The sequence below is a fragment of the Saccostrea echinata genome, unplaced genomic scaffold (genome assembly GCF_033153115.1).
Source record: "Saccostrea echinata isolate AGI-Se365-2 ecotype Australia unplaced genomic scaffold, CSIRO_AGI_Sech_v1 ptg000056l, whole genome shotgun sequence".
NCBI classification, from domain to species: domain Eukaryota; kingdom Metazoa; phylum Mollusca; class Bivalvia; order Ostreida; family Ostreidae; genus Saccostrea; species Saccostrea echinata.
The window spans coordinates 13186016-13287676 of NW_026889805.1; the positions used below are offsets into that span (position 1 = coordinate 13186016).

Genomic DNA, 101661 nt, shown 5'->3' on the forward strand with positions numbered 1-101661 from the left:
CCAAGCAATATATGTGCAAAATATCAAATACAGATCTCTTACACTTCTCTAGATAAAAGGTGTGATAGACAGACAGACAGATGCCAGGTAAAGTGATCCCTAAATGTTGTTATTGGATATGAAAAGGCCTATGATCATCAAATCCTCTTCATATATATATATATACGGTATATGTTAATGTTGAGTAAAATTTTGTAAAACTGGGTCAGACTCCAAGGTCAAGGTCAAAAGATCAAATATGTTGGTACCAAAAGAAATATCTTGTCACAAATAATACACATGTGAAATATGAAAGCCATAGCTTCAACCAATCAAAAGTTGTGAGCAATGTTAAATTTTTTTATGAACAAACAGCTAATCAGACAGACAGACAGGGCAAAAACTATATACCCCCAAATCTTTGATATGGGGGCATAAAACTGGATAGCAACAGGTCACCTGAGTGACTCAGCTGATCTAAACATAGGTAATCAAAGATTATGAAGCTCACCTCGACAAATGTTTTCTATAAGTAAGGCAAATTTGTCATCATATTTTTATGCCCCCATAATCGAAGTTTTCACATGTATATTCCTTGTGACAAGACCATCCAATTTGACCTTTTGACCTTGGAGTTTGACCCACTTTTGCTAAATTTTATCAGACTTTAACCTTGGCCATAACATCTGAACATTTGGTTCTAGGGCTCTCATGTTTCATGTACATGTGTTTCACTTGTGACAAGACCTTCCGTTGGGCACCATTTGACCCTGACCTTGATGTTTTACTTACTTTTGAAAAATTTTAACCTTCACCATAACTTTTCAACAGTTGGTGTTAGGGCTTTCATATTTCACAGGTATATTCCTCGAGACAAGACCTTTCTTTGGTACCAACATTTTTGATTTTTTGACCTGGAGTTTGACTTGCATTTGAGAAACTTTAACCTTCGCCATAAGCTGCCATATGGGGGCATCAGTGTTTCACAAACACATTTATTTACTCAGGTGACCTATTGCTATTCATTTTCGTCCATCGGCGTGCGTCGTGCGTTAACATTTGAACATTTTGAGCTTCTTCTCTGAAACCGCTCAACCAATTTCATCCAATTTTGGCATATAGAATCTGTGGATGAAGGGAAACAAAAATTGTGAATTTCAAGGTCCCTGCCCCCCTGGGGCCTGAGAGGTGGGGCAAAAACCACTAAAATTAATGCAATCTTTAAAAATCTTCTTCTTTACTCCAGAACATCAAGCAGTCAAACTGTTGGCATGATTGTAATAAGGATTGACCCTCTACCAAAATTGTGAAATTCATGGCCCCAGGGTCAGGGGTTCTGGTGCTAGGGTGGGGCTATATAGATCATATAGTGAAAGTGCATTATTTCTTTGAAATTCTTCTCTGCTCCTAAGTATTAAATACACTCTCTGCTCCTAAGTATTAAATACACTAACTAAGTACATAGTTATGAAGAGCAAGAGTGCCTCTTTCAAATTTGTGAATTTCATGGCCCCAGGTTCAGGGGTTCTGGTGTTAGGGCAGGGCTCTATTGATTATATAGTGAAAATGCACTAATTCTTTGAAAATCTTCTTCTCTGCTCCTGGGTATTAAATAAAGTAACTAAGTACATAGTTATGATGAGCAAGAGTGCTTCTTCCAAAATTGTGAATTTCATGGCACCAGGGTCAGGGGTTCTGGTGTTAGGGCAGGGCTCTATTGTTTATATAGTGAAAATGCATTAATTCATTGAAAATCTTCTTCTCTGCTCCTGGGTATTAAATAAAGTAACAGTACATAGTTATGATGAGCAAGAGTGCCCTTCCAAAATTGTGAATTTCGTGGTCCCAGGGTTAGGGGTTCTGGTGTTAGGGCAGGGCTCTATTGATTACATAGTGAAAATGCATTAATTCTTTGAAAATCTTCTTCTCTGCTCCTGGGTATTAAATAAAGTAACAAAGTACATAGTTATGATGAGCAAGAGTGCTTCTTCCAAAATTGTGAATTTCATGGCCCCAGGGTCAGGAGTTCTGGTGTTAGGGCAGGGCTCTATTGATTATATAGTGAAAATGCATTTATTCTTTGAAATTCTTCTTCTTTGCCCCTGGGTATTAAATAAAGTAACGAAGTACATAGATATGAAGAGAAAGAGTTCCTCTTCCGAAATTTGTGAATTTCATGGCAGCTGGGTTAGGGGTTCTGGTGTTAGGGCGGGGCTCTATTGATTATATAGTGAAAATGCATCATTTCTGTGAAAAATCTTTTTCTCTGCTCCTGGATATTAAATAAAGAAACTAAGTACATAGTTATGATGAGAAAGTGTGCCTCTTCCAAAATTGTGAATTTCATGGCCCCAGAGTCAGGAGTTCTGGTGTTAGGGTAGGGCTTTATTCACTGTATAGTGAAAATGCATTAATTCTTTGAAAATCTTCTTCTCTGCTCCTGGGTATTAAATAAACTTACTAAGAACATAGTTATGATGAGCATGACTGCCTTTTGAGAAATTGTGAATTTTATGGCCCCTGAGTCAGGGGTTCTGATGTTAGGGTGGGGCTCTATTGATTATGTAGTAAAATTGCATTAATTCTTTGAAAATCTTCTTTTCTGCTCCTGGATATTAAATAAACTAAGTTCATAGTTATGATGAGCATGGTTGCCTCTTCCAAAATTTTGAATTTCATGGCTCCTGGGTCAAGGGTTCTGATGTTATGGCGGGGCTCTATTGATTATATAGGGAAAATGCATAATTTTTTTCAAAATCTCCTCTGCTCCTGGGTATTATTCAAACAAAGGAAGTGCATGATTATGATAAGGAAGAATGCCTCTTCCAAAATTGTGAAATTCATGGCCACAGGGTCAGGGGTTCTGGTGAAGGGGGCACTCTATTGATTATATAGTGAAAGTGCATAATTTCTTTCAAAATATTTTTTCTACTACTGGTTATAAAGCAAAGAAACAAGTGCATAGTTATGAGCAAGGGTGCTTCTTCCAGAAATTGCGAGTTCATGGCCCCTGGGTCAGATGTTCTGGTGTAAGGGTGGGGCTTTATTTATCTAATAATTTAGTGAAAATGCATTTCTTTGAAAATCTTCTAAGCTTCTGGCTATATTCGAGGGAAAAAGAGTAAAAGTTTTAATATGCAAAGGTATTTTTACCAGAATTTTGAACACCTGGACCATTTAGTCAAGTGTTCTGGTCCTGGCCAGGGCTCTATTAACTTGTATTCTGCTGAGCAAAGTTATTCCCCTTTGCCATTCACCTTTGATAATTAATCACTGTAAACAATGTATTTGAAAGGTTAATAGAATAAGAGAATTATGCAAGAATATTTATTGTATAATACAAAAAGTACTTTCATAGTTTTAATGATCAGGTAGACTTGGAAATAATAGATGAATAAAAACAAGACAAAAATAACTTATCTTTTTAAATGTTCTTCAAAGGCCAAGAGAGGCCAATGTGAGAAGTAATAATATGGGGTTAAAAAATAGACATTTTGTTAATAGTCTGCATGGTAATAGTGATAAATGGGGGACAGATTAGATACTGGACCAATCATACTATTTTTCTTGCTTTGGGGCAACAAAGCTTCATTTATCAGTTTATGGATCCTCTAAATTGTTGTATTGTACTCAGGTGACCGTTAAGGCCCTTTGGCCTTTTGTTTCTAGTTAGTGTACATCCCAAGATCGATATCCATGCAAGTTTGGTTTAAGTAAGACTTATAGTTACTTGGAAATAGACCTACTCAAAAAACTTTTAACCTGTTTACTAATCAAGAAAATTTTGGTCAGTTCCAACATCCAAAGCAGGTCTGGAAGTTTTCATCCTTAGATGCACCATCTATGCAAGTTAATCATAACAGCCCATATTATATAGCTAATCTAAAAAAAATTACCCTGGTCACTCATCTTGAAAATGTAGGGGATATACAGAATCCAAAGCAAGTCTGGAAGTATCCATCCCTAGATACATCATCCATGCTAATTTGGTTAAAATATGGCTAAAATTCACTCATGTGGAAAATCTATCTCAGATCCAGCATCTGCCGAAGCAGGTTGGTTAGTGTACATCCCTAGATGCATCTTCCGTGAAAGTTTAGTCCAAGTAGGGCTAATAGTTGCTTGGGAATGGACCTGCTCCAAAATCTTATCCGGGTCACTCATGTGAAAAATCTAGCTCAGATCTAGCATCCGAAGCAAGTGGGGTAGTGTCCATCCATAGATGCAACATCCATACAAGTTTGGTCTAGGTAGGGTTTATAGTTACTTGGGAATGGACTTGCTCCAAAAACTTAACTGGGTCACTCATGTGAAAAATCTAGCTCAGATCTAGCATCCGAAGCAAGTGGGGTAGTGTCCATCCATAGATGCATCATCCATGCAAGTTTGGTCTAGGTAGGGTTTATAGTTACTTGGGAATGGACCTGCTCCAAAAACTTTCACCTGGTCACTCATCTGGAAAATCTAGGTCAGATCCAGCATCCGAAGCAAGTGTGGTAGTGTCCATCCATAGATGCATCATCCACTGCAAGTTTGGTCAAGGTAGGGCTTATAGTTACTTGGGAATGGACCTGCTCCAAAAACTACAACCTGGTCACTCATCTGGAAAATCTAGGTCAGATCCAGCATTCGAAGCAAGTGTGGTAGTGTCCATCCATAGATGCATCATCCATGCAAGTTTGGTCTAGGTAGGGCTTATAGTTACTTGGAAATGGACCTGCTCCAAAAACTTTAACCTGGTCACTCATCTGGAAAATCTAGGCCAGCATCCGAAGCAAGTGTGGTAGTGTCAATCCCTGGATGCATCATCCATGTAAGTTTGGTCCAGGTAGGGCTTATACCTGGTAGTTACTTGGGAATGGACCTGCTCCTAAAACTTTAACAGGGACGCCGAGGCTAACTCCGATGCCGGGAGTATAGCATAAACTCATCTTGACTTCGTCAAGGTGAGCTAAAAACACTGATTCTAAATGTTCTAGTGATTTTCCCTGTGTATTAAGTTTTTGCACTACATGATTAAGACATAGTTATCAAACAATATCCAATAAATATGATTTTAATTTCATGAATTCCCAGGCACATATTGTATACCATTTTCTGTAATTTTAAATTTGATGACAGATATATTGTTTTTAGATATTTCAATCTGACACTTGAAAGTTTTTTTAGCAGACTGTTTTTCTAAAATATATCTCTGTGTCACAAGCTGCCCCCATGGTTTACACAGAAATTCTTGATGGTCCATTTTATCTGGGACAGTGTTGGACGGAGTTTCAGAGTAGGAGTCTTCTTTTGGGGTCTTCTTCTTAAATAATTCACACTTAGTGGCTATCACAATTAAACTGAAATCATTCACAAATTGGGATAACACTTCAGTGATGAGTCTCATATTCCTCTCCTGAGCAGACAGGCTTTCTCCACAATTACACTTGTCAATCCAATAAAACGCAGAGATGCTATCAATCATTATTACAGCTAGATTAGGGTTACTTAGAATTGTTTGTTCTAGACTATACAGTGTCACAAGTAACTCAGCACTACTTGAACATCTTATTAATGACAGTCTGGATAAACACTTTTGAATAAGCATTTCAACATCATTAGTTGTATGTTCATGTTGATCAAGATTTTTCAGGATCATATTTATTCTACTTTCCATAAGCGCTACAAGTCTAAGAATGGAAAATTTATAATCATTGTCAATGAAAATCACACTTGCATCCTTTCCATTCAACGGGACAGATTTCCAAGATTTAGGTAGGATTGTGTGAGCTACAATATTAAGAAGAATTTCTGTTTTCCCAGTTCCTTCTGGTCCATAAAGCTCAATGACATCTTTTGAATTGGGTCCCTCTTTAAATATGGGTGACAAGACATCAGAAATGGAGGGGCGACTCCCAAGTCGTGCTAAAAGCTAGAACAAGAAAATATAACATTTTAAGCAAACACATTAATTTCTGTTACTGGAATGAAGTAAAAAATATTGAGTACAATGCCCAGGGGGCCTAGAAATGGTCTGATGATGAACTGCAGAACAGGAAAAAGATCAAGGTTCTAACGAACATCAACGGTGATTCTAGACCTTATAGTGTGCTATTTGAGTATCATACACTATTACAGTGGGGAAATTCAAAAGTTACAAAATTTAAGCTATCTTGGCTATCCTACTTCTAGGTTTAACAAACCTTTATGGCAAGCTACATCAACTTACAAGACTTGGTGAATGAGGCATATGTATCACAATTTGACTGAACATGGCCATAAAATTCCATTCTATTTCAAGATGAATAGCCATAAGATTCAAAAGGTGGGTTACCATGACCTACTTTTAGGTCAGCACATAGCAAGACCCCAAAATGCATCAACTGACAAGATTTGATGAACTAGTCCAAGAACTCAAGATAATTACTTTTAAATAGATAAAAAGAAATGAATAGTGTAAAATTAGAAAGTACATGTAGGTCACTGTGGGTCCATAGGCCATAATGCTTACCAGATAACCTTAGTCCTCTATTCTTTAGATTTAAAAAAGACTTTTTTTAACATGAAAATTTTGACCTAATAATAATATTGCGGCCCCCATTTTATCTCTAAAGGTTATGAATTATTTAGTTCCTCATTTAGGCAAACTTAAATCCACACAATATGGAAATGTTTCAAAATCATATGAATAACATAGGGCCATCATTAAAAATAACTTTGTTTCCCCTAACCCGACCCTATAATCTCAAGTTGGGTAGGTAGGTAGGTACTGTAATTTTTTTTTTTTTTCTGACAGCAGTTTTGAAAATACATTCTGAAAAAATTGAATAATATCTTTATAAATAAGAAAGAAAAAAAAAAACGATTTTAAAACCGAATATCATACAAATGAAGCAACGTGTATGGTAAATTAATTCACAAATATTATTCATTTGAACTTGTGAAATATCTCAGGCCAGTGTAAATTTATTGAAATCGAATATTTACAAAAAAGACAAGACACTCAACCATCGGACATTCGAGTCTATTTTTCAAACCTACTATCATCTTCGAATACTTACACAGACAAAATGTCAAGGGCCTCATGTGGCGCAGTGATTCTAGTGTTCCGTTTTGGAGTCGCGACGTAATTCAGGAGCTTATTCTAAGTCACAGGTCCTGACATGGGACGTGGATACTGGTCAGTCGAATGAGACCGTAAGAAACGTAGTTTCAGTGTTGCAGTACACATGTAGATGTTGGCACAAAAAAGATCCCTTACTGTTTTTTAATGATCAATGGCCATAAGTGCCGAGTAAAAGTCTTATTATGAGCCCTCCACCAGGCAGGTGTTCAAATGTTGTCAGCCCAACAATTTTTAAAGGTATTTTAAAGCAAAGAAACAACCTATTTTCAAGGGCCTAACTAAAGAAAAGTACATTGGAAGTCTTGGGAAGCCGTACCATAAGCCAACTTTAAAGATTTCAACACTATTTGGAAAGAGTGTACATGTATAAACAATATTTAATTCAACCAAACCATATCTAAAATAATTAAAGTTTCATATATCTAATGTTATAGTCACGAAGTTTAACCCATAAATAAAAGGAATGAAGAAACGACATCTGAATTATATTCATCAAGATGAAATAATTATACAAAGACATATTTACAACTCCTATGATCCGATATAGTAAAAGTAGGATCATACTTGAACTGTTTATTAGATCGAAACAAATAAAATTCAGTGAAATTTATTGATATGCATATACAAGATGGGCCTTTCATCTGCTCATGAGGCAGGCTTTGCCATGCTTACTATGTATGTTAATTTTAGAAGACATATTTGTAAATACCATCTTACCACTCCTTAGTCATGGTATATTTAATTCACAAAATGTTTCAAGAGTGTAGGATTCTAATAAGTTAAAGATATATAATTAGATTGATACGTTGTTGATGTTTTATAACACTAACTAACCCGCTGTGGCCATATGTTGTGGGCACCAAATGAAGGTAAAACAAAAGCCGCCGTTTTGATAAAAAACGGATATTGATGAAATTATATTTTATAAAGTTGATAAACAATTAAAAAAAATATTTGAATAATCTTATTAAAAAAACTTTTCAGTCGGCACGATTTAAGTGGGTCAGTCGCGTTAGGGGAAACAAAGGTATTTTTTATTTTGGCCTAGCCTTGCTGTTTTAGAGAAGGACATTCTTCAAAGATCATTTCTACATGCATTGTGTGAAATATGATCCTCAATTTTATCCATAAAATCATTCACATATTTGAAATTAAAAAAAAATAAGAATATTAAACATACCTTTAAAATGTTTGCATATTAATATGATTGATTGTGTGTAGGGTGGGGCCACAATGGTTGATCAAAGTTTTACATAAGAATATATAGGGAACATCTTTAAAACTCTTCTTTTCAAGAACAGCAAGGCCATGATTGGTCATATTTATATGGAAGCATCCTCAGGTAGTGTAGATTCAAGTTTGTTCAAATCATGACCCCCAGGGGTAGGGTGGGGCCACAAAGGGCGATCAAAGTTTTACATAGGAATACACAGGAAAAATCTTCTCAAGAACAGCAAAGCCATAATTAGTCATATTTAAATGGAAGCATCATCAGGTAATGTAGATTCTAATTTGTACAAATCATGACCCCCCAGGAGAATAGAGGGGCCATAACAGGGGATCAAAGTTATACAAAGGATATATCAATCAAAATTTTCCTCTTAAGAACAGCAAAGCCATTATTTGTCATATTAATTCAAAAGCATCCCTTAGTCTGTTGCTTGGCAGTTGAATTGGGAATTTTTAGTCTCAAAATTAGGAAAAATTAACATTTTTTGACATTGGGAATGGTACTGTTTATTGGTACCAGATATATAAGGAAAAAAACCCTGCTCTATGAAGTATAGATTCAAGTTAGTTCAAATTACCTCCCCCCCTCCCCCGAGCCAGTTTTTAAACTTTTCAAGACTGAACTGATTTCTGCTTTTTCCTAGCCAGAAAGCTCAGGTGAGCGATGTGGCCCCTGGGCCTCTTGTCTTAAATATGTGATTTTTTTCAGCATGTACTCTTTGCACTTTGGTGCAGTGCATGATAGTTTTCAACCTTGAACTCTTCTGAAAACAATTCCAAAACATATGTAATCAAAGATTACGAAGCTCACCTCGATGAATGTTATCTATAAGTAAGGCAAATTTCACATCATATTTTTTTCTAGTTAGGGTACATCCCAAGATCAATATCCATGCGAGTTTGGTTTGAGCAGGACTTATAGTTACTTGGAAATAGACCTGCTCAAAAAACAATGTTTTGGAAAATGTAAGTCAGATTCAGAATCCAAAGAAAGTCTGGGAGTGTCCATCCCTAGATACATCATCCATGCTAATTTGGTTAATATATGGCTAAAATTCACTCATGTGGAAAATCTACATCAGATCCAGCATCCGAAGCAGGTTGTTAGTGTATCCATGCACGTTTGGTCCAGGCAGGGCTTATAGTTATTTGGGAATGGGACTGCTCCAAAAACTACAACCTGGTCACTCATCTGGAAAATGTAGGTCAGATCCAGCATCTTAAGCAAGTGGGGTAGTGTCCATCCCTAGATGCATCATCCATTCAAGTTTGGTCCAGGTAGGGCTTATAGTTACTTGGGAATAGACCTACTCCAAAAACTTGAACCTGGTCACTCATCTGGAAAAACTAGGCCAGATCCAGCATCCAAAGCAAGTGTGGTAGTGTTCATCCCTAGATGCATCATAATTATTCCATGCAAGTTTGGTCCAGATCGGGCTTATAGTTACTTTGGAGTGGGACTTGCTCCTAAAACTTTAACGGGGACGCCGACGCTGGGGGTATACCATAAGCTCATCTCGACTTCGTCGAGGTGAGCTAAAAAAGGCCCATCAAATTGCGCCTGCTTGGGAGACTTTGAATTCAGTTTTAAAAGTTTCGGGATTATATAAAGCAATTGACCACACAGTTACCACACAGTTACTTCTTGAATGAAATTATAAAGGAGGTCATCAAGTTAATTGATTTGTAATAACTCAGTTGTGATGCAATCATACTTGTCTAGGCCTCAACACAAACAAGGTGGTGTATAGTTATCCAAACAATGGAAATACATCTTTTGCTTTAAAGTATTCAAAAGCCGACACGTCGATTTACCAAATTTGGGTCCATTTGGGTAAATCGACGCACCCTTCGAAAGCTGCAACTTTGATTTGGGTTGCTTTTTTGAAAGCCCATAGTACATATATATAAATAGTCATATACTTGCGACTTTTTGTCTCTTTTTTTTTACAAAAAATATTTTAGTGAAAAACTGCATAAAAATAGCTAAATCATGCTATTCTGAATGGCTTAATAAGCTATACAGCTAACTTAAGCTATATAGATAAATCAAGAGATTATACTGGACCTGATACGTAATATGACCTCTTATGTGATCTGGTGGTAATGTTTACTTAGCTGCAATAATGTAGTCTTCTCTATACTATGGTGTCCGGATAGGACCATTTGCAAAAGCTCAACAGCGCGTTCAGAAAAACACGCCATCACACTAAAACACAACACGCCATCACTCTAACACAATATTATACAAAACATGTCATTGCGCTTATACACAACTGCTGTTGCGCTAACACAACTTTACACAACATGCTGTCACACAACTCCCTAACACAACTTTGTAATAGCGCAACGGCGAGTTGTGTGTTAGTCGACAGTATGTTGTGTGTTAGCACGATGGCGTGTTGTGCAAACTTCTGTTAGCGTGTCTGCATGTTTTTCAATGATGTGTAAGCACAATGGCATGTTGTGTGTTAGCGCGACGGTGTGTTTTTCTGAAGGCGCTGTGGAGCTTTTGCAAATGGCTCTATCCGGACAACATACTTCTCCGATATGACGATATTTTTAACTTGATATAGCCCTCTCAAGAAAAAAGAAAGAAAAAAAGAAAAGAAAGAAAGATCCCAGAGTGCTACATTCCACATTGCAGCTAGCGTTCACCAACAATAAATTTGAAATAGTACATATATTCCTAAAAAATGTATAATAGCAACACCTGGAGGCCTGTCTCACTTTGCATCCCTCTGTGACTGTGATGTTTACATCGGTAATCGGCTTTAAATAATTCATTAATAGGAGTTTTAAATATCCCTCTATTTGGGGTTGTTCTTATTTTAGCAACGTTCATAAAATCATTCGTGGATCAAAATACTTCTTTAATATGTTTAAGTTTTTCACTAAATTGACTTTTTCCTCTTTCAAAATATGTAAATTTTTGTTAAAAAGTATTATTTTTAAATTTTAGCCCGAAAAAAAATAAAGGATCTTCAAATGGAATAAGTTCATGAACAGCTTGACCTTTGTCAAATTATTGCGCATGCGTTGAAATGCAGAACATAAACACTGCGAAAAAACGGTAAATGTGAAGAAAATATGATCTTGTGGAAACGAATGTAGTTATGCATAAATTGTCTGCTTAAAAATCATTAACGGTGAGTATATGAGGTGATTTGGTAGCAATTGCTATCTTTGCAATGAAATTCGTGCATATGTACATTGCTCAGCTGTCCTTTGCCTCTGCACATTGTAGAACTTGAAAGGCATGGCAAATCGGACTGCTCTGCATCCGCGTAGACGAAAGCGACCTCAACCGCCTGTGTACAGTGGTATATCTGGATCATACGAAGACAAAGACAGTGATTTTATATGGTTTGTAGTAGGTTCCAGAGATATGCCTCCTTTTTTATGCAACCTCATCAATGTCTGGTAGCCCCCACTGCAATGTAAATTCCTTAGAAATGTAATTCACAGGGCTTAAAATATAGGGTTATCTACCAGAGACTGACAATGTATTATGCAATTTATTATGCAGCTATATTTATTATGCTATACCATATAACAGGCAGATATTAGTGTCACACATACTCAGACTTGAACAGCAGAGTTGTGGAAAACTGCCGGTCATGCTGGCAAAACCGACAAAAAATGCATGTGACCAGTAAAAATATTATCAAGTCAGTCCAAATGACCGGCCGCTTTTTTGGTTAAAGTTTTTTGTTTTACCATTTATCATCGGCGCACTTCCCAGCTTAATTATTGTACCTTACAGGTATATGCGATTGGGTAATTCTTTTAATTTACACGAGATGAGACCATAAATGAAAGCGAAACCAGCATGTTCTCGTGACCTATTAAATTTACAACTGGGACAGAGGTAGAAAACATAATGAAACAGATAAAGACAAGCTAAATATGAAAAATTTCGACAGAAAGAATTCAAACACAATTAGGAAAAGCAGTAAATCTAACACTTCCGACTGTTCTGGATTTCATTTTTTTCATCGATCGTGTTGATATCTTTATTGTTGATGCACATAATTTCCACAATTTTTTTAGACTCATTTTCTAGGTTAACGTAATTCCCAAATGCATAAATGTTTAAAAAAAAAAATGTTTACTATGCTGAATTAGCATTGTCACCAGCCCAAAAGTGCACTCTCTACCATTGGCTCATACATTCACGTGTCTGGGAGAGAAACGAATGACAATTCTGCAAGGAAGATTGCCAAAAGCGGTGAAATCTATAGTATTGTTAAAAAACAAAAATGGAAGAGGACTTTGAAATGGAGACTGAATGTTATATTATTATTATTAAGTAAATAGATGTGTAATGAAGTAAATAAATGTTATAGGTTTTTTTTAATTTTGCGACTTACTATTTCGGACCGGCAAAAATCACTTCGGACCGGCTTATTTTGTCTTCTTGCTAGTCCGAATGACTGGCTATCTGAAAAAGTTTTCCACAACTCTGGAACAGGACATGTTCCTCTTTATGAAGTTGGTGTTCTAATTACAGGTCTACACGTCAGCACATGACAGTTCAGATTTCCCCTTTAAAATCTCTTATATTTTTTTTCATAATTCTCATGTAAATTATTTGAGAATTTTTGGTAGTTTTTATTCACTTACCCAGTGCTAGCTTTGTTCCATTTTATATTTTATCCACCCTCACTGGCTCATTCTCCTTGAAATTTATTCACATTGAAGTAATTTTTATAAGAAGGTAGTTTTTTGTAGTTAATTTCCCAAAGGCCCACCAGTATGTGGCTTAGAGCAGGGTCTTTTTATGTGTGCAAATATAATACTCTTTTTCCAATAAACTGATCCTAGCTAACGATATCAAACTAACTGCCTATCACTACAGTTGAAGGAAGTTCATCCAGTTAATTCCAATATTCTCCTTTTTACTCAAGATATTAAATATACTTTTATGGGCAGTAAGTGACAATCAGTAATTTCTTTAAATAATTATTTTGCAGTCCAATATGCTTTAACTTGATAGAAGAAGCACACATGACAAAATGTGGCCACTCATATTGGTAAGTAGACCAAAGTAAACTTTATTAATAAGTTAAAGTAAGTAGACCCATTTGAAATAACTTGTATTTTCTTTCTTTTTTTCTTCTCTTTATTAATAAATGTATTTATTAATGTTTAATGTTAAGTAAGTATTCTTTTTTCCTTCTTTTTAATTACCTAGTCACAAGTGCATCAAAGAAAGTCTTCAACAAAGCAACAGATGTCCAAAGTGTACTTACGTTATAGAGGGCATTGACCAAGTCTTTCCAAATTTCATGTGTAAGTATCTTTCTCTAGTTTTAAGATGGGGTTTTGTGTGTGTTATTGTTGTGTGTATGTTGTTTTTAAACAAGGATTTAAAGATTTATGCAAATACATGCACTTGTCAAAATCCTTAAGAGCATATGTATTGATTAGTTTTGTACCATCTGACTTTGTCTTTTTTTATTCATCTTTTAACATTTTTTTCAGAAACTTTCCTTCTCTCACTTTTAATGTGATAGAATTTAGACACCTGTTAAATATTTCTAAAAACACAAACCAGTTCATTGACATACTGTGACATTTTGTCAAAGATTCCTGGTTTCTTTTTTCCCCTTAAGATAATCTTTTATAGATTATAAGTTACATTTAAAGTTTCAAAAATTGATTTTATTTGACTTGATTATATTTACAGTAAATGAATTGGTATTGAAATATCGAGGAAAACAAGAACAAAAGAAGATCAAACTTGAGCAAAAGGTTAGTATTTAAGACAGTCAGTATATTTTGAAATCAATTTATAAAAGAAAGGTGGGGGACCCAGTTTGGGCATTCTGTTTATTTATAAAGTAAAGTTTTCTTTATATGATATATACTTTGATAACATTCTTGTTATGCCCTAAGGACAAAGATCAGGGTCATATTGTTTTTTTTCTTTTCCGATGTAAAGGTCCATAAACGAAGAGAGGGGGGCTTTCATTGAAATTTTTTATCCCTAAAATTTAAATTAAAACTTCACATTCTCAGAAGTTTGGGAGAGGGGCAGGCCTCCTGCAACCCTGCCCCCCCACCCCCACCCCCCACCCCCCACCCAAGAATCTGTGTGCCTTAATGTTCTGTTCATATGAGTGGAAGTCAGGTGCAAGTGAATAACTTCCAAAACTATTTGCATCAATTTGGAATTTCCCTATCTAATTTTGGTCCAATGTAGAATAAATAATTCCTTATATTGACCTGGAAGCTCAAGTGCAGGTCAATATAATGTAGTATTTTTCTAACATTGTTAGATCTCAGTCTCAGAGAGATGGTAATTATTCAATCATATAATAAAAAGGGATATGTAATGTATAGATTGATGATAGTAATCCTAGTTCCACAGTTCATTTTACCAATATTTTCCTCCTGTCTGTAAACGTCCCCCTCCACTGACTTGGTGAATTTGTGCAATATGCCGATAGTAATCCTACAGTCATTATAAGGATATTTTCCTCCTCTCTGTAAACGTCCCCACCACTGGCTGGGTGGATTTGTGTGATGTGTTGATAGTTATCCTGCTGTCATTATAAAGATATTTTCCTCTTCTCTGTAGACCTCTCCTTCCACTGGCTCTGTGGATTTGTGTGATATGTTGATAGAAGAAAACATTGACCTGTGTGATGTTAACAAACTGTTGGAAGTACTTAACATGAAGAAGCAAAAGCTTGAGGGGGTATATATACTTATATCATCATGTTGTATGTAGAGTTTATTCACTTTTTGGAGAGTCAATTTTTTTCTCATAAATTTGGTTGCAGATACATAGTTTAAAGTAATGCAGTACAGTAATACAGTAATTTTATATGTAAAAATTTTGAAATACATGAAATAAATGATACAGATATTTTTTTTTCATGGAAGTAACTGTTTTGAAATTATTCTTATGTTTTATCATTCAGGATGTGAAGTTTGCACAGAAATATGTACTTAAAGAGTTTCTTCAAGAAATTCGAAAAAAGAAACAAGGGGTATGTCAGATTTATTTCTGTTTGAACTTTTTAACTATGTATGTTTTCTCAGTGGATAGATTAGATATTTCTAGATCATAAAAGAGAAGGTTGTTTTTAGTTTTTTTAAGCCGGGTATTTATTTATTTTAATACAGTAGATCAAATGTTTTATCAGTGAGATTGTCAATATTCTGTCAGTGTTTTCCCCAGAAAATTTTCAATGCATGGGGGGGAATTTTGCTGAATTGACGGTGCGCGGCGTGTCTTGTTGAGTTATGTGTGCCTGTTTCTGAATTTATATTTAAATGAAAAATACAAATTCATTCATTTAATATATTTCTTTTAAATTTAAATGATATAGTTTGAATATATTGTCAATTTAACTTTTAAAAAAGCTAAACAATTGAGTTCTCTTTTATAAAAATAGATCTAATCACAAAAAATTGTTCTATTTTATATTCCTCTAAAGCCACTGTCTTTTTATCATGTTTATGTGCTGTGTTATTCTTGCTTTCTACAAACTGAACAGGCCCCTAGTGACCCCCCCCCCCTTTTTTTATTTACTACATTTTTTTTTCTTTTGGATGTCCCTACTTTTACAGACATTTTTTAACAAAAAGGGTGCACATTATGTAGCACCATTGCTTACATGTAAATATTGTGACAACATATTTAGTACATTGGTGTCCGATTTTTTTTATAAGCTGTTGAATGTAGGTCAAGCGAAGTATTTGCCCATAGTTCATAGAGTAAATAAACAATGATAATATTTATTGGACATGTTTATTTTAAGCATATTTATTCTAAAAAATGGCTTTAAAATTATTTGTTTAACTAATGAATCATTTTTTATGTCGGAACATCAATTCTATTTATAGAATGACCTGTGGATGTTGGAAAAACCCACATGTGCATATAACAAGTGTATTACTTTCACCGTGTGTACTATCTGACAGCAATTAATAAATTTTTCATGCTTATAAATATTTTTAATCAAATAAAAGCTTAATACTTAGTAATATATCAGTAAATTGCAATAAACATAAATAGAGAACTATTGCATCATACCACGTACCGCGATTCACATCGAGTTCACCACAGGTGCGCAACATGTGTACAGTACACGCTGTGATTCTAGTGATTTGAATTGTTTTATTGAAAGATTAATAACTGATAACAATTTCAACTTATATCTTCTTCTTAAAATAGTCTACCTTTAATAATTCATGCATAGCGGGTAGCATAGCGGCAATGTGTGATGCATGGCGGGGGATCGTGAATGCATGGCGGTACCGCCATGCAAAAACGGTCTGGGGAAAACACTGATTCTGTATTTCTTTTATAGAAACTAGAACAGTTAAAACGAGAAATATCCCTAATTGATGATGATACTGAAAAAGTTGATGTAAGTAGAAATTTTATTTGTTGTGTATGATATTTATAATTAGCACATTAACAAATTTATCCAAGCTGCAATAAGAATTTTGTAACATATATCATTTAAAGTCGTCATTTCATAAGTTCTATGGTCAATACAATGGCCTTGTCAGCAAATACAATCTTTCATTAAGTCATATGCTGACTGATGTTTTTCATACTAATTGTCAGGCCATTATTTACACACTGAATTGTCGACAGATTTTTCTGTTATTTATTGATCATGACAAGGAGCACAAGGCAAGTGTGACTGGTCGGCAGGGGATGCTCACTCCTCCATGGCACCTGATCCCACCTCTGATGTTTTTTGGAGGTGCTCTGCTCCCGATTTGTATTGTTTTAATGAACTTTGAGCTCGAATACTGCTCGTTATCTCCATATTTCATCTTTTGCAGGGAATGCTTTCAGAACACAGAAGAAAATATCCATACATTCCAGTGAGTGTTTGAATTACATTTTTATGCCCCGCCATGAATATGGCCAGGGCATATGCTGTCATGTCCATCCTTCTGTCCTTCTATCCCTCTGTCTGCCCTTCCATCGTGCTTTTTCGTTAAGCTCAGTTCAAAGCTCAGATTCAAAGAAACAATTCAAGATATTTTTATCAAACTTCATATGATGATAGATATTGATGAGAGCTATTCAACTGCCTCAACATTTTTTACCTTAAACTTTCCTTTGACCTTGACCTCACTTTTCTTAAATTGGTGTTTAGTTCAGTTTTAAAGAAACCATTCAAGATGGTGTAATCAAACTTCACATACTGATACATACAGAAGTAATGTTTTCAACTGCATCAACAATTTTTGACCTTGACCTTTCCTTTGACCTTGACCTTACTTTTCTTAAACTAGTTTTTAAGCTCAGATTCAAATAAACAATTCAAGATATTTTTATCAACCTTCATTTGCTGATACATACTGAAGTAAGCTATTTAACTGCATCATCATGTTTTGACCTTGACCTGTCCTTTGACTTTGACCTCCATATACTGATACATTCTGATGAGAGCTATTCAGCTGCATCAACATTTTTTTTTTACCTTGACCTTTCCCCTGACCTTGAACTCACTTTTCATAAATTAGTGTTTAGCTCAGTTTTAAATAAACCATTCAGGAGAGTGTTATCAAACTTCATATGCTGATACTTTGACCTCTCTTTTTAGGTCACCTGAGTCACTCAGGTGACCTATTGCTATCCGTTTTCGTCCGTCGTCGTCCGTTGTGCGTCGTGTGTTAACATTTCAACATTTTCAGCTTCTTCTCTGAAACTGTTGAACCAATTTCAGCCAATTTTGGCATATAGCATCTATGTGTGAAGGGGAACAAAATTTGTGAATTTCACGGTCCCTGCCCCCCTGGGGCCTGAGGGGTGGGGCTAAAACCACTAAAATTAATGCAATCTTTAAAAATCTTCTTCTTTACTCCTGAACAACAAGGGGTCAAACTGTTGGCATAATTGTAATAAGCATTGAGCCCTCTACCAAAATTGTGAAATTCATGGCCCCAGGGTCAGGGGTTCTGGTGCTAGGGTGGGGCTATATAGATCATATAGTGAAAGTGCATTATTTCTTTGAAAATCTTCCTCTCTACTCCTGGGTATTATTGAAACAAATTGAATACATAGTTATGATAAGCAAGGGTGACTCTACCAAAATTGTGAAATTCATGGCCCCAGGGTCGGGGTTCTGGTGCTAGGGCGGGGCTATATAGATCATATAGTGAAAGTGCATTATTTCTTTGAAAATCTTCTTCTCTACTCCTGGGTATTATTGAAACATATTGAATACATAGTTATGATAAGCAAGGGTGACTCTACCAAAATTGTGAAATTCATGGCCCCAGGGTCAGGGGTTCTGGTGCTAGGGCGGGGCTATATAGATCATATAGTGAAAGTCTATTATTTCTATATATAGTGAAAAAGCAAAATTTCTTTGAAAATCTTCTTCTCTACTCCTGGTTATTATTTAAACAAATTGAATATATTGTTATGATAAGCAAGGATGCCTCTTCCAAAATTGTTAAATTCATGGCCCCAGGGACAGGGGTTCTGGTGCTAGGGTGGGGCTATATAGATCCTATAGTGAAGGTGAATTATTTCTTTCAGAATCTTCTTCTCTGCCCCTGGGTATTATTTAAATAAACTAAGTACATTGTTATGATATGCAAGGATGCCTCTTCCAAAATTGTGAATTTCAGGCTCCCAGGATCAAGGGTTCTGGTGAAAAGGGAGGGGGGGGGGGCTCTATTGATTATATAGCGAAAAAGCAAAATTTCTTTGAAAATATTCTGGTTAAAAAGCAAAGAAGCTAAGTGTATAGTTATGATGAGCAAGAATGCTTCTTCCAGAGTAGTAAATTTCATGACCCCCTGGGTCAGATGTGCTGGTGTAAGGGTGGGGCTCTTGATAATATAGTGAAAATGCATTAATTCTATTAAATAATCCTGTCTGCTCTTAGTGTTAAGCAGACAAACAAAGTGATTACTTATGATGAGGAAACTTCTGGTCCCAGGGTGAGAGGCTCTGGTGTTTCTCGGTGGGGGGTGGGGGGGGGGGCTCTATTGATAATATAGTGAATATAGTGAATCTGTAGTAAAAATGCATTATTTCTTTAAAATCTTCTCTGCACCTGGGCATATCAGAGGCAAAAAGAGTAAAAGTTTTAATAAGGAAGGGTATTTTTACCAGATTTTTGAACATCTGGACCATTTGTTCAAGTGTTCTGGTCCTGGCCAGGGCTCTATTAATTTGTATTCTACTGAGAGGAGTTATTCCCCTTTGCCATTTACTTTTGATAACTAATCACTGTAAATAATGTACTTGAAAGGTTAATAGAATAAGAGAATTATGCAAGAATTGTTATTGTATAATACAAAAAGTACTTTCTTAGTTTTAATGATCAGGTAGACTTGTAAGTACAGTGGCGCCGCGGTAATCCGGACGCCAATAATCCGGACGCTTCACCTTCTGGACGATATTTTCTGGGAACCGATTTTTTCAACGTTATTCTGTCTCATTAATCCGGAAATTCGCGTTCCGGATCCGGACGGTCAATTTCTACTACAAAACGTAAAATTTCATTGAAAAATGACTCGTTTATCCGGACGGTAATTTTTCGAGGAACGACTTTTCACACCTTTCTTGCAGTAGTGATAATTATTGTAAAAACATTGTCCGTGGAGTCAGTTTGAAGGCGGTTACCTATGACCTCTAAACAATAGCGTCTATAATTAGCGTGTGTTTACCTTAGATAAAACACACGTCTTTTATATCATAAAAGCCGAAGAATTTAGCTTATACTGTGCATTAATGAAATATAAATCCGTTCAGAATACAATAAATTGCTAACGGTTTATAAATTTATGAGAATTTTGGAGAGTTGTAAATAATTTTTTTTTACTGAATAATAAATCACGAGATTTCGTTGTAGTATTGAGTTGCGTAAGTTTATCAAAATACGATTTTCCAATTCTCAAAACGCACATCATTTGAAACTTTTTTTTTTTTCCTTTCCATAAGACAATTTATTATGATACATTATTTCTATTTAATGCGCTAAGAAATACGTAACTGGCGTTAGTTATAAATGCCGATCACGTTTTTTCAAGGTATATAACTTAGAGTTTTTAGAAAAAGTATTGATAATCCTAAATATGGCTTATGTTTACGTTGAATATTTGCAATACGTACACTGATTACAGTGTTTAGTTACTTATTTCCCTATGTAGTGAATATACGCGGTTAGTCATTTGAACATTCTCAATGGTGATAATGAACAGTTCTACCGGTACTTAATATGAGCTTGAATAAATAAAAAAAAAATGTGCCGAAATAAAACAGTAGCAGATCAAAATTTGGTCAGCCCATGTAACTACACGTCAAATAGAAGGCGAGTAAAGTTTCTTGTGTTAGAAAAGGAAGTTTTTTTTAAAATATTAATTATTGCTTTTAAAACTATAAAAATAAAATCAATAAGTCAAGGTAAAATAAAGGTGTTTTCTTTGCCTTCACATTTGATACCACTATGTTAATATGTACATGCTTTGAGAGGGTGATTCACTTATCCGGACGATTCATTTATCCGGACGATTTCGTTGGGGACGGAGGCGTCCGGATTAACGAGGCGCCACTGTAGTAGATAAATAAAAATCAGACAAAAATAACTTGTCTTATTAAATGTTCATCAAAGACCAAGAGAGGCCAATGTAAGAGATTTCAACAAGGAATTAAAATATAACAGAATCACCGATAGTTTGTTAATATACTTATGGTGAGAGTGATAAATGGGGAAGAGATTAGAACCTAGTTTATGAACTGTTAATGAATACTAGACTAATTATTTTGTTGATCCTGATCACCCTATTTTTCTTGCATTTGGGCAACAAAGCTTCACCTTTTAGTTCATTTTATACTCTATGGATTCTCTAAATTGTTGTATGATACTCAGGTGACCGTTAAGGCCCTTGGGCCTCTTGTCTTAAATTAGTGTCTAGTGCAGTTTTTAAGATATCATTCATGATATTTTTATCAAACTTCATATGCTAATACATACAGATGTAAGCTTTTTAACTGCATCAACATTTTTTGACCTTGCACTTTCCTTTGACCTTGATGTCACTTTTCTTAAATTAGTGTTTAGCTAAGTTTTAAATAAACCATTCAAGATATTTTTATCAAACTTAATATGCTGATACGTATTAGTGAAAGCTATTCAACTGCATCAACATTTTTGACCTTGCACTTTCCTATGACCTTGACTTCATTTTTCTTTAATTTGCATTTTGCTTAGTTTAAAAAAAAAACATTTAAGATATTTTTATGTAAGCTTTTGCACTTATACATAATTTGATGAGAATTTACCTATATCCAATTTTTTTAGATTTCAATTTTAAAGAAACTATTCAAGATAATCTCATTAAACTTCATACATAATATAAATTTTCATGTTGCCTTACTAATATATACTCGGCGTGGCATTCGTGTCCTATGGACATATTTCTAGTTTATGAAATATAAAAATGTTATCTACACTTTAATATGACTTCTAATTAAAGCAGCATGAGTTGTTTTTCTGCCATTTTTATGCTGCTGTAAATGTGCTATGATGATCATTTTGCATGTAAGATAAACCTTTATGATAAATAAGACAACTAAGCATTAAATTTTATCAAAACTGTGAGATGTTTTATGTAAGAAATCAATTTTGCATTGGATGACAATAATTGTAATTTGCTTTTCATAGCTTTTAATACAGTAAGTTTTTCCAACACAAATATGAATAACAGAAGATTATAAACCTTTATGTTGTTTGTATCACTGGAATTGTTAATTACAATTTTACAAAAAAAAAAAATGCAACTCATATTGCTTCAACATATTGCTTTGTTTAAATGAAGGATCATTTGGTGCCAAATGGATTTGAACCAACAATGAGTACTAGCTCTGATCAAGGAAGCCAGGATGGATTCAATGGCAGTAAAAATGTAAGTTTGTGTCGCATGTACATTTATCACAGTATTTCAAATACTTGTAGATTCATAAAAAACACATTTAAAGAAAATTGATACAAGAGTTATTGACTTCAGGGCATTTTGTTTTGAGTCCATCTTAATTATCTGTATTTTAATACAATTACATAAAAACAAATTAAGGGGATCAAAAATATATCATATTAAATTGAATTACATGCACAAATTTTATTCATCATAAATAACTTTATTTTCTAAAATTGGCTCTTTTTTATTTTATTTTATTTTTTTTTTGGGGGGGGGGGGGGGTGTTACTACTCCAGTTTACTAGAGATTACTTTTGACTTGGTGCTGAGGTATATCAGGTGCATAGGGATGTTAAAAGAGGCTCTTACTTGTAGGAGTGGGGAGAAGGGTTTACAAGATCTGATGGGTATTTTTCATCATAAAAAAAAAGTTTGGGGTGGGGAGTTATTAAATTTAATGCATGTTGTTGAAGGCTGGAAAACCCTGGTTACAAACAACAATGGCATCAAGAAGGAAAAGAGTCAGTCAGCACTTTGAAGATCTGGAGCAGTGTTACTTCTCCATAAGACAGAGAGATGAGTATAGTAAGTTTATATAGGTATTCTGTGTAACTTCTCCATAAGACAGAGAGATGAGTATAGTAAGTTTATATAGGTATTCTGTGTAACTTCTTAATAAGACAGAGAGATGAGTATAGTAAGTTTATATAGGTATTCTGTGTAACTTCTCCATAAGACAGAGAGATGAGTATAGTAAGTTTATATAGGTATTCTGTGTAACTTCTTAATAAGACAGAGAGATGAGTATAGTAAGTTTATATAGGTATTCTGTGTAACTTCTCCATAAGACAGAGAGATGAGTATAGTAAGTTTACATAGCTATTCTGTGTAACTTCTCCATAAGACGGAGAGATGAGTATAGTAAGTTTATATAGGTATTCTGTGTAACTTCTCCATAAGACAGAGAGATGAGTATAGTAAGTTTATATAGGTATTCTGTGTAACTTCTCCATAAGACAGAGAGATGAGTGTAGTAAGTTTATATAGGTATTCTGTGTAACTTCTCCATAAGACAGAGAGATGAGTATAGTAAGTTTATATAGGTATTCTGTGTAACTTCTCCATAAGACAGAGAGATGAGTATAGTAAGTTTATATAGGTATTCTGTGTAACTTCTCCATAAGACAGAGAGATGAGTGTAGTAAGTTTATATAGGTATTCTGTGTAACTTCTCCATAAGACAGAGAGATGAGTATAGTAAGTTTATATAGGTATTCTGTGTAACTTCTCCATAAGACAGAGAGATGAGTGTAGTAAGTTTATATAGGTATTCTGTGTAACTTCTCCATAAGACAGAGAGATGAGTATAGTAAGTTTATATAGGTATTCTGTGTAACTTCTCCATAAGACAGAGATGAGTATAGTAAGTTTATATAGCTATTCTGTGTTACTTCTCCATAAGACAGAGAGATGAGTGTAGTAAGTTTATATAGGTATTCTGTGTTACTTCTCCATAAGACGGAGAGATGAGTGTAGTAAGTTTATATAGGTATTCTGTGTTACTTCTCCATAAGACAGAGAGATGAGTATAGTAAGTTTATATAGGTATTCTGTGTAACTTCTCCATAAGACAGAGAGATGAGTGTAGTAAGTTTATATAGGTATTCTGTGTAACTTCTCCATAAGACAGAGAGATGAGTATAGTAAGTTTATATAGGTATTCTGTGTAACTTCTCCATAAGACAGAGATGAGTATAGTAAGTTTATATAGCTATTCTGTGTTACTTCTCCATAAGACAGAGAGATGAGTGTAGTAAGTTTATATAGGTATTCTGTGTTACTTCTCCATAAGACGGAGAGATGAGTGTAGTAAGTTTATATAGGTATTCTGTGTTACTTCTCCATAAGACGGAGAGATGAGTATAGTAAGTTTATATAGGTATTCTGTGTAACTTCTCCATAAGACGGAGAGATGAGTATAGTAAGTTTATATAGGTATTCTGTGTAACTTCTCCATAAGACAGAGAGATGAGTATAGTAAGTTTATATAGGTATTCTGTGTTACTTCTCCATAAGACAGAGAGATGAGTATAGTAAGTTTATATAGGTATTCTGTGTAACTTCTCCATAAGACAGAGAGATGAGTATAGTAAGTTTATATAGGTATTCTGTGTTACTTCTCCATAAGACGGAGAGATGAGTATAGTAAGTTTATATAGGTATTCTGTGTAACTTCTCCATAAGACAGAGAGATGAGTATAGTAAGTTTATATAGGTATTCTGTGTAACTTCTCCATAAGACAGAGAGATGAGTATAGTAAGTTTATATAGCTACAGTCCCTGAAACGTTCTACTTTCCCACTTGAACGGTGAGCGAATGGTGAACGAACGCTGAACGAACGCAGAGCGAACGGTGATTGAACGATGTGTGAACGCTGAACGCAACTTGGTGAACGAAGTGTGAACGGTGAGCAAACGCAGAACGCGAACGGAGCGCGAAGTGAACGGTGAACGCAAGATGAACGATTTAATCGGAATGCCTCTGATCTTTTCCTTGCATTGAAACTATTCTATTGTATTCTTATGCCTGGTGCTAAAAAAATAAATAAAAAATAAATAAACAAATCAATGAAAATTGTCCTAAGAAAGATGATACATGCACATTAAGTTTTGATAACACGATTTTTATCGCTGTAAAACATTGTAATTGTTACCGAACGCTGTAGTATAAAAGATAAAATTAATCTAGTTGTAAAATAAATATGTTTATTCTTATTTGATAAATAAAACCATTACAAATAATGTGGATTTTAGAAGAGAAAACTAAGGACTTATAGAATGAATTGCACATTTGTAACAACCATACATATATTTCCGTGCCAAGGCGATTCCGTGTAAAATAATGAGAAAAAGAATTAAAATATCTTACAAAGGTATGTGGGTGTTTATTGCATAAATAAACTAGTATTTTAAAATTTTAATGCAATAATATATTTATGTGTCAGTTTTGTTAGTCCCCTACCGGTGAAACCGGAGGGGACTATAGGTTTCCTCTGTCTGTCCGTCTGTCTGTCCCTCTGTCTGTCAGTCTGTCCCACTTGGTTTTCCGCACTTTTTTCCTAAACGCTTGCAGATATTGAGCTGATTTTTGGTATGTGAGTGTATCTTGATGAGTTACAGATCAAGTTTGCATTTCGTTCCGCTTCATTGATTTTTGACGGAATTATGGCCTTTTCAATTTTCAGGGGTTTTCCGCAATTTTCTTCTAAACGCTTTCAGATATTGAGCTGATATTTGGTATGTGACTTTACCTTGATTAGTTATAGATCAAGTTTGCATTTCGCCCCGCTTCATTGATTTTTGACGGAACTATGGCATTTTCAATTCTTAACGGGAACCAGATTACACTTGCCGGTAGGGGACTAGTATTGCTAATGCAATACTTTCAGAATGCTTGTTCTTTATGATGATTTATTGAGTAGACTTCTACATGTATCTGCGGACATTTCCCGGCTGTGATTATACTCGGACAAGATGATACAAAGAGGCATTCATATTATTTGTTATAGACTAAATTTTCACAACTTGATATTTAAGTAATATGCTGTCATTGTTTTTATTAAACAGACAAATGAGAGAGAGAGAGAGAGATTCAGTTTTACCCCCCCCCTTTCCTCGAATGTGTTTACCTATATCAAACAAAAATTCTTAATTTTCTAAATATATCAGGCAGTGAAAGTAACCATTTTTTATCAACAGATCCATTTGTTTTACAGTCATAATTGGTTTTTATTTTCCTGCTTCAAGTTCACACGAAGTCCACGTGCTTGACCTGTCAATCAAAATCATTCGACACTGTGCAGGTGTGAAAGTCTCGTCACACGGAAGGCAAAGTGTTAGTATTTCCAAGAAGTTTTAACATTTTTTCTTATCATTTTTAGATCTGATTCCAACATTTCAAAAAAAAAAAGTAATAAATGAATAAAATACATTGGGAATAAACACTTGGAATGATTAAGCCGCTTGAATTTGAAACATGCTCCTTGCTAATTTAAAATATCACCGCCGGCACATGTATATCTTGAACTACTATTGTTTAATGACTTTGTTTAGATGCATGTTTGTTTTGAGACTGAAGTTTTTGTGCTACAAAACACATTAACTTCTTTTTAAATGTTAATTAAGATATACTGGAAATACTAACGAAGTAACCGATTTAGTGGAAAAGGGGGGGGGGGGGGGGCTCTTAATCATGTCGAATGGCAAACATATAATGTTACGCTGAAAAATATCATTACTGGAGAATCACCTTGGTTATGTTAATGATAATCATGTTATAAAGGCATTTCTCTCTCTGTAATTAAAGACTTTATATATGTAAAGTAGAAAAAAATTCTATAATGTATTACATTTTTAACAGATATTTTTTTTAAACCACACTATCAATTTAATTCGCTCTAAAGATATTTAATAAACTGGATATCCGCAGTACTCTTTATAATTCTCAGAACTAGTTCTAACGTATTTCTGTATAATTTTTTAAAAAATATGTTAGAAATAAATATTGTCGTAATTTTGCTGCAGTTGGTAAATTAATTGACTCGATTATTATCTATCCATTAACGATTTGTCGTCTTTAACATAACGACAAAATGTCGCAGTGCTAGTATCTGTATTTTGCCCTGTATTTAGATTAAATTTTTCAGCATCATTCTACATAGGTACATACACTGTACATGTACTTATAACAACATTTATTTTCCATATAAATTTAGTAAATAACCTTAGAGCTAAGTTAGGATAATAAAAATAAATATTGTAGATAATTTTTTTACCATGAAATAATGATTCTTTAAACACGATATGTTAATTATTTAATTCAAAACCTGTAAATCCTTACTTTAAAAAAGATAAGTCCTTTCACTTTGGAGTTCCGAATGACAATAAAGACTGAACAATAAGTGAACGCTGAACGCAAGGTGAACGCAAAGTGAACGAACGAAGAGCGAACGCTGAACGCAAGGTGAACGGTGAACGCGAGCGCACGGTGAACGCTGAATGCAAAACTGTGAACGGAGAGCGAACGCTGAACGCACGGTGAACGAACGGTGAACGCACGCTGAACGAATGGTGAGCGAACGGAAAAATGGGAAAGTAGAACGTTTCAGGGACTGTATTCTGTGTAACTTCTCCATAAGACAGAGATATGAGTATAGTAAGTTTATATAGGTATTCTGTGTAACTTCTCCATAAGACATATTGATGAGTGTTGTAGATTTATATAGGTATTCTTTGTAAATTCTCCATAAAACAGAGTTGAATATTGTAAGTTTAAACAGGTATTCTGTGCAATGTTTAACAAGAACTGATCAAAAGCGTTATTAGAGCAAGTTAACTCATTCATAAAACATGAATTGCATTTTATATCGTAACTTTCATAGCATTTGACTTACACTGAACTTAAGACTGTACTCTGGTCAATTTATCTTTGAAACTTCAAACAATTGCAACATGTAGTAAAAAATCTAACAAACTCTGATGAGGGGAAAGCATTATTTTTGGCAACATAAATTTTCATTGAAATTTCTATGGAAAAGGTGCATAATCCTTGTCATAATATTAAATTTCAGGTAACATCTTGGTGCATTTTTAGCTCACCTCAACGATGTTGGGGGAGCTTATGTAATACCCTCAGCGTCGGTGTTCCACGTTAAGGTTTTTGGAGCAGTTTTCTTTTCAAGTACTTCTATGGCCTATATTAGATGCATGGAGGATGCTTCTAGTGTGTTTCATTGTATTAGTCAAGGTTTCAGATGCTGCAATTTCAGCTAAAGAATGACCAGGTTAATGTTTTTGGAGCAGGTCTCATTTCCAAGTAACTATAAGCCCTATATTGACCAAACTTGCATGGATGATACATCTAAGGATGCACAATACTGGACTTGCTTCAGATGCTGAATCTGATATATATTTTTCAGACGAGTAACCAGGTTAAAGTTTTTGGAGCAGATGTCATTTCCAAGCATCTATAAACCCTATATTGACCAAACTTGCATGGATGATACATCTAAGGATGCACACTACTGGACTTGCTTCGGATGCTGGATCTGACCTATATTTTCTGGATGAGTAACCAGGTCAAAGTTTTTGGAGCAGATTTCATTTCCAAGTAACTATAAGCCCTATATTGACTAAATTTGTATGGATGATACATCTAAGGATGCACTCTACTGGACTTGCTTCGGATGCTGGATCTGACCTTCATTTTCCGGATGAGTAACCAGGTTAAAGTTTTTGGAGCAGATCTCATTTCCAAGTAACTATAAACCCTATATTGACCAAACTTGCATGGATGATACATCTAAGGATTAACACTACTGGACTTGCTTCAGATGCTGGATCTGACCTACATTTTCCAGATGAGTAACCAGGTTAAAGTTTTTGGAGCAGATCTCATTTCCAAGTAACTATAAGCCCTGTATTGACTAAACTTGCACGGATGATACATCTAAGGATGCACACTATGGACTTGCTTCAGATGCTGGATCTGACCTACATTTTCCGGATGAGTAACCAGGTTAAAGTTTTTGGAGCAGATCTCATTTCCAAGTAACTATAAGGCCTATCTGAACCAAACTTGCATGGATGATGCATCAAGGGACGAACAATCTCAAACTTGCTTCGAATGCTGGATTTGACTTACATTTTCTGGATGAGTGACTAGTTTTAAGTTTTCAGATAAGTCTATTCCCAAGTAACTGCAAGCCCTATCAGACCAAAATTGCATAAATGTTGCATCTAGGGATGCACACTCCTAGATTATTAGTTTAGTGTGGGACTTTGCCTTATACTTAAAGACAACATTCATTGAGGTGAGCTCTGTAATCTCTGATTACCTATGTCTTCTACCCCGGTGAAAGAGGAATTGAATTAAACTGTGTATGATAACATTTGTAGATGCAGTAAAATCTTCTATACCCCCCCCCCCCCCCAAATCATTACAAATGTTAAGGCCAATTCAGATTAAAAATTATATTTCCTCACCTCATACACTGTAGTAATAAAATTTTAGGGGAAAGGTTGTCAAAACTTAGGTCAAGTTTGTCTCTAAATCTTTATTTATATTTTTTTTCATTATATTAAATTCTAATTTAATGGAAATTTATGTATTTTCATTCTTTCTTAACTCTGTATTCACTATTTATTAAAAAATGCCAACATTTTCAAAAATATCAAAAAAGAATACCTCAGGTTAGATCCAAAACATCCATTTCAAATTTACATTACCAATGTGAAGTAATAATTTATTAAACTGTATCAAAAATGATTACCCCCGTAATTTTGGGGGTATAGGTCGATGGGGTATATAGGTCGAAAGGCTCAATTTCAGTCGTAATTTTTAAAAAATCCTTAGATAGGACGAATCCGGAAGATAGGACGAGGCTTTGTTTATCGATTTCCAGAGATTCTTACGTAGATACTACGTATCAGAACATGTAACCCTCTTTAACTTAACCCGTGATATTAACATATTGAAAAAATAAACTGGTATTTTTATGAGTACAGCATTTTAATAGTGTTTTATACAAACATAGTTAAAATTTCCCTGAATTGTGATATAACGTATTTTCTCCAACTTGCCTGTTCAATGCCATCGTAGTTTGACTCTGTCCTTAAACACATAAATACGGTAGTATACAACAGGTATTATTAGGGAAATACCCGAAATCAAACAATAATCATTTCCATTTTAGAACATCTGGGACACATTCTTTTATTCCGACGTTATTTACCGGGATACAATATTAACTTCGATGACCGCCATTTTTATATTTCTTGTCCAGGGATTTGCTAAAACACGCAAATGACTATTACCAGTACATGTAACAGTGAGCAGTTGAAATTAGTTATATTAACATGCTATAATTTTGCTTGAGATATTGCTGAAGAAATAAATTTAATTGAGAGTACACTCGCAATTTAACAGTCATTATGAATTTCACAGTTTTGTTTGTTCAATGATGTATAGCACTAATACCCCTGTAACGGCACGTGGATCTGTTAATCATGCCCCGCAGGTGTTTAACCAACACAGGTGTTAACACCTTTGTGTACACGGTGTATATCCCTTTATCTGTCAGACAATTAAAATTCTATTAGAAGCCAATCTTTGTATAATTCAGTGTACCACTTGGGATATAAAACAAAATAGTTATGACTAGCGGTATATTTGGTAAATAATTTTAGGAATTTACTGGCAACAATTTATTTCACGTATTTTACATTTAAATAAATATCACAAGACAATGGAAAAATATTTAGGTATACTATTTCAATTAATTGTTACAAATAAATGGAAAAAAAAGATTACAACTGCGATTGTGAAAACGCTTCCGTATTTTAAACTTTGATACGGTTGCGGTTTTATTTTTAGTAAGCGATTGCGACTTCCAACTTCACAAGATGGACACAGCATGTTGTAAATATACGTTGAGACATTATTTACTAGATGATATAATTTTTTTTGTACATCGACGGATATTTAATGGAACTTATTTTGTAAGAAATCAATGGAAGATATTTAATTCTTTATTGTTTAGTACTTTTTTCTCGGTAAAATAATTTAAAAAGTTACGAAAATGGCACAGATTTGTTTTGAAATTGACGTAAATATCACTAATTTGGGGGCATTTTTCATAAACTTGAGCCTTAGAAAGGTCGATTCGTTAAATTGGGCGACCCCAACGGTTCTGAGAAAAAAAGTATCGACCTATACCCCAAAACTTACCCATATGAGATGTACCTGTAGCAAGCACCTGTTACAGAAGGTTTTTTTCTTTAAACAGATGGAGAGGAGGGATTGGATGAGTTCACAGAATGTCTTTCAAAATTCACCAAGTTTAACTCATTTAGATCACTAGCAACATTAAGTTATGCCAGTGATATATACAGTGGTTCCAGTATAGTATCCAGGTAAGTGAGATATATATTTATTATACCTCTGTGATGTTTATTTTTCTAAGCAGCCCTTAACATGGAATAGTTTTTGTGCTATTTGCCCATGTTGATATAGCCATTGAGCTATTCTCTGGCAGCCATCCATTTCCCTCCCTTTTATTGGAACTCTTCTGGTTTTACCTGGATCATGATAAGTAAAGTCTGCTTTAGTATAATAACACACCTATATACTGACTTTTGGACATTAGCAAGGTTTATTATCCCCCTCAACAGCAACTATTTCCATCGGCTGCACGTAGGAAAATAGTTGCTGTCTTGGGGGACAATAAACTTGCTATTGTTTAAGATTTTATTGTAATAGAGGAAGATCTGCATTAATATCTGTATCTTTGAAAATGTTCCATGTAATGTTTTAGATTTATCATGGTACAAATTATTTTACTTTCAATGTATGAAATCAAAATAATTTGATTCTCTTCCTTACAGTATAGAATTTGACAGGGATTGCGATTTCTTTGCTATAGCAGGGGTAACCAAGAAAATCAAGGTAAGGAGTCACGTGTAAATATACATGTTTATATAGGATCTCCCATGGTTTGTGGATGGATATGGTTTTTATCCAATGAGTTGTTTATTTTCTATCCCTGAGCCTTAGTGTGGGGACAGAAAATGTACATCTCATTGGATAAAAACCATATTTAACCACAAAAGCGTGTGAGATTCTTTTTATTACATTTTCAACAGTGAATACTGTGATTTATATATTGAATAAAAGTGATATTCTCTCACAGTGTGAAAGGATACTAAAGTGATATTCTCTCACAATGTGAAAGGATATCAAAGTAAGTAAAAAATAATTTCCAATCTAATTAAAATTAGATGTTCCAAATCCGCTACTGCTTCTCAAACATCTAACAACATCCCATTCGGGGACACGTCAGAGCGACCTTTCGATTATCCAATGAAATCGCCATCTCTGAAATCTTAGCTTATAGTTTGGATGCATTTCTTTTTTTACTGCCAAACCCAAACGCGTGAGGGGTTTCGTAGTAAACAAAATATGCCTTGTAAAGACCATGCTATATATGAATGTGACGTGCGGGATATATAGTAGTTTTATGCATTTTCGTTTGCATAATTCAGGTAAGAATGCCAGATTGGCGGACTATACGTTCAATTTATACCAAAATTACTTTAATTCAACATTAGACATTCTACTGAGCATCAATAATGTAAAGATGTAGCCGTGGAACAAATTTTAGAATCATTTACAGAAGGTTGAATGTGATTGGCCAAAATATTTATGTTTATTCATGATCGAAAGGTCGCTCTGACGTGACCCCGAATGGGATGTTGTTAGATGTTTGAGAAGCGGTAGCGGATTCGGAACATCTAATTTTAATTAGATTGAATAATTTCTGGCGTGTCATAAGACAGAGATATTAACTAAACCATCTTGATAGAGACTAAAACTACCAATTTACTTCCAAATATGTTGCTAAAATCCATGTCACAATGTTTTCAATCTCACAATTGCTAAGCCATGACATCTCAACCGCACAATTCTGTCGTCACAGCCTATGGCACTGTATTAAGAAAAGACAGAGGCAAAGGGAAAATCAAAGAAAATGTAATAAACAGAAATTTCAATGTTTTGTAGTTGGATATGGAATTTATTTCAATTTTTTTTTTTATTTTCACTTGTGCTTCACACTCATGAAAATATCAAAATAATTCTGTCCCACTCATGAAATAAATTCCATATCTAATAACAAAACATTGAATATCCTCTATATGACTGATATCCACTGTATAAAGGAGTAAACTTGTGATAAATACATGAATGTAATATAACAATTTCCTATTCATTTCCTCAGACTGTAAGGAAACTAGTGAAATTCTTTCATGTAAATCACAATATCGTACTGTTTCATTTTCATACTTTGCTGTATGTACAGGTATTTGAGTATGGGACTGTGATCAAAGATGCTGTAGATATACATTATCCAGTTAATGAGATGATCTGCAATTCTAAAATAAGGTAAGGCAATGTTTTATCAGTTTATAGTTGGTAAACTTGATCACAGGCCTGTGAGATAGCTATAATAATTTGGGTGTCTTGTGTGTTATATCAGCTGTGTAACGTGGAGCAGTTATCACAAAAATGTCCTGGCCAGTTCTGATTATGAAGGAACAATCACACTATGGGATGCCTTTACGGGTCAAAAATCCAAACTCTTTCAGGTAAATGGAAATTTAATAAACGTACCATATTTGTAGATGTATCAGATGTAACATTTTTTGTATGGATGATTTCTTTTGTTTGAATTTTGACTTTGGAGTAATCTTGTGTGTTTTTTACTTGCCTGTGTCTTAGGAACATGAAAAGAGATGTTGGAGTGTAGATTTTAATACAATGGACCCTAAGCTTCTGGCATCGGGTTCAGATGATGCTAAAGGTAGAGTAATTTCAGTATAAAAGATATTGTGTACTTGGTTACTTGGTTCAAATAAAGAGCTTTAATCTCATGTTTCTGTTTAATGTAGGTAATCAGACTATAATTTAAATTTACTTTACTTACTTTTACTTGAGATCCATGTGAGTTTCTTTCATTTAAAAATTGGAATTTTTTTAACATGGTTAAAAAAATGTTAAAATCCTGTATTGGTTTTTTAAAAAAATGGTAAATGAGATTTATCTGGTAAAAGATCACTTGGTGTAATTACATGTACATGTGTATATTGTAGTTAAGCTTTGGTCCACAAATGTAGAAAACTCAATTGCCTGTTTGGAGGCTAAAGCTAATGTGTGTTGTGTTAAGTTTAACCCTGAGAGCAGATATCACCTCGCCTTTGGTTCTGCTGGTAAGATTATGATGTTATAAAATTTCTCATTTATCAAATGCATTCAGTCTCATGTTCTTATATATGAATTATACTTTTAGCTCACCTGGAAGAAGGCTCTAATAAGCCTTTTCTTATCAAAGTTTGTCGCCATCAGCTGTTTTCTGTTGGTTTACTTTTCAAATTTTCAAGATCTTAAGATCCAGGGATCCTATTTTAAACAAACATCACACGAATAATCTGTGAGTAATCCTGGTTCTAATGTGGGATTTCAAAAGATTGTCAAAATTTTGCGGAGGGCACAGGGACAACTTGAAAAATCTTTTTAGAGGCAGAAGGCCAATATTTTATCAGTTATGGAATCATTCAAGAAAATTCAAAATCTTAACAACATAGCCCCTTGTAGCTATGATGGTACCACATTGGAAGTTCTACATATGAATAGATAAGGAAAAAGATAATAGAATAGAAAATAGATAGGAAAATAATCATCCAAGATCCTCTTCTCATAACAGCATGACTACAATTGATCCATCCCCTTGTCCTTCAGTTTTGTATAAATCATGTCCCTAGATAGGAAGGTGTTACAAAAGGGAAGCAAACATTTAGACAGGAATACATATTGCTGAAAGGATTCTCATGATTAGCATCATCCCCATACCATGGCCTCATTTTATCAGTCCTGAGGCTAGGTTGGATTAGAGTAAATAGGAAGTATTCTTTATAAAGTCTTAGAAGAAACAACAAGCCTCAGTTTTAATACCTTGGAAGTATTGTCATGTTGTGTAGATTCAAATATTAGGAAAACTTAGCCACTGGACTGGGTTTTTTTTTTCTGTTGATCATTTACAATTTTGTCTTTCTGTCTTTTAGATCATTTTGTTCATTATTATGATCTGAGGAATACAAAAGAGGCTGTGATGGTATTTAAGGGTCACAGAAAAGCAGTGTCATATACAAAATTCCTCAATACCACAGAAATTGTATCAGCGTAAGTACAAATATATATACATGTATACTAGTATGTATTAATAGAGGAATATTTGGCAGAACATTTCAACATCCTTACACAGGCTTCCAGCATACATTCATCTGTCATTTCTCAGAAATTACTTCCCTTGGATTGTTCTGAAAGCATTGAGTTGATGTGGCCTTTCTTTTACTTACAGATCAACAGACAGTCAGCTAAAACTTTGGAATATAAGTAAACCAAATTGTTTGAGAACATTTAAAGGACATATCAATGAGAAAAACTTTGTTGGTTTAGCTACAGATGGGGATTATATAGCCTGTGGTATGTCTCACATTTGTCTGTATTGTTAATTTTGCTTATTTTACATTAATTTTATAGAGATATATTCATGCAGAATAATGAAGCATATGAGTGTTACATAATCTTAATGATGTTATTGACTTTTTTTCTAGGAAGTGAAAACAATTCTTTGTATGTATACTACAAAGGGCTTTCAAAACAACTGATGACATTTAAGTTTGACACAGTCCGAAGTGTGCTGGTGAGTACATGTATATGCAAACAATTTCTTTTGAAGGTGCATCTTATACTGATAAATCTATACAACCATAAGTTTTATATGCCCATTTTAAGATGGGACACGTTGTGATATGAGGTTCACGTCAGTCTGTCTTTCTGTTTGTTAACTTTTTTGTGTCCATCTTATAACCTAAATACCATGAGGCCTAGAATAATCAAACTTTGTCAGCTGATACATCTTGGGTAGAAGGTGTGTCTCACATTAAAAGTAGGTCACTGTGACGTATATGATGTAATATTTGTTCTAATTAAAAATTACACCATAGAAGATGCACATCAGACATTAGGAATGAAAAAATCATTGAAATCTTTGTACCAAGGATGAAATTATTTTCTTCATTGCACTCTAATCTGTTTATGATAATTGAACAATATTTGACAGGCATATCATATGCTGTGGTTCTGCACTTTTTAGCTCACCTGAGCTGAAAGCTCAAGTGAGCTTTTCTGATCACCCATTGTCTGTCAGCCGTCCATCTGTCCGTCTAGCTGTACGTCTGTCTAGCTGTCCATCTGTCCATCCATCCGTCTGTAAACTTTTCACATTTTCAACTTCTTCTCAGGAACCACTTGGCCAATTTTAACCAAAATTGGCACAAAACATCCTTGTGTGAAGGGGAAGTTAAATTGTTAAAATGAAGGGCCAAGCCCCTAACAAGGGGAGATAATCTAGAAAAAGCAAAAATAGGGTGGGGTCATTAAAAAATCTTCTTCTCAAGAACCACTGGGCCAGAAAAGCTGAAACTTATGTGGAAGCATCTTGGGGTAGTGTAGATTCTTAATTGTTAAAAAACATGACCCCTGGGGGTAGGGCTGGGCCACAATAGGGAATCCATTTTTTACATTGAAATATGTACGAAAAATCTTTAAAAATCCTCTTCTCAAGAACCCCTGGGCCAGAAAAGCTGAAACTTATTTGGAAGTATCCTGGGGTGGGGAAAGTCTAGTGAAGAACAGCAGGGCCAAAGTTACTCAGGTGAGCATTGTGGCCCATGGGCCTCTTGTTATCCTACTTCTTGCCTGTGATACCAAATAAACTTAAGGGTTTTTTTCAAAATGTTTGCAAAAATATGCCAAATCACTAATTTTTCATTGGCGTAGTCCAGTTTTTGCAATTTTCTAGTGGTTAAATAGTTATCTTTGTAGGCTATACAGTATACACTCAATGACATACTGTGTAAAGGGAAATTTTTGCCCCCATTTTATTTTCGCCCCTCGCTCTTCTCACATGTGGGCAAATTTAAAACGGGGCGAATTCAAAGAACATAGTATAATTTCTTAAACAGAGCTGCAACTGGGCGCATTTAAAACAGGGCAAAATTGTTTGCAAGTGTGAAAGGGTGAAAATAAGACGGGGCGAAAAATAACCCTGTATACTGTATTTATGGGAGTTAAATCTTTTGCAATCTAAAAATGCTCATGAAGAAAGTGAATATGAAATGGATCATCACTAAAAATAACCCATTATATGATATTGAGTTTGAGCCAAAGGATCAAGTGAACTTTCCTGATGGAAATTTGTTTGTCCTACTGTCCGTCTGTCTGTTCACTTTTCACATTTTGTACTTCTCCCAAACCACTGGACCAATTTCAACCAAACTTGGCACAAAGCATCCTTGGGTGAAGGGGATTCAAATTACTTCAGATGATGGAACACACCATTTTGAAAGGAGATAATTAAGAAAATACAAAAATAGAGTGGATGACTTTAAAAATCTTTGTCTCAAAAACCACTGGATAAGAAAAGATGAAACTTAAGTGAAAGCTCTCCTGATATAGTGTAGAATCAAGTTTGTTCAAATCGGCCCCTGGGGGTAGGTTGGGGCCACATAGGAGATTTAAGTTTTAAAAAGGAATATATAAGGATAAATTATAAAAAAAAATTCTCAAGAACAACAAGGCCATAAATAGTAATATTGATAAGCCAGCATCCTCAGATAGTGATGATTCAAGTTTGTTCATATCAAGGCCCCCAGGGTAGGGTGGGGCCACAATAGGATTAAAGTTCTACATCAGAAAAAATACATTAAAATCTTCATCTCAAGAACAATGAGTAGTGGATATTAACATGCATGTATCATCAGAAAGTATAGATTCAAGTTTGTTCAAATCTTGGCCCCTAGGGTAGGGTGGGACCAAAATTAATATAAATGTTTTACATGTCATGGCACTTTTAGAGAACAGTTGGCCCATGATTTGTTATATTGTAAATATGCAAGCATATTCAGAATGTGTAGATTCAATATTGTTCTAATCATGCCTCCCAGGGGTAGGTTGGGGCCAGAATAGACAAACAAAGTTTTACATGGAAATATATATGAAAAAAAATTTTTAAAATCTTCTTCTCAATAATAGCATGGTCATGATTAGTTATATGCAAGCATCTTCAGAAAGTGTAGATTGAATTTTAATCAAATCAAGGCCCTGGGGTATGGGGTAGGGCCACTTTTCGAAGAACAAACAGGGCCAAGGTGATGCAGGTGAGCACTGTGGCCCATGGGTCTCTTGTTTAACAAAGGCTCATAAAGGTAAAGATTCTTAGAATCTTTTTGAATTGGCCTGTTTTCCAACGTTGATGGCATTTTCTTGGATGAAAAATTATAACTTTTCTTGATAGGGATTGAAGTGAAAACTAAATATAAACATAAAAGATAAATCTGTAATTGTAGCAGGAGAAGGACAAGAAGGAAGATGAAGTGAATGAGTTTGTGAGTGCTGTGGCCTGGAGACCTGTAAGTAGAAAAGTAATGGTGGATTAAGGGGGAGGGGGATTTCCCATGTCTCTTGATATTTTTATTATAGAATGGTATTCATCATATATAATTTACCTTTACAATATGAAACATTCTCTATAAAATGTGTTTGCTTACAGGGATCAAATGTGATAGTAGCAGCAAACAGCCAAGGAACAGTCAAGGTTTGTGCCCTCAGATATAATTAGAAAATCTGGAAGCAGATAAACTTGCTTATGTAAGATAAAAAAGCTGATAGTTTTTCTTGTTTTGTAGGTGCTAGAGTTGATATAGAAGAGGTCTTCTTATGTTGGTTAAGATGCTTGGTTTGTTTTTTCTCAAATGAATGCTTCAGACACTGTCAAAATGGCATCAACTTTGTGATAAACAGCAATACTGGCAATGCAAACTAATTCATTTTCATAAACATGATGTGTTCCAAATTAAGCACAATGTCATAAACAATCGTAATATGTAGTACTAAATATTTGGATAAAGAAATTAATGCTCCTACTTTTTATGAGAGTAGAAAGGAGATATATATAATTTTAACACATCTCAGCAAACTTATTTCATTAAATGATGTGGATTTCGTGCCCCCAGACACTCAGAGTTGGTAGTGTTCAATAAGCAGCTTGTGGTCCAACAGATAGTTATACTCGATTACAGAAGAAATTGGCTTTATACAATAAACAAAAGTCTGACTTAAACAAATAGTGCTGAACCCCCAAAACTAACCAGTTAAATACATTATTCTGTATTATTCTACCAGGTTTAAAATTTTGATTATTACTTGTTTGTACAGATTTTATGTGCAAATAGCTAAAAAAAATTAAGGAAAAGTAAGAATAGCTCATTAAGAATACACCAACAAAACCATTAAGACAAAATGTTTTTTGATGTTTTTTTTCATGTGTTATTTTTCCTTGTACTGAGATGATTAGTATTAAAAATGTTCATTATATCGTCCAACCATCTGTACAATTTCTAACTGATCATACACATTTTGTTTTTGTCATGTTTTTAGGAGTTGGATTGTCTACCTCTTTTTTTTTGTTTTTGTTTGTATTTTCTTTGAATATTCTTGAATCAATTTTTAACATTGTTACTAACCTTTGTACATTATTGTTAATATTCTTAATATATGCTATTTACAGATGTTTCTCAAGAAATTTTTATTTGTGCTGTCAAACAGCCACCGAGATGTCATTACATTACAGCAATGATGAAGCTAAATGTAGTCCTAGATGTGATTGATTGGTTTAATAATTCAGTGTACACTCAATAATGTGGATTGATTTATTAATTACCAGATATTGATTAATGTTGTCCCGTGGTTGTAACCTTATTACCTCTGTTTTCTCCCGTGATAGCCCAGATCAAGAATTGTATAAAGGTTTCTACATGTAAGAGTGTGCATCCTTTAGTTATAGATGATCTAGCCCTTAGAAATCTATTTATGTCAAGTTATGGTTCAAAGTTATAAAATTATAAAAGTAGAACATCAAGTGATATCATTTCAACATTGTCATCATTTTAAAGTGAATAATATGAACAAACTCTGCAAAATTGGGGGGGGGGCTGCTTCAAAAATATTAATTTGGTTTTTAAGCTTTAGATTGTAAAGTTAAATAAAAATACCAGGTATATGTTAGTTATGTTTACATATTAAAATCTGTTGGTTTATGGTATGTTTTACATGTATTCTCTGTGTATGGTTGTGTCTTTATACATAGTTAGAATGTTTTGCACAAAGTCTGTTTTTAAATGAATGATGTCAGCAAATTGATAATGAATAGATAATAAGGGTATTTTCCCATAGTGGTAATTCATAGTGCAGAAACCTGAGATTTTTTAAAAATTTCTCCTTTTTTTTCTACAGTAATGTGTAGTCTTTACTTAAAGCAATGGCCATTGAAATTCTTTTTAGGGGTGCTGACTACCCTTTGAATTGGAAATTTTAAATTGACAAAAAAGTGGCAAAATTCAGAAATAATGATGTTTTATCATGCTTTACTGTAGAAATGAATACAGTTAAATTTTAGGGTTATATTTCATGGCTTTTAACTGTATTTTCCTGTCTCGGTAGCTTAGTTGCCATTGCACTGCATCCTGGAAATTGTTTCCCAAGGCAGAATACATGTAACTTCAAAATCAAAATTGAAAACGGTTTTTGAAGATGTGGAAAAAAATAGATTCACATCATAATTTGGAAATTTGATTTGTTATAGTGTGCTTGCTCTTTTGTATTGTTCCACAGAACAACATTAAAGCTATATATGGCAGATCTGAGCTAAAAAATAAAAATACAAAATGGAGTGTAGATAAATATGATACATGTATATGTTATTTACTTTCAAATTTAAATTTTCACCGATTTTGAACTTGAATAACCTCATGTTTCCATAGTTTTAAATTTAAGTAATTGCCATAGTTTAGCATTAATGTGTACAAATCCTCACAGAATATATTAAGCATATTGTAGTGTAGTGGATTTAATGCAGAAAGTGTAAGCAAGCAAAAAAATTCTCTTTTTCAGGAAGTTTATCAATTTTTTTTTTTTAAGTTAAGAGCTAGTTTATTGTTTATTATTATCATTTTTTTTAAAAAGGGGGGGGGTCATCAGAATTTCTACCTATTCCAAAATCTTTTGTTTTAGTTTTACATGCTGCATTTATTTGTTCCTTTAGTTACACCTAGTGAGATAGATATGTTGTGGTTGATAACAGGCCTTATGTTCAGAATTACAGAATACTTATTATGTGTAAAGGGTTTTTTTCTGTATTTGCTTTTGATGTGTTTAAAACAGATTTTCTGTCTGAGCTGCTGCTGTTAGTTCATCAGAAATATCAACAATATTGAGTCACATTCAAACTGTACTCAATTTTTCTATAGATACACTGTATGAAAGTGTATGATTTTGAGAAGATAAATAGTAAAGATTATTTAATTTGTGGGTGTAGAAAAGAAATAGTGTGTATAAGAAAAATGTCTGATTTTTGGTGTGTAAAAGTTCTTGTGTTATTGTTTGTCAGGTCTTAATTAAGTCATGAATAAAGTACTGATTAAAATCATGCAAGGAGTTTTCAGTTTTCATCTTATCTACCTAGATATAGTATCAGGCAGTAAATTAATTATAAACTTCCTTCTCTGTAACAATGTTTGCTAGATTATCTCCTTAATTCTAATAAGCTGTGAAAGATTACATAATCACAGCAGATTTTACCTTATTTTAATGAATACTGGGACTGCTAAGGGGCTTTAAGAAATTGATAAAACCATAAAGAAACTAAATAGATAATTATCTACTGCAGACTTAATTTCACAGTCATATCCTGAGGACCATTCAAAACTAGCAACTAGCTTGTCAACATGCTGACCCTTTAACTTGCATTATTACTCCAGTTAACTGGACAAGAAATCAACATGCTGACCCTTTAACCTGTAAGTATTATTGCTTTACCAATATTGACAACCAATATTGCTGACTGGACTATGTTATGTAATTCATACACCTGTTGTTAAATCCTTATATGCTTTTCTTCACTCGTGTGATCTTGGATAAGTTAACAATGTGCTTATGGGGCCTTTACAATTTCTAGTCTTATCATTTTCTACATAGGTAAAGTGCTAAAAATATCGGAACAGTTAAAACCCTGTGAAGCGCGTCTATTGATCAGCTGTTTACCGCTGACTCTCGTGGATATTTTTCTCAATATGTGAGCGGATATAGCTGACATTAACATTGTCATTCATAGGTAAGACTTAACAGTTTTTTGTCTATGCTATTTTTTTTTATTTTGGTAAAATAAATTTAATTGGATGATATAGATATATTTAGGGATAGAGATTGGCAACTTTTATGCCGTTTCTATTTCTTTTTCACAAAGTTTTATTTTGTAATTCATAGAATGAGAAAAAATACAACCTTGACAAAGTCATTTGCAGAAAAGATCAAATAAATGTTCTAGTTTTTTAAATAAATGTTTAGTCTGTTTAAAAGATTATAAATATAGACATGTTCAATTCACTTTAACCAAAACATATTAAAGTGCTCCAACTTGTATTGACAATTTAGCCCATTCAGTTTTCCATCTTCTAGTTAATGTGTTTTCAGTCTTTGAAGTTTGTAGAAGTCATTAAAATAAAGTAATAATTTATACATCTACAGTGTATAATGCTAATCTTGCAATTACACCTTATAGATGATGTCCCCTTTGAACAGATTCTAGTAACTGATCATGCATGATTGGATATGATGCATTAAATAGTAGCACATTAATAGTATATTTATTAATTTTTTATTCTTTCAAAATATCCTTGTTCTTTTTTTGTTTTTCTGCAATTTTGAATAAAGACAGAGAGGAAGGGTTTTTTGAGTATTTTTATATATTTCTGTTGTTAAGATAGTAGTGATAAATTAATTGTCAAAATCTAAATACAGTTGAACTTTGGTATCTCAAACACTAATATCTCAAATACCATGGATATTTGGAAGTGATTTAAAAAATGAATTATATATTTTTTTCTTCAACCAAAGTATCAAAGAAAAATTTGGACGGAGAACGTCATCAATGCACGTAGCATATGTCAAATATGTTAGTTGGATTACTAAAAGTAGTGTGATTCTTACTTCATTGATATGTACTACAAACATAAACAGAATGTTGGTTTGATAATAATGTCATTAACATAAAAAAAAAATTTTAATTAAGAAAAAAACATAGCTCAAATTTGTTTCCATTTTTAATTCTTTTTTTAATCCTTATATAGATCAGGTATGGGAGAATCTTTGTACAAAATGTTTTCGAAAGTCATATCTATTATATGCTTCCATAAGTAACAAAATTGTTTTCAAGGTCATAGTTCTTTTTCAGTTGCTCTTATTGCGATTTTTTATTTGATTATATAAACTTCTAGTAAAGGAAGTATATATATATCTGCTATAAATCCGTCAATGCAAAAAGTGTTTAAACTGAGGTTAAAGGTCATTCTAGATAATACCCACCTAAAGATTGTTCAAAGTGTATATAGTTATAAACGATCAATAGAGATGTACATAAAATAAAATTGTATTAACACATTACTTTCAGCTTTTATTTGTGTATAAATGATTCGTGTCATTTTTTTAGTAAGAGAAATGAGACTTTTAAACACTGCACTCTATTAAATAGCATTTCAAAATGCACAAGGTTGACAAGTTCTAAGCTACTAGAAGACAATTATTCTCTTGTGTGTTTTCTAGATTTAAAGCACGATGTTAAACAAAAGCTTTAATATAGCCCAGACATACAAGTATAAATAAATTTTTTAATTTCAGTTCTGCAATTTAGAAGTTTCCATCCACAATGGTGACACATGCATGGTTCTCAAATATCAATAATTACTTTACATCATAATTAGAATAATAAAAGTGATCACAATGTTTACTATGTAATACCTTTAAATTTCATATCATAAAATGGACATCCTGCTGTAGTATACAGTGCATAGAAACTGTTTTCAATGTTTCACCTACAGCTACCTGTGGGATTAGGGATTATCAAACAGTGGTGAGAGCCGGGTCTTAAGGCCGGTACACAGGGTAAGGCTTGCCTTATAAGTCATGGAACTTAAGTTCTTGCCTTACCGTGTGTACACCCTTAATACACAGTTTTTCAAGCCTTATAAGTCTGACTTTCGAATAGAGCACGGCTCTATTTCTTAATACAAGACTTAGCTGTCATGTTCCTCTCAACCAATAAAATCCAATAACCTACAGTTCAATCTATTTTTATCAAACACGTGGGTAGATTGAAGGAAACATATAAAGTATATTCGAATAAGATAATGAAAATATCCGCAAATGCTTTTGTACAACCTCCTCTCTTTTTAGAAGTGTGAATGCACTGGTCGGTAAAATTATTCCAAAGGTCCCAGCTAGTAATCTATGCTTCTGTTTTAATGATGCGCACTGTTTACGGCTCAAAAAGACGTGGATTTATGGAAATGTTGTTTATAATCTTGTAAGTCTTGCCTTAGCGTGTGGACGCAAGAGCCGTACGTCCTGCAAAACGTAAGGTTTTAGACTTATAAGGCAAGCCTTACCGTGTGTACCTGCCCTTAGTTAAACCAATGCAACATCTGATGAGATTGGTGAATGCACACACATAGCTTCAAAGGAATATGTCTGATATGATATATACCTGTTTGAGTTATGTGTTTGTTGAATACCCAGTACACATACACATTTATATACATGTATTTATATATTGGGATTAAAGCGCATTAAAGCAAAAAATAAAGCATCGGTCTGAATAGACAAATTTTAAAAGGTTTAAATGATACTTCATCTGAATTACCGGTATTACTGTGCTCAAATGAGATGCATGTACTATGTTTTTTGATATCATAAGTTTATCAACAAAATTTTTAACTACAGATATTTTTTTCCACATTTTGAATGCATTATGTTATTTTCAAAGTACAGTTGAACTTCGAGATATTTTCCACATTTTGAATACATTATGTTATTCTCAAAGTACAGTTGAACTTTGGTATCTCAAACACGGATATCTTGAATACCATGGATATGTCAAAGTGATTGGGAAGTCCTAACCATGTATTTCTTAAGTATTTTACCCTCGATGTCTTGAACCCTTGGATATCTCTAAGTTTTTTCTTGGTCCTATCAAGTTCAAGGTTTCACTGTAACATTGGTACAGAGCTGGAGGTTATTTTCTTTAATGCTGTTAAAATTAAATGAACAAAAATCTATTCACTCCTTTCTGTTTGTAAATAATTGATGGATATTCCTATGAAGTGACCAGAGCTATAGGACTGTGTAGGAGTCAACAGGTGAAAAGCCTCTAGGTGCTACGGACCTGATCTACTTTTTCTGATGCCTAGGAAACATACACCCATATCGGTCATCAGAAATTTTAATTTCATCTATATGATTTGGAAGTGAAAATCAGCTTTTATCAAGATACACTGTACTTTTAGTAAAGCTTTTGTTTTATGTGTTGCTTGCCTGTTCATATCTGCACCATGTGTTATATAGAGCTCCTTTAACATTTCTTTTATCATTTAGAAATTCTTTAAGTATGCATGTACTAGTTTTTTACTGAAAATGATACATTTTATACTTATTTACATTCCACAATTATTTTATTATTAGAGTTAATATATTTCCAGCTGGAACTTGCAGGCCCTGGTTATACCACATTTTATTACTTAAAAATGAGAATCTAACATTGCATTGTAAATGAAAATTTTCATAAGTAGTGTTGATGTTTTTAACATCTAACGAAAAATATCAGATAAATGATGAAAACAAAAATCTTGGGATAATTGCCTAAAAAATGACTGGAACAGGACAACTTAAATATTATAATATTACTTGGTACACAAGTAGACTTACACTAAGATACATATTTCTGATTACTGGTTTTTGATTTCTGTGAAGGGTATTGCCATGGCTACTAAAAATTAAAAAAAAATTTATTGAATTTTTGTTTCAAAACACTACTCCACCAACAAATTTCAGTCCAATATCAATATATCTTGGTACATAAGTAGACTACACTAAGATTTATGAAATATGTGGAGATAACGAACAGTATTCCAGCTCAAAAGTCCATTGAACATTACAAAATAGGAGCAGAGCAAACACAGACCTCTAAGACATCAGAGGTGGGACCAGGTGCCATGGAGGAGTAAGCATCTCCTGCCGACAGATCACACCCTCCGTGTGCTCCTTGTCATGATCGGGAAATAACGCAAAAATCCATCGACAATTCAGTGTGTAAATAATGGCCTAACAATTAGTATGAAAAAAGTCAGTCAGCATTTGACTTAATGATAGATTGTATTTGCTGACAAGGTCATTGTATCAACCATAGAACTTACGAAATGATGACTTTAAACGAGATTGCTTATATTCTTGTTTCATCAACTTGTTTGTCAATAACTTACCTCATTTTAGAAATTGTTCATACATAGAGCATGCTCTGGCGTATCGAATCAACTTAGAGATATAAACCCCGTATGCAGGTGATAAGGGTATATTGCTGCATAAGTAAGGGACGTTGACGATAGAAAAGTTAAAGTCATCATGTTTATCATAAAAGCTTTGTTGTTAGATTACCATTAACGTCTTTTTCTAATAAAATCCAAATATGAAACAGATGTGTCAGACTCTGTGGTATCTTTTATCTCAAGCTCACCAGGATATATCGTGTCGACATAAGAATGAAAATAACCATTGTTAATTGACAATAAGTCATCGATATATCTAAATGTTGAGTTGAAGGCCACAGCAAGTGTTTTCTTCTTTTCACATAAAAGATTTTGAACAAATACTGCTTCATATGAATACAAAAATAGGTCTGATAATAACGGGGCGCAATTGGTACCCATGGGAATCCCAATAGATTGTTGGAAGACCTGGTCTCCGAAAACCACATAGATATTGTCAATCAGAAACTCGAGCATCTTTTAAATGTCAACTTCAGAGTACTTGTGTGTACAATCAGATTTATAATTGTTTATATCAGGGCTGCATTCAAGATTGTTGCAGCTAAGCTGTAGATATCTATCTATATTGAACAGAAAGGTAGCCTAGCTGCTAAGTGTTTATAGATTTTGATAAAAAATATATCATCAAAAACTTATTGTTTGAAAAAAAAAGTTTATTTCAAGCAAAAATATATATGGAAATTAACATTTAATTCAGTAAGATGAAGAAAATACCCCCCTTTTATGTTAAAATAATGTGTGCTGCAAACTTGTAACTAAGGAGGCCATCTTGGATTTGGTATTTAGCATTAGATATTTTTGGTAGCTCTTCCTACATAGTGGCTAGGCTAGCTTTGCATTCAAGATCATAGCTTTAATAGCAGCTATGTAGCAGCTATGCTGTTGAACTCACGCCAGTTTTTTATTTTGATGAACAATATTGCTGCTATGCCTACTTAGAACAGATATTTCTGTGAAATTCTTTCAAAACACTACTCCTCTTACAGCTTTAGTCCAGTTTCAATACATGTATAACTTAATTGGTATGTCACTGCAAACAGCTGATTGACTTTTTTTTCCATTTGGTCACAACCATTGCCATGAGTACTCTTGTTCTGGCAGGAAATGTTCTACTTCTGTTCTTGCAGTGATGTGTATTATTGCTAGTTATTAAATCATAATTCAAGTGCAGTAATAATTCTTTTGCTGTAAACAAGATATAATAATACCAGGTAGATGTGGATTAAACAGCTGTCCATTTCAGTGACTTTTATGAAAGGACTGTATGTGTCCTCTGTTTATACCTGGCTTATAATAACAGACCTATATAATGACTGATATAACTTACTATTTAGATTTCATGATTAATAGAAAAGACTTGAGGGCTTTGGTCACATTATCAAAAACTGTAGGTGTTTTAACCTTTACCATGCAGCTTTCTTATCAAAGAGAGAATTCACAATTTTCCATTTCTTGATGTGAACAATTTCTAATAAAATAAAAAAAAAAAAAGAAATTAAAGCCCCCTTCTCTCTCTCTGTCTCTCTTGGGCTCTTTTTGGTGTAAGATTCAAGATGATGCACATTTCTATATTTCAGAAGTACATGAAATCTATGTTTGAATACATAATGTGATATAAAGTTTTACAAAGTATAATTGAAATAAGAAATGCTTGCTCTTAAATGGCCTCATTAAAATGAGATATTTTTACAAGATATCTTCTGTGTTAGAATTTTTGTCATAAACATGATTGATTTACCTTATGTTTGATTGTTATTAGCAATTACTCAAGTAGCAACCAAATTCTAAATTGTTTCTGGAAAGATGTGTCATAAAGCAATCACTAAGTTTATGGGTGAGTTGTATAGAACTGCAGATGATAACTATGTACACATGTCAGAAAAGGAAGTCTTGTATGGTTTACCTTATCATGGTGATCTTTTTCAGTTTAGGCTTTTCTATTTGAACTTTAAAAGGATCAGGCTAACAAATGCATTTTAAACCTTCCCAAGAATCATGACAAATTTCCACTCTCCGTAGTATAAATGTTCATAGGACAGGATTTCTTTATATATTACTTTGAGTGATATGATTTTTCTATACCTATTTAATGTTATTTTCCACATCAAATAATCATTGATTTTGTATCTAATATATCTAACTTAGATTTGAGTTCAGTGAACTTGTTCTGTGTTTGTTCCATTAATTGAAAGTTGAGTAACACAGACACAAACTGATCTCCAGGTACAAACAGCTTAGTAATGGGTCCTCCCTGATCAATAAACTGAATCACAAACAGGTAAAAAAGGATTCAGAGGGACAGAGGGGTGATGTCCAGGTACAAACAGCTTTAAGTAATGGGTCCCCCCTAATCAATAAACTGAATCACAAACATGCAGGTAAGATTCAGAGGGGGGACCGGGACAGATAGGGGGACTGTAGGGGATGTCCTGTGAGGTACAAAGACCTTAGTAATGGGTCCCCCTCATCCCCACCCCCCATCAGTGAATCACAGACAGGTAAAAAATATTCAGAGGGTGACAGAGGGGGTTATATAGGGGGTGATGTAGTGCAAATGCTGCAGAAAAGTTGCAATATTTTGTGCATTCTAAAAGGCATGAGTTACTTAAGACATGAAGGAAAATGGATTGCAGGCGTAATTGTGTTCTAGGTGTTTTTGGCAAAATGAACTGAATTGCAACAGATGTTCCGAGTCATTGATTTATATGTAAATTCAATATGTACATCAAGAAAAATAGGTAATGCTTGGTTGTTTGTATTAAATGTCCTTGATTTTATTTTTACCAGCCCCCTTATTTTGGAAAGTTAGAAAAACTTCTTGCTAGTTGTTTTTTTTTTTCTTTTTTTTTTCTTTTTTTCTTCTTCTTTTTTGTTTTGTTTTGTTTTTCTTTTTTGTTTTGTATTTTTTTGGGGGGGAGGGGTTGTTTCATTTTGTTTTGTTTGTTTGTTTGTTTTTTTTGTTTTTTTTTTTTTGTTTTATATATATTACATAGATAATCTGATATATGTACTTACAAAATAAACTGATAAATTGACTAGTCCATTGTTGTCATAAACTTTGTCTTTAAATTACTAAGTCTGACTTTACTCATGGAAGCATAAATTGAAGTTGCCAACATTTTTAAATACCCCACTTCCCAAATTCACCCCAGAAAAATTAATTAAACTAGATATGGGATCAAACTGAGTGGTAGATACAGATAGATTACTGATCACAAAAGCTTTACAGTTTCAAATTTTAGAATGAAACTGATAGCTAATTGTATCTGAAGGAGTATGTGATGTTAAATAAGGTAGTGAGAGGAAATATTAAACCAACAACTGTAATAATCATGCAACATCTAGAAACGAGTGTTTTGTTCATTAAATATGGATCATGTATAGAATTGCTTACTGCTTCTATTGTGCATATAGGGATAATTACAGAATACCAGTTTGCTACATTTATGTTTTTTGTAGGATGCATGCAGTAAGAACGTATTTATAATCATATATATAACCTCTATTGATTTCTACATAAATGTGTAATTTAACAGGTGCAGACTTTATATCACTCTGTGAGGGGAATTACATGGGCAGTGTGCAAATCTAGATCTCCTCCCTGGAGTGGGTGAAGGACACTGTAGAGTCCGGATTTTACTGACGCGGTCCGATCATCATGTGACACTCAGAGGCTGAAACTATGGCAGGATGGCACAGTCTCTCGGGTTATCTCTATTTCAGAACAGGGGGAGGTAAGTCAAACAAACTGGCAATATTTACATGCAGCTCTGGTGTCTGCACTCTGCTTTGAAACAAACTGGCAGCTAGCTAGTGCTTTGTAACAAACTGACAGTATTTGGATGCAGCTCTGTGGTCAGCACTCTGCTTTGAAACAAACTGGCAGTATTTACATGAAGCTCTGTGGTCTGCATTCTGCTTTGAAACAAACTGGCAGTGCTTTATAACAAACTGGCAATATTTACATGTTTAGCTCTGTGGTCTGCACTCTGCTTTGTAACAAACTGACAGTAATCACATTCAGCTCTGTGGTCTGCACTAGATCTGCTTCTTAAAAAATGTTGCATGGCTGGCCTGTAAGGTAATGCAAGCATTAGCATGGTGGTCACTGACTCAAAAGCTAGGTGAAGTTTAAAATAATACAGATATTTTTGTGAAATTAGTGATTGTATAGTAATATGTAGAATTTTTATCAGCTTAGTAAGTTTTGTCACTATCCATTATGACATGTTAGACAGCATGTATGGTCTTAAGGATGTGCAAACAATCTTTGAAGCTGTTGATGACAAGTATAGAATACAAGGGGCACATCCAGGTGTCAAACATTTAGTGAAATAATTAAATTATGACATACATTGTCTAGTAAGATTTTTTCCTGCTGAGAGAAGTCAGTGTATGCCATTAGAATGTATATCATTAGAGATCATTCCCCTGCTGTCACACCTCTTGATAATCAGGAGTTCATGACTTATGTGTATATAACATAGTCATTTGATGTGATCAGATATCTTCAAGAGAACAATGGCATCACTATGGTTGTATTATGTTAATTGGATGAAAAATAAAATAATTCCTTGCAATGCTTATACCATATTATAGTGTACTGTAAAATCACTAATTTTCACTGGGGTTTTGTTTTCATTGTCTAGTGATGTGAAGAGATCCACAAATTCATTTCGGCACGAACATTCAATTTTCATACCGCAGTATTGACATTTCTCCTTTAACCTCAAAATTTAAAAATTTCCTCGAGCCAGTAATTCTTTTCCTTTAACCATAAAAATTTGATCCCACGAAAATAAGTGATTTTAGAGTATACATTAGATATTAAATTGAAAAACAATCTGTTTGTCTTTCTCCCTTGGGTTCTTTCTCTCTGTCTCTCTCTCTTGCACACATATTTACTGCTATTCTTTATAACATTGCTTGCCTTTTTTTTCAAATAATGAAAAAAAATACTGTAAAACAGTTACAGCGAACACACTTACAATGAATTCAACATGCTTACAACAAAGTGATTTTCAGTCCTTGTATGAAACATTCTGTGAAGTTATCTGCTGAAATGGTGGTCAGAGTTTGACACATGGTGCAAGAGCCAGAGATGAAATAATAACACTATTTTAATTATTATGCTGATTTTTGCATGTACAGTCAAACCTCATTATCTCAAACTCAATGAGGCTAAGGAAATACTTTGAGATATGAGAGGAGTTGAAAATTCCAGGGTAAAATACTTAAAGAATATGGTAAGTGGTAGGGACTTTCAAATCACTTTGACATATCCATGGTATTCGAGATATCCGTGTTTGAGATACCGAAGTTCAACTGTATATGAGAATTTAAGTAAATACTCAATCCCAAAACCTGTTTGCAGATGTTAATTCATTTATTTCTTGTCAAATGTATTCATGAAAACTACATTTATATACTTGAAAATACATTCTTTATATAATGTAACAATGTTTGTGGTGTTAATGATGGTGTATTCGGTAGTGTTGGACTGACATTCTCTGGATTGTGAATTTGATACCTCCAACATATTTTCTACAGAAAAAATAGCTATGCACTATTTCAGCATAGCATGCCTATACTATAGAAATCTTTGTATATTATATGAAAATTGTTGGGTATTGATTATATAGAGACAAACTGACAGGAAGTATTATAATATCATTATAACAAATTTAGTTTATAATGAATCAAAATTCCATGGCACTTTGCTATAAGCATGTTTTACTGTAATTTGTAAAATTGTATTGATTCAGGTCTTCGTTTAAATCAGAGTGACTTGGATTATAATTACAGACCTAACCAGATCCTTCTTTGGCTGGTGACAGCTGCTTTTCAATTAACTCTTATCAATGTGAAGCATGATCTATAACTGTTCTAGCAAAGGAAACCCTTGACATGCCAAATGATATGATTTCTAGCTTGTTTGCTTCTTTCTTGAGCTTGTCAAACTTTTAGCATTGATAACTCATTTTCTTAGTTTAGCCGTCTGGATTGACCAGTAAATCAATTTTGTTATTTATTTCAATTTTCTTAATAGGTAGGAAATTTAGCAATTGTGCAAAGTCTCAGGGTAATGCAAGAAAATTTTGGAATAATTATGACAGCAAGTTTATTGCATTATTTCAATATCTAGATTTTAAAAGTTTTATTTATATTGTTTGAGAGGAGAAGAACAAATTTTCTCAAGAGAATTTTAATTTTGTTAATTTTGAGTCACTGACTTGCAGGAATCAGTCTTTTGAAGACAAGGAAGCGTATGTGGTGTGTTTTAGAGGAGCGACAGAGCCAGCTTGTGTACTACAAGAACGAGGAGGATGTCCGTACCGGAAAGTCACCTCAGGGTAGCCTCAGTCTTATAGGGGCTGCCATCTCACTGGACCTCGACAACAACAACCAGTTCATTATACTGTAAGTCATCATTACACTCATTATACTGTAAGTCATCACAATCATTTTACTATAAGTGATCATTACACTCATTATACTGTAAGTCATCATTACACTCATTATACTGTAAGTCATCATTACACTCATTATACTGTAAGTCATCATTACACTCATTATACTGTAAGTCATGATCTCACTCTCATTATACTGTACTTTAAGTCATCATTACACTGTGACCCTGAACATATGGCCTCTAAAGTCATAACCTTCAGTGACTAACTTGAAACTGATCCCCATAGTACTGTATTATTCTTATTTCAGAGTTGGTGGGTTAAATGTTTGTTTCTTGAACAATAATATCAGGGTTCAAATCCCTTTGGAATCAGAAAGAGACATGAAAATATTGATTTCTAGATTCTTGGCATAAAAGGTGAGAGTAACAGGTCTTCTGAAAGAGAGATTATTAATGTGAGCTACATGTATAGGTTCCTAATACAAAAGTTTTACAGTATTGGCTTAAGGTTAGTAGTGGTGGTGTCACTATATATAAAATATTGTTCTTGTAGGAACATAAAGTTCTATACAATAAATCATTCTGACCCCAGAGCTGTTATTATGCTCAACTGTTGTAACAGCTTTGATTCCTAATTATGCAATAATTACATTCATGTCATAAAATGACTTGATATGCAAATTTATTTCATATGAAATCAGGGTAACAAGTTTTATATCAACATACATCTTGTATCTTCAACAACATCTTATTTTATTTATTTAAGCCTCTAACTTGATGCCTTACTTTATTTAAAGAAAGGACAAGAAGTTTCAGATCATTTTTTTAGTGTTAATGCTGATAATCATTGTGACTAAGATCAGTCCAGGTCGTAGGAAGCAATTTCAGTTTGGGGGGGGGGGGGGGGGCACAACCATACATTTTCAGTTGGGTGCGGGGCACTATCAATTGTCAAAAATTCCTTGACAAGCAAAAAAAAAGTCATCAGACGTTATTATTGAGGGGACACAAGCATATATTAGCTATGTTTTCTATAGTATTCTATATATTGGCAAAATTATTGGGGGGGGGGGGGGGGGGGGGGGGGAGTGCCGCTGCATGAAAGGTTTTCATGAAAGGTGTTGCACGGTTATTTAAAAAAAAGATACATATATTTCTAGGTTTTGTCCAATTTCAATATAATTTGTTACACATATAGACTACACAAAGATAAATAATGCTTCCTACTGGTTTTGGATTTTAACAAATGTTGTTGCCATGGTTTATAAAAATAGAAATTTCTCTGAGATTTTTTCTCAAAATGCTACTCCTTCCACTATTTCAGTTTGATTTCAGTAAGACTTGGTACACACAAGTAGAATACATAAAGATACATAATTCTTGTTGCTTGCATGGTTACCTAAAAAAAAGATATTTCTGTGAATTTATTTTTAAAATGTTACATACTCTTACACTTTTAGACTGATTTTAATAAAACTTGGTACTCATGCAGATAGACAAAACCAAAGACAAACCCAAGAATCATAATTCATGTAATCAGTTTTCCATACCTATGAAATTTTAAGTTGAGGAAGTCCAGGTACTACTTTTCTTATTTTGTAAGTACAAAGCATTATGGAGCGTTATGGTCTCTTCAGAGACTTCTGGATTTCACCTTCATTTTAAAAGTTCCATGAATGAAAATGTTAAAGTACAGACTAGTATGTAGTACAACTAATTTAGCATATGGAGGATGACCTTGAACAAGTTGATGAGCATGTAAATTACCATTTGACAATAACAGATGATGTTAGAGATTAATGTCTATTATCGGGAATGTTATCAGGCAGTTAATTTGTGTCTGGATCTGTCACTGAACAGTAATGTCACCAGTCCTTGATGGAGAGCAATTTGATACCCGTGTGCAAACAAATCAGAATTAATTGCTCATCCAGCAGAGAAATCTGATGTCTGATTAAAATAATCCTTTATTAATAAATAAATAAATATTACATGTATTAAAAATCCTTAATTATAAATATATTTATAATCCTACATCAATGATCGCAGACCTTTGTCATTGCTTGTGTTTTTTCAACATAATTGAAAGAGCTAGGTTCACTTTATGCATAAAATGGCCCTGTAGATATACCAGTTTATTGACTAATACCCTGTGTACCATTTTCAACATTAATATAAAGTAGAGACTTAGTGCTTTCAGTTTATATAACAGAATTTCCTTTGAAGAGTCCAGGCATTGAAAAACAGGTTGTGTGAAATTGCAATGTCATTGAATTTTGCAGAAAACAGGTGTTTTTGAGAACCTTCAGCAAAGAATTGAAATATGAGCACAACCCTCGATCCAAGAATTAAAATATGTTTTATAATCTTCATTAAAAGTTCTTTTATAATATATTTACACATTTTGGATCGGAGGTTGTGCTGTATACGAAATATTGAAAAATGGCATCATATTTTGTCAATTTTTGAAGAAATATTCAGGATATGTGAATAATGACGCAATTCATGACGTCATAATGCATTGACTAGAAAGAAAATTACGTCATTTTCAGTAGATATTCATTCACCAAGTGCTCAGGCATTTATTTATTGCCTTGTCAACTAAAACTATACAGTTTTGAATTTTCAGAAATTCACAGGGCCAAAAAAGGCCCTAAGTGGCTCTTGCTCTTTGTATGATATTTTATTATTATAAGGGATGTCAATTATACTTGGATAGCCTAGTCTAATAATCAGGGGCATTAGTCAAACAATAGTCAAGCATTTGCTAAAATATTTTTTCTTCTCAAACTTTTCTGACTGCTTGTGCAAATTTAAGTCAAGTTACCATTGCAAACAATGTATTTCTAAATACTAGTATTTACTTAGTAATAAATACCTCTATACTGCATGGATCTTATTGAAAATTATAATGAATACAGTAGAAATTCTTTATGTTGAATTTCGATATCTTGAATACCATTGATTTGTCAAAGTGAGTTAAAATTAAGTCCCTGGCAACCACTTTTTCATTTCGAATGGGTATTAAATACTCATTGACAGCCCTAATTAGTATCTCATATGACACTTTATTTTTGTGAGATTGTTATTTGGTATTTATAAGTGAGACAAAATTTTCATGAATTTTAGTCATTTAAACATATAAATAAATCTTTAATAATACTATTAGTAATAAACTATTGCTCCATATAATCTTTAATAATAGTAATACATGTATATGCGAGAATAATTTTTTTGCAAGCAGACAGTCTTGCGCAGTAATGCAAAAATAAAGTTCTTACAAGTAAAAAGTGATTTACAGTATTACAGAAACTCATTTTTTAATTTTTTTATTTACTGAAAAAGTTATTTTGCTATAACTATGCCAGTCTATATCTGATTGTGAATAATTCATGCAATTATAAATCTTATAATGGGTGTATATATACGTGGTGAATCGATTTTGTATAAACATGTTTATACGTAAGAATTACCAGCTGTTCTTGACCTTGCCGCTACAAGATAGTGTCAACCAGGCTTACAAATAGGCCAGTGCCCTTATTATCTGAAAAAAGTATTTAGAGAAAACTGTCTTCTTGACTTTATTTTTTATTAAAGTCACATGATCCATAATTTTGCATATATTTTTGAGACAAGTTCTTAAAATGGTTAAATTTATGTTCAAAATGAATTTCTCAAAAAAAAAAACCATTAGACATTAGAAACTTATAATTAAACAGTTGTGTATATACACAAAGGTCATTTGGACAAGGTAACATAGTTTGAAAGTACTTAATTATGTTCAAGCCACAACTTTGAATTGAAGAAACTTAAGAAGAATATACTTGAGACAAATGTTGCTTGTGGCCCAAGTGTATGCCCTGACCCTTTCCTAGGTAATTTGGAAAAGGTCAAGATCACAGGTTTCAGAAGTGTAAAAATTCTTGCCTGAGCCATAACTTTGAAGCAGAGAAACATTAGAATATTATGCTTTGCATAAAGGTTGTTTGTGACCATAAGATGTGTAATTACCTTGCACTATGGTCATTCTACAGACTAAATTGAAAGTAAACTTCTTGTTTCTTGTGTTGGTTTGATTTGCACCTTGAAAAGTGAAGAAAGTCGGTCTCAGTGATAAGAAGCAGACATTTCATGGAATGTTTGACATTTTGATAAGCATTGCTGTACTGTATTGGAATCATTTTCAGACACATGTATAAACATTATATCAATGTCATTGCAGATCCAACAGCAAGGAGCACCTGTTTACAGCAGAAAACCATGAGTCTATGATGATATGGCTGCTGGGTCTACAGGTGAGTACTCAAACAGATCTCATTCTAGTTCACACCTGTTTACAGCAGAAAACCATGAGTCTATGATGATATGGCTGCTGGGTCTACAGGTGAGTACTCAAACAGATCTCATTCTAGTTCACACCTGTTTACAGCAGAAAACCATGAGTCTATGATGATATGGCTGCTGGGTCTACAGGTGAGTACTCAAACAGATCTCATTCTAGATCATACCTGTTTACAGCAGAAAACCATGAGACTATGATGATATGGCTGCTGGGTCTACAGGTGAGTACTCAAACAGATCTCATTCTAGATCACACCTGTTTACAGCAGAAAACCATGAGTCTATGATGATATGGCTGCTGGGTCTACAGGTGAGTACTCAAACAGATCTCATTCTAGTTCACACCTGTTTACAGCAGAAAACCATGAGTCTATGATGATATGGCTGCTGGGTCTACAGGTGAGTACTCAAACAGATCTCATTCTAGTTTACACCTGTTTACAGCAGAAAACCATGAGACTATGATGATATGGCTGCTGGGTCTTAATTTACATTTAAAATAAGGAAAAAAACTCTTAATTGAACAAGAGGATGTTATTTGTGAAATATGGAAGACTTTAAAAAAAATCCCTCTCAAGAACAGCAAAATTTCACCAGATGTGCTCATAAGAATAAGATGAAGTGTAAATCTAATTTTTTGGATATTACCAAAGCTTGAAGTAGCAAGTTCCAACATTTTAAATTGACCAAAACACCAATTCAAACTTGATAACAGAGCTTTATTTCTGTAATCATTTTATATGCATTGGATATTTGAGAAAGTTTAAAATGTAATAATTATCAAAGGCCAGTCTAATGTAGACTAGTACTCTATGTGAACTTCAGATACCATGTTTTGTAGGCCAGAAGAGATCTAACAGGAGGCAATGGAGCAGATGGCTTAGAAGAATGTTTCCCCAAAGTAAGAGTAAGTCTATAACAGCAGGTGCTTGTTATTACATAGATATATACCCCAAAGTAAGAGTAAGTCTATACCAACAGGTGCTTGGTATTACATAAATGTATACCCCAAAGTAAGAGTAAGTCTATACCAACAGGTGCTTATTGTTACATAGATATATACCCAAAGTAAGAGTAAGTCTATACCAACAGGTGCTTGTTATTACATAGATATATATACCCCAAAGTAAGAGTAAGTCTATACCAGCAGGTGCTTGTTTTTACATAGATATATACCCCAAAGTAAGAGTAAGTCTATAACAGCAGGTGCTTGTTATTTCATAGATATATACCCCAAAGTAAGAATAAGTCTATACCAGCAGGTGCTTGTTATTACATAGATATATACCGGTACCCCAAAGTAAGAGTAAGTCTATACCAACAGGTGCTTGTTATTACATAGATATATACCCCAAAGTAAGAGTAAGTCTATACCAACAGGTGCTTGTTATTACATAGATATATACCCCAAAGTAAGAATAAGTCTATACCAACAGGTGCTTGTTATTACATACCCGGTAGATATATACCCAAAAGTAAGATTAAGTCTATACCAACAGGTGCTTGTTATTACATAGATATATACCGGTACCCCAAAGTAAGAGTAAGTCTATACCAACAGGTGCTTGTTATTACATAGATATATACCCCAAAGTAAGAATAAGTCTATACCAACAGGTGCTTGTTATTACATAGATATATACCCCAAAGTAAGAATAAGTCTATACCAACAGGTGCTTGTTATTACATACCCGGTAGATATATACCCAAAAGTAAGATTAAGTCTATACCAACAGGTGCTTGTTATTACATAGATATATACCGGTACCCCAAAGTAAGAGTAAATCTATACCAACAGGTGCTTGTTATTACATAGATATATACCCCAAAGTAAGAATAAGTCTATACCAGCAGGTGCTTGTTTTTACATAGATATATACCTCAAAGTAAGAGTAAGTCTATAACAGCAGGTGCTTGTTATTTCATAGATATATACCCCAAAGTAAGAATAAGTCTATACCAACAGGTGCTTGTTATTACATAGATATATACCGGTACCCCAAAGTAAGAGTAAGTCTATACCAACAGGTGCTTGTTATTACATAGATATATACCCCAAAGTAAGAATAAGTCTATACCAACAGGTGCTTGTTATTACATAGATATATACCCCAAAGTAAGAATAAGTCTATACCAACAGGTGCTTGTTATTACATACCCGGTAGATATATACCCAAAAGTAAGAATAAGTCTATACCAACAGGTGCTTGTTATTACATAGATATATACCGGTACCCCAAAGTAAGAGTAAGTCTATACCAACAGGTGCTTGTTATTACATAGATATATACCCCAAAGTAAGAATAAGTCTATACCAACAGGTGCTTGTTATTACATAGATATATACCCAAAAGTAAGATTAAGTCTATACCAACAGGTGCTTGTTATTACATATAGATATATACCCAAAAGTAAGATTAAGTCTATACCAACAGGTGCTTGTTATTACATAGATATATACCCAAAAGTAAGATTAAGTCTATACCAACAGGTGCTTGTTATTACATAGATGTATACCCCAAAGTAAGAATATGTTTATACTAGCAGGTGCTTGTTATTATTGATATATACCCTTAAGAAAGAATAAGTCTATACCAGCACTGCCAGGTCCTTTTTTTACATAGATATTTACGTTCAGTATGATATGATTTTTAATGTCAGAACATTAAGTGTAAATAAGTTCTTCCTTTATTAGAAACCTAGTGCTAGGATTTCTGTAATACATTATCATTATGTATGTGGAGGGTCTATAACTGTAAAACATTGTCTACAGCATGGTTTATGTGATGGATCAGACGGTAGTGGAACATCAGCTATAAACAAGACAGCAGCCTCAGTGTCTCGACACAAGCAAAACTGGCACAGCAAGGCTCGAGTTACCGAGTCTTTAGACTCAGGGGCAACTCATTACAGATCTAAAGGTACCACACAATTATAAACTTATCTTGTAGTAGTACATTTTTAATTTGTTATAAAAATTATCAAATTTTACCTCAAATGATAAAAATTTTAGAAGTATCAAAAGTAGCAATTATACACTGATCTTGCAAAATAAACTACAAACAAATAGGAATCAACAGTTGATAGTACCAGTGATTTTACAATCCTAATTTTGATTGACACCTTGATATAAATTAAGGAGAACCAGATAGCCTGGAAAGATCCCGGTCTCTTCCTCCTGTGTTTGAAGGTAATTAGCTTAGGTCTATCCCGCATAGTAGGTGGGTTCTCTTTAACAATTAGTGAGTTCTCTCCCTTTAACATTCCTACCCTTTTTTAAACTGTTATAAACAGAACTATGGTAAAACTTAGAGAATGCATGTTCTCTGCACAAAAACTCAATTTCCTTTCATTGTAAGCTTAAGTTGCCAATTTCTCTTTCTAAATGTCAGTTAGGCTGATAATCAGAGAGGTTATGAGTTCTCTCCCTTAACATTCCTACCCTTTTTTAAACTCTTATTAACAGCGCTATGGTAAAAACCTAGACAATGCATGTTCCCAGAACTCAATTACATATTGAGTTGTTATTATATTGTGTAATACCTGTTTCTCTTTGTTTATGCCAGCTGGTAATCCAAGAGGAATATTATAGACTGTAAAAATCACATGTGTATAGTTCATTTCATAATAAGCTTGCTACTTATATCCATTAAATATGAAATTCTTATTTAATATACGTGTATTTCAAAAAATAATATGAAATTATTGGATTTTATATACTTGGTATTTTGCATAGAATTGAGAACTGTTTGCATGCATGAGAGTAGTATATTTGTAATATGTTTGAAGTTTTGAATTTGTGTACAGCTGTATACATCGCACAATTCAAGTAATCTGTCTGTATGTATCTATATGATATATTTACTAGTCTCTTATCTCAGAACAATGATATCTTAATTCAATCAGTGACAAAATCTATATGTTTGTAATTTTTATGATGTCATTTGAACTCATTCCCTTTAGAACTGAACCTGAACACAACAACAACATAAAAATGATAAAACAAAGCAAGGAATTGATTTAAACATGAAAGTGACTGAACAGATTTGTATTTTTTGTACCTCTTCCTCCATAGTATAATAACAATTCCTTTTTTACTGCATTTTGAATACAAATTTCTAAGGTCAAAATCTGTTTACCAAGGTACAAACATATGATAAATGTCCCCCAGAACTCTAATTGAAATTCCTTATTGAATTTTAAGACAAAAGAAGGTTTAATAGTGCTGTAAAAATTATCCTGTCTTCTTCAGCTGTGGAGTGTCCGTCTCTGGCAACTAATCACACAACTAGATCCAATATGAGTAAGAGTTTCGAGGGGCGACTTTCTAAAGATTCAGGACTGGGTCTGTCATGTCAGAGCTGGAAGTTCTCTACTCTGAGTTTGGACAACCAACACAAAACCCTTAGGGAGCTGTGCCGAGAAGAGTCGATCAGTAGTGATGACGAGGTCTTCAAAGAACTGACACAGGGGGAAGTCAATGGCTTCCATGAATCTGTCAACCAAAGTAACATTATAAACTCAAGAGTGGAGGAAGAGGGCTCAAAATCAGAAACAAGAGAGCAGAGAGAGTATGTCAACGGAGAGCAAAGTGAGTCAAAGGAGGTGGGAAGCTGGTAAGTTCACAAAAATTGTACAGAGTTATCTTTTTTTTTCCCCCTTTTAAATGTACTTTAAAGCTTTCAAAAATAGATGATTTTGTCATGGCAGTGGTGATATTATTACACATATTGTCACATTTATATTTTTCATGATCTGACTGAATTCCATGCACTCTTCACTTGAATACTTTTGCACTCTGTTGATGACGATTAATTTAGCTTCAAAGCATGGAATGTACTAATATGTGACAGATGAAGTATATACGGACAAGTACAGGCAGATAATTATAAACAGGTCCCTCCATCTCTCATCCTATCTCTCCTAGTGTGTGTGTAATCAACAATCTTGTCAGAAGCTTTTAGGTCCATGAGGAGGGTCTGTGGTTTTGTGTCTATTGATTATCCTTTAGTGATGTGTGTTAAACATGCAAGGTGATGTATCACCTGTTAGAGATGAGTAAGAAAGTGTTAATTGACTTGGATCAGTCCCGTAGTCTACAGTATCTACAGGCACAACAAACAAATACTGATATAGGCAAACCCAAACAGGTGCCTGATAAAAGACTCTTAACTTAAAATTGTGTCATGTGTCCTGAAGCCTGAAAAGTTTTAAGGTCTATGGATTTCTTGCTTGAGAAGTTGGAGAACGTCCGGATTACTCTTAATCGGATGATAGAGTCGGATGATGAGGATGTTGATTCCGATGTTTGGTAAAGTTTACTGATTAAGGACTTTGCTACAAGCAAACCAATTAAAAACTATTATGAACAAAACCTGTGGATTACTTTTGAAAATTTTAGATGACATTTTGAACTTTGTCATGTTTAGTTTTACAAAAAATTGACAAGGTTTATGTTTGAGTTATCTTAAAATATCTGCAAGTGCACCAGATGACTCAGTCACTTAGTTTGATCACTATTTTTTTTATTGTACATTACACTTATGAAAACTTTCTAAACATTACAAATTTTGGAGATTTCAAAGTGTCAATAATTTTATATATATATATATATATATATATATATATATATATATATATATATATATATATATATATATATATATATATATATATATATATATATATATATATATATAGCAACTTTAAAATCCTTTTCCTTTACTCATGGGCCTCAAGCAGGAAAATTTTTGCACGATTATGATATGCAAAATTTTTAAAATTCAAGTTCCCTTGGGCCAATGATTAGGCTTCAGGTATGGGCTAATAGATTTGCTCTTCTTTTGTAAGTAATCAGTTATACATAGTTTTTGCATTCTGTTTCAAGTTCCGCTATAATATCAGAAATAATAATTAATTCTCCTTTATTTGTTTTCAGCAGCTCTCTGTCATATGTATCAAGTGATTCTGCCATTGATCGTGGAGAAGCTTCATCATCGGAACTCGCCAGTCGCCTGGTCGATCTAGAAAAAGAACTCATGTAAATTACTCTTCTAATTTTTAAATGAATAGCTAAATATCTTTTTATTTCATTATTAGATTTAAGAAACAGGTTCTGGATGCTCCCTCTCAAAGCATTAAGAAATTTTGCATAATTTATCTATTTGATACATTTGTGTACAGTATATATAAAGAGCACAAATTATGAAGTACCATTTTAGATAATTATTTCTTGGATTATAAGTTCAATTATTTTATGTGGCATTGAGGAGGAAAATTTGAAAAAATATTTTTTCTCTTGGATAAGGATAAAATTTCTGGATATCCACTCCGAAGTTTCCATAATGAATAAGGTGAAGATAACGAACAGTGATCGATCTAAAAAAAAAATATTATCAAACATTACAAATCTGTGAACAGGGCATTAAACACGGACTCCTGGAAATTCCAGACATGAGATCAGGTGCCTAGGAGGAGTAAGCATCCTCTATTGACTGGTCACACCCACCATGACCCTTATGTATTGATCAGGTAGCCGAAATATGACAAAAATAACACAGTTTTTTTCATGAGGGTAGTGTCAACCATTCATGGATGGTTGCTGTTTGTTCACTGACCAGCTGAATGATCTGGCTAAAGCTTTCAAAGAGCTTCTTTCTCAGATAGGTCCACCTAATTATTATACATTAGTAATGAAAAGCTTATGTAATTTGGATGTAATCTACATATGAAATCTTTCTTGGCTACAAATATCTGTAGTTTGTCTCAAGAAATAAGTCATCTTTAATGCCACTGAAACATATACAGTACACTTCATACACAAGTTTCAGACCTTAGAAAAAAGCTGTACCTTGTCAATGTCATTTATATGGATTGCTTTTTTTTAGTCAACCACATAACACTGATTCAAACAGCTTAAAGAATAACACAAAAACAATGATTATATCTAATGGAGTCTCCACTAATTTTTATTGTATGAATTTTTTTTTTTAAGGACATACGCAACATACCTTACCTACTGATAATTTTTCAAGATATTCTTAATTTAAGATTATAGTCCCATCAGATGTTCATAGATAAAAAAAATCAGCATGCATTACCAGGGGTTTTGAAAAGATATCATTTGAGGATAATTCTTGTATAATTCAAAGAAAAATATACAAAAATTACTAAACGTATATTCTAGATGTTTTGTTTATCCAAACTTGTTTAAGATATAGCATATATAGACATTCAAATGCAGCACACAGTTCCTTTAAGTATAGGAACTCTTCAACTCCAGGGAAAAAGACAAAAAAATTCAAACTACGTAGCATATGTCCTTAATTCAAGATCAGTATTTTGGGCAATGTGGAAAGAAATTTTGACTTCTACTACCAAAGTGAATGTAATTTAATGAATTTATGAAGGAAGTTGTTTATGATCAGAAAAGTAGCCGAAACACATTTTAAGGTTTAAATTACTCATTTCCAAAGTCAAGTGTTTAAAGTCTCTTGAAATTCAAAACTTCATTTGAAATCTAGACATAATCTTTCTCTCTAAACCTGTTATATTTTCCACTACCAAACATATTTTAAGTTAGATTATTTAAAGAGGTGAAATAATCAATTCAGACAATATTTAATCTTCATGTTTCTAATAGCCAGAAAGCAGTGTTGGGTGACTTTAAGACTTTGACACATGCTGTTAAGTGTAATTCAGTGTGTCCTGTTTGATTATGAATCATCCTAACATCTGTCACCAGGTCCTTGATACTGCTATGATGTATTCTATCATCATATTATTATACGTTTTTCTGTACTGCAGGCCATGACAGCATTTGTGGACAATATATCAATGAGTAATACAATTTATTCAATACAGTATTTTGTAGAGATTTGCAGTATCATTTCTTAACATAGTACATGTCTTATAAGAAGGGATCTATATTATAGGCCATCATATTTTCACAGAGTTCCTTAAGAATGGAATATACAGTGTTATCTCCCTTTATGATTGGGGGGGGGGGGGGAGCAAAGTTTCATATAAAAGATATAGACCATTTTTCATTTACCTTTAAGGTTAATTAAACTGTAATGATTACAACAGATAATGATTTCAGTAATTAGATTTTTGTCAGCTGAGCAATAAATAAACCCGAAAAAGGTTGAAATCACCAATTTTACTACTGTATATGCAAATGATGGCCATTATGTCAAATATCAGCAATTAAGATGATACACAATTATTATACTTCCATGCAAACAATTTTTGGAGGGGGTATATAGAAAATATATCCATCTAGCTGTTTTTTTTTTTTTTGTTTTTTTTTATCATAATCATTCAAATGTCATACTTGATACAAAAATGATTTAATGATAGAGGTGATGTCATGAACCAAGATAACTGAGAATGTCAAGGTCACAGGGAACAGATTGAAGTGTAAACTGTGTGTCTGTAATGGTGAATCGTTAGAATGTCTTACTTGGCCCAAAGTTAATTTAGGACTAAGGGGCATTGAAACCTTAAATTAACATCATTTGATGAAGGTTAAGTCGATAGGAAACAAAATACAATCTGTTTTTAAAATTTTTATTTGAAAGTCATGATTCAATAATTTTAGTTCAACAAAATGTGAGCTGGCCCAGGTAATGAACAGACAGGCTGGTTTGCAGGAACTTCTGGCTCAAAGGGACGAGGCAATTAGATTCTTAGAGGGCAGACTAGATACATCAAACATATTGGACAAAAGTCTGACAGGAAGAGCTAGGTTAGATACAAACATTCATGAGATGTCACTGAACTATGAATATAAAAGTTAACCATAGGTGAACATTTTATCATTATATTAATGATCATTTTGGACACTTTCTTTTGAACAGCAAACCACCACCATTGAAATGTGAGAAGGAATTACAAGAGAGACTAAGAATTCTACAGAATCAGAACAGGTTCCTAAATGAAGAGGTGAAAAAGTTAGCCAAGCTCAGACAGACAGACAGATCAACCTTCTATCAGCAAGAGGAGTAAGTAGCCATAGTTCATTTTACAAACAGATATACAAAAATACAGCTAGACAGACAGACAGACAGGTCAACCTTCTAGCATTCAGAGGAGTAAGTCAGTCTACTGGTCACTGGAGTATTTAAGAACCTTCTATACACTGCACACTGAAGAGTTCTGATTCTGTGGTATTTTTATGCAGTTAGAGTAACCTGCCCCTCCATCCAAAATAAAATAAATTGAAAAGTGCATTACTCAGTTTACACTATCAATTCATGCATTCTCAACATTTTAATCAAGATAAATAGATTGAACACTTAATTTGCATGTATTTTATTCCATTTAAGTAAACAACACTGATTTCTATTCATCAGTATTCCATCGTCTTTGAACATTTTTCCTGGGGGTAAAGGCAAGGAACCCTATGTCGAAAATTAAATATATAAGCTCAATATATAGACCTTTGTACAATATAATTTTCTCGATGTCAAAAAAAACCCATTTTCCTGTAGTGTATTGAGGGTCCTTAAATGTGTAGAGATCCTGTTACAGACAGACATGCAGACAGATAGAATCATCTCCCAATAACAAGAGTATTTCAATCATATTTATTGCAGACATACAGACAGGTCTCTCTTCTATCAGGAGAGGATTAAAGAAGGTACAGAAAAGATAGACAGACAGACAATTAGGTCTACATTTTATTGGCAAAAAGAGTAATGTAATACACTTACTGATATGACAGTCGGGTGTTTTATCATCAAGTGGAGAAACTACAGGTTGTATTACAGACAGACAGACAAACTCACAGAATGATAGTCATTCTGTGAGTCATCTAAATCTAACAGGTGTCTTCAGCATGTTAGCTGTATGAAACATACTGGAATATTTTAGGTCAGCTAGTAGATAGTGAAATGAAGAATTTCTATTCTGAATGCTGTGATGCATTTCAGTAAAGTGCGGGCTCTTGAGGCTGAGATAGAGAAATGGCGTCTGGATTATGTTTCTCTGATCCAGTCCAGTATCCGGTTTTCCGGTTGTGATACAATAGATGATGCAGAATTAGTTTTGTTTGGAGGAGACAGGGTAAGAAACATCACAATAAAGAGTGCATAAAGTGTCATGAAATAATTTACTCTTAATTTGGAAACATTGACAAAGTGGAAACTCCGACAAAATTGAGGATTGACTTAAAATCTTTAGAATGTCCAACCATCAAATTTCTTATCACTGCTTTATAGAAATATTAAATTTTAGTATATCATCAAGGTTTCCACATGCTAAATTTGTATTAAGGTCTTGTCAAATAATCAATTTAATAACCACATTAACAGCATATAATTTTCCATGCTGACTACAATTACATAATAATGATAAAGAGCATGCACCTTACACTTATTTGATAGAAAAGAAACAAATTTACCAGTGTTTCATGTACAATGTATTCATAGTGTTCATTTCTGTCTTTTTAAATTTTAGCATAAGAGAAAAATTCAGAAGTTGTTAGAGGAAGCCAGAAGTGTTAATCCAAGTCTTCCTACTTATGAAAGGTAATCTTTGAAATTTGTTTATTCCCCTTAGTGCAAATATTGTAAACCAACATTTCACGTACAAGAAATATTCATGAGTTTTGCGACCTACATTTACTCAGGAATATTAATCGCCATGAACCATTTATTTTGCTTTGTATTTGTAGATAATGTTTCCCCAGTCGCGGAAATTAATCTTCGTGGATTGATTTTAAACTAACAAATCATGTATAAAAGATGACACAAATAATAATTGGTTTACAGTAATGATATAGAACTGCAACAATCAAGTCTTTGAAAGCAATCATGTATTCATTGTAAAATTGAAATTTTTGACCAGACTTCAAAATCCCTTTGACTTGCAGTCTAGCCAATGGAGAGGTTCATGTGGACAGCTATGGATTTAAACATGTGTTTGAGGATTCTTGTAATGGACTTCTCCTCCACTACCTGTGTCAGGAACTGACCTTACACTATCTAATGCAGGCTGGCTCATACGAGGAACACCAGAAAAAATGGACTCAGTTCATGAGGCTGCATGGAAAATCTATGGCTAGCCATGTGTGTAAAAGTTTAGATAATGTGTAATGGTTTGGGCTATAAGGTGAACTTGTGTTGTTATGTGTATCAATGTCAAAGACTGTTTAAGGAGGAAGGAACATACTAGTTTGGGCTATATGGACCGTGGAAATTGGCCTGGGTATCTCAGTGGTTAGACATCTAACCAGTGATACAGAGGTCCCAGGTTCGATTCCTGTTCCAGCCATATATTTTCTTTATTCATTCCTCTTTTCCTACTACTGTGACATAATAGCAAGTTGGAAGCAATTTAAATGATTGTAATGAATAGAAATATAATAGAACTGGTAACTGATTGAAAATTTATACTTCAAATTTATACTGAATTTTCAAGTACCATAATAAGTAGAGGATTAGAAAAATTAATACATGTATATATACCAATACAGTAACATTTATAGTTTTCTGAGATATGATTGACTTGAAAACGAATTTATGTGTTGTTGACTGACAGTTGAAGGACATGAAGAGCCTATGTCGTGGTGGTATTCCTGACCGATTTAGAACTCAGGTGTGGAGACAGCTGGTACACTGGCAGGTACGAGAGGTGATGAGTGCCAAGGGACAGCATTACTACAGGAACTTGTGTAATATGCTACCAGATTCTCCGGTACAGTATCCTGTCACCATGTCCTCCAATTATTTAAACCAAGCAGTGACAGGGCAACAGATTTATTATCACATATTCCATTTTGTAGATAAATGTTTAAATATTAGAATTACAAGGTATAACATTTAAACTTTATAAAAAAAAAAAAGTATTTCATTTTTTATTTGATGTAGAAAAAACTTTTATGGATTTAATAAACACTGTTGACTGGAGTATGATTTTTTGACTAACTTTTAGTTGGCTGCTCGCTACAGGAAGCAAATATCTCTTGACTTAATGAGGACCATGCCGAGTAACATGAAATTCTCTTCCCAAGGCTGTAAAGGGGTGAGTTATCTGCCCTTGTCATTGATTGATGACACTATTATGAAAATAATTACCACTAAGTATTGCTTCATAATATACTGAGAAAATCATGAATGTACATGGTATACATTTATATGTAATGATTTAAAGCCCCAACATTACGTTAATTGCCACAAATCGAACCTTATACATCAGATCAGTTCAATATGCAACTCTCAAGCAGACCAGAAACAATAGCTCTTTGTTTGACACTTTGGCCACCCTGAGACTACAGTTCAGGGTTGCATATTTTTCATGATTACTTTTCCTACAATACTCTTTTATGGACTACATAACTTTTGAGGTCAATACACACATATCATACTGTAAAAGTTAGATCTTTTAACTTCATGTCTTGCAGGTTATGGACTTACAGGATGTATTGTTAGCTTACTGTGTTCATAACCCAACCATTGGCTATTGTCAGGGCATGAACTTCATTGTAGGACTAGCCCTCATTTTTATGGAGGCTCAAGATGCATTTTGGTAAGTACTATGTATATTTTACAAATATAAAAGAGTTATTCCCCTTTAACACAATACTCTCTCTCTCTCTCTGTGCTATAATTGCTTTTGTTGACATTTTACAAGACTCTCTCTCTCTCTCTCTCTCTCTCTCTCTCTCTCTCTCTCTCTCTGCTACAATAATTTTAGTTTTTTTAAAACATGTTACAGGACCCTGGTAGCAGTGACAGAGAAGTACTTTCCCTGCCATTATTTTGATCAGAATCTGATAGGAGCTCAGTCAGACCAACAAGTCCTCAAGGATCTCCTCGCGGAGAAACTTCCAAACTTAAGTCGTCATCTCGAGTCCATTGATATAGAAATCTCCACTGTCACCCTCAACTGGTTTCTAGCCATTTTCTTTGATGCTGTTCCTTTTCAGGTAATGTTTTGAAAGAATGAACTTCATATTTTTTTAATGCCAGCATTGTGTATAAAAAAAAAATAAGAATATACTAAATATATTATTGTATTACAACATGATTTATAAAGAGTGTGTATTACAATATTTCTGTCTAATTTTTAACTTATTTAACAGTATAAATCTTTTGTTAAGGTCAGCTGTAGGTGAAAATCTCTATAGATAGTGTAAACACACAGCCTGCTAAAGAGTCTAAATGAGATCATAGATTTAGTCTGTTCTACTTAAACAGACAACATCTGGGGATTCACTTAATCAATTTTATTATGTCATAAACTATTGGGGAAGAAAAGAAACAAAGTTAACATGAAAAGTACACGTACACTGTGAGTCATAACATATCAATTGCTTTGAAGTATTTTCTTAATTATGTAATAGATATAACATAATGGAAGATCAATTAAGACAGTAGAAAAATCTGTATATTCTGTGTATTGATCTGGTGTTGTCATACGTATATTGAGAAATTTAGACATGTGCCTTCAAACTGAAATATCTTGTATAGTATTTATTATTAACACAAAGAACATGGTTCTGAAAATGGCTACGATTAATGCGACCTGCAACCTATTTGGTGGTTACATATGGTATTTATCCTTCTTTCTTCTAAGTAACTATATCTTATGACCTTGACCTTCTATTTAGATTTGTCTTTATGTTACTTCTTTTTTTCACATCAATCATTTTTCAACACCACTGCAGGGTTCGACTCTAATATTTTTTGGCATTAGTCCGACCAGACTATTGCTTCTTTACTTAAACTAGTCCGCACATGATTTTATGAGTCCGTCAAAAGAAAAAGAAAATGAATGTTTTGTAACAATTAATTTAAAAGTAAATATTACAATGTACTTTTTATACTTTTTTTTTTAAAAATAAAGCATTTACATGAAGTGTTTTATTCCACAGATTCGTTGAAATCAGGAAGTACGATCGTATTCCTGATCTTGTCCTTTTTTCTCTATACATTACATCCAAACCATTTGACATCTTTCTTTTATGTGTCATACTTAATCGTGATTGCATAGATGTTTAATTTCATATCAATCAGTTGTAAAATCAATCGCTGAATTGACTCAAATTAGCTAACTATCCACCAAGAATCTAGAACGCTAAAGATACATTCGGAATTTTCCCGTAAAAGTTGAGAATCTAACATTGGTATCTAATTCATTTTGTATTCCAGAAATTTTTATTGGTCTATTTGGACTAATTAGCCACATATTTTATTAGTCCGAATGAAAATATACTAGTCTGAGACTAACAGACTAATGTTAATGTCAAACCCTGCACTGATAATTTCACATATTTAAGTTAAACACACAGACTCATTTTGATGAAAAAAAAATCTTCAGTTTGTAGTACACCAAACTTTGATGACCTTTCAACTGTTTGAATTTTCTTGGTTTACTCTGGAAACTTAACTGATACACAGAAGCACCTTGCCAAACCTAGTTATCTCGAACTCCATGAGACCGAGAAAAAACTGAGATATCCGAGGATTCGAGATATCCAGGGTAAAATACTTAAGGAATAAGGGATTGGGACTTCAAAATCACTTCGACATATCCATGGTATTCGAGATATCCGTGTTCGAGATACTGAAGTTCAACTGTAATTCATAAAGGTCGTTCTTGTTCTATTTACATATATCTGTTCTTAACAGAGGTGACAGTAAGTAAATAGGTTATCAGAAGAAAACTGTTGACAATTTACCTATCATTATAAGTATATGATATACTATTCATGTACAGTGTACTTGTTTTACTTTATTCAAATAGCTCAAGTACACTATGTTTAATTTTATTTTTGTCAAGTGTAATCAAGCCTTAGATATTGAAAATGGTGTTAATTATTCAACTGAATTAGTGCTATCTTAAATAAAAGAGAACATGACCTTTATATAGAGTACAGAGTGGATATTGAAAGATCAGCAAGTTCTACAATACTGATATATATACCTCAGGCTGTTCTGGCAGTGCACATATCTGTCTTTACAGAAACTCACCAAATAAAATATGGAATCACAGAAACCCGCATGTAAGACCAATATTTAGGTCTAAGAAAACAGAACAAAGAAAGCATGAAGAACCATTTAACTGTACATGTGCTTGTTTGTTTTTTTTTTTAACTTGAAATTTAAGTAAGGATGATTTCACCACTATACCTGTCAAAATTGAATGATGATCTAAATGAAGGTCAGTGAGCAGGCTTTGTGTGAAAAATAAATTAATAACAGATCTCTTCACAGACATAACATCTTCTGCAGATCAGAGACTTAGATTATAACACTAATTTAATCCCCATCTGATTTTATTTATAATAGCCAAATCATGTATTCTTTATACTTTCATGATTCTGATGAATGACCTTGACCTACTTTTATTTAAAAAGAAGCATATGGAAAGAAATTAACAACTACTTTTCTTGATTATGTTATTAAATTTATTGTCAAATTGTACAGGAAATTAATTATGTATTAAATGAAGATTTTTCATTGTTTGAGGTAGTTAAGGTATTGGAATTTTAGCTTAATTTCTAGGTATAATTTTCATCTTGCTTGTTTTTAGCTGTATCCATTCATCTGAGTCAAAATTATACCACACCATTCCAAGGTCATATCTACCGTTAAGGTTACCATAGTGACAATGTTTAAACCACCACCCTGCCATATAAAACATAGCGCAGTGAGAGCTTGCTCCATCATTATCCCGATCTATCGCACTAAACCCCATTCTATTGGCATAGCCCAGCCCATCAGTGGCATTACCATGGTAACCATCAACAGAAAGGGTGAACTTCTCATCATCAATGATAGAAAACGTGTCATAATTTGCCACCCATAATTTGCCATGGATATCAGTCATTTCTATCTTTAGGGAGTTTTTCTTTTGAGTTGTGAGGTAATAGATAAGCTGGTTTCCTAGCCAGTATTCACCATCAGCTCGACCAAATCCCCGAAGGTACAGGTCCCAGTCATTGGCAAAGTTGACGCTGCCATTGAAGCGGTTCTGTATTACAGTCCAACCTCCGATTCCCTCCTCCATGTCGCAGTGAACTTTGATTGACATGTTGGCGTACAGTGGGTGTATAATGTATTCTCCAGAGAGTCTGCTGCCTTGTCTATAATACTCATCACAGTCTACAAGAGAAAAGTTCACTGAGACAGTCAAACAAGACTATAATGTACACTCTAGCAAAAATTTGCTTAAAAAAGACATGTTTTGTCATCAAGTACTACAAAGTAATGAATCATCAAATCACTGATATGTTGATGGGGCGACCGTTGACATGAGCGAAGTTGTGTATTTACTGGTATTACATGATACCTATTCTTGTTAAACTTAGGTCAGCCTCTTCAAACCGCAAGAGACATTTAGAAGGACTAGTCTGTAATGTCACATGATATCATATGTTAGTTGCATTTCCATAACAAAGTCTGAAAAGTGCAAATATCTATCTGCAGAGACATATGGTATTTATGTCTCTACTGTCTGCTAAATCCATTAAATCATGGTGATTTTTTTTATTTTTTGGTGAACTTTTGTTGTTACTGCAAGAAATTAGTTAGGAGCATGATGCAATTTGCAAAGGATTGCAAGTCCAGAGGTTACTACAGAAAAAATTCATTTGGATCAATGCGCACAGTCCAAATTTTCTCTTCGCCCAAGTGTTGCTTTAAAAGCTAACAGTGCAAAGTTGCTGCTTTTGACTGGCCTGCCTGCCTGATATGGGGGATTTTGTATGATAGAGACAGGAAATACCAGTCTATCTCTGCTCAGGCCATAACAAGTCAAAGATGTATTAAAGTTATTCCAGTTGATATGATGGTGTATTACTGTTCATGTAAATGTTTAGATATACAAGAAAAAATGACTCTATGCCACTATTTAACAAGGCTCACCTTTTGGTAGATGAAGTCTAAAGTTGATCATTTCTTTGTGAGTCTCTATGATGAAAGGTAAGAAGTACCTGAGTTGGTTGAGATGAGCTCCATTAGCTGAGATGAGTTGAGTATTGTTCTTTGAGCTGAGGTAGACTTTGTATAAACCCTGATCTAGTTTCCTGGTGATCTCCCGCATTTTTACTAAATCTTCACGTACACGCTGTTGCGATTTCTCCAGAAACAGGAGTCTGCTGTCCTGATAGATGTCAGCATTGAACTTACGACATTCAAAGAGAGAATTATTAAGTGCTTCAATTTCTAACTTAGAGATGCGGTTTTCATTATAGATAATTTGTAAGGCGAGGTCTTCTACCCGAGAAGAGAGAGTTTTAAGCTGAGGAGATGATACTTGGGCTTTAGTATTAGTGGAATGACTGGGATATTTGTTTTTACGTTTCATTAAGTCTTCCTTGATATCTTGCACTGTGTTGTTTAGTTGTATAACATGCATTCTAAGCAAACTAAACTGCTGGTATGATAATGTCTGAGCATTAGTAAGTTTCCATTCAAGTTCATGTATGTGTTGAGTATTATTCAGTATCATCCTAGTCACTTCTTGAATCTTCTGCTGATTGTACTGGGTAGAGTTCACAATGTCTGAGCTAGCTATTTTCCACTGCTCCAGTGTAATCACATTTTGTGTGAAGTTCACCAGGGAACTCTGTAATCTCTCCATAAAGTTTCCCAGCTGTATAGATCTCATCCTTTCTTCTATTTTCTCCAGATGATCTTCCATATCAAAGAACATTTCATGAAGACTAGAGATTTCAAGGTCACGGTCATAAATTTCAGTAATAAAGTCCTTGACCTTGAGATACAATGGGGAGTGTGTGTTACCCCCTCCCCCACTTCCCTCAACCACTGCACTGCTAGGGTCCCCTGCTTTTATAAACTCCCCCTCTATATCTCCTGACCCCTCCACTTCATTGGTGTTCACCAGATCAGGATAATTCTTCCTTTTTCCATATTTCTCTTTCATTGTAGCATAGATATCTGATTTGTGTTGTGATTTTTTGCTTTCAATTTTAACCTCAGCTTTAGCCAGCCTTCTAACAAAATGCTCTGTTGTATTTCGATACTCATACCTAAATGTATCTAACTTAGTCGACAAGTCCCCACATTTTTCAGTAATTTTACGGATTAAGGGAGAGAACTTTTTGTCCAGTTTTCTGATTGATCTTTTGAGATTATCCTTTTGAGCCTGGCATTCTTTGATACTTAGCTTGTTCTGTTTTTGGAGGTTGTTCAGGTTAGTAAGCTCTAACTTAACACTCTTGATATTAGCATCCATTGTGGTCAGTCTGGGTAGAAACTCTGACACCTGAGCCTTCAACTGAACCAACTCTTTTTGATTTTTCATGGAAGCATCTCGATTTTCAATAGTTCTTCTCTCAAGTTCTTTAATATTAGCTCTGTTAATCAGAGAGAAAATTCATTCAATTGTGTTCACTTACAGAGTAGGAATAGATTACAAGTTTGCTGCCAAAACCAAAGTGTGTTAAAGCAATAAACGTATAAATTTCATATTTGGTGAAACTTTAACATTTGAAATTAAAAAAAAACATACAAAAAAAACCAGTCAATTTTCAAACAACAATTACACAGTAGAAAGAGCAATATTTCTGAATGTAAAGTTTTTAAAAACCATGATGCCTTTTTTTTGCACACACAATAAAGCCATGAATAATGTTGTAAAAGAGCACCTGTCCTTTAGGAAGTATGTGCATTTACACAGCTGCAATTTAATCAGCAAGTCATCTCAATCGTAATATTTCAAAGGAAATTAAGAGAAAGGAAAGCTTCAGAATACAGCCTTGTAGGGGACAATTTTAGATTGATTTTTTTGTAAATTCAAGAACTATTGAGTGAAAGGAATTACAAGGTTTCAATATCTTGAAAATTTTGAACAAACACAATTTGAGACATTTTTATAAATGAGAGGTTTAATAGAGTGTTGACAGTTCACAAGGGGAGCACATGCTGTGATACAGTGCTTTATCACTGACTACCAAAGAAAAGAAGCCAATGCTCACAACCCTAATCATTATTGCTCTTGACTTTTTCCAAAAAATAAAGCAATTTCTTTTACAAAGCATTTCACAAACTTTTTTTTTTTTGCTTATATATTTAGAATAATTTAATGATGAAATGTTTAACATATATCTTTTGCACATTAAATATGATAATATGAATAAAGAATAAAGAATTTTATAGATACCTGTCATTTTCTCTCTGCTTTAAAAGTGACCTGATTTGATCCTTTAGAATTTTGATGTCAGTTTCCAACAGAGTTTGTGATGATGGCTTTATTGTCATAGGAACATAATGGACATTTTCTCCCTCCTTGTATTTAATGGTTGCTTCTGCTGCACAATATAAAGCACAGTATGCACCCAAGATCATGAAACAGTTCCACATTTTGTCTATGAAATAAAACTATCAGAGCTCTTTAATGCCATTGAACCATTTTGATTAATTGGAGAAGGCTATCAATCCACATAACTGGTCCTGTGAGTTCCTGGTTTCCTTGCTTGAGCTGATCAGTGTTGGTCACATGTTTGGGTGGACACCCCCTGGTCAGTGATACCTGGATCTGTCCTTAGCTAACCTCAGTTTATCTCCTTATCCCTCCTATCACCTGTTCTCTGTCAGGCTTGTGTAGTAAATGAAGGACAAAAGTTGAGCTGTCTTTGTTATCTTTAGATACCACTAATTGGATGCATAGAAGTTTGAAAGAAAATATCTCCTGATGAATTAGGCCTGTCTAGTGCATTCTGGGAGAATTTAATCAGTCAGGGTGATGAGATATAAGTCTGACCCAGCCCCCCTATAACCCGCTGATTGTGACCTAGCTGGTCCCAGTTTTTTTTAGTGTATTGATTTTTCAGTGAGATATTAGATTTTTGAATGAAGCTTTTTTTTTAAATGTATTAAGACATTTTCTTGACAAATCGTGTAATTTGGTAATAGAGGTACCACCTTCCAAGCGGTGCATGTTAAATTAATCTTTATCTGATAACTTTAACAAAGACAGGCAGAGCTTTGTTTATTGTCAATAAGCTGCTAATGGAAATTGTCTATTAACATGCATTCCTTTTTGTGCACTTAAATATGGGGTATTTTTTAGATGTGAGAGGGCATCTGATTTTATGATCATTCTAGTTTTATTTCAATTTTTATAAGGTCATGTTGATTTAAAGCAACAACACATGAAACCAAGTATTTATGATGAATTTATTTACACAATACAGTTAAACCTGTCATAGCGACCACTTGTATTAAGTGACTTCTTGTCATAATTTCTTTCAAAGAAGCTTTCATATTTTACCTCCATTCAGCATCTCCCTGTCTAACGGGACATGTGACCATCATTTTCTATCCTAAAGCAGTTCAAGACCCTGAATTAAGTGGCTTTTAGCTGACTGCTTTCAATAACAAAAGTATATAATCAAGTGCTTAGTTTTTGCCCCTACAAATTTGGGCATAATCTTTCATGATTAGTTTTAATCCTTAGCACTGTCCTAAAAGGAGTAAAAACTAAGGTGTTTTTGTTTTTTCTTCCAAAAATGAAATTAACTATTAAATATTTATTAAATATATTTTATAAAGAGAGAAAGAAGAGAAACAGGAAAAACACACGAAGTGAAGAGTTTTTCATATGCACTGATCCCAAAATTGTTATTATTTTGGATTTTGGAAATCACTTTATCAAGTGCTCTGCCTCCTGCCTTGGAAAGGGCCTCTGTGTTGATCAAAAAATTTCCCAGAACATGTTAGGGTTATTTGTTGAAAGTTTGTCAATTTCAATAGCTTTAGATTTTTTTTATAAGGGGGCTCTATACATCTTAGTGTTCTATCAAACATATTCCTGGCTTGCCAATAATGTTGATGTAAAGCTGACTTAACGTTCCTTTTACCCTTGCATTTAATAAATGTATTTTCTTTCTCCAGCATGATATTCCATAGTTCCATCAGTTCTGTATTCCAGTATGGTTTCTAGTTTTTAAGACGCTTACTCGTACTCGTGTTATATATTGTGTATTTCATTTCTCTCACCCAGACCCTCCTTCGAATATGGGACTGTTTCCTACTAGAGGGCCCCAAGGTTTTGTTTCGATTTGCTCTGGCAATCCTTAAACTGCATGAGAAGGAAATCCTACAGAAGACAGACACCATAAGCATAATGAGGCATCTTAAAGCTGCAGCCAAGCTCACGTTTGATGCAGATGGACTTATCAAGGTACTGTAGATCAACAAATTTTTGCAAAACCTTATTTTCATGAGAGTAGATAGTCTCAAGTAAGTAGTTATACAAAAATAAAGTTTTTGTGAACATAAATTTATTTATAGTATTAATCAATGATTAAGTTTGAATTTACTAGAACAATTAGTGTAGATAAAAGTTTAATTTTTTTTGCTGAATACTTAAAGGGCTTCATATTTAGAATATCAAGAATATATACTAGTTTACAAATAAAGTTATCTATCATTTGGTATTTCCTCTTACCTGGGTATTTTGATATGGTTTTGATTTTTAATTGTTTATTATTTGTTTTGAATGATTATGTTGTTGAAGGTTGCTTTTGATGGTCTGAAACCTTTCCCAAGAAGGAAGGACATCTCCACAAAACAAGCATGCTACTTGAACACTCTCAAAGAGCAGAACAAGAGAAAGGAGTTACAGAGACTGGCCTATGCTGAGAGAGAGCACATGGTGAGCTTTATAACACAGAACTCAACAATGCTTTTGTTCCTCCTATTATCCATTTACAATTGAGATATCCTAATTTGTTTACAAATCCTAATCAACCTTTCTGTTGTAAACAGTACATGAGTATGGAATCAGAGAGTGGGAACTATCAGAACCTTGGTGCTGCTGTTGTCATAGAGGATGGTAGGTCCTACTTCAGTGTCTGGTACTTGGAGAAGAAATTGTGAAGAGATTGTAATCTCAGAGTATAAGTTTAATCTGTTTTTTTTATATAGGGAAAGTGTGGCTAACTTATGGGGAACAAAACTCTGCCAGGATATGCAAGGTCACTTGTGAGGAAGGGGTCATGTATGACCTTGGAATGAATGTGAGTGATTTAGGTTACATATTTTTTTCATTGTGATTATTTTCATATATATGTACTATCAGTAAAATTTTGTTTTAATCTTCCATTTAAAAATTCACAATTATGAGGGTTGTCCGTAAAGTTCGTGGACAACATTGATAATTACTGACAAACATTGATAAAATATATGAAACTATTATTTTCATTAAATTCATGTTTCATTTTATTAATATGCAAGTTTTAATCACAAACAATGCACAAATATTTATATTTAATCAGATACAAAAAAAGATGCACACTCATACCCGGAGCACTAAAACGAAAATCCTTGATGTTACTTGACATCAAAAGCTAAATACATTTAAGTTTTCTCAGCGTACATGTAGTCACCGTTTAACTCAACACATTACTTATGTCGCTTCAACCAGTCATCAAAAATGTGCACAAACTGTTCTGGTTTCATACGCAAAATGATATTTAACACTTCCTGTCTCAGATCCTGCAAATCATCAAACCTCTGTCCACGTACAACGACTGTATGTATGGAAATACGGCAAAGTCACGAACTTCATTTTTTACAGCACTACAATCTCAGAAAGATGGTCTTCCTTCATGCATGTCATCCAGTAAACTGTCCCTTCCTTCCGAAAATCTTCTGTGCCACTTAAACACTAAAGAATAGATTACTTACTATGATTTCTCGACTGTTTAAGGAATTTATGGGTCTCTGTTGGTGTTTTTTTGATGTCTACACAAAATTTTATCACTACTCTCTGCTCAACCTTTTCCGAAAACGTCCCTTTTTCGAACAGTAACGATCCTATCTTAATAAACTCTGACCTCGATTTCTCTGCCATTTCGAAACTTTGAACGTTCAAATTTTACAGGTTTGACATTATAATTTTTGTCAACCTTATAATGTAAAAGCCATCCAAATTTCTGCAGAATTTTACAAAATACAAATGAAATGTATAAAGTGATAAATAACTTTTTAATAAAAACTTTGTTGTGTTCCAGGTCACCATCCCAAGTCTAATAATGAAGTCATAATTGTAATTATACACTTAAAACTGAATAAAATTTTTCATTTTGTAATTCACATATAGTAAAGGATTATAAATATGCTAATAATAAATATCTATGACGCAACTTTTATTTAAATTTAGCTTGTCCACAAACTTTACGGACAACCCTCGTAAAGTACATCCCCGTTACATGTATAGGAATAAAATTTGAAATAATTCATTTCTGCCATATATGAACAGTTTGATTCACGTGTGATGTGTATGGAGAATGCCCCGGGCAATGTTGTGTTGATTGGAACTCTCTCTTGGATGTTGTATGCTTATGACTCAAAGACAAGGTATCTGTCTTCACATTATTGAAATTTTAAACCTGCATGTACATGTATTTATTCATTATAAATTGACTGCATATGTATTAATTTTAGTTCCTACACTATAATAGTATTTAGTTTCAAACAAAACTAATATTAACATCCTCACTGCAGACTCTTAAATGTTAGAAATTTTTTTATAATAATTAAATGCTAATCAGAGGATTTTTTTTACAGGGAGAAGTTGTAGGAGTTTAATCAGATGTTTTTTTTTCGTACAGGGAGAGGATGTGGGAGTTTAATCAGATGATTTTTTTTTTGTACAGGGAGAAGTTGTGGGAGTTGAATCAGATGATTTTTTGTACAGGGAGAGGTTGTGGGAGTTTAATCCGATGATTTTTTTGTACAGGGAGAGGATGTGGGAGTTTAATCAGATGATTTTTTATACAGGGAGAGGTTGTGGGAGTTTAATCAGATGATTTTTTATACAGGGAGAGGTTGTGGGAGTTACTTCTACATGATGCTGTTCTCTCCTTGTGCTGTTTTGAGGACGATGACTCCATGCTTGTGAGAACATTTGCTGGCCTGGCTGACGGTACACTGGCAGTCACTGAGGTAAGGTCAAGGTTATGTCAAGGACATCTATCTCACTTCGTGTCTCTCTAGCACATAATAAAATATAATGTTTAGGATTCCTCACTTTTAAGTTATCTAGTATGCTATGAGAATTTCCTATTACAGCAACAAGACATAAGGAAAGTGTTCCCCAGTAATGATGTGCTCTATATACCCATTGGTCAAGCTCCCATTTCCTGTCTCCTGCTGATAGATGATTTCTTATGGTGTGCTAGTGGAAACAGTGTCAATGTCATTCAGGCCAGGTAGAAGTATTCACCTTAACTGTAACATTTCTTACATAAAAAGTCATTAAGTTCTTTCATTCAGTTCTTTATTAACTCTCAGATTTTTTCAGCTCATCAGTACAAATAAATATAAAACAGAAATACATATAAGTATTAAGAGTAGATTAACATGCAGTGTACAGTAATCAATCTTAATTATTCTGTACAGGACTCTGGATCCTATTGACAATTTCCATGTTTCCGTTAATCCGTATGACCACATCCTCTCTATGGTGCCGGGGGACTATGGAATCTGGATCACTCTTAGAGGATCCTCAATCCTGGAACTGTGGGATCCCAAAAACCTCAACTGCAAGTTACTGTATGACACAAGGACAGACAGATACCCACAGCTTAGAAAGGTTACCAGATCGATTATACTGTTTATCACATCTTGTAATATGTTTCCTAAAACTAATTCAGTATTAAATCACAAATCATTATTATAATGTACAATACTTAATTAAATAATGTTAACCTCTTCCTAGACATATAGATAGACTGTTTATTTCACCACTGGGGCTCTCTATTTTAGGAAGATGACACATACTTCAACCGAGCAAGGATTACAGCCATTATGGACCTTGGGTCGACAGTCTGGGTAGGAACAGGGGAAGGCAATCTCATCATCTATGAAATTCTGGAGCATCTGAATTTGAAAACTCCAACTGATGCTTCTCCTATAACAGAAACAGGTCAGAAAGTGACATCTTCTGGAAGCGTTACCCCCATCTCTAAAACAAGGTCTGTCATTAAGAGTAAGAGTTCGCCAGTTCTCTGTAGCAAGCAAATCAGAAAGAGATCACCTAAAGCAAGACTGCATAAAGAGGAACATCAGCCTGTGTTGCCAGTAAAATCAGACTTATTGAGCAAAATTCTGAACAGTTCTGAAGCAGAATCCTCAGGAAGCCTAACTCCTAAAAACTCCTCCCCTAGACATCCACCACTGTGTGGCAAAAAACTCACAGACCAAAAAGTACTTATGAATGGACAGAAAGAAGTAGAGGTGAATTGTGTGGACTTCCAAATGGAGGAAATGTTGATTGGGAGAATGGAGTCAGAGAGTGATGGGAGCAGTAGTACTTATCACTCAGACAGAGAAGAATTGGGTGAACCTCTACATGATGTACATCAGAGTAAGGTTCCCTGTACATTGGACACTGTCCACAGGGACAAAAGAGATGGTGTGGATCTCTCACCAAAACAGACAAAGGCTGTCAGACCTACCAACCTCCTACCTACCACAAACACACAGTGGTCCACAAGAAATAAAGATATCGCTAGTCAAGAGAATCTGGATTGTCTGTTTAAGCAACTGATTGATGTGAAAAGAAGGAGCTCTTTGGACACTGCTATGAAGAACCTTGTGAAGAAGACAAAATCTTGTGAATGTTTAACTTTTGACAATTCAATTTGTAATGGATTGGACACCAAGTCAGTGGACTCAGATCAGAAGGAAGACTGTGGCTTTCTCATTGATTGTTCGGTCAGTAAAACAGGTCAGAGTCCAGTCACAGGTGAGGATTATCAGAAAGAGGCTCTAAAAGAGACTATTTCATGTGACAACAAGGTCATGTCTCGTCATCATAAGGTCAATTCTTGGCTGAGTTCTATAGATGATTCCCAAACATGTGACTCTGACAATGAAGAGATGAAAGAGGGTGAGTTTCATTCAAACATTGAGAAGAATCTTTGCACAGGGTCAGAGAGCATCACTGGAGGCACTCCTGATCAGTTAAAAACTTCTGAAGAGGCTTTATGTAATGGTGTAGACAGTGTATTAGAGACACCAAAGAGTGAAAATACTAGCAATACAAGTACCAGCATAAATCATTCTGATGTGGACAAAGAGAGACGAAGCAGTCGTGTGTCTGAAATAATGTCCAAAGTGTTGAGGCATAGGAAATCTGAGGATAGAACTCTTGACACAAGCAGTGAGAGTGACAGACCAACACAGATGTCTAAATCTAATGCAGTGGAGGCCAAGTATTACTTAGAATTCACTGAAATGCAGGTGTTGACTGATGTTGAAGGTGATTTAAGTCGACGGTCAAGTCGGGTCAGAAGGAGCAGCAGTGAACTATCTAGTGACATGGAAACCAGACTGATTGCCCAGATGTCCAAGCTGGATAACTGGTCCCTCAACAACAGTAAATCCAGTGTCTCCTCCAGCCCCAAGATCCTGGAGTTAATGCAGACTCCTAGTTTAGCTAGTAGACACCAGTCTGTGGGTCGAGTCTCCAGAGAGCTTGTCCCTGGAGACCTCGGTACAAGCAGTCCCCGCAGCTCCATGGACCAGAGGGTCGCAGACTTTCTGAGGACCCCCAGTATCAGTAGCAGACCCAGCTCTGTGTGGTCCAGTTATGAAAACATCTCCACCCCTTCAGTCAAAGAGCAGGACTTCATTGGTCAACAATTTGCCAACATAAGCAGTTATATCACACACACTGACAGCTCTAATTCGCTCAGCAGCTTGGCCGAGGCTCTCTGTGTGGTGGAACTCTCCATGGAGGTCAAGGTCAAAATTGCTGATAAACCTGTCAGAGGATTTTTGAAAACAAGGTACATTTCTTACTCATTAAAGAATTCATTTTAATGAATATAACTTCAAAGATTGTTTTAAATATCAGTTCTTAATATCACCTTCAGAAACTGTGGTGAGCCATCTATCTTGAGTTTTACTGGTTGCTATGGAGATGATGAATCTGTCTTGAAGTGGAGAAGAGAACCAAATGAGGTTAATATAAATTTAATTTTTATTGATTCAAGATTTACTGAAACACCTCTGGAGGCACCTCATATTATTTCCTTCCAGCTTTAGTTTGTTGTACCATGAAATCATTTGGAGAAGAGAGCAAGGGGCAGTAACAATATTTTTGCATGTTCAAAATTTGTCACTTATTACAGTACAAAGTGGCAAAATCATGAGAAAATAAGTACAACTGCAGTAGTGTAGACATTCTCTCTTCCACTTAGTGGTCACACAATATCTGCGGAAATTTGTCACAGCATACTTAAATTGAATTTCAGAAATAAAAAAATAACGATCCAAGAAATCTGCATAATTTTCTACCCACAGACTGAATAGAAATTGTGATTCCACAGCATTGTGACCCAGCAGAAAAAGGACATTTACAGTATTTAGAGCTTGGAATGATTTCACTGTTATTAAATTGTGCAATGAATTAAATGTTACGTTGCTTTGTCTTATGGAGTAGGTATTAATCAATCGGCATTTGTTACTACCAGAACTTTATTTTATTATTTTTATATAAAATACTCTCATAGAATGTGATTAAATTTTATTCAGAAATTCTGGACCAACGAACCAGTCTTAGAGATCTGTCCAAAGACCAAGTTAACTCGGTTGCCTAGCTACATGAGGGGACGGCTATCCAGCATCTCCTCCCAGGCCAGCACCAAGAGCTTCCACAGTGTGTCTTCACAACTCAAGTGAGACAGACCTACGATTTTCGAGATCTTGTTTGTACAAGGTGTTTTACCTCAACACTTTAGTAATTGCCATGTTATCACTATTTTGCCATTACCTTGGATTTTCAACAAATGATTTTCGATTCACATTTCGTTCATTGAATCACTGTTAAGAGAGGAATGAATTATGTGCTTAAATCAGTATTTGCTTGAAATCAATGTTGATATAGAAATCTAGCTTTTATCAAATCCATGAAATGTCTATAGATAATGGTAAGCAAATTTGATTTCTGTCAAGTAGGGCAATGTGCAAAAGCACAAGAATGCATTTTTAAGATGAGCTGTTGTATGACATACAATCTGTTTCACAGAAAGATATAAGGTGGTGTTGTGCTGTCACAGTGTATCATCCTGTGTTCATTCAACAAACTGGTATGCTGTCCTAATTATGCACTGTTAGTGAAATTAAATGAGTTACATCTGAATATTGTTAATGGGTATTTACTCATAGAAAATTGTTATAAGTAGGATAACTTGTGCAAAGGCAGAACAGGGGATTGTGTGTTATTGTGACAACACAATGATGTATTATACTGTAATAGTGTGGAACAGCATGTCATTACATTTGAAGAAAAACACTGTGGCATATTTTGCATATGGCCATATCAATACAGTCAAGAAATTTTCAGTGCAAAAAATTATCCATTTCACATCTTTTACATGTAGAATCTTATATGGCATATCATTTATGACAATATATTATGACAATTTTCAGAACTCTGAACTCAAATTTATCTCACACACATGAGCAATTAGAATTAATTCTTACATATTTTTATACACAGTTCAAATTTTCAAAATAATTATATTAATTTCCATATGCACCTTTTTACACATTCCATGGAGTCAAATTTGAATCTTCTTTTAAGAGTGATTTTTAGAACTGTAAATTCAGAAGACTATATTTGTTACATAGTATAACAGGTGCCATGTATAATATAAGTAGGTAGGATTTTTATAAATGTTTTGTTTTTAAATTTTTGTGGTTTCTTCTGAATTTACAGTAGTTGAAGGTGCAAGGTTTTTGACAATTGAATTTATTAGGATATATTAATGGTATTGCAATATACATGAAATTGTGTATATGCTAATCTAACATGATAAAGTCTGATAGGGTGTTTGCTTGATAAGGGACTTGTACATCAACAGGACCCTGGCTTATGTTTTTTTTAAGCCAATAATAATATATTTTTTTTGTTGACCAACTATAGTTATACTTAAAATGTACATGCATGTTTCCCCAAAATAGTGCAATAAACAAGACATTTTAGTGCAATTTTTATATTTTAACCTATTTACAGATGTAACATAGATTAAAAGTGTGTTGGACTTCAAAATCTTGACTTCATGTTTCTTAGGATACTGCATTGTTATATCAGGTTTCAGAATACTTGTTTTATATCAGAAAAGGTTTTTTTAACAATGAATGAAAAAGAGCTCTGTTTGCTGGTATTTTGTTTTATGTATTGAACTATATCTTATTTTTATGTGCATGATATGATGAATGGGTAATACAGCTTTTAATTGGGAAGATTATTATAACAGAACCCAAAATGTCTGCAAGTACACTTTTTTAAAATGGTCTATGTTCATTGTGTAAATATATTGAAATTTTTGAGTTTTGTTTTTGAACACCGTGCTAAATTTTGCCTTTGGTGTTCATTGTTAGCTTCTATCATGTGAATCTCTTGTACAGTGACTAGTGGCATTATTTTTATTGCAAATATTGTAGTCATGGTGATGGCCTTGACCCAGTTTTGAAGTGTGTAGAATGCAAACTATCTGTATCAATGACATTTTTCTTCTCTCTCATATGCTCAGTGACTCAGAAAATGAAGAAACACACATAAAAATTCAAAATAATGCAGTGTCCATTTGGCATATTTATTTTTGGGAGTGATAAATGATCAAATGAGCTTTTTACACAATTGTTGCAAAACATTGTTGATTTTATATATTAAAGATGTTGATACCTAAGTCTGGAAATTTTATTGTTCCTGAACCTTCATTGCCTCAATATGACGTTATACACTGGTGAATGCATGATATTATACACTGGTGAATGCATGATATTATACATTGGTGGATGCATGATATACACTGGTGAACATCATTTGCATTCCTGATGATGAATCAGCTGTAATTGTGGATTTATTCTGGGATTCCAACAGTTCTCCATACAGAATGTATCACAGACGCGCATTGTTTCAGCACTATTCTTGATTAAAGTCATGTTCTGGATTCATGATGAATTATCTACTTTAAGAATTTCATTTTCAAATTCACATATTACAAAACTTTTAAGAATATTTTAGCATATAAATTTTTATATGTTTTTAACTCACCTGAGTCGAAGGCTCAAGTGAGTTTTTGATCACATTTTATCCATTTTCCTTCTGTCTCTCTGTCCGTCTGTCTTTCTGTAAACTTTTCACTTTTCTGACTTCTTCCTAAGAACCACTGGGCCAATTTCAACCAAACTTGCCACAAAGTATCCTTGCCTAAAGGGGATTCAAGTTTTTCAAATGAAGGGCCACACCCTCTTCAAAGAGGAGATAATTAGTGAAAAAATTAATGACATCTTTGAAAAATCTTATTAAGAACCAATGGGCTGGAAAATATGAAACTAATGTGGAATCATCCTCAGGTAATGTAAATTCAAGTTTGTTCAAATCATGACCCTCAGGGATAGGGTGGAGCCACAGTGGGTAATCAAAGTTTTACATAGGAATACATAGGAATTTTTTTTAAAAATCTTCAAAGCCATGATTGGTCATATTGATATGGAAGCATCCTCAGGTACTGTAGATTCAAATTTATTCAAATCATGACCCCTGGGGGTAGGGTAGGGCCACAATGGGTGATCAAAGTTTTAAATAGAAATACATAGAAATCTTTAAATATCTTCCTCTCAAGAACAGCAAAGCTATGATTGGTCATATTGATAAGAAATCATCCTCAGGTAGTGTAGCTTCAAATTTTTATCAAATCATGATCTCCAGGGGTAGGGTGGGGCCACAATGGGTAATCAGAATTATCCATAGGGATGTTGATTGATTGATTGTGTTGTTTTACGTCCCATTCTAGAATTTTTCACTCATATAGAGACATCACCATATACCGGTGAAGGGCTTTACTTGGCACTCGGGGCCATTGAGCAGTGAGGGTCCTTTATCGTGCCAATGCCCACCGTGACACGGGGCCTAGGTTTTTAAGGTCTCATCTGAAAGACCCACAACTTTCACTCCAAAGTGCAGAGCACTTGGTGAAGGAACAGTTGCTGCCTATTTTATATCAACTTAGGGCAGTCATGGCCATAATTCGAACACATGACCTTCTGATTATGGAGCGAGCGCTCTAACGACTGAGCTACCATGACCGTCTTCCATAGGAATACGTAGGAAAAATCTTTAAAAATCTTCTCAAGAACAGTTAAGTCATGATTGGTCCTTTCTATATGGAAGCATCCTCAGGTAGTGTAGTTTCAAATTTGTTCAAATCATGACCCCCAGGGATAGGGTGGGGCCACAAAGGGTGATCGAATTTTTGACATTGGAATACTTTGGAGAAATCTTCTCAAGAACAGCAAAGCCATGATCAGTTATATTTATATGGAAGCATCCTCAGGTAGTGTAGATTCAAATTTGTTCAAATCATGACCCCTGGTGTTAGGGTGGGAATACATTTTCCTTAGGAATACATAGGAACAAATCTTTAAAAATCTTATTCTCGAGAACAACCAAGCCATGATTAGTCATAATAATATTCAGGTAATGTAGAATTAAATTTGTTCAAAGCATGACCCCCTCCCCCCACCCACCCACCCCAGGAGTAGAGAGGGTATTAAAGTTATACAAAAGGAATATAAAGGATACTAGTATATCAATAAAGAACTTTCTTCTCAAGAACAGCAAAGCCATTATTAGTCATATTAATTCAGAAGCATCCCCAGGTAGTGTAGATTCAATTGTGATCAAATCATGTCCCCAGGGGTATAGCAATACCACAATAGAAGATCAAATGTATAGGAAAAAAATTCTTGAAAAATCTACTAAAACCATGATTAGTCAGAGAAATAGGAAGCATCCTCAGGTGTGTCGCTTCTAGCTTGTTCAAATCATCCCCCAGGACTACTTTTATATTTAAACTTTTCAATACTGAACTTATTTCTAGCCAAAGTGTGCAGGTGAGCAATTTGGCCCATGGGCCTCTTGTTTTTTCCTACTGCTTGGTGTTCATGATTTTTATCCAACTTGAACAACAGAAAGCCTGTAACAACACAAAAATATAATAAACTGGGATTATTACTTTTTAGCTCACCTGAGGCAAAACTTTTTGTCTGTCAGCATTGAACTTTTCTGATCACATTTTTGTTTGTTGTCCATCTGTCTGTAAACTTTTGAGATTTTTGACTTCTTCTAAAGAACCACTGGGCCAATTCAACCAAACTTGCCACAAGTATCCTTGGGTAAAGGAAATTTCTAAGTTTGTTCAAATGAAAGGCCATGCTTCTTCCAAGGGTACATACTTATGTAGTGTAGAATCAAGTTTGATCAAATCAAGATCCCCAAAGGAAGAGTGGGGCCACAATAGGTAGTCAAAGTTTTACATAGGAATACATAGGAAAAGTCTTTAAAAAATTTTCTCAAAAACAGCAAAGCATATGAAAGCAACTTGATAATATATCCCGATATTTCAAAAGTGTCAGTCATTACCTTGCAGTAAATAAAAAGCTTTAAACTAAACATAGTTATTACATAGATCTATACAAAATGTAATGCAGAATTTAAAAATTGCATGTTGTTTCTTGCCAAATTGAAAATAACATTCAAGTAATAGTTCACATATCAGACTATGATTTCTTAAAACTTTCATAAGTCAAAGGTTGGTAAAGTTACTTTTATCTGATCTGCAGCAGCTGTTAAATAATTGCTCTGACAAGTGAATCTGCCAGTGATGAAGATTTTAAAAATATAGGTAGCGCTGCATGAAGCTTCCTTTGGAATTTTCAACATGGGACTGTGTAGTGGTTTCGCTTTCAAATTACTAAAACTAAAAACCTACTCAAAGTCTATTTCTACAATTTAATTAATTAATTTAATTTAAACTAAATCAACCTTGACGAAGTCTTGTGTTGTGGGACAACATAGACTAGTCAGAAATACGTGCTAACATATAACTTTTAACCCATAAAACTGTTGCGTTGATCTTGAAGCTGAATGTAATATTAAGGACATACACAACGTACCTTACCTACTGATAATTTTTCAAGATATTCTTAATTTAAGATTATAGTGCCATCAGATGTTCGTAGACAAAAAATCAGCATGCATTACCAGGGGTTTTGAAAAGATATCAAATGATGAAAATTTTTGTATAATTCAAAGAAAAATTTACAAAAATTACTAAACATATATGCTAGATGTTTTGTTTATCCAGACTTCTTCTAGAAGAAGTGCGCAACAGCATATATAGACAATAAAATGTAGCACACAGTTCCTTTAAGTATTGGAACTCTTCAACTCCAGGGAAAAAGACTATAAAGTTCAAACTACGTTGCGTGTGTCCTTAAATCAGTATTTTTTGCCACATATTCATTTTATTCAGTCGATGTATAATCTTAATATCTGACCAAAAAACAATGCATTATTTCTTTTTGTTTTGTTACATTTTGTGTTGATATCGACAAAAATGTAATAACTCAGATGTGATATTATACATTTATTGACTGGGTTCGAGGGCAACATGCATTTTGTCGGACCCAAGAACCAAACTGTTTGCCTGAGGCCTTGTTTCGTGTAGGAAATATTAGTATACAGAAGGCACAAGCCTGCGTTTGTAGTACTGTGATGGGAAATGGCTACAGTGATGGATATGAGGCATACTCTGTTGTTACATGTGATTGTTTTATATCACAGTTTTATTTCTCTCGTTGGTATACATGGTGAATTATGCCGCCTAGACCCTGGACTATCCCACTAGCAATCATAGCCGCACCACTGCAGTAGAATCCGGGGCCATAAAGTCCGTAAAAGTCCTTTAAAAGACCTAAAATAATATTCATTATAAGTATTAAATATATTAGAGAATTTAAATCATCATTAAAAAAAAGGGAAGCACAGCTTACAAAGCGTACAAAGATTACAAAGCAAATGTAACTAAGTTCTGTAAATTCTCAGATGAATCATGTTCAAGTGAGTATCTGATGTAGGACTGTAAGTTTGGTCCATAAACGGCTTTCAAATATTTTTAATGGATCTACTCTAATATATCCTGCCTGCTATCCAAGTGCAGTAGCCGGAGCGTGGAAGGTAGTGTCCTTTACACAAATTTTGATACCGGTATGCAAAATTAATTGTCATGTAAAATTTTTGCCTAAGAAATATTAAATGCTTTGTATAAGTAACAATGCGCCCCTGGGTGCATTAGTCCAGGTAGGGTTAACAGTTAAAACATAACTTATAGTATGCACCATCAATGCAAGTTTTCTCCAGCTAGGGCTTAATTAAAAGGGCTTAAAATTGCAGTTACTTTGGAATGGACTTGCGGAAAAAATTTAAACTAGCTGTTCTTCTGGAAAGTATAGATCCAGATACAGCATCCGAAGCATGGATATAGAAAGCAATCCTAGATACATCACTATTGCAAGTTCAATTGAGGGAGATTTACAGCTATGTTTCATAGGACTTGCTCCAAAAATTGATTCTGAGGCACCAACTCAAAACATTTTCAGTGGAATGTTGATCTATATATAGGACAAAGGCTAGTACCGCATGACATAAACATAATTACCTGACAGAGGTGGGCCAAATAAAACCCCAAAGCCTTGGAAACACACCAGTAATCCAAGGGAACTAACTACATGCTCCACACCTAATATATCCACCACTAGTGTAGCTTTCTGTGCAAGTCCTGAGCCTAACAGAAACCCGTATATTCCACAAGTAAACGAAAGCCATTCAAACACTCCCAGGAATGGTGTGATAAACGTTAATATACCAAGTATAAATAGAACTATGTTATAGATCAGCAGTCTGTGTGGTTTGATCATTGGTAAGTCTAGTATAATGCCGGATGAGATGCTTCCGATCGTTTCAAGAGCACCTGCGATGGAAACAACATAGACCGCCTCTATGTCAGACTGACCATTTTGAATGGCTAAAGGAGGCAGAAATACGTAGAAGGCTTGGAAAGACAGCGTGTACAAACAAATTCCTATACAAAAACTTAGAAACTTAATATTCCGCAAAAGCGACAGATTGAGAAGTACTGGACTTGCACTAACACTAGATTGCTTAATTTCATTTTCAGAATCAACCGTTTTTGAATTTAACGATTTTCGAGATCCATTGTATAGTTGTACACTTCCGGTTAAGTTTATAACTTCTGAGCTTGCTCCATGCAAAATAAGAGATGCAGATAAAGTGCTTAGAAACTTCTTGTTCGTTTGCAGTAGGTTTGGCAAACTTCGGGTGACTTCATTTTCGTCTGCACGTACCGTTGGAAACAGAGGAGATTTTACGCCGTTATATGAAAACCCGTTGTTTCCTTGAGTGCTTTTAACTTCACATAAAGTTGGTTCTTTGATTTCAATCTCTGTTTCATATGGTTTTCTACAAATTGGAAAAGACCATACATGTGTAAATACACGAGAATCATATTCAATCCTATTATAATAAATCGAAAGACGTGTAACTTTCGCTGTATAATTAAAGATATAAAAAAATATAAAACATACGTCCTTTGTACCGTTTTGTAATTCGGTTTTGCAGAGCCAAAGGTCGAAATAAAGCGCCAGAAACACAGGATTGTAATCCAAAAGCAGCTAACAGGATAAAAGCTCCGGTAAACCCAAAGTTTTGGAAAAGAATTTCAACAATAGGTGGAACCAAAAATGTTCCGGAGCCGATTCCGGCGTTAGCGATCCCCGCCGCAGTCCCCCGTCTTCTCTCGAAGTACAGGGCAACGATTATAACCGCTGGCGTGTAAATGAAGGCTCGTCCAATACCTTGCAAACAAAAAAATGTCTTGTCAAATAGTAGGAATTACTTATATATTCTAATGCAGAATTGATTGTAAGACTAACCTCCCACTAATGAATAGCTGAAGAATAAGAATGCCAAGTTTGGTGTAAATCCACTTATCAACACGCCCACACACAATAAGACACCGCCAATGATTACCACGGTACGGCAGGAGAATCGATTGCACAGGGCACTGGCTAATGGACCTGAAGTATAGAGAAGATTTTATTTTTACCTTGCCCAATCAAAAGCTCCACTTTGCTGTTAGATCCATTCGAAGTACAAAAATGCTAGTTTCTTCAATACTACTCTCCAGTCTAGTAGCGTTTAAAATTTAAACTTTTTATATTTCGTTTCTTACTTTTCATAATAACAATTGAAATTGCTATATACGTCTATAATGAACCTTTAAGGCCATACGCAACGTAGTTTTGAACTTTAATTTCATATTCCCTGTATAATTGAAGAGTTGAACCATTGTGTGACTTTTTATATAATGCTTATAATGCCGCTGCACATGCACCCTTCTAAAACAAATTTAGAGAAATACCACCTAAAATACCACCTAAAATGCCATCTAAAATGCCACCTAAAATACCACCTAAAGTACCATCTAAAATACCACCTAAAATACCATCTAAAATACCACCTAAAATACCACCTAACATACCACCTAACATACCACCTAAAACTATTTGTTTCATGGTAATTATTCTTTGAATAACACAAGGATTTTCGTCATTTGGTGTATATTCAAAACCCCAAGTAATGTATGCCGATTTTTGTCTGAAAACATCTTGATAGTATACTTTAATTTTAGATTAGCCTATCTTGAAAAATTGGTTAGATGTAAGGTTGCGTATGACCTTGTAAATCCTGGACCCTGACTTCAAATAAATATTACAGGAATTATAGCATTTATCCTAATACCCAATTTCCTACAGATTGTATGGCACAGAGTCATGAAAGTTCCTAAGATATTCTTTTAATTTACATTCGATCAGAATTCCATTTTGATCGTGCCTTCTGACAATCTAGATTTTTTTTTCCTAAAGAAAATTGGACACTTGACACCCCCTCCCCCCCAAAAGAAACCTTCAGTTCTAGGAAAAGATACAACACCCGTACCAAAAAGCATGCGAACGGTGACTGCCAGTGATATGACCCATGCCGTATCTGCTGCAGATTCGTTGAATTTTTCTCGTAGTTCCAGAAAAATTACTCCTCCTGATCGCATAAATCCTCGTAAAAATGTAAAGAGAACCTGTTAGAAATACATATTAAGCAAGGGTGTATATATATATATATATATATATATATATATATATATATATATATATATATATATATATATATATATATATATATATATATATATATATATATATATATAATTTTCGACTGATGCATATGTATCGGTCGAAAACGATATACATGTATTCAAAAAAAGCTTATTGAGACAAAAGGGTTACATTATCAATATTAGGTACTGCATATTAGAATACAAAAATAGGGAAAAGGTGTGTTGACCCCACATAAAAACAAGAGGCCCATGGGCCACATCGCTCACCTGAGCACATTGGCTAGGCAAAAGCACAAATCAGTTCAGTATTGAAAAGATTACATGAGGGTGGGGGGGGGGGGGGGGGGGGCTTGAATTTTAAACTACCTGATGATGCTTCCATGTCAATATAACAAATGGCTTTATTGTACTTGAGAAGATTTTTAAAAAAAAATTTCCCATATATTCCTTTGTAAAAATTTGATCCTCCATTGTGGCTCCTCCCTATCCCAGGGGTCATCATTTGAACTTGAATCTACACTACCTGAGGATGCTTCCATATCAATATGACTAAACATAGCTTTCCTGTACTTGAGAAGAAATATTTTTTCTATATGTTCTTAGGTAAAACTTTCGATCCCCCAATGGGCCACATCCAACCCCTGGGGGTCATAATTTGAACAAAATTGAATCTACACTACCTGAGGATGCTTCCATATCAAAATGACTAATCATGGTTTGCAGTTCTTCAGAAGAAGATATTTCCCTATATATTTCTACTTAAGACTTTGATCCTCCATTGTGGCCCCATCCTACCCACTGGGGTCATGATTTGAACAAAATAGAATCTACACTACCTGAGGATGGTTCCATATAAATATGATCAATCAGGGCTTTGCTGTTCCTGAGAAGAAGATTTTTAAAATTTTTCCTAAACATTTCTATGTAAAACTTTGATCCTCCATTGTGGCCCCACCTTACCCCCGGGGGTCATGATATGAATAAATTTGAATCTACACTACCTGTGGATGTTTCAATATAAATCTGAACAATCTGGGCTTTGCTGTTCCTGAGAAGAAGATTTTTCCTATATATTTCTATGTACAACTTTGATAGTCCATTTCAGCCCTGCCCTACCCCCGGTGGTCATGATTTGAACAAACTTGAATCTACACTACCTGAGGACGCTTCCATGTAAATATGATTCATCATGGCTTTGCTGTTCTTGAGAAGAAGATTTTTAAAGATTTTTCCTATATATTATTTCTATATGAAACTTTGATCCTCCATTGTGGCCCTGCCCTACCCCTGGGGGTCATGTTTTGAACAAACTTGAATCTACACTACCTGAGGACGCTTCCATATAAATATGACTCATCATGACTTTGTTGTTCTTGAGAAGAAGATTTTTAAAGATTTTTCCTTAGGCTATATATTTCTATAGAAAAACTTTCATCCTCCATTGCGGCCCCGCCCTACCCCCGGGGGTCATAGTTTGTACAAACTTGAATCTACACTACCTGAGGATGCTTCCATATAAATATGACCCATCATGGCTTTGCTGTTCTTGAGAAGAAGATTTTTAAAGATTTTTCCTATATATTTCTATGTAAAACTTTGATCCTCCATTGTGGCCCCGCCCTACCCCCTGGGGTCATGATTTTAACAAACTTGAATCTACACTACCCGAAGATGCTTCCATATAAATATTACTCATCATGACTTTGCTGTTCTTGAGAAGAAGATTTTTAAAGATTTGTCCTATATATTTCTATGTAAAACTTTGATCCTCCATTGTGGCCCCGCCCTACCCCCTGGGGTCATGATTTTAACAAACTTGAATCTACACTACCCGAAGATGCTTCCATATAAATATGACTCATCATGACTTTGCTGTTCTTGAGAAGAAGATTTTTAAAGATTTTTCCAATATATTTCTATGTAAAACTTTGATCCTCCATTGTGGCCCCGACCTACCCCCGGGGGTCATGATTTGAACAAACTTGAATGTACACTACTTGAGGATGCTTCCACATGAGTTTCATCTTTCCTGGGCCTATGGTTCTTGAGAAGAAGATTTTTAAATGTTGCCATTATTTTTTCACTAATTCCTAATTATCTCCCCTTGAAAGAGAGCGTGGCCCTTCATTTGAACAAACTTGAATCCCCTTTACCCAAGGATACTTTGTGGCAAGTTTGGTTGAAATTGGCCCAGTGGTTCTTGAGAAGAAGTCGAAAATGTGAAAAGTTTACAGACAGACAGACGGACAGACAGACGGACGCCGGACAAAATGTGATCAGAAAAGCTCACTTGAGCTTTCAGCTCAGGTGAGCTAAAAAAAAAGAAGTGGGGGTCCAGTCCCCAAGTGCCTGTGGCATTTATAAGCAAAATCATTTAATGCCTGGTGCAAATCTAAGTTCCAAGTCGTTGTTACATTATAAACATATATAAATTAATTTATGGATCTCAGGGAAACCAATTCACAATAAAAATATAATAAATGAATTTTCATGGAGTAAGAGTTATTCTCCTTTGCACATTTTAAAAGAATAAATACATGTAATTGATAAAATAATGACAATAACTTTACAGGCACATAGTATCGGGGGTTGGGGGTTGCCCCCTCCCAACTTTTTTTTCAAATATATTGTTTTAATTTCAAATTAGTACATGCATGAAAATGTTCATTGAAAGGCCGCTTGTACCCTCCTTTTTTTTTACATAGAAAAATCCTCCTCAGGTTAATGTATTTTAAAAAAGAGTCCAGAAAGTTGCAACTCACCCATCCCCACTCCCCGAAATAGGTTTTTCGAGTTTGAATAATGTTCCTTTTTTCTACGTGTCAAAGACTTTTTCAAGTAAGTTGTTTTTTAACCCCCCACCCCCGGCGTTAATACTAAGTGCTTGCTTTATTCTCTTAGTTGTACACGTACAAACATACATTGCAGAGAGGAGGTGGGAAAATATAATAGAAAGAGAATACATTTACATGTTTATACACAATAAAAAAAAAACATAAATATCATGTACTTATTGAAGCCAATTACTTCTATCCGAGATTTATTTGATAATTAACAGATATTTGCATAATTTTTTAGTTTGTTGTTTATAGTAAATACTGAAACATAGTCTTAATTTTCTGTTCAAACAATATTTTTTTCTTACACCTATTTTAAATAGAAAAACATTCTTCCAAATATATTTCTATTGGGCATGGAGTAAATTATTGAAAGATTTTGCAAAAATATATGACAGCACACGAGGAAGAATGAACTTACAGGAAATACTTGTCACGGAATTCACAACATATTTATTTTGAGTGTATTTGACTGCTATAGAACTGTGATATAATAGCCATGTATACTTCCTTCTCTCTCTGTACTGTCATTATATTAATTTTCCTCATTATAAACACTGTCCCTGCCCTGGACATGACCCCATACCTCATTTAACAATTCATGCATCATCATGTAAACAAAAACAGCTGATTCGAACAAAAACAGCTGATCATTTCTGCATACCTGAGATAATAGCTATAACCTCCCAACAAAACTACGTGTAGCGGTCAGGTGGAAAAAACAATCAATGTATATTTATGCTGCAAATGTGACAGCGATATTTAATATCAAAAGATAAAAATAGTTAAATTAACATTCTCGGGAATGTTTTCAATTTAAAAGATGCTTAAAAGAGAAATACTTATCGATGACAAGATGAGCGAGAAAGCTTCCACCGACCACCACCCATCCGTAGCCCCCGTCAGGAGCCCAGGTACCGGAGTCATCGTCTGTCATATGTCCGTGGGATTTACCACCGTTCCCGGACACGTTGCTCTGTGAACAAAATGGTCGTGGGCAGATGTCAACTCTCGCTGAATCGTTGGAGCATGCCAGTTACACGTCGTGGGTTCAAGAAATTTAATAAGTTCACCGATGTGTATTCAGTCTGTGTAATCCAGTCAGTAATTCGATTGCAGAGACTTCTCCTTTCTATTACCTAACTACCTAACTATTTTCTCTTTCTTTTTGTGCAACAGTTGTCTGTTTGTCTGCCTGTTTCTTCCTTCGGTAAAATTCTCATGCTCATATATATATGTATGGGTTGAACCACCAACAAAGTGTCAAAGTTTTAAACGGGAATAGTTTTGTCAATATTTTACAAAGAATATTAAGGTATGTGACTCATGAAATTTGTTATATCAAGGATTTTTTGAGAAGTATATTTTAGATAAGCTCATACAGCGTGACTCAAAATCATAAAGAAAATGAGGGGTCAGTGTGCATCTTACTGAGCTACAGTACAATTAAGTTGACCTTTTTGCACTTAAATTATAACTCTTTGATTAATCACTTTAATCTTTATCATATTTTATCAGATGTAATTTTGGCAATAAATATAATCTTATTTTACGTAAACTAGTTTGAATAATATTTATCATTGAACAAATCATGCAAATTAATGCACATAAATTATTTTGTGACCTTTTTGCACTTAAGAGTATCATATTTGGGGTATAAAAAATCTAAATAGGCAATAAAATATTTTCTTGTATCAAACTTTTCATGACTTAAGTGTAGATCGGTTGGAAGTATCGTGTTGTTTAAAATAATGAAATAAAAAGTTCGGGTCAGTGATGTTAATTTTGAGATATTGGTCAAAATGTGCGATTTTCAGGCAAAAAACGGTGTAAATTTTATCTTGACTTCTGTTAATATATCTTCATTTCTTGGCAAAATCTGTTGAGTGAATGTATAAGATTGGTTCTAAAAATGTAAATTGGGAACTATATTTAATATTCCTAGCATACCATGGCGGAAAATAATATGAGGGGCTAAAGTTCCAAGATATTAAATTTGACAAATGTGTAGATTTGAAGAATTTTCTTCTAAATATCCTTCCACCACAAGAAATAGTCCTTCATAAATCTTGCTTCTTTATGAATTTTTGAGCAGTTTTTTCATAGAACGTTGAATTACATGCATTGTTCAATTAAAATATGTTGTAAAAATTGAATTGCAATAAATATTTTTGAAGTTAAAGGTTATGACTGAACTTTTCTAAAAAGCTGACGAGTGACATACCTTAACGTATTTATATTCATGCGTTCATTTTATATCATATAAGGGTATATTTAAGTTCATTTATTTATAGGAAATATAGGCCCAATAGCATCTTAATTATGTTCATTTTTGTTCCTCCTGAGACAAGAACCTGCAACCATAGATTTGAATTTTACATGCAGTTTTGGTATATAACAGTGAATCAAGTTTGTAAGTTAAATGGACAAGAGTTGAGATTTTTAAAGAATGAATAATATATTATAATAAATTTTGAGTATATGACCAACTTAGCCCTAGTCTTAACCCTTAACCTACATACTACTTGAATTTCACAAGTTTTGTCTAGTGCCGACTGCTCATTAATTTGTAATCATGAAAAACAGTTTGCCAGCTAAATGTAAAGATATACATGTAATGCATTTTCATAGCATGAACAACCTAACTCCAAACTAAGGATATCAGACTTGGGTCCAAGGGTCAAAAATTCATTTGTTGTTGGAACACAGACTTCTCAGTATAACCATTGAAATAAAAGAACTGCGAACAATAGTATTGTTCTCCCGCCTACCCCCAAGTCAATTTTCAAAAATTAACATATTTGAATGAATTCTTATATTTATATAGATATTGATAAATATGAATTTTTATAAAGAATAACTTATTTGGGAAGACAAACTCTATTAAATTGGTAAAACGGTTTTTTCGCTATTTAAATCAATGGAAAACATTTTCAAAACATCTTTTCCCCCTTTTCCTCTCTCCTGTGAAACAAAAGTTCCTTTATATAGGTATTATGAATTGTTTTAATTGACAAATTCATAGCAAAGCTTTAATTTTGTTGCTCCACTGTGTGTGTTGGGGTGTGTGTGTTAAAACCAGCCAAATTGGTCTTTTCATTACCAGTTTCAATTGAGATTACAAATAAAAATGTTCTTTATCACTTTTATAAGTTGCAAGATTTAAGAGTCACTTATCCGTTTGCATGGGTATTACAAAATTTGGTGATGTTTTAAATCCTGATTTCAATGGATTAAATTTTTAACCCCCCCCCCCCCGAAAAGAATTGTAAATAAGATCAATTAACTTTTTGACACTGGTTTTAATTTTGTTTATCATGTACTAATGAACTCTTCTTCGTATTCAAATGACTCCATTATATTGAATTAAATGGGTGTGAAATGAAGGCGGGAATCGAGAGTTAGCGTGCGTAGTCCTTTGCCTGCTAGGAAAGATCAGAGTTTTGGAAGATTGCACTATAGCATGGACTAAACTCGCCGATTCAAATCGGTCATTCGTTTCATTCGGTGGGTCATATCCCATGGTTTGTAAAGTGTTTTTTTCCCAATTTTACTTAAAATGGCCGCATTTTGTTAGCATGAGCTGTATTTATTTGCCAGAATTACCAAGTGCATGAAGTATGGCATTACAGAATCCTAAAATATCGCACACAACAAAAGGATCTTGTAAAAAAGTTTTTTTTCTGAAAATTTATGGTGTTATTGCAAAGTTCAGTGACCTGTTCGAGGTACATTACTAGATATCAAAGCCCCGAGCTCTCACATTAGAGCAATGTAGCTAGGACTCCAAAGACTACTACAAGTAAGCATTTTCAATCAGTTTTAATTTTAAAAATCTTTCCTTTAAAGTCATATATGGCATATTTTTGATAAGTTCAGACTAATAAAATTATGAAGATCTTTCTATTTGTTTCATTACTTTATATAAAGATATGACTTTTTTGTAAATTACACAATTTAAATCAATCGTGTTTCATGGACATTAGAAATTTAAAACAATAACCGATTTATTTACCGACTCCGCATTTAAATATCAGACACAGTTGAAAGTCAATTTAACTATAGAAACGTGGGGTTATTCAAGTTCAAAATCGGTGAAAATTTTAATTTGAACGTAAATAACAAACATCATGTTCATCTACATTCAATCTCGTATTTTTTATTTTTTTAGCTCAGATAAGCCATATATAGCTTTAACAGGTACATGTCAGATAAGACGAGTTACATAACGATCAACTGATAAACCTTTCAACCTTCGAAAGCTGTTAGTTTCTGCCACCAACTTGCAGGATAAATTGCGTCAACATGCGAGAAAAGCATGACAACATGCAAGATAATTATGTTGACATGCAAGTTTTCAATCTTTTTAGAGAATTTGATTTTAATTTTGTCGATATATTTATCGTATAATATAGAAAACAACGCTTTTTTGTGGATGTGCCCCCCTAAATAATTATGTCTAATGACCTTATTTATTTTACCTCCCCCACCCCCCTTCCCGAAATTACTTCTACTTCCTACGGGCCTGTGGCGTATAAGATGACATTGAGCGACCTGCTGTAAACTCAGCTACAATGTAAATTGACATTTTATGAGTGCAGAAAGATCACATAATTCATTTGTTGTCACAATTTTTAATTTATCTTTTTTATACATAGAATAAAAAATGTATTTGGTTTCATAATTTATTCAGATATATAAATATT

The 101661-nt window shown here is 34.1% G+C and overlaps 4 protein-coding genes across 4 annotated transcripts; 1 reads left to right on the forward strand and 3 right to left on the reverse strand.

The window, feature by feature from the left end:
- Positions 1 to 4747: 4747 nt before the first annotated feature.
- On the reverse strand, positions 4748 to 11129 carry LOC133173098 (DNA repair protein XRCC2-like). Its single transcript, XM_061308025.1, has 2 exons — positions 11031 to 11129; positions 4748 to 5893 (listed from the first exon to the last, which is right to left on the reverse strand). Exons 1-2 carry the CDS (start codon positions 11052 to 11054, stop codon positions 5042 to 5044), a joined length of 876 nt encoding a protein of 291 aa, XP_061164009.1. The 5' UTR covers positions 11055 to 11129; the 3' UTR covers positions 4748 to 5041.
- Positions 11130 to 11360: 231 nt separating this feature from the next.
- On the forward strand, positions 11361 to 86768 carry LOC133173859 (uncharacterized). Its single transcript, XM_061308932.1, has 51 exons — positions 11361 to 11466; positions 11565 to 11683; positions 13294 to 13353; positions 13515 to 13612; positions 14010 to 14074; positions 14904 to 15023; positions 15250 to 15318; positions 16645 to 16704; positions 17132 to 17173; positions 22133 to 22219; positions 22704 to 22815; positions 31077 to 31203; positions 31675 to 31735; positions 33147 to 33229; positions 33324 to 33432; positions 33566 to 33647; positions 33937 to 34053; positions 34906 to 35023; positions 35202 to 35326; positions 35458 to 35546; positions 38254 to 38316; positions 38457 to 38501; positions 38593 to 38600; positions 48559 to 48713; positions 50007 to 50069; positions 52575 to 52755; positions 56970 to 57042; positions 57930 to 57995; positions 59862 to 60009; positions 61341 to 61704; positions 63027 to 63128; positions 65691 to 65837; positions 65950 to 66093; positions 67024 to 67156; positions 67550 to 67620; positions 67965 to 68160; positions 68633 to 68788; positions 69026 to 69115; positions 69495 to 69619; positions 69809 to 70019; positions 78065 to 78244; positions 78581 to 78718; positions 78832 to 78898; positions 78991 to 79082; positions 80327 to 80424; positions 80889 to 81012; positions 81139 to 81278; positions 81469 to 81661; positions 81835 to 83861; positions 83949 to 84036; positions 84610 to 86768. The coding sequence occupies exons 2-51, from the start codon at positions 11577 to 11579 to the stop codon at positions 84754 to 84756; spliced, it is 7566 nt and encodes a 2521-aa protein (XP_061164916.1). The 5' UTR covers positions 11361 to 11466; positions 11565 to 11576; the 3' UTR covers positions 84757 to 86768.
- LOC133173241 (angiopoietin-4-like) lies at positions 72485 to 76439 on the reverse strand. Its single transcript, XM_061308219.1, has 3 exons — positions 76223 to 76439; positions 73963 to 75416; positions 72485 to 73200 (listed from the first exon to the last, which is right to left on the reverse strand). Exons 1-3 carry the CDS (start codon positions 76420 to 76422, stop codon positions 72590 to 72592), a joined length of 2265 nt encoding a protein of 754 aa, XP_061164203.1. The 5' UTR covers positions 76423 to 76439; the 3' UTR covers positions 72485 to 72589.
- Positions 86769 to 90499: 3731 nt separating the features above from the next.
- LOC133173081 (monocarboxylate transporter 11-like) lies at positions 90500 to 97922 on the reverse strand. The gene is made up of 6 exons (XM_061308000.1): positions 97802 to 97922; positions 93944 to 94060; positions 92878 to 93021; positions 92541 to 92799; positions 91584 to 92404; positions 90500 to 90839 (listed from the first exon to the last, which is right to left on the reverse strand). The coding sequence occupies exons 1-6, from the start codon at positions 97890 to 97892 to the stop codon at positions 90712 to 90714; spliced, it is 1560 nt and encodes a 519-aa protein (XP_061163984.1). The 5' UTR covers positions 97893 to 97922; the 3' UTR covers positions 90500 to 90711.
- Positions 97923 to 101661: the final 3739 nt, after the last annotated feature.

Excerpts from the sequence above, each read along its gene's own strand:
- LOC133173098 (XM_061308025.1), bottom strand. The coding sequence starts at position 11,054 with ATGCAAAGTGAGACAGGCCTCCAG. Across the intron at positions 5,894-11,030 it reads AAAGTGAGACAGGCCTCCAG|CTTTTAGCACGACTTGGGAG; the intron begins GTGTTGCTATTA and ends TTCTTGTTCTAG.
- LOC133173859 (XM_061308932.1), top strand. The coding sequence starts at position 11,577 with ATGGCAAATCGGACTGCTCTGCATCCGCGTAGACGAAAGCGACCTCAA. Across the intron at positions 17,174-22,132 it reads GAAAATATCCATACATTCCA|GATCATTTGGTGCCAAATGG; the intron begins GTGAGTGTTTGA and ends GTTTAAATGAAG. Across the intron at positions 69,620-69,808 it reads GAGGCTCAAGATGCATTTTG|GACCCTGGTAGCAGTGACAG; the intron begins GTAAGTACTATG and ends AACATGTTACAG.
- LOC133173241 (XM_061308219.1), bottom strand. The coding sequence starts at position 76,422 with ATGTGGAACTGTTTCATGATCTTGGGTGCATACTGTGCTTTATATTGT. Across the intron at positions 75,417-76,222 it reads AAGCAGAGAGAAAATGACAG|AGCTAATATTAAAGAACTTG; the intron begins GTATCTATAAAA and ends TCTGATTAACAG. Across the intron at positions 73,201-73,962 it reads TAGACTTCATCTACCAAAAG|ACTGTGATGAGTATTATAGA; the intron begins GTGAGCCTTGTT and ends TTTCTCTTGTAG.
- LOC133173081 (XM_061308000.1), bottom strand. The coding sequence starts at position 97,892 with ATGACAGACGATGACTCCGGTACCTGGGCTCCTGACGGGGGCTACGGA. Across the intron at positions 93,022-93,943 it reads CACCGTTCGCATGCTTTTTG|GTCCATTAGCCAGTGCCCTG; the intron begins GTACGGGTGTTG and ends TCTATACTTCAG. Across the intron at positions 90,840-91,583 it reads ATTTGGCCCACCTCTGTCAG|GTCTTTTAAAGGACTTTTAC; the intron begins GTAATTATGTTT and ends ATATTATTTTAG.